Source organism: Balaenoptera physalus, assembly GCF_965194825.1.
Source record: "Balaenoptera physalus genome assembly, chromosome: 16".
Lineage (NCBI taxonomy): Eukaryota > Metazoa > Chordata > Mammalia > Artiodactyla > Balaenopteridae > Balaenoptera > Balaenoptera physalus.
Genome location: NC_138898.1, coordinates 756,241 through 890,623, shown reverse-complemented (window position 1 = coordinate 890,623; position 134,383 = coordinate 756,241). Strand labels below are relative to the sequence as shown.

Here is a 134,383-nt window from a genome sequence, read left to right as displayed (position 1 = left end):
TCCAGGGGCACCTCCTGGGTGTCACGGGAGTTGGTGACCGGCTTGTTGTCATTGTTCTCCAGCCGGATGTGCCGCAGCTGGCTGTTGGGCACGTCCTTGACGAAGATCCACTTCACGTCGAACTTGCCCTTCCACTTGTCCTGGGACCAGACCCCGGCGCTGGTGCCGTAGTCCACGGGTGACTTCATCTCAGCCACCCCGCAGAAGTGGCCGCTGCCGTTGACGCTGAAGAGCAGGTAGACGGGCCCCTTGCTGCCCAGGGCGCGGAAGGCGCTGTCCAGGCGCCGGTTGCCGTGCTCCGTGCTGCACCAGAGGGAGTACTTGATGGAGCGGTGCACGTCGTCCTCCGAGTAGCTCTTGATGATGAACACGCGCCCGCTCTTCAGGTTCCAGTCAAACTCCCTGGGGTTGTAGCTGTGGGCGGCTTTCAGTTTTTCTAGGACGGGGTGGGACTCCGGGCTCAGGGCGGCGCTGGGCTGGGCGCTCCCGGGAGAGTTACTGTCGCCGCTGGTCCCCCCGCTCTGCCCGAACGCCGTGCTTCTGTTGCGAGGGGCGACCCAGCGGGTCTGGGGCGGCTGCTGGGGGCCCGGATGCTGTGCTGGGGCCGGAGGGGGAGGCTGGGCGGGAAGGGGCTGCACGGCCGGCTGGGGCTGGGGGGCCGCCTGGGGGGCCGGCTGGGGCTGCAGAGCTGGGGCCTTGGGCACGGGCCCCTTGTTGTCCCAGGTGCCAATGTCCATGTTATGCTTTATGGGCGGAGGAGGCAGCGCGCCCCCGACGGCGGGCCCGCTCTTCGCCTTCATCTTCGGCTGCAGTTTGGCGGGCTTGCTGGCGATGGCCGCCCACGAGGTCGGCTTCGACACCGGCATGGTCACGTTCGTCCCGCCGTTGCCGGAAAGGATGCCCGTCATCGCCACGCTGCTGACGACTGACCCCACCGTCTTGACTGCAGAGGTGGTGACATCCCCGATCTTCAGGCCCACCATGCCCTGCTCCAGGCTGTTCATTCCAGGGGCCTTGTTGAGGGTGTCGCTGTGAAAGCCCGTCTGTCCGTCCACGATCGTGCCGCCCAGGGAGCTCGGCGGGTAGGTGTAGCTGTTCCCGTAAGCTGAACTCTGAGCCTGCTGCCCCTGAGACCCACTCGTCCCCCAGGCCGAGAAGGCGGGGTTTTCGGGAAAAAAATTAAACCTGTGCTGATAGATGTTGCTCCCCAGGCCCCCAGGCTGCCCAAAAACAGCATCGTGCATAAAATGATGGTCTCCGTTACTGAGCTGTCCGTAGGTGGTGAGGTATGGGATTGGAGGATCCCCTCCGGTAGACCATGGCGCCTCATTGAGGGAATAGGGAAATCCGATGGATGGTGGGTAATAGCTGGACAGGTAGGGGTCGGCCATTGAGGGGTAACTGTTACTCTGCGGAAACAAGCACGTGATGAGTTAGTCGTGCCCCGACACGGAGGAGGCGCTGCCACGTCAAGCGCGCCTACTTCAGCGCGGGCTGGTGGGGAACGGGCCTGTGCAGCACCGGCTCCCCTCCCAGGGGGCCCAGCCAGGACAGAGAGGGCGACGCCCAGACGACCCAGGGGCCACTCCAAGCACAAAGGGTCCCTTGCAACTGATCTGGATTCAAGTTAGGCGACAGCAATCTTCTCAGCAAGCCCTCCACTGCACCCTGAAGAGTGACCCACTTCAAGGAACTCAGCCTGAGGAACAGCTCTGTGTCCCACTGGCAATAATGCTTACGCAGGACACTGACAGCAAGGGGAAGCAGAGCGCCAAGTGAGAAAGCTTTAAAGAGGCAGCAGACACTTCCAACAGCAGCCACGCACTCAGGGCTACGGGCTTGCTCATGACTCACCTGGATGGCCCCCAGGACTCCCGCCCCGCCCCTACCCCTGAGCCCAAAGGGGCCTGGCCCCCTCAGTCCCCACCAGACTCTCCTGGGGCTCTCAGAGGGGAGCTGGCTACGGCGGGGAGACCCTTACTGAGAACGCGCCTCTGTGTGATGGCCGGAACCCCTGGGAGGAGTTTAAGTAGCTGCAGGGCCTCCCCTTGGAGGTGGGGGGCGGGGGGGGAGTCTCAGGAAAGCTGTCCAGGGCCGGGTTTAGACCTGGGGTCAGCAGTTCTGGGAAGACGTCTCCTTGGAGAGAGACTCACCCAGGGGGCCTGGTCAGAACCGGGCCCGAGAGCGGAAAGGCTGTGAAGGAAAGCAAGAGCGGGGGCAAACGTGGAGTTCTCTGGTCCGATTTCTGCATAGCTCTCCCAAGTAACCAGAAAGTTCTACAAGCAGAGTGGCGGCTGGAGACCTCCTCCCCCAGCCCGCACCTGTCGTCCAGTCAGAGGACCCGCTGCCCTGGCCGGCAGAGGGTGGCTGGTGTCCCAGGTGACTGGAGGAGGCTCTGCTTCACTGGAATGAGAACAGGGAGTATCTCTGTGGAACCCTCAGAAGTCCCCGTGGAGGACAGGCCAGTTCCTCAGCACATCCCGGCCCAGCACGTGATGGTGCTGACCCAGGTACCCTCTGCCGGTCTCCACTGCCACCTCCTCCCTCCCTGTCCCATCCTAGGATCCTTGGGGCTTCAGGAATCACGTCTCCTTCCTGCTGGCTGCTCCACTTGACGGCAGACTATTCCAGAATCGCTTTTTAAATGTAGTAATAACTGTTTGCCTGTTAACACAAATCCTTGAGATTCTCAGGAGGTAGAAAAAGCCAGACAAGTGGCCGTCATCAGTGCTCTGAATGCAGGGGAGCCGCCTGAGTCACTGCCCTTGAAAGGATCTCCGTGACTCTGGCCCCCGCATTGTAGCCCCCCAGCCCCGCCTCCCTGCTTGCCTCCACCCACCCTGTGCCCGCGGGAGGGGCTGCTCTGAGGAGAGTAAGTCCCTGGGAGGCCAGGGTGGCGGACTTGCCCGGCGAGGTGGGGCAGCCCCAGGGGTGGAAGCCTCCAGCCTCTGACCTCGGCGCCCACCGGCGCCTCAACAGCACAATGGGGACAAGCCTCCTGAAGGGAGGCCAGCACTCCCCTCCCGCATCAGCTGGGCACCCACCGCGGCAGTGCCGGGTCCACATCAACGCGTCCTCCCTCGCACACAAGGACCGCACTCGGGAGAAGAGAGGACCCAAGGGCTGCGTGGCCTCCGAACCACACAGCCACGAATCCAACCAGAGCCACAGGAGCACGGCCACGGAACACCGAGCCCACGGGGCCAGCACCTCACTTCTGACCCGCACTTCAGCCTTAAGCACAACAGGACTTCACTTAGAACACGAGACCACACGTACTACGTTAACCATGGCACGTCCCTCAAGTCCACCCCAATCTCACTATTGATGGAGAAGCCCAACACCCTGGTCACACAGACCCCATCGTGCAGATGGGCAGTCCTCAGCCACCCCCAGCCAGGACTGTCCAGGGAAAGAGGAAGCGAGCCAGCCGGCACCCCTGAATCCTTCACCCAGCCACAGGCAGGACCAAGGCGGAGGCAGCGCCGGGAGGACTCCGACCTCTCCTCCCGCGACGTGTCAGTGCAGGCAGGTCACTGTGAGGAGAGCACCAGGGAGGCTGCAGCTCTTCACTGGAAAACCGTGACGCAACCTGGGCTGCAGCTCTCCCTTGAACACTTAAATTCATACAACAAAAGGAACGAAGACGCCGCACTTCAAGCTCACAGGGGAAGAAGCTGTGGTTTACTAAGAAGATGCCACGTGCCACCCGCACCGCCATCCCCCGGCTCCGAGCTGGCCCTGGCCGAGCCCTCCCGACGTCATCTGTCCCCACCAGGCCGCGGGGTGCACGGCAGGCTGCGTGCAGTGACCTCCGGTGCTGGGAACTGAATCCATTTTCATCCCCATCTTACTGCCAACCCGTCTCCTACCACATCTGCCGGGTCTCCTTCCAAACTCCAAGAGTGAAGCACCGGGGTAACAGGCAAAGCTGCCAGGAACAGCAGGAGAACCCGTGGGACCTTCCCTGCTGCGGTCCGCATCTCCCCCACCCCCCGCCACCAGGGCTCCGGGCCCGCTGTCCGCAGTGCTCGGGCTGACTGTCCCAGCCCCGAGTCACAGCGAAACTGAACTGTGCCACTCCGAGAGCTGGGACACAAGGCCGCCAGTGGTGCCGCAGGGTTCGGGCGCTGCTCGAGCTCACACCCAGCCCCTCAGAAGCCCGCCCAGCCGCGGCCTCAGGCTCTTCAGACACCACGCTCCCCAGCTGCGCTCCTGCGACAGCAAACATGCCACCTACTTAGTTAGCTGTGCAGCCCAGGTCAAGAGGCCCAAGTTCACCCGCCAGGGACGTGGGTGCAGAAACCAAAGGGATGACGACAAATCACGCACTTTCTCTCAGTGCATTAATACTTCTGTGCAGAGGTATCGCGGGGCTAGTCAAAGGAGCAGCATAGAACAAACTCTTTTAAGGACGACGCAGATAAAACCATGCCCCCCGAAGACCACTTTCATGGGTGACACGTCTAATTGTAGCCTTTGTATAACTTAGGGACTCAAGAAAGGGAGGCTGACAGGTCTCCAAGGCAGAATTAGTCTAGTGACAGTAGAAAAGACACCCCCAAATGTTGGACTTTTAGGGCGCCTCCTTGTGACTGAGTCAAAAGCAATAAGCAAAATGGGCACTCCAAACAAAATTAACTCAAATAGTCGTGACAGTTACCCCTACATGACTTTCTTTGAAAAACCAAACAGTAAAACACGATAAACCCATAAACCTATTCTACAATTAAGTTTTTTATACTTAAAACAAAACTTAACCAGTCTTATAAAAAATCCTCACGCCCAATGACCAGAACCACCTACTTGAAAGTTGGAACATTTGATTCCTATATCCATTCTTCTGAGAAGAAGTTCTGAAATTACTCAAATGCTTTAAGTTTCACAAACAATAAAGTGACTCAGCCATTACAGTGACCACGAAGGGAGACTGGAGGGAGAGAGAGAAAGGCCAAGCTTCAGAAGCCCAAGGCACGCGGGACACCCCGTATGTTGAGAAGCGTGTACGTGCGGGATGCAGGGGCTGGAATGAACTATGCAAGAGGGGAGGTACCAAGGGCAATTGTGAAAGCAGCTGACAAAGTGACCCAGGGCTGAGGGCAGGCCCCCCCACGCCCACGGCTCCTGGGGAAAATCCTGGGGTGCGGCTGGCCGCTCGCTTTTCCTGGGCTTCAGGCTGCAGGTCAGGTCAGAGGAGACCACGGCTTCCGACACCCACACAATTTCTGCGCTTGTCTCCCGCCTTGAGGTGCGCGGCTCTGAGTAGCTTCACAGCGGTGAGCAGCGTGTCCAGATGCCACTCGGCGGCACCATCGCCGCATCTGAAGGACGCCCCCGGCTCCCAGACGCAGCCACAGGCAACCAGTGCCCGTGACCGAGTGCTCCCGCTGAGCCCCGCCCAGGCCCCCGGAGCCACCGTGGAGCAGCAGGAAGCCGCGGGCTGAGCTCCCCCAGGCTCTCTGCATGCGGCAGGCGCCGCGAGGCGTCGATGCGTCCAGCTTTGTGCCGCTGGGTGAAAAGCCCACCCAAAACCTGACAGAAACCCTGGGTGACAGCTGAGCACCATTTTCAAGGAAGGAGCCTTCAGGGTGGCCAGACAGGAGCTTCTTGCCAAGAGAGCAGAGAGGCATACGTGTCAGCTCGACCACGCAGGACGGACGGCATGTGAGAGACAGTGGACACAAGGTCTCGAAGAGATGCCACACTGACCCTCAAGTGGCGGACCACGCCCCAGCACTCCAGGCAGCTCTGCCCACCTCTCATCAGAGGACTCGACCAACAGCACGGCTTAAACCAACTACAAACGATCAGCCCTAGGACCTGAAACGAGTAAATTTATACAACATGCCTAAAAGGTGAATGCTTCTCATTACGCTTAGAACACAGCTGAATTATTAAAGAGGAAAAACGAAAAAGGTGACTTTTCTCCTTTCTGTCTACGTCGGCCGTGACCGGGCACGCTGACAAGGCTGCCGACAACTGAGCACCTGAGTGTAGACGCAGAATCCCCGGCAACCCCTCCGTCCACACCTCGGCCTGGCAGTCGGCCAGCAGCACCCACACCAAACTCAGAGGCGCTGTCTCCAAAACTCTGAGCAGGAACTTTCAGGGTCCTGACAGTCTTTCCTTACCTTTCAGAGAAAAAAACAGAGAACCAGAAAGCAGGCAGGCCCTTAGGAGGGCGAAGGCAGGGCAATCCAGCAGCATCAGAGCCCCACCCAGAGCCCCTCACCCTCGCCCCTGGGCCCCCACCACCCCCCGTGCTTTCTCTCCCCCATCATGTCCAAAAAGCTGACTGAAGTGTACTTCAAGTCACAGAAGGGGATCCAGAGGTGCTACGTAAGCAAGCTCCGGGGCGCCGCAAGGAAGGAAAACACGCCAGGAGCAGGGTCCCCAGGCCTTTCTGAGGGAAGCAGCACCCACCCCGAGCAAAGCAGTCCTGTTAGAGTGCGGCACCCGTCAACTAACTGAAAGGCACGCTTTCAAATACTTTCCAAGTCATCCGAAGCGTTAAGGCTTCACAAATCAGAACACCACAGTGTCTCCAACTGGCTACTACCAACCACAGCTGGGTTAAGAAAAGGTAAGAAAGCAGCCCAGGGCTGACGGATATGCCCCCGATCTCCACGGCGGCGACGGCTCCACAGGTGCGCATGCATACCAGGGAAAGGCCACATATAAAACCGTCCTCTTTAAACACGGGCAGTTCACCTCACCTCAGCAACACCTCAGTAGAGGCTACACGCACAGACAGGAAGTGTGCGCTCACTGCTTCCTGCCACACCAATCTCCGCTCCGGCTTCCTCACTAGCAGTCTGGGCTGGACATCACGGCAGAGTCCACATCTAGAGGCAGTGACAATCTCAAGGGACTCTTGACTGCCTCACAGCCCATGTGAAGAAATGAGTGGCAAACACAGGACCAAAGGACCCCGCTGCACACTTGGGTGAGAGGTACCGACCCTCAGTCCACAGCCTGGCTCTGCCACCAGGCACAGCAGAGCCTCTCTGGCCTTCAGGGTCCTCATCCGTACGACGAAGAGGCCGGGAAAACTAGGATCTAAGAGCCCTCCCGTGTTGCACGCTTCCTACACTCTGCAACAACTGGGCAGGGGCTTCCCTGGTGGCAGAGTGGTTGAGAATCTGCCTGCCAATGCAGGGGACACGGGTTCGAGCCCTGGTCTGGGAAGATCCCACGTGCCGCGGAGCAACTAGGCCCGTGAGCCGCAAGTACTGAGCCTGCGCGTCTGGAGCCTGTGCTCCGCAACAAGAGAGGCCGCGATAGTGAGAGGCCCGCGCACGGCGATGAAGAGTGGCCCCCACTTGCTGCAACTAGAGAAAGCCCTCCACAGAAACGAAGACCCGACACAGCCAAAAATAAATAAATAAACAAATGAATGAATAAATAAAAACACAATTGGGCATTTCTGGAAGGTCTGTTCTCAATTAAGAGTTTTCTCAATAAATTCACTCTTAAGTGATGTGCTGATTAATCATCTTGCTGACAAGTACACATTTTAACACACAGGATGAAGAGGCTATTTTAAGGCTGTCCACTGATAGCACCAACCCACCACAGTCCTTCCACACGGCTTCTCCAGCGTGAGCCAGCTGGGACTACTCCACTGACATCAGAAAGTCATCTACTCCATTTTTAAAGACATGCTCCTGAGTAACAAAAGCTCCTACCTTATGAAAAAATATTTCAAGTGAAGCAACCCCCTCCCTTTAATTTTTGGTTAAAATCAATACATAACACTGCTAAAACAAATCATGTAAGAGAAATAAATAAGTCCACTTAACTTCCTGCCATCACCTCTGGCTGAAAGCCCATCACCGAGCAGTCCCTTGTCCTGCCCAGAGGAGGGGTGGGCCCTCAGGGGGCCCCTCTGAACAGGGTCTCTCAGGCTCCTCAGCTGCTGACTTGCCAAGTGCAGCAGGAGGAGAAGAATGGAGAAAAGTTCTAAGACGTTCTACAGAAGGGCAGACTAGCTTCATTCCACAGGGAAGAGGCAGGGCCTGATTTTGCTCTAAAGCAAACATACACTGCGCATTTTAAAAGCGGCAGATCTTTTGCTTAAACCTCAACTCCAACTAGCCCAGTGGTTTTATCCAGGACAATTTAGCCCCCCAGCAGACGTTTGCTGGGTATTTTTGGTTGTTATGCGGAGGGTGGTACGCATATACTAATGACATCTCACGGATGAAGGCCAGGGAGGCTGCTCAACATCCTACAGTGCCCCCCAAACAGAGAGTGTTTCTGTCCACAATCCCCTTAGTGCCAAAGCTGAGAACGCCTGCAACACCTGAGAGAACAGGGGGCTACAACTCACTCAGGTACCGCCTGGAGCTCTTTGGGCACCATCTAGTCTCACCCTCCCCACAACTCTCTCAGGAGCCACCTCTCCCAACTGTCCTAAGAAAAGGAAGCAAGCACAGAGAGGGCAAGCCATCGAAGAAGTATCAGTCAGCAGTGGTGTAAAGACCCTAAGGCCAGAGCCTCACTCCAGAGTCCCGCTCTAGCTGCTCCCAGACCAAAACTCCAACCACCCAGAGCTAAAAAAAGTCACCGGAAAACTTCAGAGAACTATGCGCACCGCACTCTGTCTAACGCAGTGCAGCACTCACCCACCAGCGCCGAGGCCGCGAGCATCCCGCGTGCCTGCCAGGCGCGTGGGGCGCCATCTCCTCCAGAGAGAAAACCAGCTTCCCCGCACTCAGGCCCCACCTTCAACGTGAAGCTGCTCTTCAACACAAGCCTTTCTCAGCCTCCTCCTTTATTTCTAGTACTTTATAGTCTGCTTCTCTGTTGTTTAGGATGATAAAGTCAGAAATACGCTCATAAAGGTTTATTACAAACCTCAGTCAAGATAAATGTAAAAATGTTAAAGAAAAAAAAGATAAACTCACCTGGTTTGACTGTCCTGAAAGGTAGGGCTCAAAGTCATTGTCATGAACTGTATCCTTCTGATGCAAAGAACCATTTTGTACTAGAATGAGAAGTTGCAAAATATTACCTTTGAATTTTTTAAAAATTATTTTTAATCACAGAAATTAAAAATAATCAAGTTTATACCCATCAACTCCTACTAGAAATCACTTTTACTTAAAAAAGGGCACAGACATTACAGAACTGATACTTACACAACTAATTAGAAAGCTGATGCAAAACTTTCAATAACTTAGGTTACGTTTCTGATAAAAATTAATCGTACTTTGATAGATGTTGACAAAATAGAAGTGCAGACAAAATAATGCAAGGAACTCGTAACCAGGTTTTAGTAAAGATGATGTGGTCTGAGATCTATGTCTGCCAGACAGAGGACGGTGCTTCCCAAAGCCTGGCTACGTGGGCAGCAAAGCTGGGAAGCCTGCAACTGAACGACGCTTCTTAACTGTTATCTGGCTGTGCTCTTATTTTCCACTGTCACCACGCTCAGCCAGGAAAGGAAGGGAAAGGTAAATAAGTGCTGGGCCTTCTCCAATCTCAAAACATGATAACCGTATTTGGTTACACCCGAGTAACACAAACACTAGTTCAAAACAGTCTTTGGAGTAAACATGAAGCGTCACCCGTTCTCCCAAGACGGAGTTTTGGGGGTGGACCCCAAGCCAGAGTATCCCAAGAGGCTCAAAATACACGGGCTTTACGACTGGGGTAAGGCGCCAGCGTACAGGGCCAAGGGCCAGCGGCCGCCCCAGGGCCAGTCCCACACCTGGGGCCGCAGACAGGCAGGTCGCTCGGCCCCGGGCCTCCTTCCCTTCCCCCACCCCAATCAACCAGCCTGCCGTGGGAGGGAGAGATGGAGTTACTCTCACCACCGATTTGCTTGTTTCTCCTTGAAAACTCCTTGTTTCCGACCTGTTACGTCTCCCCCAGTATCACAGCCTAAAGTTTCATCTCCCCGAAGAGGAGGGAGAAAAACTCCCGCGGTTCTGGCTGCCGCTTCCAAGACCTCTCCTCCCCCCACACGCGCGCCCGGCTCTCGGCGAGCGCCGCCCCCTCCGCTCCCGGCCCGCACCGCCATCCGGACTTCGCTCACCTTTATTATCTTGTCCTTTTGTTCTCTGCTTCGCCGCAGGCCCAGACGCGCGAGCGGACAGCACCAGGGAAGAGGGGAACAAAGTTACCCATGAGAACCCCTTCCGGCGGGCGGCGCGCTCCGGCCCCAACGGGCCCGCGGTCCCGGGCGACGTCGGCCCGGCCCCGCGACGCCGACCCCCGCGACCCCGACCCGGGCCCCGCGACCCCGGCCCCCGCGACCCCGAGTTCCCGCTCCGCGAGCGGCCCCCGCGACCCCGGCACCCGGCCCCGCGACCCCGGCCCCACCGCTACCTGGGGGTCCACGCTGGTGGCCGACATGCTTCATGAACAGCCGGCGCGGTGCGGGGCCGGGGCGCCCGCCGGCTCGGGCCTCCCCGCGAGGCCGGGCCTGTCACCCGCGCTCTCGCAGCCCCGGGCCCGCCGCCTCCTCCCCGGGCGCCGGCCGGGCGGCGGCGGCGGTGGCTGGGCGCGCGGGCCGCTCGCGGGCGGGCGCGGGACGGGACGCACTGACGAGGCGCAGACTCCAATGGCGGCAGCGGCGGCGGCAGCAGCTGCAGCGGCGGCGACAGCAGCGGCGACTACGGTGGCGGCGGCGGCAGCGGGGACGAGGCTGCGCGACGTCAGCGAACGCGGGGCAGGCCGGGAGGTCGACGAGCCGCCACGCGCCGCGCCTGCGCGTCGCCGCCCGGCGGGACGGATCTCACGCCCGGGTCCCAGTCTCGCGCGGCAGGGCGGGGCGAGCCTGGGCCGTCACATGGGCGTGTCCAGTGGCGCCGCGGGGACCGCCCCGCAGGTGTGCATCTGTCGGACCTCGCGCCCGCAGCCGCAGCGGGGGCGGTGATGCTGCGGCCTCGTGGCGCGTGCAGGCGCAGACTGGCGCAGGTTGTGAGCCTGGTGGCACCCCCGCGCTGGTTCTTCAGATGTGAAGAAGCTTCAGCCAGCGAGTGCGGCCACCCACCGAAAGCCACTTATAGCCAGGCTGCAGTCCACTCTACCCCGAAGCTCGCCCCCAAACGCCCCTCCAACAGCCCTCGGAGGGGCGCCCAGGCCCTGAGCTTTGCGGTCCTCGGGGCAGCTCCTCCTGCGCTTCTGCAGCCTCCGTCCCCGCGGAGCCTTGGACTCGAGGTTCCCCGAGGGTGCTGCTGTGTGAGCACTCTCTTGGGTCTCCAAGGGGCTCCCCAGTTTATAATCATAGTTGCATGTTAGATTCTTGACCACAGGGAGGAAAAGAGTTCAGCCCTGCACATTGCCCTAGTCCAGGACCTGCTAGGGGCCTTTTGGTCTCTCCTCAGAGATGGACAGCCCCTTCCTGGCTCCACCTTCCTGCAGGGAGACCACTTCTCGCTCCCCACTCACTCCCAGCCCACCCCACACCAGGCCCCCAGCCTGGCTGCCCCTTCGGCCACTCCCCAACATGGCTTCCGGGTGGGTCCCTTTTCTTCTTTTCTGGCTCTGGCAGGTGTAACATCTTCGCAAGGCCCAGATCTGCTGAATGTTGAAGGCCTGGAATGCTGGCTCTCTGCCTCTGTCAACACATGGCCTTCTCCCTGTGTTCTGCCTCTGAGTCTTCCTCCGCTTATAAAGACACCATCATTGGATTTAGGGCCGCCCTAATCCAGTATGACCTCATCTTAACTTCATTCTATCTACAGAGATCCTATTTTCAAATAAGCTCACATTCACAGGTATCCTTTGGACAGGAATCTGGGGGGACACTATTCAACCAGTACAGGGATCACAAATAATGGCAACTGAAAAATTTGGAGGCGAGTTACAGGGGCTGAGCGGTGGAAAGAGTGGCCCCGGAAACCAGAGGCCTGCGGAGGTATGGCCACACCGGCCTGCTGGCCAGGGAAGGGGCAGGCAGGATCTGATAGCCACCACCTGGGCCCACCCCGGGCTGCCATCCTGCCAGCTGGGAAATCTGGCAGTGGTCCTCACTGATCTCAGGGAGAGGGGGGTGTGAGGGCCGCTCAGAGCAGGAAGCATAGGCCCCAGAGGCCCAAGGTGGGGACTCTGTGGGCCCAGCACAAGGGGCTGAGGCTCCCAGACCAGCCCCGGGGAAGCCTTTCCTCTGCCAGGCCTGAGGACACAGGAAGGGTGGAGTCACGGAGTCTGGAGCTGAGCTTCCTGTTACTGCAGAGGGTCACTGCCATGGTCCGGCCATGAAGGGAGTGGGAGAAACTGCCCCGGCTCCTGGCACAGGGAGGGGGTGTGGGGCACTCAAGTGACGCTGGTCAGCTCAGGCTTTGGAACAGCACGGGGACCTCTGAGGCAGGGGCTGCCCGGCCCCGGGTCTGTGCTGGGACCAACAGGCTCTCCCCGCTGCCCAGAGCACTCCGCTCCTGCCCTCCCCCACCTGACCCCGGTCACCCTTCAGCTTTGGGGAGGAGCCAAGTCCATGCAGGCACGTAGCTCAGGGGTCGCCTGCCAGGTGTGTCCAGTGGCAGAGGGAGCCCACCCCATCCGGGGCCTTCCACCCTCAGGCACCCCCTCCCTGCCGTACGCAGCTGGGGTGGGATCGTCTAAACATTTCCAGCATTGATTTAAAGAGGTTTGATTTTCTATTTGTTTCACAGGCACGTAAGCACGTGGTGAAAAACCTCATCTAGGACTTCCCCAGCAGTCCAGTGGTTAGGACTCAGCACTTTCACTGCCATGGCCCCGGGTTCTATCCCTGGTCGGGGAACTAAGATCCCAGGAGCCACGTGGCGCGGCCAAAAAACAAACAAACAAACCAAGAGCACCTCATCTACGTACTGAAAGGTACAAGGTGGGATGCAGAAGGTCCTTCCCAGGCTGTGCCAGCCTCGCTGGCCCTGATGCACGTGTACATCTGTGCAGGGACACCTAGAGGGAGGTTCCTGCAGGCAGATCACTGGGTCAGAGGGCACGCACATTGGCCACCTGCATGATGTTAGATCTGGCAGGTCACCCCCAAGAGAGGCCTCTGGATTCACCGGCAAGGAGACCTTCTGCCGAGCTGGGGGTGGGGCTTAAAGGGTGCTGGCCCTGAGTTCAGGTGACCACCTGGCTGGAGCAAACTGCCCCCTGGGGGTTGGACAGGGCTCACCCAACAGCTGGCCTCCAGGGGCCTGCACACAAAGACACCTGGCCACCCGAGGGGTGATAGAGGTGCTCGTGCTGGCGTCAGCCACTCCCCGGTCCCTTTCTCACCCAAACTCTCGGGGCTCATCCCTAATCAATGGCCTCCTTCCAGAAACCACCCTCTCTGCACTTTCTCTGGAGCTGCTTCATACCCCACAAACCTGCTCACGTTCTCGGGCTCTTCCTGCGCCCCAGCTCAGGAGTAACCTTGATGTGCCTCCTATAATTTACAGCACTTTACAGTTTTGAAACTGCCTCTCTTAAGTGTCTCATTGGGTCCCTAATTCCGTAAGTGTTAACCGAGCACGACTATGTGCCCTGCATGTGTGGGGTTCTGGGGGTACAGGCGGTCCCTGCCCCACAGAGCCCCTGAGGTGGGGGGATGCTTCACAGCCTGCAAAGTGCTGATTGCTTGATCGTTCATTGAGGGGAAGGCTCAAGGGCAGAGGATGCACCTCATGCTGCCCCACGACCCAGAGGGGAGAGAGATGGGGGTAAACAGGGCACCTTGGATCAGAGCTCAGATGGAGCCAGGAGGGATGCCAGCCTGACCTGGGGAAGGCCTCTGGGGCCCATCCCAGAACTGAGGCTCAGGACAGGCAGACCCTCGCCAGCTAGGCCTGGGAGCCAGGGCACAGAGCTGACTGCCCACCCACTGGAAGAGGAGCTCCCGCAGCCCGGGCCATGCCTGTGTCCACTGCTGGGTGCTGGGAAGACAGCTCGGTGTACGGGAGGTGAACCATCTAACAGATAGAGAGCAAACTGGTGAGACAGAAGCAGCTCTGGGTTCCTGGAGCTGGTAAGCCTCCCAGAAGGTAAAGCTTGCCCAGGCTGCACAGCTAGTCTGGGGCCGGCTGGAGGCACCCCTGGGCCCTGCTGCTTCCCTGGGGCCCCTGCAGCCCCCCCGGCCCGTGCCGGTCATGCCCATCAGCTCCCACCCTGCTTTTCCGGGAGCTGCACTTGTGGTGTCTGAGTTCCACTTGGTCAAGGGCACCTTCGGCCTCAGCAGCAAACCACCATCTGTCCCCAGAGACAGTGCCAGGTGGTTTGGGGCCCGGATGTCTCACAGCTGTGGGAGCGGGACGCACCCTGCTGGGTGGTTGATACAACAGCAGGGATTGAGTTGCTCTGCAGCTTCGTCCAACTCAGGGGGCATCGACCTTGGCAGTGAGAGGATGCAGGTGAGCTCCCGGCCCAGCGGGGCCGCCGCAATGCAGGGTGAAAACCTGGGGCCTTGTTCCAGAAGCAGGAAGAGGCCTTGCCTCCCTTTCCTCCGCATCTTTCTCTGACCTGTGGTGGCGGTTATTATTTATTATTTGCTGTTTAATGTCAGGGGGCTCCCACAGAGGAACACAGACTGTCGTAGACCCCTGGGGCCCATCCCTGTCAATCAATGCTCCTCTGTGTTCACCCCTAGACCCCTGCTGGGGCAAGGGTCAGTGATGGTCACTGGCTGGGGGACAGGGGAGTGGGCGGCCAAGAATCGGTCCTAGGGGAAGGGATATTGGGAGGCCCCAAGTCCCTGCCACGTGCCCCTTTGTCCCATTGGACGGCACTTTACAAAACGTACATTCAAAGACGAAGTATTAAGAATGTCGAGATGGTGACCACAGAGCTTTAACCCCCAAGCACCAGCTCACCTCAGTGCGGATCGAATGCCGTGAGGCCCCAGGACACCACAAGGACTCTCCGCTAGAGGTCCACAAAAATCGGGGACCAGAGCAGCCAGTGTGGCCACAAAACGGGGGGGCGGCACTAGGAGAAGGAGCAGAGGGGCCAGTGTGACAAGACCGTGCAAGATGTATCAAGGGCTGCACATGGCCTGGAAAGGGAGGGGCCTCGATGGCTGGGCCGGGTGCCTGGGGAGGGTAGGTGGGTGGGGCGGGAATGAGGGTGAGCAGGGCCAGCCCTGGAGAGGGGGCCGGCACCGGGAGGGGTCCTGGGGGCAGGTAAGGAGAATGGCGCCGGACAGCACAGCCCTCCTGTGGGAGGAGGGGAGCCCAGGGCCGGCAGTGACTGTCCTGGGACAGGAAAGGCTCTCCGCACAGCTCGCCCGCTGTCTCTTTGCATGCCAGCATCATCCCCCTCTGTCCGGTGACACGTCCTGCTAAACTCTGGCTGGGGTGGGCGCCTCACCTGGCCCACTCAGAGCCTGTGAGCCGCAGCCCAGGACAGCAGCTGGGTCCCCAGGGGTGCGATGCTTCCCGGGCCGCTGAGCCGTGAGTGCAGGAGCTGTCGGTGGCCACTCAGTGGACATTGTGGACCTTGCGGGTCTGAGACCAGAAGGCCACTGCTCAGCCTTCCCGCCTTCCCCTTCCCCGGGCCGTAATTCCCGTCTGCCCCCGCGCCTCCCAGCTCAGCGTCGAGGGGCACCTGGGCTTGGGGAAGGGGCAGGAAGGAGTCAGGCTAGCTGCGCTGAATCCTCTTCAGGGACCAGCCAATCATCCTGCCGGGCCTGGGGCCATGCATGCCCAGGAAGTCATCTGATCTAACCAGGCCAGGTGAGGCAGACTGGGGTGCAAAGGCAGCCCCGAAGCTGTGGTCCAGGCTGTGGTCCAGGCAGCCCCGAAGCTGTGGTCCAGACAACTGCACGCGGGCGGGTCCAGCCTCAGCCAGCGGGGAGACGCCCAGGAGGGGGCCGGCCGCTCCGGTGCTCGCTTTCCCCGCGCGCCCCCTTCTGGCCTCTTGCGGCTCTGCCCTCGGCTCCGGTCACAAGCCCGGAGCCAGAGCCTGGCCCAGCTGCTGGGGGTCCGCAGGCTCCAAGGCCCCCAGCAGGGGTGCCCACAGCAAGGACCCTCAGGAGCACATCCAACACCGGCGCCTTGCCCACCCCTCTGGCTGCTTCCTGCAGTGACCCCCAAATAAAGCTCTTCCACTCCAGTCTTGGTTTCAGGCTCGCCTCTGGGGGCCCCACTCCAGCCTCAGGGGTGGAGGCGGCGTAGTATAGAACATCCTTCTCGAAGGGTGAATTTAAAAAGCCATCCTTTCCCTCTCCCTCCGCCCCTCTCGCTCTCCTTTCCACAGATCTTTATGATACTCTGGCCCAGGCACCGTTCTAGGCTCTAAGGACCCCACCCCCAGAACCGCAGCAGACATGGCTCCCCCCAGCCCGCGTGACCGCCTGGGTCTGTCTGTGCTGACCCAGCCCAAAGGCAGTGCCGGTCGCACCCGGCTTGTACTTGTCTGACTTCCGCTGGTGGCTGGAAGGACGGGTCCTCGTCATCGTCAGCAAGTGGGGTCCCAGGTGGAGCTCGGGCCACCAGGCAGGGTCTGTCTGCAGAGGCTCTGGGGGATGTCTCTGTGGACAGGGCAGCGAGCCGGCGCTGCGGGTAGGGTTGGGGGGTGGATCCCAGCCCCAGGTGCTCTGCCCCGCCCTCCCCAGGCCCTCAGCCCGCGCCTGCTCTGCTGTGCTCACCTGGCGCCCTGTGGTCACCTGGAGTCCTTGCTCTGCGGACACAGGTCGGTGTGTCCCTGTGCCAGCCAGGTTCCCAGACCCCTGGGTGGGGCGCTCGTGGAGCTCTTTTCTCAGCCAGAAGAGAGGTGGGGGTGTGGGATGGAGGGGGGCCCTACTCCCCCCGTCTCAGAGGAGTCTGTGGTGCCCCCAGGCCTGGGCAGCAGGTCCAGCGTCTGAGCACTGAGCCTCCTGGAAACTCAAGAGCCGGCAGGGAGACCTGAGGCCCGGACAGGACCAGAGCTTGGCGAGAACCCCTCCCCCGCTGCGTGCGGACTCAGGTCTGGGCCTCAGAAGCCTCATTCCAGGGGAACAAGTCCAGCGGGTCTAGCCACCTGCCCAGGTGGCCCTGGCCCCGCCATCCTGAAGGAAACCCAGAGCTCCTTCGAATGGCTGCACACACAGCTTCCGTGTAAGAATTTTCTCCGGGGGGTGTGGCTCTGGGGGAGGCAGGACCTGTGATCATGCTGGTCCGGCCCCCCACCGCTCTTGTCCTGCCTTCACGGGCCAGGCCCCATCATGGTGTGGTAGGGGAGGGAGCCCTCAATTTGAGGATATTCCTGTCCAACCCCAGCTGGTTCTGAATCTTTTCGGGAGAGTGGGGATCTGGTCCGAATCCAGGAGCAAATTGTATGGGGTCCTGGGTCGTCTTTGGGCTCCTGTCTTTAAACGGATTGGGGTGACCTGGAGGCCTCTACCTGCCATCTCCCATCTGGCATCGTCTCACCTGGGGAGATTTCATTGTAAAGACTCACAGCGAAGGTGGTCAAGGTGAGCCATCGGAGGCATCGACAGATACTCGTTCACGATTAAAAACTGACATACAAACAACAACAGCAACAAAAACCTGGTATGTGCCCATTAAAAAAAAAAAAACTGGCGCATAACATTAAGTGAGGAAAATGGGCAAATAGCAAATACACAGAGCACGTTTGGAATGAAACAGTAAAATAGTAAGAGCAGTGCTTCTCAGTGGAGGGAAGGCTGATGGCTTTTTTCAGTTGCTTCTTTTGAAATAATTATAGATTTGCAGAGAGTTGCAAAGAAATCTGTGAGGCTCCAGTGAGCTCCATGCCCAAGCAGCTGTCGGGCAAGGTCGGTTCTGGAAAACTGGCCCTGGTGCTGCCAGAGCTGGTTCAGATGGTGACTTTTACTTTCTTTATGTTTTCAGTATTCTTGAAGTTTCTGGAATAAGCATATGATAGTTATTTTTAGCTCCTGATTTCTTTTTATTTAACTGTATAAGTAAGACACAAATAATTCCTTGTGTCAAGAATTTCAGCCATGGCCACAGACAAGCACAGAGGTCGAGGCTGGTCCTCCTCCGAGATGCCCACGGCTCTGTGGGTGATCCTCCAGCCCCTCCTCTGTGCAGCCACACGCTTGGATGTGCTCGCAGAAATACCTGCTTCCAGGTGGGGGGGGGGGGCTCCGTCAGCTCAGGCACCCGCCCTCCTTCACGGGGAGACTCCACCACGGGGTGGGGTGGTGCCTGGAGGATGCGTGTTTGGAATTTCCAGAAGTGAGGGAGCCTGCTTCTCCCCTCCCCACCCCCGAGCTTCAGGATCCGAGGGAACAGACCTCAGATGTGCCCCCAGGGGACACCGCCCCTGCTGCCAGGGCCACCTGAGCGGGTCCTCTGAGCCAGCCAGCCCCCAGGCCCAGAGGATTCAGAGCAAACCTGGGGGCTGCGGTTTCCCTCCTGAGATCGGAGCAGCTGGAGACCCAGTACCCGGGGACCCTTGTCCTCCTCCCCGGCCACCAAAGGGTGCGGGTAGGGCGGGGCAGAGGGCCGTCCCCGGAGAAACCTACTGAAGGGGCCCCGGGACGGGCACACCTGCCGTTTGTTGGAGTGGCAGAGGTCACGGTATTTCCGCACAGGGTGGGGAACCGGAGAAGAGAGGGCAAGGGCCGGGGATCCCAAGGCGGCTCACTGGGAGGTCCCAGCTGGGGCCCATCCGTCTCCACCTGCCCCCAGGACCCTCTCCTGGGAGACCCGGCCTTCCAGTTGCCCGAGCGCCCCTCGCCCAGTGGCCCCCGCAGCCCAGGACAGGCAGCTCCGGCTCAGGAGCCTGGGAGGGGCACAGACGACCGGCCACACCCTTTACCAGGCTTTCCTGCAGGGAACCAGGTGGCTCCAGGCCTCTGCCGGGAGAGGACTCCAGGGACTCCATGGGACCCTGGCCGTGTGGGGCAGAGGGCCAGTGCAGCCAGGATGTCAAACGGGTCTCCCTGGGGGCGAGACTGCACCCCACTCCCAGGACTGGGGCATGGGCCTGGGCTCCAGGCTCCTCGCTCTGTGCTGGGCTCGTGCAGCTCCATGGGGGGGTGGGAGGAGGGCCGCCGGGGGGACATGGGGGCTCCAGGCCCGGGTGGGGCCCCCCTCCGCCCACCCCCCTTTGTGACCCTCACTGGGCCTGCCTGGCCCTGGGGCCGGTGAGTCCCTCCCCCCCACTCTTGGCAGGGTCCCCACTGAGCCTGTTCCCCTTGGCTCTGCTCTTGGGAGCAGCAAGGAGGTTTGCACTCCAGGGAGGGGCTCTGGGGGCAGGCCACCCCGTCCGGTCTTCCTCTTCGTCCCTTCCCCCCCCCAGAGCCCTTCTGTCTTAGGGACCCCGCTCTGCCCACTGGGGTTACAGCCCTCCACCCCCTTCCCTAACTGTTGGGTTTGGGGGCGCTGGGGCCCCTGGGCTTGGGCTGATTGGCAGACCTGTGGCTGTGACCAGGCTTGAGGACAGCCTGTCCAGGGAAGGGGGCACCCACATGGCCAGGGGCTCGGGCTGGGGTCCCCCAGACCAGGAGCCAGGGCACCCTGGGCTGGTTGGGCTGCACACCTAGCAAGGAGTGGGTGGCAGGGGGTCCGGACCTGGGGAGGGGGGCCAGCTCTAGGCACCTGATGAAGCCACAGGACTAGCCTGACTCGGCAGGTACAGGGAGCTGGAATTGTGGACGTGCCCCACACATCCCTGGTGTCTGGGTTACAGCGCCTCAGGGGGTCCAGTTCAAGTGGGAAGATCGACCTCACCACATGTGGCTCCACCTTCTGGGCCCCTGGGACGCTGAGGCCGAGGGAGGGGACAGAATCTTCAAGGCTGGAGGGCAGGAGCTGCTCCAGGGCCTGCTGAGGGCCTCCTGCTCCCGCCCAGCTGGACACCGGGATGACTCAAGACCCTTTCAGCTCCAGGGTTCAGAGCGCAAGAACATCCAGGGAAACCAGTCCAGGGCATAGGCCCAGCCCTTCACTACGCACCCCTGCATCCTCGGCTGACCCGTGTCATCCCTGCAGAGGGAGCTGCCCTCCCCCCGCCGGGCAGCACTGACTGTGTAGTTTAGATCACCTGGAACCTTCTGCTTTCAGAGGACCCCTGGCACACTGCCCAGGAGCTCGGAGCTGACGGAGAGCATGACCCACCCCTCCCCCCTCCCCTCCCCCCCACCAAGGTCCCAGAGCCAGTACCAGCCCTCTGCTGCCTTGGGTGGGTCTCCATGCTCTGGCCCCTCGCCTCGTGCCAAGGGACCCCGCCTTCCCCTGTAGAGCAGAGTGAGAGCCGCAGCCCTCACAGTGGCCCCGGAGCCCTGTGACACTCCCGCTGCAGCGAGCATGTGACACAGGCTGCCGTGCTGGCCCCTTCCAGAAAGTGGCGGGCCCCAGCGGCCCCCACCCCCAGTCCCCTGGCTGCCCCCCCACCCGGGGCATCTGGGGGGCAGGACCATGCCTGCCCGGCCACTGTTGTCCCCAGGCAGGGCCCAGGGGTCAGGATCCCTGGGGAGGCTGGCTGGGCACATTCCAGAACCGGCTGCCCAGGGGCCCATCCCTGCCACAGAGCTTGTCACGGCTGCTGTCTTCTCTATGGGGCCCGAGGACGGGACCAAGTGCTGGTGCTGTGGCCTGGAGCCCAGCCGCTGTGCAGCGGGCGGCCACCCCACTTGGGGGCACCACCGACCCCACTCTCCGTGCGGCCACCTTCGGGGCCAGTGCCCTGACAGGGCCCTGTCCTGGGGAGGCCGGGACCACATGGACGGGCAGATCCTGGGCCAGCTACGCCCCCTGGCAGAGGAGGAGGAGGAAGATGGGGCTGGGGACGCCCCATCCGCGAGGCCCGCCTTCCCGGGGATGGGCTCTGAGGAGCTGCGGCTGGCCTCCTTCTACGACTGGCCGCTGAGCGCCGTGGTGCCGCCGGAGCTGCTGGCCGCCGCTGGCTTCTTCCACACCGGTGAGTCCCAGGGGCCTGGGCTGGGGGGGACGGTGATGGGACGGGGGAGCCAGGAGGAGGGGGGGCATGGGGGCATCTGCAGGGCCCCCGGGAGTCCAGGGATAGGCTTTTGGAGGGCTGGTAGTGGAATGTGCCTGTAGCAGCCCCTCATCTGTGCTCTCTGCACCAAATCTGTTGATCCTAGGGGGTGAGGCAGGGGTGAGGGCCTCGGGGGTAGAGAGATGAGGGTCCGCATCCCCCAGTGGAGTCGTGAGCCCCTAAAACCAAGCCTGGCAGCAGACAGTTCCCCTTCTTTCCGCCACTGGGAATCCATCCTGAGGAGGGGGCACCTGGGGCAGAGGTGCGGGGTGGGAGGCACTAGGGCTCTGCCCCCACATTTCCATACATACTGTGGACGCCCCCTGCATCCCTTTCCCCAACATGCGCCTCGATCCTGGCAAGTACCCAGACATCGTTACCCTTATTCCACTGTCGAGAAAATGGGGTACACGTGAATTCTGAGAACGCTGGGCAAAGGGGTGGCAGAGGCCAGTGGGAGCCTCCAAGGCTCACAAGCAACCCCAGAGAGCCCCTGCCCCAGAAGGAAAGGCCACCTGGGAGCGCCCAACCCTGGCCTTGGGGGACACACCAGGCCGTGCAAGGGACCAGGCGTGGTCAGGACCAGTGTCTTGGCTCCCTCCCAGGCCAGCAGGACAAGGTGAGGTGTTTCTTCTGCTACGGGGGTCTGCAGAGCTGGGAGCAAGGCGACGACCCCTGGACCGAGCATGCCAGGTGGTTCCCCAGGTACGGGCTCCGCGGGCCAGCCTCCCTTCCCCAGTCCCGGGGGTGTCGAGTCTCAGGGACCGGGGTGGGGGGGACTCTCTGGGGACGGCGCTTCTGCTATTTCTCCCTTGATGTTCAAGAGTCTGTCTCCAAAACAGCTTCCCAGCAAGCGCCCACCACCCCGGAGCCCCAGCTGCCCCCGCAGGGGCGGTGGGGGAAGCGGGGGCCGAAGGCACGACCCCGGCCCAAGGGGTCCACGGGGCCGGAGCCGGCCAGTGCGGGAGGTCCTCTGACAGCCCCAGCCCGCCGCCCACGGGGCTTCTGAACCTACTTCCCTCAGGTGTGAGTTCCTGCTCCGGACAAGAGGAAGGGACTTTGTCTGCAGGGTCCAGGAGTCTTGCTGCCGCGTGCCGGGCTCCTGGGTGAGCCCTGCCTGCCCTAGGGCTCTGGGGGGTGGGTGGTGAGGGTCCCCCCCTCCCCTGCTCCTCCGCCTACTCGGGGCACAGGTATTCTCTGGCTCCTTCCAGGACCGTTCAGAGGAACCAGAAGACGCAGGTCCCGCCACGCCCTCAGGTGAGCCGGGACACGCAGCCTGAGCTTGGCTCCCTGGGGCACCTCCCTCCTGCACTGTGGCCGGGCCATTGGGTATCCCCCCTACAGGACATTAGGGAGAGTGAACGGTGCTGCCTGGGCTTGCTTCACGGGGGGCTTCACACAGGCACTGCGTGTGTGTCCGGGGCTCCAGGGAGGCCAAAGCCATCCCCTGCTACCCCTGAGCTGGCTGCTGTGCGCACAGCCAACCCCGAGGCTGGCACAGGGGCATGGGGGGGGAGAGGCTGCCGTGCACCGGGCAGCCTCTGCCGGGGCGGCAGCCAACCACGCCCGAGAGCCGAGCAGCTGCCATCCCCAGCCCAGAGGGGCCGGCGGCGCGGAGCTCTGCTCTCCATCAGCGCCGGGCAGGGGGTGGGCGGGCGCAGGGTCTGAGGGGCTCCAGGGTTCAGGTCCCGACTGTGCTCTCTGAGCATCAGTGCCCTGAGCTGTGCAATGGGGCTGGTGCCAGCCTCGACTGGGATTAAACAGGGGTCTGTGTGTCGCCCCGGGAGTAGCGCCTGGCACGTAGTCGGGGTCTGTCCGTGGCTGCTTTGGTGATCAGGTTTCCATCTTCGCGGTGTGGCGGCACCTCTGACACAGGCCCTGGGAACACAGCCCTGACTCGGACATGGATGGAGTGGCTGTGATGGCCACAGGGCCCCTTGTGTTGAGGTGGCCCTGGTGACGTGCCACAGTGGCGGGCCGCTGCCTCTCTGCCAGGACCCCGAGGCCCTGGCCCCTGCCTGCCCTCGGTCCAGCACCCCTCGCCCTGCCTTGCAGATGCCGGGGGCGGCCAGGAGCGGCCCGCGTGGACCCAGTGCCCAGCAGTGCAGGCCGTGCTCCGGATGGGCTTCGGGCGGGGCCAGGTGCAAGGGCTGCTGCAGCGTAAGTACCGCCAGGTGGTGCCGACCGGCGTGTCCACGTCGCAGCTGGTGGCCGACCTGCTCCAGGAAGAGGACGGGGGCCGGGCAGCAGGGGCCGGAGGTACCTCCACCTCTCTGGACACCGCCCACCTCTCCCTGCTCATTGCCTCCGGGCACAGCCTTCCCTCGCCGCCCCCAGGGGCCCGGCCCACAGCGTCCAGGGCCACGGCGCGAGGGGCTGGATGGGCCGAGCGCCCTGGTGGAGAGCGGGCTCTGGGATCCTGGCGCACCGTGGGTGAGGGAGCGGGCTGGAACTAGGGCTCACCTGTGGCCTGCTGTCTCTGGGCCAGGCCTCGTGTCCCCTGGGGACCTGGGCCTCACCCCTGTTCTACCCGCCCACAGCTCCTGTCCCCCCAGGGCCCGAGCTGCCCACGCCCAGCAGAGAGGTCCAGGTGGAAGGCGCCAGGGAGGCAGGTGAGGGAGAGGGCCCACCTGGGGTGGGGGCGGGGCCGGCGCTCCTGCATCCCGCGGTGGGGGGCGGGCACCCCCGTCTGGCCCGCCTTCCCATCGGCCAGTACAGTGGGTGGAGGTCAGGGTGTGGGGCGATGTCACAGGTCCGCGCTGTGGAGACCCAGACGGAGCCCAGGCCGAGAGGGTGCCGGTGGCTCTCGAGGCCCCCGGAGCCCGGGACACGGATGCGGAGGAGCAGCTGCAGCGCCTGCGGGAGGAGCGGACGTGCAGGGTGTGCTTGGACCGCACCGTGGCCGTCGTCTTCGTGCCCTGTGGCCACCTGGCCTGTGCCGAGTGTGCGCCCAGCCTGCAGCTGTGCCCCATCTGCAGGGCCCCCATCCGCAGCTGCGTGCGCACCTTCCTGTCCTAGGCCAGGTGAGCATTTGGCCCGGACAGTGACCACGGCACGCCGGCTCCTGCCATCCTGTTGCGGGGCCACCTGCAGGAACCTGCCGCAGCGGAAGGCAGCACTTCTTACTCCTCCTCCTCCCTGGTCCTGGCAGACATTGCTAATCAACCCCAGCACTTCTTACTCCTCCTCCTCCCTGGTCCTGGCAGACATTGCTAATCAACCCCACGCCTTCCGTTGATGCTCAGATATTTGTTTTGAATCCTTCTCAACACAGCACCCTGGGGGGCCACTACCACTCTGCTTGAGCGCATCTCTGCCTTGGTTTTCCTAGTGGTCAAGGGGGATAATTCCTCCTGTCCAGCCGGGCATACATGGCAGCAGCCAGGCCAAGGGGAGGACGTCTTTGGAGGCATGTGAAGAAATGCACGATGCCCTCGTTAGGAGAAAGCGCTGGGGTCTGCCTGAGCATAAGACCCCGATGGGGATCTCAGCCCGAGATCTGAGGCCTGATGGAAATGCATGGTGGGTGGGGGAGGGGTGCGTGACCCTCCAATGCTCATGTGGGGCAGGAGCCGTGGCCTTCTCAGGGTTCCCAAGGGCTCTGAGCCCCAAGGTCCCTCCAAGAATCCTCCGGGGGGAGAAGTGGCAGGGAAGGGAACTCCCTGGGGGCTGAGGGTCCCCAGCCGGGGGGAGAAGCCGACTGGAGCTGCCGCTTCGGCCCTCCTCCCCAGCAGGAGCTGTGAGCACCGGCCCCACGTGGGCACCCACTCGGTGGCTTGCTGAGCACGGCTGAGCTCGCGTCCAGCACTGACCAGTCCAGCGTGGAAGATGGAGCTGCAGGCGGCTTGGCGCGCGGGGTGGGAGCCATTTTCCCTGTGTGTGGGTGCTTTGGAAGAGTCAAAATAAAGTGTGGGTTTTCCCTGGATGGTGCACAGCAGCCTCTGTTCCAGAACCACCAGCCCCTCTCCACCACCTTCCCCAAACGTCTGTCCCACCCCCACCCCCACCCCCGCCTCGCCCCCCCCCACCCCCACCCCCGCCTCGCCTCACCAGTACGGCAGCACGGCCGGCGGCCAGGCCCATTCCAGGCCATTCCCACCACCCCTTCCCCTTCCCCCTTTCCCTTGTTCTTATCTTTTCAGCATTTTAAGGACTTTTAGAATGGACTAGCCTTGGGCTGCTTCTGAAACTGAACTTGTAATTGTCCACCAAGGTCCTGCATGGTAGGGAAGGTGGTCTGGAGGGCAGGTTCCTTTCTATCCTCTACTTGTGGGCACCTTGGGATGCACTAGGACTATTGCATCCCGGCGGCTCGAACAGTGCCCTCTGCTTGTCACCAGGAAGCCCTTGCCTTGCGGGTTCCTGGGCAAGCCCAGCCCTCACCCGGGGATCCCACCGGCCGCAGCACCTGGGGCCCTAACCCTAACTCCCACCGCGCTCAGGTGGAGGTCACCATGGGCTCACTGGACCCTCGTGGTGGGGTCACTCTTTCCCCGTCTCGTAGGCCCCTTGGCCACCCCCCCCCCACCCCAGCATGGGTGCGTGCAGCCCCTGGGGGTCTGGCTGCCCTGGGGAGGGCATCTGAGGGACGGGGCTCCTTGGCCAGCAGCCCCAGGCCTGCTGCAGACGGAGTGCATTCCCAGCGCTACCGGAGGCCAGGGGTGAGGTTTTCTCTCGTGTCATTTTTTTTTTTTTTTAGAAAAAGGAAACAACAAACTCTTTAGAAGTTGCAGCCGTCCCCGGCCTGGCGCTGGCCCCGCCGCCCTGGCTCCCGTCCAGTCACCAGACCCTGGGGGCGCCTGCAGGGCCACGGGGGCAGGGAGGTCCGCCGCCTGGAGGCTCCTCACCGTCCGCGTGGGTCACCGAAGCTGGAGGTCGCGGGGCGGGGGGGGACTGGGTGCTCTTCACCTACACCGCCGGCCGGCCTGCGGGGCGAGGTGGGGGGTGGGCGGGGGCAGAGAAGCCGGAAGGAAGGCGCAGTCAGCGGTCAGCGGGGGCTGCTGTGCCCTCGTCCCTTGGAGAGCAAATGGGACAAAATCCAAGAAGGGGAGGGCTTCCTGGCCTTTGGAAAAGGGCGGGGAGGGGCTGGGCTTCTGCGAGGTCGCGCCAGGACCGGGGCTCCCCACGCAGGTAGCTGTGGGCCTTGTCCCTGCAGAGCTGACTCTGGCCGCAGACGTCTCGTTGGGGTTTGAGCCAGGGGGCTGGGAGCGGAGTGAGGGGCTCACCCTAGGTCCTTCTGGCCGCCCAGCTCCACGGCCAGGGGGAAAGCCCAGAGGCGTGTCCAGCCTGGCCAGTTCTCCCAGCCTGTGTGCCCGGGTCATCAACTCCCACATACCCTGCCCTGGCTCAGGGGTCTGAGCGAGGCCTCTCCCCCATCACGGGAGCTGGACGCCTGCTACCTCTGATGGCCCTTAGCTGACGTGGGGCCTCACTTATAGGGTAGAAGGGCTGCGGGGCTACCAAGAGGGCCAGAGTCCCCAGGGATGGCCGCAGGTGTGGCCCTGAAGGGCAGGCTTGACTCTGAGGGCCTGGGTGAGACGGAGGAAGCACAGCTCTACCAGGAGAAGGACCACAGCCGCCTCTGCTGACCCCGACTTTCAGGATTCCATGTGGGCCAGGGCCCGTGGCAAAGGCCGCTTCGGAGGAGGGGGGCCAGCGGCCCAGGCACCCCCACTGAGGCCTGGGGTGGTCAGGGCCGTGGACACTGCTTTTCAAGAGGGAAGAAGTCTGATCCTCCAAAGGTAGGAAACCAACTCCTCAAATTTCCTGCCACCGTGAGACCCAGAAAATCGCCCTATCGCTCTCCTGGGTGGCGGCCTCTCAGTGTCCCCTCAGCCCCGACTCCCACAGACTCTGCTGGGCACGGGGGCAGAGCCTCTGCACCCCACACCTGGCCCTGAGCCGGCACGGAGCAAGTGCGAAAGTGGGGGATGGACAGACAGGTGGATGACGGATGGACAGGCAGACAGGCGCCTGGTGAGGTTTCCCCAGGGAGAGGAGCCTGGCGGCTATGCTACCCGGATTGGCCAGGCCAGCGGGGCCGGCTCTGCGGCCGTGCTTACAGGCATGCCTGCTCGAACGAGAGGCTGGAAGGCTTTTCACTGACATGGCAGAGAGGAAATGGGTCAGATCCACCAATGAAATCAACTGAAAGAAACCAAGACCCAAATAAAACAAACCCAAACAATGGACAGGACGGCAGAGTGGAGAACGTTCCCAAGTGCAAACACTCAGGCGGTGACGCAGAGGTGGGAGGGGCCGCGGGCTGCCCAGACTGGAGAGCAGAGGGTGAATTCCCGCTGGGTGCAAAGCTTCAAAGGATGCTGGCGCTCTCAGCGGGGGGCTGCCCCGTGCCCTGCCGGGCTGTCCCAATCACAGCGCCTCAAAGCTGTGTCTGCACAGCACATGGGCGGCCGGGGCTTGCTGGGCAAAGCTAACGCGTTTCTTAACCCCAGGGCTGGCTCCCGTTCTAAAACGTTTTAATGTAACCAACACAGGCAGCCCCTTCTGTTTCCTCCCAGCCGGCTGTGGGCTGAGTGATGGTTTGGGGCCACCCAGCACCAGGACCGAGGGTAGCTGGGGGCTGGTCCAGGACTGAGTCTGGTCTCTGAAGGACACGTGGGCCGCCTACCCCACGGCCACCTGACCTCTGGGAACAGAGGCTCTGAATTCTGATTCAGAGCCCAAGGAAGGTTCTGCCCACAGGAGCTGTGGGCCCCCTGGGTGCGCCCAGCCCCGGCTTACCCTGGCGAGACCCCGTCAGAGCCTGGGGTGGTCAGGGCTGGCGAGGGCACCCGAGTGTTGATGCTGCAAATCAGAGGAAAAGTCAAGAGGGCTCACGGGAGGGGGATGTGCGAACTCCCCTCAGATGCGTCCCCGCTAGCACTGGGCCTGAAGGTGGCCGGTTCCCAGCTGCAAGGGGGCACGGGGCGGGGGGACTTTCCTCTGTAGGTCAGAGCTCAGCCTTCCGCCTGTGACACCTGTGGGGATCGTGGGGGGCAGACCCGCAGCACAGGAGCCCTCAGACTGGAGGAGCTGGGGGTGCCCTGACCCCTGGTGCCCACAGCCCAGGGCCTCCCCTGTCTCTGCTCAGGCCAGGACCTCCGTGGCACGGGGACCCATTTAAGGGGCCAGGTCTCAGGCCTCTGTGGCCAGCTCTCAGCTTCTCTTTCCCTCCCCCACTGCCTGATGGGGCCAGCAGGTCACTAACAGCATTCCGCAGGAGGCTGGTGGTCGCACACTTACAGCTGCCCTCCTCCTCGGTGACAACGCTGACCACGTGGCAGGCACAGACGAAGCCCACGAGCTGAAAGACATGGAGAGGTCACTCAGGGTGAGGCCCCGGGAGCCACAGAAGCATCATCGTGGGACGTGGGCCCCAGCGCGTCCTAACCACGCAGCCACTGCCCCTCCTGGCCTCGGTGTGCTTGTCTGTAACACTGATCGAGGGGAGTGATCTGCCAGCCTCCTTAGCTCTGGAGTTCCAGGCGGCGTCCACTCCCCAGTGGGGCTGACCAAGCCCCTGCTTGAACGGGGGGATGAGATGCAGAGAGAAGCCCTGGGAGACACATGACTGCAGCCTGGAGGTCCCCCATGCTGACCGTGCCCCCACAGGCTGACACCCCTGTCACAGCCAAGCCATCCTCCCCAGCACCTCTCGCCGTAAGCAGACAACTGCCAGGTTTCTCCCCCTTGGGAAGCCATGGTAGAGAAGCTTCGAGCCAGCCAAGCTCATGGTTTGCGTGGCAGTGCAGGGCAGACAGACCGAGGACTTGGTGCAGCGGGCAATTCTGGGCAGAGTGGGCGGGGCTGGCTGGAGTTGAGGGCTTGGCCTGGCAGACGTTCACTAGCCAGGCCCCTCAGAGGGTGCTCGGACTTCAGGGCAAAGAGGACAGGCCTGCATTAAACCCCCACAGACGCCCGGGCGCCGGGGCCACTGCAGCAGAAAGGGCACCAGCTGAGACGGGGCAAGGCCGGCGCTGCCCACCGCCCGGGTGATGGTAAGCACGGGGGAGGGGGGAGTTACTCCATGCACGGTGTTTACTGCATCCTCTTTGATGAGAACGAGGGGCCCAGCCCTGACCCTCTGCTGGGGTTGACAGACAATGCACAGGGCGCCCGGAGTGGGCAGCAAAATGCATCTTGAAGCCGCAGGGTCCCGTGGAAGGCCCACAGCCCCGTGTGCTCGCAGGACCCCTGGAGGGGCACCCCCACCCCAGCTCATCCGGGACGGCGCCTCTTCCACAGAAGCTGGAAACCTGAGAGGTGGCCCAGGACTGCGAAGTCATCCCCTCTGGCCTCTCTCTGCCCTGTAGGTCAGCCCTGCATCCTCTGGGGCATCGCCTATTGTCTTTGGTCCCCCCCATAGCAGGCAGTGGTCTCGACCCCGAGGACATAGCACAGAGTGAGGTTCCAGTAGTGGTGGGTCAGAGGTGCCCCACCTGCCCCCACAGGCGCTCCCTCCACATTCCCCACCCTGCATGGTGTGGCCGGTGTCCACCAGCGCCCTCCCATGGGGAGCCCAGCAGGAAACTGGAGGGAGGGGGGAGGGGAGAAGAAGGGCTCGTTCCCCCCAGCCCCTTCTCTGCCAGCACAACTCCCCCCCACCTCCCTTCAGCCCGGGGTGCCGACAGCTCAGCCACGAGCCCCAGGGGAGGGGGACATCCCGTGGGGTCCCCGACGTGGCACCTACGCTTAGAACAGCCCCTTCACCTGCCCCTGGGAATTAACCTAAGCCGAGTGCATCATCACTGGCTGGGGCCCTGACTGATCCGGGGAATAAGCAGAAAAGATGTTTCATGGGGGGAACCTGCCATGGAGGAGCTGCAGCGGGTCTTCTGAGAGAGGGTGGTGGGGTCTGTCTGTGGGGCAACCACAGCCGGGGCGGGGGGCGGGGGGCGGGGGACAGGAAGCCAGCCAGCGGTGCAGCTTCAGGGGCAAAGGGCCACGGGAAGGAGAGACTGGCCTCCCATCAGCAGTGGCAAGACCTCAGGGGGGTTACTTTCACCGAAGAACAAGCCCAACAGCCTCCCTTGACGCCCCGTATGCCTTGAAGGAGGAGATGGAGCTGGAAGGGCTCAGAAGCCCGTCCTGCCAGGCTGCAGGTCAAGGGGCCTCCTCTGTGCCGGTCTCCTTGCCATTGAAAGGCAAACCCGAGCCGCCTCCCAACGCCCGAGAGCTGGCCAAGGTGCTGAAAACTCCTCCGCAGCCCTGCTCCTCCGCGGTGGGCGGGGCGCTGGGGGAGGCCGCCCCACCTGCCACACCTCTGCCCGCCCACTGCCCCTCCCATGCCCCCTCGGGATGCGGCCCAGCTCCTCCGCGAGGCTCTCAGACCTGCCCGCCCCGCCCCCCAGCACCGGCCGACTGTGCAGGCAAGGGTCTGCTGCTCCTGGACCCTCAAAAGCAATCAGCAGAGGGCTGACTGGTATTTAGAAGCTGGCATTCCACGGAAGACCTACTGTATAGCAGAGGGAACTCTACTCGATATTGTGTAATAACTCATACGGGAAAAGAATCTGAAAAAGAATGGCTATATGTATGCGTATAACTGAACCACTTTGCTGTACACCTGAAACTGACACGGTGTTGTAAGTCAAATGTACCCCAATATAAAATAAAAATTATATTTAAAAAAAGAAACCCCCATCCCTGGGGATGAAGGATAAAAGTGAGGAGTCTCTGTCTCTGCCATCACGCGCAGTCAGAAACACCCAGGAGAATCTTCCTTTGTTCTTTTCCGGCTTCCTTCCTGTTGCCTTTTCACAGATTCTGTACGTGATTTCAGAAGCTCTGACCTGTATCCTTGGCAAGCGGTTCTTTCTCCTTTCGAGGAACGCACCCAGGTTCCCAAGTATTTTGGGAAAACCAGAGCCCTCTTTTTGCCTCAGTGAATGAGTCATGGTGGGAGAGAGAACGTCCCAGCACCCGAGGGACGGGCAGCGCCCAGGTGCCCCAAAGTCTGAATTTCTGCAGGACCTGTGGGAGCAGGAGGGGAGGGAGCCCTGGGAGCTCGAGAGGCACCCGGACTGTCACGTTTGTTCTGCCAGGGAAGGCCGTAGACCTGGCATTCAGTTTCCAATGTCAGCTGTTGGCGCAGAGCGTCCGTGCTATAAACCCAGCATCCCCCCACCCCCACCCCGGCCCCGACACGGTGCTGTTGGCCTGCGTGCACCCAAGCAGTCAGGTCAGACCTCCAGGTCTGACCAGCGCCCTCCAGTGGCCGCACCCGAGCCCTGGAGTCAGCCGGGGCTGCCAGGCACTGGCCCAGCCCGCTCTGGCCCTTCCCGTCTGACCACTTCTCTGCAGCTGCAGACAAAATACCCCATGCTCGACTAAGTTCGAATTTCAGATACACAATGAAACCATTTTTAGTATAAGTATGTCCCAAACATGGCATGGAACACGCTTACACTAAAACTTGCTGTTTATCTGAAAATCACATTTCACTGGGCATCCTGTATTTTTACTCGCGGAAGCTACACCCCTCTCTATGCCGCAGGAGCAGAAAGAGGCCAGCGTGCAGGCCAGGCTGCGTCTCCCCCGCCCCGGCCCCCACGGTCGGATTGTCGGGTACGGAAACAGGCCCTCTGACTTGGAGGAGGTTGTGGAGGAGCTCCCCGGGGCCCCTCCCCTGCCACGCTGCCCCCGAGGGGGGGGTGGGACTGCAGGAGCCTTCACCTTGATCCCCCTCACGGAGGGTCCTACCCGCCCGCCCGACCCCACTGCATCATCAGAAGCTTCAGGTTCTGTCCCCTTGGTTCATCCTCACGCCAGCCCTGGGGTTGGAATTGGTTCTGAGCCCACTTTGCGGAGCGGGTGGCCCAGGCCACACAGGTGGGGGTGGTGGTGCGGTTCCTTAACCTCTCGGCAGGGATGGTGTGAAGAGGACCTCCTCTGCCTCCACGGGAAAGGCTGAGACCTGGTCCCACAGCAGGATGAGCCCCTCCCCCCGCCCCCACCTCCCCTCCCCCGCACTCACCGCCACCAGGATCTGCAGGGCGCTGTGCAGGGCCTCCACGTAGCCATGCTCCAGGGTGCAGCCGATGCCTGGCACCAGGGCCTGGCTGTCTGGGGGACCCAGGCTGGCCGCCGGCTCCTTGTGCACGCAGCCCGGGCCATGCTCATGCCACCAGGAGTGGTGCTGGGAGAGGCTGAAGGTCAGGAGCCCACTGTCCTGGGGGAGGGGTGGGGGTGGGGGGACCAGGTCAGCACCAGGGACAGAGCCAAACCCCACCCACTGCATCCCAGATGGGCTCCCTGAGGGCAAGGGGTACTCCGCCCTCCCGCCTCCCATGCCCCGGCCCCTTGGGCTCCAGCCGTCGGGAGCAGGGGGCACCAAGGCCCTCCCAGCCATTCCCTTGCAGGGAAGGCCTCCCTGTGCTTGCCATGGGCCCCTGGCTCACACCCCGTCCTCCAGGAAGGCCTCCCCGCCCAGGACAGACCCCCAGGACACACTCTAACGGTGCCCTGGGCCCCTCCTTTGCATCTCAGGCCATCTCCCCCACTGCTGCCCAGGTGTGGTCCCAGGAAGCAGGGGCCATCTGCCCCACTGCCCACCCGTGCCACCTCACTCCTGGCTCTTAGACTCCCCTCTGAGCTTTGGGCAAAGATGAAATAAAGTGCTTTGTGTGAAGTGCCTGAATCAGCTGCATAGGTAGGCTTTGCTCACACTGATGCTCCCTGCAGAACATGCCTTGGATGAGGTGTCCCCTCCCCTGCAGGGGGGACCTGGGGACTTTATCAGCGTTTGAAGGAGCAGCCCAGAGGGTGGGCAGGAGGACGGCATCCCCTCTGCCTGGCCGCCCCGGCGGTGTTCCCACCTGCACCCTTCTGCAAAGGCTGGTCTCTCTGCTCCTGCTCCCCAGCCCTGACTCTCCTTCCAGGTGCTGCCCAGGTTCCAAGCCCCCTCCTCCAGGAAGCCTTCCCTGGTGCATCTACTCCCAGCTGGAGACCACCTGCCAACCAATGCCCACATCCCCTCATCCATCCATCAGATCACTGATCTTTCCCCAAAACTTTACTGAGTTGCTGCTATGGGCCGGGACTGTTCAGGGTGCGAGGGACAGAACCATGAACAGACCCAGCCTCTGCCACCATTGGGGAGCCGCGCGATAAACAAGCAAACACATCCAGTGCCCCCGGGCCCTCGCCAAGATCCCCTCCGTTTGCGTGAATTTCCCATGACTTAACTCACCTTTGAGAGGCCCCCCACTTCCAAGTAGAAGCAGATAATGAAGACGTTCCAGGTGACCCAGGCGGCCGCCCACACTGCATACTGTGGAGACAAGAGAGGGCGGGGGAGGGGGTGGGGGGAGGGAATGTAACTTTGCATCTCCCCCTTGGAGGACAAGGCCTCTGCAGGGTGGGGGGCTCTGCTCCCCAAGTCTGGAGCCCAGGATGCTCCGTTTGGAGGAGGGCGCCCCTGAGCCCACCGGGAAGAGGTCCCACACTGTGCCAAAAGGGTGACAGGGCTCCTGCCCCCGCGGGGCCGGGGAACACCTAGGAGATGGGGAACAGCGGGCTGGAGGGAGCCAGCACAGAGCACGCTTTCCGAGCTTGGTGTCCTGGCCCAGAGGTGCCCGTGGCCCATGCCACATGAACCAATGACGAGCAAGGGCAGAGCACCCCCAAACCCCACCCCGAAGATCGCCCCCGAGAGCTGCGTGCAGCGGGGGGGCTGCCAGCTGGCACCTGCTTTCGTCAAGTTTTACTGAGGCGCAGCCCCGCCCATTGTGCGGCACTGCTCAGGCTGTGTCTGGGCCATGACAGGGCTGAGTACCTTCCACGAGACTGTGGGGCCTTTACAGGAGGGTTTGCTGCAAACCTGATCCAGACCAATTATTCTGATCTGCACTGAACGAGAATGTACTCTGCTCAGAGCAAAACTTTCTGCACATCGTTTGAGCTTCTCCAGAGGCAGGACGGTCGGGGGCACGGGACCACGGGCAGGGAGGGGGTGCTGAGACACGCTGGGTTCCAGTTCCGCCTCGGGACCCTGGCAGGTGCTCTGCGGCTCAGTTTCCCAGAAGCAACCCTGAAGCCACAATTTCCAGGTCAGAACTCAGATGTCCAGGCTGTGGGAAGGTCTGAGCCTGGGGGTCTGTGTGGCTGAAATCCTGGCCTTTCCAGGTTTTCTGATGGCTTCCAGGACAATACTGTCACTGGAGTCCCCCATGCCGGTCATCCCGGCCCCCCTGCCCGCAGGAGAAGGGCCGGAGCAGAGCGGACTCACCACCACGATGTAGCGAGGCCGGTACTGGATGGTGCCGCAGAGCCCCAGGATGACCACGACAATGTGGGTGAAGGTGGCCAGGATGGGCGCCCACTGGTAGCCCAGGAAGTCGAACACCTGCCGCTCCAGGGCGGTGACCTAGGAGCAGGGCAGGCATGTGAGGGGCGGCGGACCCCTGGGAGCCCCAGGTCCCGCTCCTGCCTGGTCACCACCATCCAGCGCCCACCGCGGTCTCGGCTCTTCAACAAAAATCTCCAAACGAGTCGACGGGCCTGGAAGCATCACCATTGGGGTATCCCTCCTGGAACAAGCCCCCGCCCTCAGCTTCCTCACCTGCAGAACGGGAACACGGGGGCTGCTCTAACTTCGGGGGCTGCAGGGCCAAACAGCAAACGTGGGGCAGGAAGGTCGAGCGGGACACTGGGCTCCTTGGGCCCCCAGATCAGCACCCTCCCCGTCTGCGGGGCTCTCTCACCGCTTTGAGGCCTCTCCTTCCAGGACGTTCCCACCCCCCAGCTCTGTGGACGCCAGCCCTGCAGGCTCGGCCTACAGAGGACCAACGCCAGGGAATCAGATATGCCTAAGAAACCTGCCGTTTTATACGCAGGGGAGACGGACCAGATCTGAGCTCGGTCGTGACTTCAGAGAGCATTCCGTCATTCACTCATTCATTCCCTCACACATTCATCCACTCATCATGTCTGTGGGGCCGAGCTCATCACCAGGAGAAAGTACGACCGAAGCCACTGCACCCCAGATGCCATCCCATCTGTGTTCACAGCAAGGAAGGTGCGGCGAACAAGGGCAGAGAGGACCAGCACATCCCGGAAGGACGGTGGCAGAGAAAGGACAGCAAATCAGCACGGGTCGTGGCTGCACTCCACAACGTCCCCGTGGGCCCGCTGTGTGTCCAGCACTCATTGCCACTGGGAGGGCTGCAGAGGCGAGAGAGCCGTCTGGACCCAGAGCAGGTGGGGTCGAGGGCCGTCCGCTGAGCCCTGGGGTGGGGAGGACTCCGCAGGGTGGAGGAGGGAGGGGAGCCCCTCCCCGCAGGCAGCCTCAGGCGGGCACTGGAGAAGCCAGACTTCTCACAGCCGGACGGGCGAGGTCACCGCGTGCCCCTCCTCAGGACTGGATGGGCTGAGGCCAGCAGCAGCAGGGCTGGGACAGAGGGGAGTGGGCGGGACGGGGCAGCGGGGGGTAGCCTCCCTCCCACGTGGCCCCCGGCACTGAAGGACAGAGCCCAGCCAGGTGAGCCTTTGTGGACTGGCCCTGTGGTCACCAGGCCTGCTGGCCACAGAAGCCCCTACTGCAGCCAGGGTGCTCGGCCCTCCCCCGACCCCCTCATCTCCGCTGCTCCAGGCCTGTGTCCTGGAGCCCTCACGGGACCCCCTCCAGCCCCCAGGAAACAGCTGCTGTGGTGCGTCCTGGGCACTGCCCAGCCACTGCGGTTGGCCCGGACCAGGTAACAGCTATTTCCAAGAGGTCTCGGGGAGGCGGCATTCCAAGCATGTCCTGCGCGGGGCTGGGGTCTGCCCTAGAAGACAGCTGGAGTGGGGAGTGGGGAGGCGAGAGCAGACCCACAACGGGGCATCATATCAGGCAATTTCCAGCTGGATGGCGTCCCGCAGCAGAGTGGCCAGACAGGACCCCCAGGGAGAGGCGCCAGAATGCTCTTCCCCGACAGGAGGAAGCACACAGTAGGTACAGAGCCACGGCACGGAGTGGAGACCTTGGCAGTGAACTGGGCCAGCTTCCGGGCACGAGAATGCGCAGTCATTAAGCCCCCTCCCCAGGCCGCTGGACTGTGTCCAGGGAAGCCTGTCCCCTGGCGGGTGGGCGCCAGCAGCCCCCCCAGGCCTTTGGGGACACCCCACTTCAGGGATGCCCACGCCCTTTAGACAAAGTCTGAGCTCCCCGCGTGGGCTCGGGCCCTGCCATCCGCCCCTCCCCCCCCAACAGACCCTCACTGCCGCGTCCCCGAGACCCCGCATCTCTCAACTCCCGGAGCCACACTCCTGCCTCACCTGGGTCCTCCGCGTGCAGTTGTCTCTGCGGGAGCCCCACCACACGCACTTCTCCCCAGGTGCCTCGCACTCTCACACGCCTGCGACTCAGTCCACTCCGTGTCAATGTCAGCAGCGCTGACCTGGGGCAGCAGGAGGGTCTGTCTGGCCGTCTGTCTACAGACGTCGCCTGGGCTAGGCCAGTGCCTAGCCCCGAACGAGCCTCCTCGCCCATCAGGGCTCAGCTGCCCCATCTCGGCGTGGCCCCCGGTGCCCAGAGGAGGCCTGCACATTGAAGCTCCTCAATTACACAGATTTTGGGCAAGGAGACAGGCATCTGAGGGCAGAGGGCCTGCCTCTGCTGCCTCACAAGAGCCCGGCGCCGCCTGACTGGGCAGCCGTGGGCTGGTGGACTCGACCCCACGCTGGCAGTCTCCACGGAGGACAGCCACGTGGACCCTTGGCCGCAGAAGAGGGCAGGGAGGGTGGGTGGGCCAAGGTCCGAGGCGGTGCAAAAGGAGGGGGGAGGGGCCACGCGTGAACGGCCTACACTGTGGTGGGAAGCTCCGCGGAGCAGGGAAGAAGAGACGCACATCCACACGCACGCACGAGCACACACGAGCACACACACGCACACACTCGCACGCACACACGAGCACACACGTGCACACACATGCACACACTCACACGCACACGAGCACACACACGCACGCACACAGCCCTCGGGGCAGAGCTGGCCAACAGCACCTGTTCTAGACACAGAATGAAATTTCAGTCTTAGCCCCAGGCCTCCCCTTGGTGCCCAGAAGCCCCTGACCAATGGGCAGGGACGCCTGCCCTGCTTGAACTCCCCCGGGGTGCCATGCACGGGGCGGGGAGGCAGAGTGAGGGTGCCCCAGATCCCCTTCCTCCCCCACCCCCACCCATCACCGGCCACCGGCACTGTCCTGTGCGGCCCAGACTCAGGGCCAGCCTGGCTGTGCATCTCTGCTGAATTCTCTCCAAGTCTGAGGGTGGCCCCCAGGGTCTGCTTGCCAGAGAGACCCCGCAGCTGGCGGGGTGGCCGGCACGGGTGGGGCTGGTGGGCGCGTCTTTTTCGTTTCTAAGCCAAGGTACCGGAAGGCTCAGCTCTCCGCAGTGCCCCTGTGGCCTGCTCACTGGTCCCAAACCCCTCGCTGGGCCCTGGCTCCCATCAGAGCCAGGGCCCAGCCTGGGAAAGGGCCTCAGGGTGCTGCAGCTGGCTCAGAGCGGGCAAAGGTCACGCTATTCTTCAGGGAGAAGGCTCTGAGATGTTCAGGCCTTTGTCCCATAGTTGGGTAACAAGAAAACTCTCACGCTTGTCAAAAAGAGAAAAGAAAGCAGAGGACTCCCCACACGGCTTCCCCCTCGGCTCCCCCACCCCGCCCCCCACAGTGACCAGAGCGGCGGGCGGCGCGGCGTCAAACCTCTTCCTACTCCGCTGCCCCCTGCACACGGCAGAGGAGGGACAGGTGCACGGCCGGGACAGAAGGCCTTTTGCAGCTGTCCGCTGCCCTTAGCTGTGGCCACTGGCCGCATGGGGACATAGCTCCGTCCCGGGCCTAGGGCTCCCCTGGCTGAGACTAAAGAGTCTGCAGGAAGCCCCCATCCAGGGAAACCCTGCTGCCCTCAAGGCTAGATAGCCCTTCCCCCACAGCTGCAGCCAGACCTCCAGAGGCCTGTGGCGGGCCCTGTGTACCGTCCACCAAAAGACAGTGAGTGACACCGCTGCTCCAAGGCCCGGGATAGCTCCCTATGGCCAGTGGAACAGCCCCTGGGCCCTCATGCCTTCTGCAGGCCCGGGCTCTCTCTCAGCCGTATCTGTCCAGCAGAACCCCCAGACCGCCCACCTCCCTCCTCACTCCCCGCCGGCCCTGCCCCTCGCTGCCACAGCACTGAGCTTGCTCCACAGGGAAGCTCCAGCAGCTCCTTCCTTCCTCCAGGTGGGCCTGTGTATCTCTGCCCGCTGCCAGCCTGGACAGAAGCCCTGCCCCCAGGCAAAGGGCAGGACCCGCATCCGTGCATGGCCGTGGGTGCAGGAGGACTTCCTACTCACAGCCGCTTTTTTTTTTTTTTTTTTTATAGTTACCAGGCATTGCCCTAATTGCTTTTTTTTTTTTTTAATTTATTTATTTATTTTTGGCTGTGTTGGGTCTTTGTTGCTGCGCGCGGGCTTTCTCTAGTTGCAGCGAGTGGGGGCACTCTTTGTTGTGGTGTGTGGGCTTCTCATTGCGGTGGCTTCCCTTGTTGTGGAGCACGGGCTCCAGGAGCGCGGGCTTCAGTAGTTGTGGCTCGCGGGCTCTAGAGCGCAAGCTCAGTAGTTGTGGCGCACGGGCTTAGTTGCTCCACGGCATGCGAGATCTTCCCAGACCAGAGCTCGAACCCGTGTCCCCTGCGTTGGCAAGTGGATTCCTAACCACTGCGCCACCAGGGAAGCCCCTCACAGCCTCTTTGAAGCAAGCCCCTTCCTCCTCCGTGGCCCTCTAGCTCCAGAGAAAGCACCCTGCCAGCTGAGCTACGAGCACACCCAGGGATCTTGGACAAAGCAGCATTTCCCTTTTAAGACCAGAGACCCAGGGGCTCACCAGCATCTCCTCCCCAGCCCAGGGGCCTCCACCTTTGTTTAGCGCCCTCCCCTTAGGCAGCAGGAGCTCCTGAAGCTCCAAAGGCAGAACTGAAACTTGGCAGAGGGATGCGCAAGTCCTCCAACAAAGCTCTGCATCCAGAGGGCCCGGCTCTGCATCCTGGCCCGGACACAAAAGACGGGGAAGCACAGCCCTGTGCACAGGCTCAACCCTCTTCTCCGCTCCGGACTCTCCAGGCCAGGGCAAAGGGGAGGGGCCTCCTCCTCCAGCTCGGGGGCGTCAGGGGTGGGCACGGCGGGGCTCACACACCCCTACACAGACACACCGGCAGACATGCAGACAGACACACACTCCCAGATTCACAAGCACCCTGGCCGCCAGGGGCTGTCAGGTCTCAGGAACTGTACTCCGCGGCTCACTCATTGCCTAGTGCTGCCTTCGGAAAGGGAGCACACACACACACACACACACACACACACACACACACGCACACACCCTCGCAACGCTCCTTGCGCGCGCACCCGGGGCCACACATACCTTCCGACACGCGTGGACACCGCGCGCAGTGGCGCCCCTTCCCCGCCGCGCGCACGGGACTTGGACATCGCGGGGCCCGGCGCTCCCGCGGGGAGGGTTTTGTTCCGCGACAGGCACTTCCAGCGGCTCCCCAGTACCCGCCCCGTCGCTCCGGACCCCGCGGCCGCCCCGCATTGCGCCCGCAGCCCGGACTCCGCGCGCGCACACACGGCGGGGCGCGCCGGGGCGCACGGAGGGGCCGTAGGGGTCGCACATAGGGCGCTGGCTTCCCACCCCACCCGGACGGCGGGGAACATCGGCCGCAGAAGCGCGCGGGTCTGAGCCATGCCCAGTCGGGAGCCGCCAGAGGCTATCGCGGACCCAGTGGGCAGGGCTGAGTGTGGCGGACGGCGTCCGGCTCCCCCAGTGCGCTGGGACTACCGGGCCCGAGGAGGGGGTCGCCGCTCACCAGCTGGAAAGTGCAGAGGAAGATGAGCGCGCAGCGGCCGGAGCAGCAGCCCATGGTTCCGGTCCGGCCCGCGGGCGCCGCCTCTGCGAGTCTGGACCAGGTGCCACCAGCGCGCGGGATGCCCGGCGCCTGGGCCCGCAGCCCCCGCCCTGCACTTCCCCCCATTCCCGCCCCCCCAGCCCCCGCCCCCGGCCCCGCCCCACTCTGCAGCGTCCCTCCCCCCCATTGCCGGGCTCCGCCTTGTCCGGCCCGCGATCCCAGGTCCCCGAAGTCCCTGCGCCCCTCCCTGCGCCCCCCGCTGCAGCCCCGGCCCCGCCCCACAGACTCGAGATCGCGGCCGGCCAGTTCCCACCCCGAAGCCCCAGCCAGTCCTCTGTCCCGCCCTGCTCGGCAGCCCCGGGTCCCCCAGCCCAGCCCCGCCCCTCCGAGTAACAGCTGCGCAGCGTCTCTCTCCCTCTCTAGCCCGACTCGAAGCCGCTGGGGGCTTGGGCCAGCTGGGGAGGGGGCGCGGGACCCCTTCTTAAAGGGGCGATGGCGCGGCTTGTCAGGCGGTGTGGAGCTGGAGGGCCCGCGCGGTGGCCCCAGGACAGACCCGGAGCTGCTGCAGACCTGCCCCATAGAGTCCAGGATAACCCCCAGGATATCCTACCCCCGACCCCACACCCCGCACCTCCTGCGCTTGCCCGGGGCTCTTGTGTGACCCACCCACCCAACCTCCTTCCTAATGGGGCCCCAGGCGCACTCCATCCCTGAGGCATCCTGGACTAGGTCAGGAGCGCAGAGTTCCCCCTGCTGGGGGTGAGGACTCCGGAGTAGGAGGAGGGGCAGGCGAGCCGACCAGGAGGTCACCTGCCCAGGCACTGCCGAGGGGCGGGGCGGGGGGCGGGTCCTGCAGGCCAGGCCAGGGTCAGGCCTGAGGGGGAGGGTCCCTGGGAGACCCTGGGTCGTAGGCAGCCTTGGGGCACGGGACCTGTGCTTGGTGGAGGGAGGACTAGGTGAAGACCTCCATGCGCAGAGGTGTGGAGGTGGCACTGAGCAAGACGTAGGGCAGATGGTGGGAGCGAGGCAGGTAAGGTGGGGGCCAGAGCTGTGGGCACAGGCTGGGTTGCGCTTTACCCCACTGCTCATAGGGAGTCGCTGGGTTCTATATCAGGGTGAGCCATGGTCAAGTGAATCTCGTGCTGGGATGCAGGCTGTGGCCCTGGTCAGACCCCGGGGGGAGCAGGACCCAAACAGAGTGGCCAGGGAGGGGCAGCCCAGCACGTGGCACTTCAGCCTTGGGCCGCGGGTCTTGGCTCCAGCAGTCCAGAACCAGAGGGTCCCAGCCCCGTGGTGACAGAGCGCCTCGTGACTAAGCAGCACCTCCAGGCAAGGGCACTTGCAGAGAGGTTGCTGGACATTGGGTCCTTGGAGCTCTGGCCGCCCCATCATCACCAGCCCCCTTCCCAGAGGAGGGACCTGAGACCAATTTCCCAAGGCAACCTCAATTCCTGACTCCACTCATGTGAGTTCACAAACTACCCGGAGTTTTCCCCTACGTGATTTTGGTTCCCCCGCATGCATTTGCCCACCTGTGCCAGGATGCATGGGCAATGGCTGTCACCGCGCTGTCTGCAGACAGAAGCCAGACAAGCACCTGAAAAGAGAAAAGCCATTCAGAACCACGAGAGACCACTTCACACCCACCAGGATGGCTGGAATCCACAGACAGACACAGCAGGTGCTGGCCAGGACTCAGAGAAACCAGAACCTGCACACACCGCTGGTAGGGGTTAAAACGGTGCAGCCGCCGTGGAAAACAGTCTGGCAGGTCCTCAGAGGTTAAATATGCAGTTACCATGGGACCCAGCAATTCTACTCCTAGATATTTACCCAAAAGAAACCAAAATGTCCACACAAGTGTTTCAGCGGCATTGTTTATAAGGGCCCAGAGTGGAAACAACCCAAGCATCCCTGAATGGATGGATACATTTTAACATGTGGTGCAGCCATACAATGGAGTGTATCCAGCTATAACAAGGTATCTAGTTACTGATACCTGCTGTGCCCGGAACAAACGTTGAAAACATTATGCCGGGTGAAATAAGTCATTGCAGGCGAGCCCCTCCTCTTCTTCAAAGCTGACGCCAGGTGCGGGTGGAACGGGCCTAGCCTCCCCTGCTGGCACCTCCTGGAGGCCTCCTGGGCATCACCCGTTCCAGAAGGACGGGTCCTGGCGGAGGGGTCGGGGGTCAACCAGAGCCGCTCGGACACTGACCTGACGTGTGGGGCTCTGCACAGGGTCAATGGCGTCTGTACACCTGGGGCGTGCACGCTGTGTGGCCAGGAGGGACCCCCGGCTGCAGCGCCACCCGTTTTACAGATGACAGGGCTATGACTCTCCCTAGGTCCCCTCTGGACTGTGAGATTTTACGTAACACTGCACTTCATATTCCTTCTGGCTGAGGGTTACGGTTCTTGGAAGCTGAATGTTGCCAGTTGTGCATTTTACATAGACCCCCAGATGGAACTCAGTGATCAGAGGCCCCCTTGCCTGAGCCAGATCAGGGCAGCAGGAGACTGCAGTGCCATGTGAGTCATGAGCAGAGAACAGAGGTGGGCTATCTCCAGGCCCCCAGCAGGCCGTCCCAGGAGCTGGGGGACAGACGGCAGCCTGACACCTGGGCAATGCTGCCGGGTCACCAAGGTGAGGCCGGGAACGTCCACACTGCCCACAGCTGAGCACAGACAGCGAATCTGGAGGAAAGCCTGCCCCTGGGGTCTGCGAGCCGAGGTGGCACGGTCGGGGAAGGTGCCCCTGGTTTCCAGAGGGTGAAAGCTGGACGCTCCGAGTGTGGGACTGAGTCTTCCTGGGGGAAGAGCAGTCTCGCCCAGAGAAGGCCTCCAGGCAATTTGCTGTGGCAGCTGTACGTTTACTACAAACTGGGTGGTGGGGGGGGAGCTTAAAACAGCAGAAATTTATTCTCTCCCAGTTCTGGAGGCCAGAAGTCCAAACTCAAGGTGTCGGCAGGGTCACGTTCCCTCTGGAGGCTCCAGGGCGGGACCCATCCTTGAGCCCAGCTCTCGTGGCCCAGGCGTCCCTGGGCTTGTGGCACATCACTCACATCTCTGCCTCCATCTTCACACGGCCTTTTCCTCTGTCTGTCCCTCCTCTTCTGTCTCTTGTAAGGACACATTGCGGCCTCACCCAGGTAATCCAGGAGAATCTCATGTGAGATCCTTAATTCAATCCCTGCCAAGACCCTTTTCCCAAATAAGGTCCTGTTCACAGGTTCCAGGCAGTAGGGACGTATCCTCCGGAGGCCACCATTCAGCACTACACTTGGAGAGGCTAGATTGAGGTTTTGGGGGGCTCCCTGCACCCCTCTGCCACCCCCATCCACCCTGCAGAGCTCAGCCCTCCCTGTGGCAGAAACAACAGCCGGCCTCCGGGCCTGTGAGGGGTCAGCTCACAGCGGGGCTAGAGGAATTTCAGCTCCGTCAAAACCTCTCGCCGTCTCTGTTCACCCAGAGCGACAGAAACTGCCATGTGCACAGATGTTTTCAGATGAGTCTGGGAGAAATTTCTAACTATCACCAAACACTCCCAGAAAGATAGTGGCTGAGCCCCAGAACTGCATGGGGTGGGGGGCCTGACCCCTTAATCCGGACCAGATAAAAGGCAGCCCAACGGGAGGCACTGTTGATCCTGTCCTTCCTTTGAAAGAGCAACAGAGCTGGGCAACCTGCAAATGCAAAGGATGGAGAGCAGCCTCAGGCTCCCCGGGGTGCCTGACACAGGCGCAAACTCCCGCGGCCCAGGTGGAGGCCCCGCGTGCAGACACCCCACTGGGTCTCCCAGACGGGCCACAGACCCTGTGAGGGTGCCCGTCGTCAGGCTGGGGTACAGACGAGGCATTAAATCCAGGAGCCCTTCTGCGGGCCTTTGAGAGCTGGAAGCGCTGGGCGGGAGGAGACGGCTCGCTGCCGGGACCCAGACACGGCCCAGGTGTCGTCTCTGGCCCGTCCACCGGCGCGTCGGCCCAGGCCTCCTGAGACCCGGTCCAGGAGAGCCCAGAGGGCGCATCCGCAGCTCTCACTGGGACCTCGTCATCACTCTCAGCGGTTCAGGGATTAAAGAGGAAAGCGGGGTAGCGGCGGAGTTGCTTAAACATTTGGCTCATTAAGCAAACTGGAAACAAAGGAGAAGGGAAGCTGGTCTGCAGGCCTGCGTGTGTCCTCTGCTGAGGTCAGCGGCTGCCCCCCTGCCTGGCTCTGGGTTCTCGCTCTCCCTCTGTCTCTGTCTCTCTCTCGATGGAGGGCTGGCATGGGGTACGATCCCCGAGTGGCAAAGGACCGCCCACATCAAGCCACGTTTACCGAGTCCCCAGGAAGGACTCCTGGGCTTTGGGAGCAAAGGGAACGGCAGGTGACAGACTCTTCCAGCCCTGCTGACACCCCCTCCGCCACTCCCGAAGGCTGTGCTTCTGTCTTCGCGCAGGTGGGGGTGGGGTGTGAAGTGACCAGGAGCCCAGGGCCCCTCCCGGGGCCCAGAGGCCGCACCTCCTTTCACCTCCCTCGACATCACGGGGACCGTGGGGGAGGAGCGATGATGATCCCGCTTCACAGCTTCACAGAGGCTGAGGCTCCGCCAGGTCCAGAGACCTGGTCGCCCGCAGCTCAAGGCGAGACTGGGTCCAGGTCTGGGTAAGTCCAGAGCCGGGGCGCGGGGGCAGGGGCTTTGGGAGGAGCAGCAGAGGGAGCCGGGGGCAGGATCGCAGCACGGTGGCTCCCCTTGCCCTGTGATTTCACAGCTGGCAGGTGCCTGGGAGGTAAGAGCGCGGGATGAGGGATGCTGTGGGCCCCCCGGGGCCACAGGCTCTCAGGCCTCCTGGCTGGCCGACCAGGAGCGCTCAGCCCAAAACGTGACTGGCTGCGTTTGTGGTCCTTCAAGGCCTGATTTCTAACCTCCTGGCCCCCCCTCCCCCCTCCGCCCCACCCTCACACCCCCCGTCGTGTTGGCCTTGGGGTCAGTGTGTCAGTGGCTGTTCCCAGTTGCCTCCCACCCCCTGGCCGGCCCTTCTCAGCCTCCCCGTGGCACTAGGTCCTGTGTCCACCGAAACCCCTCTTCCCTCCTGCCTCCAGGCCGAGTTCCTGCCTCTCCGGAGAGACGATCCGCCTGTCCACCTACATGCATTCCCTCCCTCCTTCTAGCAGCAGCTCCCCCGAAGAGAAGAGGAGACAGGCAGAGCCCCACCCAGGTATCCCCAGTGTTCGTACCATGCTGGCTGGGCTCATGCTGGGCCCCGGGGACACAGAGGGGAGCCACAAAATGCCCACCTCAACCTCGGCCACAAGGAGAGCTCACCTGACCCTCAGACTTCTGTTTGGGGTCCTTGCAGTCCTGGGAACCTGCCTCCCCTCTGGGGCTCCAGGGCTGGAGCTCGGGGCTTAGATGCCACAGATCAGCACATTCCATCCCCTTGGCCTGTTATTGGTTTAGAAGTGGACACATGACCCAAGCTAGTGAATCTTGGGCTTTTAGCTGGGATGTGAACAGGGAGCTTACAGCCTTAGGAGCTGCATTTTGGGACCTTCGGATGAAAATGGAACAGCAGAGGAAAGATACAGAGAGAAACCTGGTTCTCAGTGATATTGTTGAGCTGCTGGATCAAACCTCACCTGAAAGCCATTCACCACATGAGCCAATAACATCCCTTTGTTGTTTAAGCCATGTGGGGTTGGGTTTTCTGTCTCTAACAACTAGAATCTGGATAGGCATGGGAGGGGCTAAGGCAGGGGGTGTGTGGGTCTTTCTGTCATAGCCCCGGGATCTGAGCCCTCAGGCCTGCAGTCTGAGAAGCTGGCCCTGTCTCAATACATTCCTGGCCGTGACTCGTTAGCCTGTGTGACCGAGTGTCATTCGGCACAGCTGCAAGTTCCTGGGTGTTTTAGGAGGAACGACAGCTCTGGTTCAGGAGCAGTTGTGCTCCGTAGTGATGCACGGCCTCGTGAATTAGCAGGACCACATTCTGACATTCCTTCCATTTCCTTCATCCTGGGGCCCAGTTCTTCCTGTGCGTCATTTAGAGGCAGCAACAGGGGTCAGATGGGGCTGAGGCTGACCAGGCCTTTCTCCGTGTGGGGCCGAGTCCCCTCACCTGGCAAGCCAGAGGCCAGGAGTGTGACAGCCTCAGCCTGAGCCAGCCCCACGCCCTTCTATCAGCTGCAGGACGGAGCCACTTCAGGGAGGCCCTGGCCATGGAAGGTGATCACTGGAGGACAGAAATGGGCAGGGCGCAGACACGGGGGGATGTCCACCGGCCAATGTGTGTGCGCTCAGCTCCAGCACCGTTAAGGCAATGAAAACCATGGCAGCAGTGACAACACGTGTGTTCATGGCGTGGCAGAGACGAGCTGCCAGTAACACTCAGCCGCGAGGGGTCGTAAGAAACGGGCACACTCGCATCAGGGCGTTTGGTACAAAGTCTCTGGGAACGATCTGGTCGAATCCACCAGAGCTTACCCAGCACGTCCACTTTGAGAGTCTACACCATGTGAGCATTTCTGAGTGCACCCTACAGGCCCACACCTGAGGGGGGTGCATCTTGTGGTAGGGGACCCGGGGGGCATTGCGGCACCCTCTGTGCGCCAGAGCCCGGCATCGGGACCAACGCTGACCGGCAGGGGCCCCTCCATCTCTTTGATTTCCTGCATCAGGAAAGGCACACGCTATTGGGGAACGAAAAACAGGAGGTCAGTGATAGGAACTAAGGATTTCGTGTCCCTTTATTTCTGTGGGCTTCCAAGGACCCGTCGTGAGGGCTGCAACCCAGGAGGGGCTCAATTCCTCCCTCGGATCTGGCTCAAAAGTCTGCCTCAGCAGCACCTGAGCCCACACCGGGCCCTGCAGCACTGCTCCCCTCAGAAGGTCAGCCCTTCCCTTCATCACAGATGCTCCAGTGCCACCCGGGTCCATCTGGTCCTCTTCCCACCAGCACCCAGCAAACAGTCGGCTCCATCCGCATCGCTGGGACAGAGCGAATGATCCTGACCTCGAGCCCTCCTGCTCGGAAACTGGGGCTGTTTCCATGTACCTGAGACCCTGTCAGCCTCAGGGTGGGTCTAACTGCTCCCTGGAGCCCCGTGGGGGCTGGGTGGCATAGGCATATCCCTTAAACACTGGGAGAAACACCACTGCCCCCGAGCTGAGCCCAATATGGGAGAGATTTCAAGAGGAGTTAAGAGTCCAGAGGGAGACCGACGGCTCTGGCGACATCCATGGCCAGCGTCCACCTCTCCAGGCGGCCCTGGAGCGCTGGCCAGTCAATGGGATTAGATAGTCATTTCAAGATGCCCCCAAGGTCCTGCCATGCCCCAGGCTCCTGGAGGCCCACAGAATGGCTGATCTTTAAATATAGGCAGGGAGACTTCCTGAGAGCCACCCTCCCAGGCAGGGAAGGAGCCTTGTCCTCACGGGGCCCCACATGGCCCCTCCTCAGCCCACACTGGTTTCAGGAACACAGACCTGTGGGCCATGCCCGGGGTGCGGGGCGGAGCAGTGCTCCTGGGGGCGAGGCGGACACAGCCCTGGCTTCATTTCTACCCGCGCGCAGCTCCGGACGAGCGCTGCTGGGGTGCCTCTGGGGTCTGAGTAGCCTGGGCCCGCGTCTGTGTGCTACTGCCACTGGCCGGGGCCAGGGCGGTCTCCCCGACTCCAAGCTGCAGCCTCTGCCGCTGTGCAAAGTGGGTATGGCAGACCCTGCTTCTCTGGGAAGCCCTGTGGGCGGCACCTCTTCTGGGGCACACCCCAAAGCCACACCTGTTGTCTCTGTGTGTGGGGGGGGACTCAGTACAATGACCTTGAGCCTAACGAGCCTTAAGGCACAGACCACACATGCAATACCATGCGCACATGTATACACACACGCACCACTCACATGCACACTGCACACACGTGCAAACCCAAACATGCTCACAGATGTGTACACTTACACACATGTACACACATCGCCCTCACCAGTCCTGCGTAGCTTCAGCTGTTTCTTTAGGCTCTGCCACCCCTGATGGCAGCTGGCTGGACCCCTGGGACCTGGCTGTGAGACCCTGACAGGGTCACGGTTGACCAGTGCTCACGGCCCAACCCAATTTCTCCATCACTTGCACATGTTTGGAATGAAACTGACCTTTGAGACTGGTGCTGGGTCATATCAGAGGACACAACTGCGCCCCCAGTGGACGCTCGCCCCACATGCCCTCCTTCTACTCTGAGGAAGATGTTACACAGGCTGGGTACCAACCTCGGCTCCACCACTTACTGCCTTTTCGACCTGGGGCAAATTGCTTACTTGTTCTGCGCCTCTGTTTCTTCACCTGAACAACAGGTTCACATCGGAAAGAGCTGCACTGCTGTGCAGTTTACACAAGATCTTCCTTATCAAGTCCAGGGCCTGACTTCTGGCAAGCGGGCAGAAAGTGTGGGCCCCTGGCCTGGAAGGGGAATTGGGGTCCTCCTTTCACAGACGGGGAAATTGAGTCCAGGAGGCAGCAGTGATGTGTCCCAGGTCCCACGGTGACTTCACAGGTGAACTTGTGTGGCCCAGGCCAGCCCCAGCCTTGCGTAGCCATTTATGCTGAGGTTTTCATATTGCTGCCCTCGTATTCCCTTCAGTTTTATTCATATCATATCGAGAGCTTCAGCAGCCCTGGGGAGGAAACCACGAAGATGATCACGTTACTCTAACTGGAAATTAATGTACTGCCAGCAGTTCTAGAAGAAAAACAAATTATCTAAATATTTCAGGTGGGGTAATAAAATATTTCCAGCTTGCAGCTGCATGTTCTGCTCCGTTCATCACTTCAATGCCCAGATTGACCCTCTGTTACTTGGTCACTGAGCCAGCCTTGAGATGGCAGAGAGAGGCAGGGGCACCACGGATGCTGTGAGGAGGCAGGCTTGCCCTGTCCTTGCAACGGCCACCTCCCTGCTCTTGGCTCTGGGGACGAGCGTAGCCCCAGGCCTCCAGAGCCAGGGGTGGAGTAGGGGTTGACCTTTCAGCTTTATGATCAGAAAACTGAAAGTTCAGCCTCTGCTCGTTGTTTGCACTAGCCAGCACCAAATGTTGGCTTCCGCTGTGCCCTTTCAGGGACTGCCTTCCCTTTTCCTCTCCTCCCTTTCAACATCCTTCATAGCCCGCTTCCTCCAGGGAGCCCACGTAAGAAATCCAGCACGTGGCTCTTGCTCTCTGAACTTGTGGAACCCACACAGTCCCAGCCCCAGGGTCTCATGCCGAAATCTACACCGTCTCACATTGTCCCTGGGTAGACCCTATGGGTGCCCCGTGCACATCACCTCAGTCCTCTTGTTTCTGTGACGCCAGTGGCTTCTCACTGCAAGCCCTGCTGGCTCCTTCCTGAGGGCTTCCCCTGGCTGCACGAGGTGCTCATGCTAAGCTGGGCGCAGGGTGGGCTGGAAGGGCCAGGAAGCTAAGATAATCCTCCAGGGCAGCTTTCAACCAGCAATGGAGGGAAATGCAAATGAGATAACCCAGCGTACCCGCCAGACACTGGCGCTCTCACACTGCTGGTGGGGTGTGAGATGGTACAGCCATTTTGGAAGACTGCTTCACAATTTCTTATGAAGTTCATCATACACCTCCCCGATCACCCAGCAACTTAACTTCTAGGTAATTATGCAAAAGAAATGTTAAAATATACCCATGTGAATTTCGGGGCAGCTTTATTCACAATACCCAAGACTCAGAAATGACTCCACTGTCCAACATGTGAATGGATAAACAAAGAGTTATATTCATTTAACGGAATAGTATTCAGCAATAAAAAGGAATGAAGTGCTGACATGCTACGACACGGATGAACCTTGAAAACATTATGCTAAGTGAAAGAAGCCATTCAAAAGAGTACTTATTGCATGATTCTATTTATATGACGTTCTAGAACAGGCAAATTAAGAAATGGGGATAAAAGTAAGAACAGTGGTTGCCTGTGATGGAAATGTTCTATAATTGATCATGGTGGAGGTTACATTGGAGTATGCATTTCTCAAAACTCATTGAACGTAAATTATTGAATGTAAACTATACCTCAGTAAAAATGTTCATACTTGATCACTCCAAAAGTTACATAGATCAATGAAGAATATGTGGAATACACGTAAGAGCACAGAGTAAAAACAAAACCAAAAATCACTTGCAGTTGCACTCCCCAGAGATCATCACTCTGGACAGTTTTCTTTCTACAGTCATATTTCCCATATTTGGGATTCTACTATTCACACTGCTTTGCAGCCTGCTTGCAACGTCTCCAGCTGCCCTCCGTGCCCACCCCCTACCCTTCTCCACCTCAGACTGCACCGGTGGGCCCGGCCAGTGGGAGGCAAAATCGGGAGACCAGAGGGTGAGAGGCCAGAGAGGCCGGTATTTATTCCTGTGGCTTCTTCTACTAGGTCACCTTGGGCTGGCCATGCCCTCAACAAAAGATGACAGCTCCTCTTGGGCAGCGGCCCTGAGGACACTGCCCTTCCCGAGTCCGGGAACCCCTCCTTCCCCCTTTTCCTTGGAGTCTGCTGACGTCACAGCTCTGCTGCTCCAGGCCTGGGTTCCCGCAGAATTCCTGTGGTGCCCTAAACCAGCGCATCCCCTCCTAACCAGCCCCCTTGTGAGTAAACGCCCATGAATCGTTCTAATTTGAGCAGGCCATCAGTTTCCCGTCTGATCCTGACGGCGCACCGCTGGTGAGCACGGCTGTCGGTCCCCAGGCTACCGCGGTCCCCGCTGGACTAGCAGCTCTGACACAGCAGCCCGGAGGAGGACGCGTCCCCATAGCGACGGGGTGAGGCAGCGCTTCCGGCCAAGCAGGCGGGGAGGAAGGCCCGCCCCCGCCGGCCCGTCCCCGGCTTCCCGTGAGGCCTTGCGAGGCGCGACGTAGCCGGAAGCGGGTGGCGGTGGGGTGGGTGGCCGGCGCTCGTCCTCGATGAGGTTCGCGGCGCGGCCGACCCCGGCCAGGACCGCGGCCCTGACCCCGGCCTGACCCGGCCCGACCCGGCGCGCAGGATCGAGCCCTCTGCCCGGTAAGCGCGCGGCAGAGGCCCTGAGGCCCCGAGGCCCCGGCTCCCCTCGGGCTGGTCCATGACCCCTCCCGGCGGCCGCCTCCGCCCAGACCCCCACCCGCCCCGAGGCCGCTGTCCGCAGGACCTGAAAGCGCCCACCCCGCCCTCCCCCGGCCACCCCGGGGCTGGTCCACGGGCCCCCGACCGTCCCCCCTCCTCTGGCCGCCCCCGCCTGGACCCACAGCCCCCCGCAGCTCGCCCCCGGCCCCCAGCCTTCTTTCCTCTGAGGCTGTCACGGGCCGCTGCCCACCAGCACCCCCTCCGTAGGGCGAGCCGGCCCTGCCCCGTCCCTTCCTTCGGAACCAGGAGCTGGTTTGGACACAGGGTCCCGTCAGGCCGGGTCTGAATTCTGAAGGGGCTTCCACTCCTAAGAAGGAAGGGTCCTCCCGCTCGGTGTTGGAGAGGCCGGTCTAATCGGAAATGGCAGCCTCACCCTTGGCGGCCGTGGCTGATCGTCTTGGGGGAGGGAGAGGAAACCAAGAAGGGACTTTGGAATTCTCTGTCAGCGGCCGTGCGTTTAGGTAGAAGAACTGTGCTTCTCGTCTGCCCTGTTAAACAGCTTCATCGCTGACCACCCATGTGAGAGTTAATTGTGTCATTTAGTGCAGGCCTAAGGGCTCCGCCATCCTCTGTATCTGTGCCAGGTGGGGCTGTGATAATGGCCCAGGGGATAATTAGCGTTTAAGTTGGCTTTGGCATCCCTTCCTGGGACCACACCCTGCAGAAGTTCAGAAGTAATGGTGTTTTAAGGTGAGAAACGGTTGTTCTTCGGCGTAGGTGCTTCGGTGGCCTCAGGTGGTTTCTGAGAAAGCTGAGCAGGATTTCTGCCCGTCGCCTGTGTAACAGCCCCAAGCAGTGTCCCTAAGTCATCCCTTTTCATCTCAGACATTGAGGAAGTCCCAACTTAAGGAACAGCGTTCTGCCGTCTGTCAAGTGGCTTCTTCCATAAACTGAGAAGTGTTATTTAGTTCACCGTTTACTGAGGCCACGTTCACTTGCAGAGAGCTATGTTTGGTTTCAAGCATTAATGCAGGAGTTCTTGGATTATTTTTCAAGACAAACTATAGTTTTGAAAGTTAGGAAGTATCTGTTTTTTATGTATTAAAGTTAGCATTTCACAGAAGTAAAGGATTCTCACGTCCAAAAAAAGTTCCTTTTAAATCCGAGCCAAGTCATTTACTTTCCACGTATTTTCCTTGCAGTAGTTCTGCAGACGCTCTCTCTGCCTTCTTTTATGCGGTTAGAAATTCAGGGCAGGCTTACCCCAGTTCTGACTTTTGTTTGCCTGGGTTCTGTTGGCCAGAATGGGAGCCTCTGGGCAGGCACAGTTCTCTGGAAAGAGCTCCCAGGGGCCACCCATTTCTGCCTTCGCTCTGTGGGTGACTGGAGCTCAGCGTGAGGACAGGGTCCCACCTGGATGGGTCGGGCCGGGTGCTGGGTGCTGGGCAGGATTGTGGGTTCAGGTGTTTGCCTTCGAGACCGTCATGCACAGCACAGAGAAATACAGAGCAGAAAGGCGCCTCTGGCGAGCCCTTGGCTTTGTTTCCCTCGGTTACAGAAAGCAGACATTTGTCTCCTAACCTCAGCTGGCTCAGAAGTGGGCGTTGTGGGCGTTAGGCATCCCGGGGCTCAGGATTCAGGAGGCCTGGGTGTGGGGAGAGGCAGGGTCCCCTTGGGGAGTAACCGAAGGTGACTGCCGCTCCTGGGATTTTCACGCTGAAGCATCGGCAGGGCAGCTGGTCGGAGCAGTCCCTCACAGACAGTGGGGTGCAGGGTCGGAGGCTGGAGACCCCACCCGCAGCCAGGTGGCCCTTAAGCGGCCCGTGTGTCCTGAGAGGACACGTGCTGCCGGCGGGGCTGGAGGGACAGCCTCAGGTGCTGGTCACAAGGGAAGGGCCAGCCTGACACTCAGGCTGGGCACGCATGGGGTTGCTTTACTGCCGACACCACGCTGGGCTCCCTCCCCATCCCCCGCCTGAGACCTACCGGGCCACCCGTTGAACTTGAACTTTGCCGAAGCTAGGAGGTCTATCAAGAGGTAAATGGGTTTTCTCTTCAGCCCAGGCTGTGTGGCTGCTGTTCCCCGGCAGTGTCCCCCTGAGGCGCGGTGGCAGGTCTGCTGGCCCATAGGCCCCTGTCCTTGCCCTGCTGTGGCCATGCTGTCTGTCACCTCCATCCTTCAGATGGTCCCAGGGAGGCCAGCCTCTTCCCGTGTCACTCGGGGCCACCGCTTCCGCCCCAGGCCAGGAGCCTCCCTGCGCTGGTAGGAAGGTAGAGGGGCTGCGGGGGCCGAGAATGTGGGGCTCCCTGTCTTCGGATACTGTCAGCCCAAGTCTGGTGTGTCGCCCTGAAAAGGGGAAATGAGATTTAACAGCCAGTCTGAGCACGTTTTGTGAAGACCACCCCTTGCTGTGAACTTCACCAGAAGACCGATATTTTTATAAATCGTGTGGTCTTGATGGTACGTGATGAGCGGCCTCCAGTAACTGCGCGTTGCCCCTAATAATCCCGCTGCGGTTGGCCCGGGAGCATCCAGACTGATCTCGGCTTTTCTTAGCACGTGGAGAGCAGGTTCCTGCAGTAAGTAGCCCTGTTGCCCTGCAGCTTCCAAGCAGCTTCATGGAATTTCTTGAAGCCATACTTTGTAGTGTGTTTGCACCAAAGGTTGATCTTCTTGTGAAGTGACCTATTTGGAAGTTGAAAAGTTTGTTTTTCTCTTTCACAGCGCCATGGCCAGCCCGAGAACCAGGAAAGTTCTTAAGGAAGTTCGGGTGCAAGATGAAAACAATGTAAGTGTGCGCTTTTCCTTGACACTTGGCTTAGGTTTCGGGGTCCTCTCAGAGCTGCTCGCGGCCTCAGAGTCCTCCCTCCCTGTCACCGTTGGCCTCCCAGCCAGCCTCCCTCTGCCCCCTCTCGGGGCCCCCCATTGGGTCTTCGGGGTCCCCGGGCCCTGCCCCGCCCCGCCCCGGGTGAGTCGCCTGGGCGCTTTTCGCAGGTGTGTTTTGAGTGCGGCGCCTTCAACCCTCAGTGGGTGAGCGTGACCTACGGCATCTGGATCTGCCTGGAGTGCTCGGGGAAGCACCGCGGGCTCGGGGTGCATCTCAGGTCAGTGCCCTTTGCTCCTGGCCTGCCACCTGGCGGGTGACAGGAAGGTGCGGGCCACTTCACAGGCCAGCTCCTACCCCCTCCGGTGCTCTGGCACAGGAGGTGCACGTGTCTAGTTCGAGACTGTTTGGGGTGGGCTCTTGGATGCTGGTACTGGTGGCGAGGTCGGCCCTCTGGTGTGTAGCTTTGTCCGTTCCATCACTATGGACAAGTGGAAGGACGCGGAGCTGGAGAAGATGAAGGCCGGCGGGAACGCTAAGTTCCGGGAGTTCCTGGAGTGTCAAGAGGACTACGACCCCTGCTGGTCCCTGCAGGAGAAGTACAGCAGCAAGGCCGCCGCCCTCTTCAGGGACAAGGTGAGGACAGGCCACCCGGCCGTGTGCAGGCTGCTTTGTGGGTTCAGGTGTTCAGTAAGCGCTGAACATCGGCTGCTGTAGTGGTTCCAGGAGCTGAGATCTCCTGTGGGTTCTGACACGACACGGAGGCCACGTGCAGTCCACACACAGACAGGACGCGTGGCCCCAGCTCGCCCCACCCAAGGGGAAGCAGGTGGCCTGTGGTTAGGAGGGCTGAGGGATGGGCCCTCCTCGCAGCCTCTGGGGAGCGCTGCAGTCATTCGGGGGGTTCAGAGGGGGCCCGGGCGCCACAGCGACCAAGAGCGTGCTCACTCTGCCCATCGTGAGAGCCAGTCTCGGTGTCGGCACGCGCAGAGCCCCGGCCCGTGGCAGCTGAGCCCGAGGGGCTGTGGGGGGGGCAGGCGGCATCCGCGCTGCCTGACACCCGGGCTCCCTCTGCAGGTGGCCACTCTGGCCGAAGGCAGAGAATGGTCTCTGGAGTCATCGCCCGCCCAGAACTGGACCCCACCTCGGCCCAAGACGCTGCCGTCCTCTGCCCACCGGTAGCTACTCGTCTGGCCTGCGGGCCGGGCTCTGGGCCGGGTTTGCCCAGCTCTGACCTTAACTGTGGCTTAGGGTCCCTGTGCTGTTGTGGTAACAGCTCCGGTTGTGAGCCGTTTCTGAAAGTCAGTGGGAAAAACAACTTTTTAAGTTACAATTCAAACTTTTAGTAGAAATTCAACCAGTAAAGGTACGTCTGAAGTAGAAGCACCACTCCCCGTTCCTCAGATCTGTGCCTACAGCACACGGCATCTCTGTAGGACCCAGTGCTGTGTATGTCTCCCGTCCTGCCTGAGGGCTGCCCACGTCCCCAGGGTGACCCATCCCCCTGGCGGGCATCCTGTGTCCTCTTGTGGGTTGGAGGCTGGTGTTCCGGGGTGACCGGTCTCAGAGAGAGCTCCCTGTTGACACCAGGGGTGCCCAGCGGCCCTCCCCTTCTCCTCCCCCTTGTGTGGCGAGATTCCAGTCGGAAGGGCTCCAGACCCCTGCCGAGCGCTTGCTTTGGCCACGACCCCTGCGGCCTCCCTGCAGGCATGGGCAGGCGTGGAGCTGCTGTGGCCCCCCCTCCCCACCAGGCTGCAGCGCCCCCCCTGCCTCTTGCCGGCTTCAGCCGCTGAGCCTAAGCCTGGGCCACCCTCTGCTCCAAGCTTTGGAGGAGCCGGGTGTGAGCAGGTGGGCGTGACGGCACCTCCCAGAGACCCCCGCGGTCCTGTGAGCGTGTGCCCACCCCCTGTCGGCCTCTCTGACTTCTCACCCTCCATTGCAGAGCCTCTGGCCAGCTGCGGAACTCCACCACCTCCGCGGACAAAGCTTTTGAAGACTGGCTGAACGATGACCTTGGCTCCTATCAAGGGTAAGGCCCCCGGAGGGCTCGGGGAAGCTGGGGGAGGCCCAGGCAGACCTGGCCCCCGGGGGTTTGGCCCCTGCGAGGGTCGAGGGAGGCTGCTGTCCGCGTCTGCAGGGGGTGCAGAGTCGGCAGGCCTCCTGCGGTGCTGTCTGGCAGCCCAGGTTCGGGTGGGGGGCTCAAGTGGAGAGAAAACCACTTAGAGAAAGTCACTGCTAAGAATGCTTGGGAGCAGAAAGGACGTGTTTCCTTCCTGCAACCTGCCTGACCTGTGGTCGAGCCTGTCCCACTCCCTGCAGTGACCGGCTGTCGCTTTGGGTCTCGCCAGGTCCTCTGGCAGGTGCAGCAGGAGGGCCTCATCCCACGAACAGAGGAGAGCCTGACCCCACACTGGGGTGTGGGAGCCGCACGTCCTCCGGGGTGCCCGTCCCAGGTCTGGGCACCTCCGCACCCCCAGCTGTCGGGAGCAGCAGGGCTGTTGCTTGTGTCCCCACCAGGGCCCAGGAGAACCGCTACGTGGGGTTTGGGAACACGGTACCACCTCCGAAGAGGGAAGACGACTTCCTCAACAGCGCCATGTCGTCCCTGTACTCGGTGAGGACGCCCGTCCTGCCCGCCCCCCGCCCCCCAGGGGCCTCCCGGAGCCTGGAGCCTGGCCGTCCTGGGATCGTGCGCTGGCCCGTCTCACAGAGGCCCCCCTCCCTTTCCTTCACTGACGTCCTTTTCTTAAAGCGCCGCTTACAGTGTTTAATCCCACGCGTATTCTGTCGTTTGTTTACTTTGGCGACAAAACGCGTCCCTCAGATTGAGCAAGGCTCGTTTCCTCTGAGCGGAGCCCGCCTGGCCGCCCGCTCCTGGCGGAGCCTGCCAAGCACGTGGGTTCTGGGCCGGGGCTGCCCCGGGGAAGAAAGGGCTGTCGGCCTGGCCCGCCGTGCGGGAGCCGGCTCTCCGGAAGCGCCTCCCAGGCTGTAGTGTTTGTGTCTCCGTGTCACCCCGCCCGCCACGGGGAAGAGGCCGCATGCACTTGTCTTCTCAGTTCCTCGCGAGGGTCCCTCCGCGTCTCCCTCAGGAGGAACAGGCTGAGTTGGGATTTAAATGGAGAATTTCTATTTCCAAATTGCTTTCATCTATCTTGGAGGCTTAGGGGAAACAACCTTGGACTTAGAGGAAGGAGGACAGCTTTCGGTGGCCCCAGCGCCCCGTGGTCTGTCTGGAGGGGCGGCGGGGCGCTTCGGGGGAAGGCGTGTCTCTAGGGAGCCGGGCCGGGGCGGCTGCATCCTTCCCGCAGAACGTGGGTGCGAGGCGGCCGGCGCGAGTCCGAGGAGCACCTCCTGGTGGCCACGCGTGGAGCCACCGTGTGGCTTCTGTGTCACTTCCTTTCAGGGCTGGAGCAGTTTCGCCACTGGAGCAAGCAGGTTTGCCTCAGCAGCTAAGGAGGGTGTAAGTAGCCTGTCCCGTCACGCGGCCGCGCAGGCCAGGTGCCTCTGGGAGACCAGGGGGTCCTGACGGGGCTCAGGCCACGCGTCCATCTGCCCTGAGGGGCTTTCGGCGAGCGGCCTCTCGCCCTGGCGAATCCTCCAGGCCCCACGGACGTTCTTTGCTGTGACAGCTGGTGGTGTACTGGCCAGAGCGGAGCTGCCTGCAGGGGCTGGGCTGGCTCCAGAAGGGGGGTGCCGGCGGGGGGTCAGGGTGTCCCAGGTTTCCCTGCCTCCCCCTCCCCCTGGCCCCAGCAAAGCCTCGGGTTTCTGCTCCTGGGTCTCCAGGGTATAGACTGCCCGAGTTTCCTCTTGCCCTCGCCTGCTCCTGGGCTCGAGACGAGGCAGGATTTGGGGGTTCTGTCAGGACAGGCAGATGGATCGTGGGCATGTGCTCAGCTCCTGGCGGCGACCGGGTGGGAGCCAGGCAGGAAGGGACAGGACAGAGGTGTGTGCGAGGATTCGGGCCTGGCGGGGAGACCGTGCCGTGGTGGTGACAGGAAAGCCCAGAGCGGGGACGAGAGGCTGCCTGGCAGGCTGACCCAGAGCACAGAGGCCTGGAGAGGCCAGGCCAGGAGTTTCTGAGGGCCAGAGCCCGGGGAGGAGCCTGGCGCTGGGGCACCAGCGCTTTGCCACGTGGCCTCTGCTGATTCTCTCCGGGGCTTTGCGGGGCTGCGGTGGGGATCCAGGCCTTTCCCTCTTATTATGAGAGCGGCTGGGGTGCTGGGCAGAGATGAGAGGTGTGACCAGACTGCGCGCGGCAGGGAGGGGGAGCGCTTGCTGGAGAGGGACCTGCCCCACCTGTGGGCCCGTGGGCGGCCTGTACGCCCTGCATTCCAGAGCGGGGAGGTCGGTGTCAGCTCTGCTCCCTCATCCTGGGTGCCCCTCCCCTGACGGCCTCCCTCCAGGGGAAGCGGGTGTGGTGGGCAGCTATGCGGGGCCCCTTAGAGCTGCTGTGGGGTGAGCACCAGTGCCTCGCGGCCGTCAGGAGACCAGCACGGGTGTCTGGGCCCCAAGGACGTGCAGCTCTGGTGGCCAGCGTCAGGCGGCTGACCAGAAAGCCCTCTTTCTGTGTTTCCTTTTAGGCGACAAAGTTTGGATCCCAGGCAAGTCAAAAGGTAACAAAGGAAGCCTCTGCATTCGTGCTCTCAAGGTTTCTAGGCTGGTCGCCTGCTTCGTGCCCCGCGCTCAGGGGAACGGCGCTTCCGCGGGCAACTCAGGCGCTGACAGGCCCGTGCGTGCATTTGCCTCCCAGGCTCCAGGCTCACATGTCCATGTGCCACTTTGGGCGCCTGCGGGTTAGCAGGTGGAGGAGGCTTAGATCCTGCCCCGTCCCTGGTAGCCGGGCAGCCATAGGCCCCTGTGCCCTTCGCCTCGTGGGGAAGGAGGCTCTGTGCCATGTCTGGGCAACCGCACACCGGAGGCCCAGCGCCCCCCAGGGGACCAGGGTCTGCATCCTGTGGCAACAGCATGCCTCTGTCCCTGGTTAGCGCCCTCCCTTCTCGCGGGCGGCATCTCGGGCCCTGGTGTTCGTCTTTTTCTCACACCTTGGCTGGCAGCCCCGGCGGTCCCGGCGTGGTGCCGGGCTGTCCAAGGAGCCTCTGGGGCCACGTGGGCCCCCTCACGCCCCGAGGGCTGATCTCTCTGAGCCCCCATCTCAACTCCCTAACTGCTTGCTCCTACCGTGTTGGAAAGATCCCAGGCGGGAGGGGCCGGGTCTAGCGAGCGTGCGGCACCCACGGGACCCTGTCCTGGTTGTTGCCGAACACCGCTCCCACCGCCTCGCTCTCTCTCCCACCCCCACCCCCCGTCTCCCCATGCTGTCTGGGTAAAGTTCTGGGGTTCCAAGCAGCAGCCAGAGCTGGTAAGGCCGCATCCGTGCTCGTGCATGCCGCCCCCCACTTGTGTGTCCGGCGCGTGCCCTGCTCCGGGTGGTCCGCGCTGCGGCCCGCATGTCGGCTCCCTGTCCTCACGCTCGGAGCTGCTCCCCAGCCCGACGGGCTCCCGCGTGGCCTGTCCACGGTGCTCGGGCGTCCACGTCACAGGCAGGAGGCGCGGGATCCAGAACCCGAGGCTGCTGCTGCAGGGGTGCTGGGGAGTCCTGTGCCAGGGGCGAGGGCCCCGCTCCGCGGTTGCCTCCCCTCTGTCCTGCCTGCCCCCAACCTGAGCTGCTGGCCTGGGCTCGCTCCCCGGCTCCATCCCCTTCTGTCCGAACTCCCGCGGGGCCCCTGGAGGGCAGGTGGGGCTTGGGATCCACCCGTCTGTGTCGGGGGGCTGCCAGGGGCTGTTCTCCTGGGATGGATCCTGTGGGCTCCGATGGGGAGAGCCTGATGGTGGCCACCGGATGGGGTGGACTTCCAAGAGCTTGCGGCTGTCCCGAGTCCCTTCCCAGGGCGCGTAGGCCGGGGCAGCGGTCTCCCGCCTCTGCGACAGCGTGGCGCATCGGGTGCTGGTGGGCTGCTCGCCGTCTGCGGCCTTCCCTCCGCGGGCAGAGCTCGCAGTCCTGGGGTGAACGTGCTGCCGCGTACGCGGCTTTTTCTCATCGCGTCTTTCCTTCCAACAGGCGTCAGAGTTGGGCCACAGTCTGAACGAGGGTGTCCTCAAACCTGCCCAGGAGAAGGTAACGCGGGGACTCCGGTACTCGGCTGCGTGCGGCTCCCGTGGGCCTCGTTCGGGGGGCAGGTGGTGCTGGGAGGCTCTGTTCGGGCTACAGGCTCCCGTGCTCACGCCCCGTGGCCTCACGCGTGCGCTGCGCCTGTGGCTCTCGTCCCGCAGCCCAGCAAGGCCTGGCCTTGTACTCTGCTCCCGCGGGGCTGGGTGTGCGCCCGGCCCCTCACCCCGGAGGAGGCCAGGGCGGCGAGAGAAGCTCCCGGGGGTGGGGGGCGTGCGGGTTGCGGCCAGTGCCAGCCTGTGCTCGGGAGACCGCCGGGGGAGGGTCCGAGCGGGACCGGCCCGGGCTGCAGTGTGGTTGGCTTGCTCCTCCCCTTCGCTTCTGGGGAGGGGGCGACGCGGCGCGGAGGCAGGTCCCCTCACAGGTGTCGGTGGGCGTTGTCCTTTGTCCGTAATGGGCAGCGGGGCACCTGCCTCGGCTATGACGATGCTGTTTCGATCCACCAGGTGAAGGAGGGAAAGATTTTTGATGATGTGTCCAGTGGGTTCTCTGAGTTGGCGGCCAAGGTAGGGAAGCCCCGCCTGGCAGGCGGGCTCGGCTGAAAGCGTCTCCATATTCCAAGGAGCCCGGAACCGCGAGCAGGAAGGGCCGGGCGCTTCATGCCCCGTACGGCTTCTTGGCCCGAGGGGCCTGTAGGACGTGAGGAGGGTCAGGTAGACGCTCCGGTGCCGACAGCTTGAGGAATATGGAAACAGCTTGACAGGCGCCCGTCACAGCCGCTAACCTGTTGCTTCTTTTCTTTCTGCCTTTGTCTTGCTGCTGCCGACCTCCCCTGGTGAGTGCGCTGGGGGCGGCCGTCTTCTCCGCCTTAGCGCCGCTGGGGGCGGGGCGGAGGGGTGGGTTGGCGTTTGTCCTGCTTCCCACCCAGGAGCTTCTCCGCTGAGCTCCTGGGGCCACAGCCTCTGCGTCCACACAGCGGGCATCCCGCTGTCCCCGGCAGAGCCTCCCCGGGGCGAACCGGCCCGAGCCCCGTGGTGTCACCGTGTTCCTAAGCTTCACCCAGGTCTCCCAACTCTGCACTTGGCGTCAGAGCCCAGGCTGAGCGCCTCCGTCTCCTTCCAGGTCCAGGGAGTTGGTAGCAGGGGATGGAGGGACGTCACCACCTTTTTTTCTGGGAGAGCGGAGGACCCGTTGGACAGGTATACCGGCCCCCCTTCCCGAAGTGGGCCCCCTTCTGTGGCATTCTCCCCTGGGGTCTCTGGGAGGCAGGTGTGTCTCCCCCAGGGGCTCAGGGGTCACAGTGCAGAAACCTCTGGAGCCCTGGGGGTGCAGAGAGGCACGTCGGCCCCCTGACCTCTTGACCTGAAGCCCTGCCTTCGACCTCGTGGGAGCTGCCGCCATCAAGGGCTGGGGAGGGAGAGAGTCTCAGCCTCGCCTCTGTGGGACAGGCTGAGGGAGAGGAGGTGCGGCTGGGCTCTGACCCACCTCCCAGGACTCTGGAGCACTCAGGGCTCCCGCCCGGGCCTTTCTGCTATGAGCCCAGACTGGTCAGCCTTCTTCTCTGACCCCAGATGGGACCCTGGGGATCTGGTGGGGGGATGGACGGTCTCGGGCCGGGCCTGGAGCAGCGGCCACTGCGGCCGTGGCGCGTGCTGTCCGTCTGCCCGAGGCTGGGCGCGTTTCCCGCGCTCACGGGCGGGTGCCTCCGCGCTTCCCCCACGGCGCGCTGTCCGCTGTGCTCGGTGGTGCGACTGCGGTTTGGGTGAGGGACTCCACGGTGCAGAGAAGGGTCTGGGGTTTTTTTCCCCTTAATCGCTGCAGGAAACCAGCGCTTTACATTTTCCTTCAAAACATCCTGCGTTTGGGTGGGACTGGCGGAGAGTGGGCTCTGGTGGCAGGAGACCTGAGTGCCTCCCGCAGGTTCCACGGCCTCAGCTCCATGGCAGAGCCGCCCTGAGACTGGGTTTCTCTGCCCTAGAGCGAGAACAGTGGCTCTGGGACCCTGAGTGGCACTGGCTGAGCGCCCTGGTTGGGGATGGGGCTCTGGCTGGGGGCTTGGACTCGGCCTTGACCCCCGTTCTCTGGGGAGGAGCCTGGGGGAGACCCGGTGGCGCAGGGCCATGACGGTGACCTTCTGGACCTTCTGGTTCTGGGAGCCGCTCAGAGACCGCTCTCTGTCCCAGAGCCCCGGAGGGCCGGAGCTGTCAGAACAGCAGCGGGGACAGCTCCCACGGCACCACCGACCGGAACTTCTGGGAGACCTTCGGGAGCACCGACCCTGCTAGGGCCCACAGGTCCCCGAGCGGCAACAGCTGGACGTGTGCGGACCCCTCAGCCGACAAGAGGAGCTCGGACGGCTGGGATGCGTGGGGCTCGGGCCCCGCATCTGCGTCCAGCAACAGGGACGGCGACGACATGGGTGGTGGGGAGGCCTGGGGGCGCGGGGCGGAGGGCAGGACCAGGGCCAGGGCCGTCAAGGAGGCGGCACCGCCGGCCGCCGTGGACGACGGCTGGGACAACCAGGACTGGTAGGGCGCAGCGGCCACGCCGCCTCCTCGCTCCTTCCTTTCCACCCAAGAAGCACTGGCTGCGCGGGAAGACAGCCTCGGCCGGGACCCCAGGGGTGTGTGCCTCCCTGTCCCTGCTCTCCGGGGCCCCGGGCCGGGCGCTGTCACAGGAAGGGCTCCCTGCTGCTGCGGGGGCCGGCCACACCCAGCCCCTTCCCCCAGTGCGCTCGGTAATAAACGTCCTCCCCAGCGGCGCACGCAGCTGCCCAGTGACCGTGACTGAGGTCTGTCTCCTTGAAGCAACTTTCACTTCCTGGTCGCTCTCATTCTTTCTTCCTTTGGAAGAGATTGCCTGGCGTTTGAGAGCCGCCACCTGCCCCCTGCCCCCTGCCCCCTGCCCCCTGCCCCCTGCCCTCCGCTCCCCAGTCCGTCTCTGCACCGGTGCTGGCCTGCATCCGCCCGACCCGAGCACCGCCTGCCTGGCCTTGCCGTCACCCTAGAGCCCGTCATCAGCTCGGGGGGTCGTGCAGTGATGCCCTGGCACCCCGGCCTTCCTCGCGGCCCCTCCTCCAGCCTCCTTGCACTGTGGTTTGGATCTCACTGTCGCCCGAGCTCACTTGACTTTGACGGCTGTGTGCCGGCCACCCCGTTCTTACGGTCCGGCGCTGACAACCACGTGACGTGACGCCGTGCTCGGTCCTCTGTCCCCGCACTTGTCTCTGCCGGCCCTCAGGCCGGTCAGCCGGGCTGCCCCAGGCCTCCTGTATGATTTGTGTGCGACGTCCCTGCTCCCTGCCCCGCGGGACGGGCCCTCCCCGTGGGGACAGCCGGGTTGCAGTGGCTCGTGTGGCAGGTCTGCAGCACGTCCCTGAGTGGGGAGTGGCAGCCCTGCCACCCACAGTTCTCCCTAAGGAAGACACCCCCGGGGGACGGGACACCCAGTGGCCAGCACCTGTGCCTTTGGCTGACCCTGAAGGTCTGTCACTGAGCCAGTAGTCTGCCACGCTCGGATCTGAGGCCAGAGATCAGGCTCAGGGTGATGAGAAGACCCAGGTCAGCCCAAGAGCCAGGGTCAAACGTGGTCTGCCAGCCCGGGACCAGGTGTCCCAGAGCAGAGGCGCTCAGGAGGGCCAGCCAGGTGTGAGGTGTGGGTCCTCACCAGGGCTGGTGGGCTGCACTGCAGGCGGCCCTCAGGTCAGCACCGGGCCGGACAATGGGGTGCGGTCTGTCCTGACACTCCTGTTTCCGTGCTGGAACCCCAGCCTGTTGGGATCGGGACTCAGGGATCCTGCCCCAGCCCTGAAGGCTTCGGGGGCACTTAGTTCCTGTCGATTCTGGTCCAGGAGGCCCTGCCCTGGAGGCCATGTTCAGCTGGAGTAAGTTGCCCTCTGCCCGGGAGCCCCCCACGCTGACGCGCGTGGCCCTGAGGCTGACTGGCCTGAGATGAGCTCTGCTCTCAGGCATCGCGTCAGAACACTAGGTGGGTGGCCCGAGACCCCTTGCGAGCAAAGGACAGGCACCCCTGCTGTTCTGCAGGTCTGTTCGCTGGGCCCAGGACGGTGCCAGGCCCTCTCCTCCCGGCTGGGTTGGCAGCGAGGGCCTGAGCATCCAGCTCCCTTGCCGCACACGGGGGCATCCGCGCGGCACCCTCGTTCGGGGGAGAAAAGTCCCCAGTTGGGTGTCTGCCTGGGAGGGCAGTTCTGTAAGGACAGTCCGACACTCCCCTGGCCCTGGGTAGACTTGGGGCTGCCAGCTGGCGGTCAGCCAGCCTGCGTCACCCTGAAACCGCCTGACCGAGGGCACCTGTGGCCGCCACGCGGGGCGGACTGGAGGCTCCGGGCTGGAGCTGTGTCTTCTGGGTGGTTCTGTGCTGTCCCGTCGCAGGGCGGCGCTTTGGGCAGGGGGGCCCCGGGGTGAAGGCAGTCGGGTTGGGTGCGGAGGCGGGTCGGGCAGCCAGGGCGCCGTGTGGGGCGGTGCCGGAGCCCGTTCTCAGCTGAGCCCCGGTCGTGCGGAGCGCGCGGGGCCTCTGCCTCTCCGGACGGCGCGCCCGTCGGCCGTGAACCTGCCCTCGGCCCCCGGCCGCTGCGTGCTGTCCTCCCCAGACTCCGGCTCCAGGAAGCCAGGCCGGTCCACCAGCTGAGGCCTGGCCAGCCTCTGTCACCTGTCTGCCCCAGACCTCCTGGCCGAGACACCGCGACTGACCAGCAGACACCTAAAGGCAGCCCCCTTGCCCAGCTTAGCTTCCTTTTCCAGAGCTCTCGCAGGTGACCGGCGCTACCCAGTCCAACCATCGCTCCCAGCCAGATGGCCGTGCCCGGCAGGCCCAGGCCTGCGGCACGCCAGATGCTGACAGCTCTCCTGGGACCCCACGCCTGAGCCGGGCCGGGCAGGAAGCTGGGGAGTAGGGCTTCTTGGGCACGTCTGGGGGCTTTCTGGGTCGTGGGGGCCCTGCCCTCTGCACCTCCCCAAGGGCCCGAGGAGGCTCTGCTCGGCACTGAGGGCCGGCTTCCCAAGCGGTCAGGGCTGGGGCTCCTGGGGCCACCTCCCCACTGCTGGGGCCAGGGGAAGTGGGGCCTTTGCTCGGGGTCCCCACCTGCACGCTAGAGTGAGGGCCGTGACGGCTGTGCAGCTTCCAGGAGGCCGGCAGGACTTGCCCAGCAGGGGCCAGCCTGGCTCTGTCCTGCCCTTTCTGAGCTGTGACTGTGGGCAGCTTGTGCCCTGGCTGAGCCCGGGCGCTGCTAGGCGGGCTGCGAGGCCGCGGGCCTCAGGGGCGTGGAGCGCCTGCCAGGTGCAGGGACTCCTGGGCGGGCACGTGGGTCGGGGGGCTGCACGGAGTCCAGCCAAGAGCGCTCAGCAGCTACTGGCTTGCGAGCGTGGAGAGCGGCGCCTTGGTGGGCTGCGTGAGCGTGCACACGCGTGTTCCGAGCGCCTGTGAGCCGTGGACGTGGACAGACACGTGTGTGCCAGTGTTTGTGTGTCTGCGGCCACCAGGCCAGGCGCCCTCTGCCGGCCTCCACTCGGGACTGCAGGCCTGCCTGCGCCCCCCAGCGCCAGCACCCAGTGCGGGGCATTCCCCAGCACTGCAGCCTCCGGCGTCCAGCCATGGGTCCGCAGGCGTGGGCGGCTGGCTCCCAGGCCACGGCAGGTCTCAGAATTGCCTTCACCTCGGGTCCTCAGGCCCCTCCCAGCTGCAGGAGCACCAACTGCAGGGCAGGACTGGAGGCTAGGAGGGGCTCTGAGCGACCTGGGTCAGGGCCGGGAGCTGGCTGGATCCTGCAGCGCCTGCCCAGTGGCTGGGGCTCGGGAGGGGGACGGGAGCCTCCAGGGGCGTTGGGAAGGGCCCCACCCCTCCAGCAGCATCCAGCCCCCGACCTTTGGCCTCTCCCAGTCTCCAGCGAATGTCGACTGGCCTCTGCGGGCCAGCAGCCCGAGGGGCCTGTGCTGCGCCCACCTCCCCCTGAGCACCTCTGCCTCTGGAAACTGAGCCCAGAACGGGGGGCTAGAGCCGCCCTGGCAGCCTCAGGGCAGCTGGGGGGAGGGGGCCGGTCCGGTCCAGGTAGGGGCAGGGTGGTTCTGGGGGGTGAGTCCCAGGGTCCAGTAGGGGTTGGGTGCTTGGGGCCCAGGCTGGGTGCCCCCCACCCCGACCCCGCAAGCCCTGGTTACTGGGCCCAGCCTGCGGGGAACCTAGTCGGTTGGGGTGGGGCCTTCGGGGTGGGCAGGGAGGGCTGGGGGAGGGGCTGTGCTAGACTGGCCCTCGCGACTGCGGAGGGTTGTAGAGAAGGGGCAGGTGCGGAGGAGGCTTGGGGGGCGGGGCACTGGAGAGGGACCCATGAGTGGCTTGGGTTTGGGGTCACGGGTGTTGGGGCGCGAAGCTGGACAAGTGGGGAGGTTGTGAGGCTGGCGTGACCCCGGGGTCCGAGTGCTGCTCCAGGCTGCCAGAGATCCCCATGCCCGTCACCCGCAGCTTGGCGCGCAGGACCACACGTGGTGACCTTGGTCCCTCAGGTGCCTGCCTCGTGGGCCTCTTTGGAACAGACCATGTGGAGTGAGGGATAAAGGTGTTTGGCCCCTTGGTGCCTTGGATCCCACCCTGTGGTGCGATGGGGTCCTTTACACTGGGACCTGTGTCCCCCATGCTTGGAGAGACGTCCTGGGCAGCAGATGGGAAGAGTGGAGAGCTGAGAAGGGGGGCCAGGGGAGGGGTCAAGCCGCGGGGTGGGTGGGGGGCGGGCCGGGGCAGTGACGTCGGAGGAAAGGGGCCTCATAAGCCACAGCCTCCCTGTGGATGCAGCAGGACCAGGGTAGGTGGCAGCGCGCGGGACAGAGGGACGCTGCGCTGGGACGGGAGCAGGTTGGTGACTCGCCTCAGGGCCAGGTGGACAGGGAGGGGCCACCAGGGGATGCACCCAGGTCTGTGATCTGAGGATGACTTTGCCCTTCCAGAGAGATCGGGGGTGGGGAGCTGAGCTCCTTGCGGGGGTGGGCGCAGCAGGACCGGATGCACAGTGTTGGGCTGGGGAGGGGGCCTGGCCCCCCAGGGTCACGGGGGGAGGAGGGCAGGCGCGGCGGAGGAGTCCTGTTCACAGCCTTGAATTCTGTGGGGAGGGGAGGGGCCTGGCTTGGGACCTGGGGTGCCCGGATAACCTGTGCATCGTCCTCTAGCCCATCTGCAGCCCCGAGGACCCCCTTGAGCTCCACTGCCCTGGGTGTGTCTGGGCCGGGGGTGGCCGGAGGCCTGAGATCCTGCACTGCGTTCCCCTCTGCTCTGTCAGCAGAGGCCCAGAGGCAGCTGCCCAGGACCCAACCCCACCTTTGGGGCTCCCCCCACCTCACTGAGAGGCCAGCTCTGGAGCCAGGGGTGCTGGTTGTCCTGGGTGGCCGGTCCTCAGCCAGGACACGCCCCTCCTGGGGCCAGCAGGGGGAGCGGCACAGCTGGGGTCCCGCTCCAGAAGGGGTCCCGGTCCCAGCTCTGATGCCGCTTAGGGCTGTGGGCAGGGCCGCCCCCCACCTGGCCTTGGTTTCCTCCCCAGACCCCTTGGCCCTGACAGTGGCCACCCCAGGCTGGTCTAATGACAAGTGAGTGACCAGAGCAGCGGCCAGGCCCCGAGCTGGCCTAGCTGGCCTGTGGAGAATGTCCCGAGGGCGGGATGCAGAGGGTGCAGGTGGGCAGACGGAGGGCAGCTGACCTCCTGATCCAGGAAGCTCCCCCAGGCCTGTGGGACGCTGGCCCCTGGGGACAGGAGGGCAAGTGGCTGGAGGCCTCCGGGTATGGGCTCAGCCCCAGGCCTACACAGGCGCGGACAAAGAAGCTCTGACTTCGAGGTCAGGAGGGGACAGAGGGACAGACGGACAGATGGCTGAGTGGCCTCTCCTCCTCCCGCAGGCCACGCACCATGAGCGTCCGTGTGTGCCCCCACCTCGGGGTCGGCCTCTGGCTGTGGCTGGGTGTCACCCTGGGACTCGGCCAGGGACAAGGTGAGGACACGGGTGTGGGCTTCCTGTGGCCCCTGCCTGCCCCCCACCCCAGGCCATACCTGCCCAGGGCACAGGTCCCCCGAGGGACCAGCCTCCCTCTGGCCCTGAGCCCCCAGCAGCCGCTGTTCTGGGGGGACAGGTGCTAAGGGGGCAGAGACGGGAAGAGGGGACAGCTTTGCCCACTGTGTCGCCCTCAGCTGTGGCTTGACCTTGCGGTCTTTCCATTTATTTGGGCTTTTTTTGTCTTCCGGTTGTGTTTTTTTTTTTAACAGTTATTAACACACTGGGTGTGCATTTAATTCCCTCTTATATTAATGGTTTTTTCCATCATTCCCCAGACGTCTTTTCAATGTGAAAATTTCAAACAGCAGAATCTAGAGTAAAAAGTGATACCCCCGCCCCCCAGGAGAGCCCAAGATGCTGCCTCCAGCAGGTCCCTGCTCATTTAAGCTCCTTTAAGGCACACGTCACATCAGCCCCCTGCCCCCTGCGGTAGCACCTTGGGCGGCTACACCCCATCCAGTGAGGGGACGCTTCCGCTCCCTACTGGACGTTCATGGTGTGTCCCTTTCAGGGTAACGCTGGTCGCTGTATCCTTTGTAACACCCCAAACCCGTAGGGGAGGGCTGCGTAGACGGACCCTGGGAGGTGGTGTCCGCGTCCCAGGGGCCGCTCCGGTCACCCCCGCCGGCCACATCCCTGGCGTGCACCCGGCTCCCACGGGTGATGAAGGGGCAGGAGACCGCCGAGGCCTGGCCTCGTGGGGGGCGGCAGGGGCGCATCGTGCGGCCACCCAGCCCGGAGCCCCGGCTCTGTTAAGCGCCTTCTTACTGGTGGTGCATCTTCCTGGTTCTACTTTTCCACGCAGGTGGTCAGGGACCTCTGTCCCTGGGGCTCTGACAGGATCACCCTGAGGGGGCCAAGTCGCTAAGGGACCCCCACAGACACTTGAGTCCAGACAGCACGAGGTCCCCGCAGGCTCTGGGTAGACGGGGGAGGGCTGGGGTGGGGCGGGGCCCCACATCCACGCTGCCCTTTCCCGAGGGTGGCCCCGTGGGGGGTGCCCCTGGGTGGGTGCTGGCTCCCAGGCGCCCCACCAAGGCCCTGACCTGCAGACTCAGAAGGCAGCTGGGCATGGCCCCCAACATGCCAGGGGTGCAGGGAGACAGAGGCTCTTCATGAGCTGGGCTTCCTGCTCACGAGGGGCTTTTCAAAGCCCCCGCTCCTGAGACATTCCTGCCTTTCAGCCCAGGCTCCAGGGATCAGCGGGGCCCATCCGGCGACCCGGCTCAGCTGCTCCCCGCTCTTAAGCGATCATTGTGTCTGCCGTGGGCTCCCCCCAGCCCTGCCCTTCCCCTGTGCCCCAGCACTGAGGGGGGTGGCCAGAAGAAGCCCATCTCTGTCCCCACTTTCCAAAAATAGTCGCCTCCGCCAACGAGCTCCCGGAAGCTCGGAGGTCAGGCTGTGCCTGAGGGCTGAGGCCTCCGCTACCCCGTCCTCCTCCCAGGATGGCCAGGCCCACCCCTGGGCACCCCGCATCCAGGGCACCCCACCCTCATGGGCTGTGTGAACCTGGTGGTGACCTTGGGGCCTGCAGCTGCGCAGCTGCGTCTCCCGCTGCGGGGACTCGGCGGGGACATCCGGGCGGGCGGGCAGCTGCTGTGCTGGCTCAGTGCCTGCGTCTCCGGTGGGGCAGTTATGGCCACTCCGGGAGGCTGGCCTCACTCCACAGGGGCGAGGGCCTCCCTGGACAGAAGTCTGCCCTCCCGGGAGCTGCCAGGCGGCCCCGGCGCCTCAGACCCCCAGGGACCCGGTCCTCCTTCAGCCCCGGGTGGGGCCTCTTCTCGAGCTCCCCCAGGTGGGACTGGGCCCCCTCTGACCCTTAATGGGGCTCCAGCCTCCTCGGACCCTGAGGACGGGGCCCCCACAGCTGGTTGGGGCGGTTGCCAAGGGGCAGTCCTGACCACCCGTCCTGCCTTCCCAGCAGGCGGCCGCCTGAGGCTGGCGGTGCTGCCTGAGGACCGGCTGCAGATGAAGTGGAGGGAGTCGGAGGGGAGCAGCCTCGGCTACCTGGTGCAGGTGAAGCCCAGGGCAGGTAGGGGCCCGCGCCTCCCCTCTGCGCGCACTGACGGTGACCACGGTCAGCATGGCGGTCGCTGTGCCCGGCTCCTCGCGACTCTGCCTCCCTCCTCCCCGTCTGCCCCGCTGACACGGGGAAGCTGTGGCAGGAGAGCAGGGCCCCTGAAGTCCCCACCGCGGTATCCCGCGCCTGGCACACGCAGAAGGCGCTCAGTCACTTGGAAGAAACAAGGACCCTCCTCAAGCTTAGCGCTCTTAGCGCTCTGCCAGTGCCCAGCGCCAGGGCAGACTCACGGTATCAGAGCGCGTCTCACAGGAGGGCGGGCGGCAGAGGCGCCTGGCAACCCAACACAAACCTCCAGATGGGATGAGGGCTGCAAGTGTTAAAGCCTTTCAAAAGTTGAGGTTTGACACGCAGACGAGCCCACAATCGTGGGTGCGTGATTGCAGAATTGGTACATGCATGATGCAAAGGCAAACCGGCGCTCACTCCCAGGGTGAGGAGAGGCCCCTCCCGGTCTCCACCCCCTCTGCTCCCAAGAAGAACCCCCTTGTTGACTTGGCTGTGGTTTTCTAGTATTTCAACTAAGCCAAATTTATTTACCTTATTTTTCACATCTTTTTTATCTTTGCTGATTTTGTGTGCGTCTACTTATCCCATTAGTTACTGAGAGAAGTATTTTAAATTCCCCACCATGACTATACATGCGTCTTTCTGTGGTTTCTCACTAATCTTTGTTTTATACATTGAGGTTTTGATATTAGGTGCATACAAATTCAGAATTATCATATCTTCCTAGTAGATTGAACCTTTTTCATTATGAACTATTCTCATTATCTCTGTGGTTGCAGTCTTTCCTTATAGTCTCCTTTTTGTGAGATCAGTATTGGTCCGCCAGGAAGCGTTTGCACTGAAAACCTTTTCCCATTCATTTACTCAATTTTTCTTTAGCCTTTCATTTTAGATGCATCTTCTAAGAAGCATAGAATTTGTATTGTTTTTATGTTACAATCTTTGTCTTCTAATTGAAACGTTTTTCCACTTACATTTCATGAAGTTACTGATATATTTGGGTTTAAATCTACTATCTTCCTACTTGTTTTCTTTTTGTTACACTATAATTTTTTCCTCTCCTTTCTTGTCTTTTTGTGGAACTGAATTTTTATGGAAAATTTAAAACACATGCAAAAGAAGAGAGCGTGATGTAATGAAGCCTCATGTTCCCAGAATTTAGCTTCAACAATTATCAACATACAGCCACTATTGTTCCATGTCTCTCTCTCCAACCCCTTCCTTATAGTGTATTATCATAAAGCAAATCTCAGATGTTATATAATTCTGTCTATAAATATTTCAGTATGTTTCTGTAAAAGGAAGGACCAAAAAATAACTCTGGTACCACTGGCATGCCTAAAAAGTAAAAATATTTCAGAACCATCAGTAAATAATTTGTTGTGTTAAAAACCTTCCAGCTTGCCTGACAAACATCTTTTGCAGTTGACTTCTTTGCACTGGGGTCCCAACAGAGTCCTGACACTGTGCTCTCCCCACGTCTCAGGTCATGTTCCAGCCAGAACAGTTTCCTCTCCCCTCCTTTCCCTTGACACTTATTTGTTGAAGAAAGAAGATCGTTTGTCCGCCAGAACTTCCAACATTCTTTGTTCTGCTGATGGCATCCCCGTGGTGCCACTTTTATTGCTCCCCTACCCCCGTCTGTCCTGAAGATTGACAGGTCCCAGAGGTTTGGTCAGATTGAGGTTTGATTATCTTTTGTTGACAACAATCCTGTATAAGTGGTTCTGTGTCACTCCTGCTGCACCACAGCTGGAGGTCCACGGTGTCTAGGGTGTCTTTTATGTGTGTGAAGTTAAGATTGATGGGTAGGTGGGGGAGGATTGAACACTGTTTATCATCCCATATCCCCCTCTGCTTAGTAGTTACGTATCCCTTTACTCCTGCAGTGATCGCCCAGAGACCACCGTGCCATCCATAACTTATCAACGTGTAGCATCCGTGACGGCTACGTTACCTTTCCCCACACTGCAGCAGCACAACTACATTGATCCCTTTTTCATGCATGTTGATTCTATATCCATATTAAATCTCATAAAGCATTTTCATTTGCGTAGTGTATAAATTCGACATGAATTTGGACCAGCTCACGTGTTTACCCTTTCATTGTTCTCTTTTCCTTCCAGCATGTCTGGGGTTATTTTTCTCCTGCCTGAAAATGTTTCCTTTAGTAAGAGTCTGCTGGTTACACATTCTATGTTTTGGGGGGTTTTGTTTGTTTGTCTGAAAATGTCTTTATTCCACCTTCATTCTTGAGGGATATTATTGCTGGGTATAGAATTTCAAGTTGGAACTTTCCTTCAGCACTTTGAAGACTCCTTTGAATGTCTCTCGGTTTCTGTTGTTTTTCTTGAGAATTCAGTTATCAACCCAGTTGCTGCCGTAATGTCTTTTTCTTTTTCCTGGCTGCTTTTAAGACTTTTTCCTCTGTTTGGATTCTCAGCACATTTAATCTGATGTTTGTGGGTGTGGGTCTCTTTTCTCCTGCTTCAGATTCATAGGACTTCTCAAATCGGTGCCTACTGTTTTACAGTTTCGGGAAGTTCTTTAGCTGTATCTCCTCAAACATTGCTTGTGCCCCATTCTCTCTCTGTATCTATGCCTTTTACTCTTCTATATTTTCAATCCCTTTATCTCTCCGTGCTTAACTTTGTGTTTTTTATTCTGACTGATCGTCCACCATTTATCTCTTCATTTTTGTGTAACAACCTGTTAGGTCATTCTTTGAATTTCTAACATCATGTTTTGTGGTTTTCTTTTTTTTTTTTAATTAAATTTATTTATTTACTCATTCTTGGCTGCGTTGGGTCTTCGTTGCTGTGCACAGGCTTTCTCTAGTTGCGGCCAGCGGGGGCTACTCTTTGTTGTGGTAGGCAGGCTTCTCAATGCGTTGGCTTCTCTTGTTGCAGAGCACGGGCTCTAGGTGCACGGGCTTCAGTAGTTGTGGCACGCAGACTCAGTAGTTGTGGCTCATGGGCTCTAGAGTGCAGACTCAGTAGTTGTGACACACAGGCTTAGTTGCTCCACGGCATGTGGCATCTTCCCAGACCAGGGCTCGAACCCGTGTCCTCTGCGTTGGCAGGCAGATTCTTAACCACTGCGCCACCAGGGGAGTCCCTGTGTTTCTCCATTTGGAAATTTCCGTTCGGTTTTTGCATTCAAGAATTCCTTTTTTTATTTTTTTATGGTTTGATGTCTGAATTCATAGGCTCGTCTTTTAAATTTTCAAACTAGTTAGCATAGTTATTTTAAAGTCTCATGACTCCATTATCTGGGAAATCTGTGGCTCTCCTTCTGTTGTCTAATGTTTCTCTTAACATTCAATCACATTGTCCTGCTCCTTCGCATATCCGGTTATTTTTTACTGCATACCACACGTTGTGACAACTTATAGAAATAATTTATGGCCTTTGATAACATTGCCTTCCTTCAGAAACAATTTATGCTTGTTTCTGACAGATAGAGATGTGAACTAGCAGTTTGGGGTCATCTTCACTCCATTTTAGAAGTTAAGATTATTTGAAGTTGGGCTTCAGTCCTTTCAAGAGCCAGTCTATCTTCATGAACCCTTGCTCCTGGGTGGAGCTCTTCAGGGTCTCAACCCAAAGCATGGGGGGGGGGGTCACAAGGACTCACTTCCTCAAAGGGCCTGCCTGTACATCCCTCCCCTGTGCAGGCGGACCCAGGAACCCAACAGACCTGGGTTTAAATCCTGGTTCTACCACTGAGTAACTGTGTGACTCGGTTTTCCCATCTACAAAATGGGGGGATGGTTTTGTGAAAATTATGCAGCTTGAGTCATACGAAGCACCAACACCCTCGCCCTCCCGGCCTGTCCCACCTCCCCACATGGGGCTGGACCCAGGCTGGGGGCCGTCCGCCCCGCAAGACGATGGACGATGGGGCGGGCGGGCGGGTCCATCCTCCGTTATCCCCTTTCTAGCACCTGAGACCCAAGAACCGCCAGGTGCTTCCTGACCTCTGACTGCAGTCTCTCCAGTCGGTTCCACGACTGCCTCCCCTGAGAGATTGGCAGTGTCCCCTTTGGAATCATTTCTTTTTTTTAGTCAGACTCACAGAGTCACAGTGGGACGTGTTTGCAGGTTCGCTGTTGTGCGCCGTCCAGCCCCCTGCGCACGGGCGGGTGGGGCCTCTCTCTGTGTGCAGCCCCCATCTTCACACCTTCATGCGGTCCCCAGGGCTGTTGTGCTGGGCATCTGGAGGGTTTATGGGTCCTCCCTCTGGGGAGGATAAGTCCTTCTGGGGAAGCTTTGTAAAGGCATGTTATTTTGCCGCCACAGAGATACATTCTTTCTCCATCTGTTACCCAGGAGTGCAGGCCCCTCCCATCAGGTCCTGGAGAGAGCAACGAAGACCTCTCCCCTTCTTCCCTCCCCAGCCCCAAGGGGAGGAGCTGTGGCAGGGGGAGGAGGAGGCGCCTGCAGGACTTTGCCACTCCGTGACCTACCTGCAGGCGCACGCAGGGCACAGTGGGCACAGCACACCTGCACGCACAGGGGCACACATGCGTGCACACGTCATCCACCTCGGCGGGCTCGACAGCTCTCCCCACCCCCACCCCAGGGGACCTGGAGCAGGAGGTGATGCTGACCACCAAGACCCCCGAGGCCACGGTGGGGGGCCTGAGCCCCTCCAAAGGCTACACCCTGCAGATCTTCGCGCTCACGGGCTCAGGGAATGTCCTGCTGGCTCGGAGGGAGTTTGTGAGTAAGTCCCTCCGGGGGTGCATGTGTGCAGAGGAGGCCGGAGCGGAGCCCTGGCAGCCCCTCGACTGGGAGCCCCAGGCCTGGGTTTCAGTCCTGGCAGCCGCCCGGGAGCCTTGCTTGTACCTGATGCCCCTGCCTGCCTCCCAGGAGGCTGGGGCCCCGTGGAGCCTGGACGTACCCTCGCGGGGAGGGTTTGTGTGCAGCCCCAGGCCTCTCTCCCCTCCCTGGGTGGTCCTGACAGCCCCTCGCGTCTCTCTGCAGTCAAAGATCTGAAGAGTAACTCTGTGAACAGGAGCAGCCGGAGGCCACCGGGGGCGGCCCTGGAGCCTACCCCCTCCCGCGTGGGGAGCCCAGGCCTCGAGCCCCCCGTGGCCTCGGCCCCAAGCCAAGACCTGCCCACGCGTGGTGGTGGGTCCAAGCCGGGGGACAGTAAGTGCCTGGGAGGAGGAGCGGTCTTCAGCTTCCCGCGGTTCCTCTCTGTGCGGCCAGGAAGTGCTTCCTCCATCTGACCTCACGCTCTCTAGCTTCGCTCAGGCTTGGCTGCCACGCTCCTGGGTTCACTAAACCCCCTGGGGCAGGTCATCTGCCGGGGGTGTCCTTGGGGCCCCAGTGCCTGGTCCCACCACCCTGAGCCCTCTCAGGAGTCCCCCAGCCTGAGTGTGGCTGGTGAGAGGTGACACAGCTGTGACCTCCCCCCCCAGGAGTACCTGGTGAGGAGCAGCCCCCACCCAGGCGCCCTGAGGGGGAAACCCCTGCTCAGCGCACCCCAGACCTGGAAGGGCAGAACCACGCCAGGACCTCGGCTGCAGGGAGACGGAAGCCAGGTAAGACGGCCAGGGTGCCAGCCTCTGCAGGCCAGCGGGATGGGACCACAGCGCCGCATTTCCCACGAGGCCCTGCAGGCAGGGCTGTGCCTCCCCCATCAGACCCGAGATGTCTCTGATTTTGTTTCTCCCATCAGACTTGGAATGGAAGAAAGTACCTCCTTCCTTAGCCTCACGTGGGGTCCTGGGGTCCGGGTCCCCTGCTGTCTCCCAGTGGACTTGGGGTCTCACAAGATGGTCTCCCCAACAATGCAGGGCCTTGAGGCCAGGGCCTGCCTCCCTCATTGCGGGGGGTGGGTGGTCTCACCACACCTACCCTGCCCGGGAGCCTCAGGTGGGGTCTGGCCCTGGCTCTGGGGCTTGGCCTGGAGGCACTGTCTGTGCAAAACTCAGGGAGCCCCAGATCGAGGGGTGTGGCTTTGTCTCCAAAGAGCTCTTGGTTCCTTAGGACAAGCGCCCTCACCAAACGGTGAGGCCTCAGCCCGGAGCTGGCAGCATGGGCCGCTGCCTGGAGCTGTCTGTGGTGCTGACCCACCGACCCCGGTTGGCACCCCGTTGGGCAGCCTCTGCCCGCTGGGCCCGGGTGTCGTGTCGGCCGGACGAGGAAGGTGGAACCCCCCCTTCCCCCGCCATAGACAATCGCACAGTGACCAGCACTGCCAAGGCCGATGGAGGGCAGAGGTGCCAGAGCGGCTGGATGTCCTATGAAGCCTCTGGGGGGGCTCGGAGGGCCTGGGATGATGGGCTGAGGTTCAAGTGGGGATTTCTAAGTCTGGGGAGGCCCTAGTGCCTGTCCCCCAACACTCGGCTGCCCACCTCGTTTGAGGCCAGAGTCCTGTCGCACCTCACCCTCTACCTGCCCCAGGGGAGGAGATCTGGGGGCTGCAGCAGCCTCCGGGGCAGTTCAGGGTCCTGCAGCAGCAGCGGGCCTCGCCCAGCACCTCGCGTCCCTCCCCTCCTTCCCCAGCCAGACCCCAGTTCCGCTGCACGTCCCCCACACCCGTGGACATGATCTTCCTGGTGGACGGGTCCTGGAGTATTGGTCACAGTCACTTCCAGCAGGTCAAAGACTTCCTGGCCAGCATCATTGAGCCCTTTGAAATCGGGCCAGACAAAGTCCAAGTAGGTGGGTCCCAGCCCTGCCCTGCGCCCCACCCGGGGTGGTCCTCACAATTCCTGCCAGCCCCCAGCACAGGCGATGCTTGGAAAAGGGAGCGGGAATTGGAGAAGGAGACGCGCAGCCTCTGGGAACTAAGGCTAAGTTCCCACCTGGCCAGGCAGGGTTGGGGTCCCCACCTGCCCTGGAGGGACAGCCGGCTCCTGGGGGCACGCTGTGTGGAAAGCGAGGCTTTGCAAATGTGCCTCCCCGGTGACCCGGGCGAGGCTGTGTGTGTCCTGCCCGCCTGCTGTGTGCCCACCCCTCCCAGCCTGACTCAGTACAGCGGGGACCCCTCCCCTTCCAGGCCTGACTCAGTACAGCGGGGACCCCCAGACCGAGTGGGACCTGAATGCCTTCGGCACCAAGGAGGAGGTGCTGGCCGCCGTGCGTGGCCTCCGCTACAGAGGGGGAAACACGTTCACAGGTCTGCCTGGCCCCGGCCCCACCCTCGGGGTCCATTCAGGTCTGGTCCCGAGGTCGGCCTCCCTCGCACCCTCCCAGATTTGGGAACGTGTGTTCTGAACCACGCCTGAGAGCTGTGTATTCACGCCTTTGCAAAGGACAGGTCCACCTCGTTCATCCACAGTGAACGTGGTGTGTTGGGCAGTCCTGCTGAAACCGAGACTCCGCTGGTCGGTAGAGGCCCCTGGGAGGGCCCACCAGTGGCTTGGGGGGCCCCTGCCAGCAGCAGCCCCCCTCAGGGGGTCTCCCCCGGCAGACCCCTCCCCCCACCGCAATTCCCCTCCCTGGTTCCCGTCCTGGGGCCTCGCTGCTCTTGAGCAGGCGGCAGGGTGTGGGGTGCCGGTCCCTGGGTCTCTGGGTGCCTTTGAGGGAAGGAGAGAGGGCATCCCTGCCCTCCGGGCCCCCGCAGCCTGAAGGGGCCAGGACCGGCCTGGTGGGCAAAGCAGGGGGCCAGCGGCTGGCGGAGCCATCGCGAGCGGGCAGGGAGGGCGCTTGGAGCTGCCAGCACTTTATTCTCACCGCGCCCAAGGCCTGGCCCTGACCCACGTGCTGGAGCAGAACCTGAAGCCCGTGGCGGGTCTCCGTCCGGAGGCGGCCAAGCTGGTGATCCTGGTGACGGACGGCAAGTCCCAGGACGATGCCCGCACTGCTGGCCGCATGCTGAAGGGTCTGGGCGTCGACGTCTTTGCCGTGGGTGAGCAGCCCCCGGGCTCTCAGGGGCAATCCTCACAGCGGGTGGCTCCCACGCCCCCCGCACCGCCCCCCGGGCTGCAGGTCTTGTGGCCTCTGAGCCCAGCCCGCTGTCTGCGAGTGGGGAGGACAAGTCCCTGCTCAAGGCAGCCACGTGAGCCGGCGTGGGCGGCACGGCCGCTCTCTAATGAAGTGTCTGTAGACGCCTCCGTGCCCCCTCCTGTCTGCACGGGCCCTGTGCATGGCCCGGAGGCCTTGCTCTGCTCCCTTAACTGGCCAGTCATTAACTCTGTCCCTTGGGAAGGAAACTCCAGACTTGGGGGCAGGGATTCCTGGAAGCAGAGGCCGTCCTCGGTGCCTGACCCCAGCCCCAGGGTGTGCAGGACGCCGAGGAAAGCACACTGACCTCCCTCCTGGCCCCAAACCCCACAGAGACCCAGGCAGGCAGGGCACAGCCTGAGAGGGACCTTCGGGTGTCTAGCCCCACCTTCACACCAGCCCGTCTCTCGCGGGGGCCCGGCCGGGTGACCCCGTTCTGGGGCCTGTGGAGTCGTGGGTCTGTGGCTTGGGAAGGAGCCTCTGCCGGCCGGATGCCTGGCAGGGGCCCAGCAGTCCCGGCTGCACGACGGGCAGCTCACCCCCACCCCACGGCAGGCGTGAAGGACGCCGATGGCGCTGAGCTGAGGCTGCTGGCATCCCCGCCTCTGGACGTCACCGTCCCCAGCGTGCAGGACTTCCCGCGGCTCGGCCCACTGGCCAGCCTGCTCAGCCGCCTCGTCTGCCAGAAGGTCCAGGGCGGGCGCCTGCGCGGGGGCCCAGGTGAGCGAGCAGGGCGTGGCACGAGGGCAGCGGCACCCGTGCTTGGCCGCAGCCCCACCAGGGCCCGCCCACGCGGTTCTCGGGGCTCTGAGGATACCTGGGGAAGCCCTGTCCTTCCCGGAAGTGGCCCCCAGGGGCGCAGGCAGAGCCACCGTCGCCAGCCGCCCCCTCCCGTCCCACAGTTACACCGGCCGCAGCCGCTCCGGCCCTGGACCCCCTTTCCGCTCCCACCGGCCTGGTCCTGAGCCGAGTGACCTCCTCCAGCATCCACCTGTCCTGGACCCCGGCCCCGCGGCCACCCCTCAAGTACCTGATCGTGTTGCGGCCTTCTAAGGGCGGCGCCCCCAGGGAGGTGAGAGGGCCCCCCCCCCCCCACGCAGGCAGGGCTGGAGTCGGGCCCACACGTGACAAAGCCAACGTGGAGGAAGAAGAGTGGCAGGGGCGGGGGGCTACCAAACCGCAGCCCCTTGCCCCTGCAGGTGGCCCAGACCTGGCCAGGGACGCAGCCGCACAGGGAGCGAGGGCCAACCCAGCCCTCCCCAGCCCGCGCCCCTGCCCCCCGCCCCGCCCACTCTGTCTCGGCTCCTGTTCCAGGTGGCGGTGGAGGCACCCACCTCGTCGGCAGAGCTGCACAACCTGACCTCCAGCACGGAGTACCTGGTCTCCGTGTTCCCCGTCCACAAGGCCGGCGTCGGTGAGGGCCTGCGGGGCCTGGTGACCACAGGTGGGCGAGGCGGGACCCGGGCTCAGGGTTGTACGGGCTGCCCCCACCTGCAGCCTCCCCTCGGAGCCTGGCACCGGAGCAGTCTTAACCCGGGTGGGGTACACCCCCGGCGTGTGACCGAGGCCAAGTCACTGGGCCTCTCTGGCCCTCAGTGTCCTCTTCTGAGCACAAGTGATGTCATTTGTGTCATCACCCCGGTCTTGGCTGGGACCCCTAACTGTTGCTGCCCACGCTCTTCGTGGAGCCCCCGCCCCGTGCAGCCTGCAGGCCCCCAGGGACTGCGTGAGCCGCCCCCCAGCAGGTTTATTGAGATACACCCTACGACTCACCCATTTACAGTGTACAAGTCAGTGGTTTCCGTTAGTCCCAGCATCGCACACCCACCCCTTAGCAGTCACCCCCAGTCCTCCCCTTCCCCACGGCCCCTGCCGACCCCTAATCTGCTTTCCGTCTCTGGGGTTTGCCATTCCTGGACCCTCCATGTAAATGGGACCACACAGCATGTGGCCCTCTTAACCCGGAGGCCACAGACCTCCCACCCTCAGGGCAAGTGGCCTTAAGTGAAACCCGCAGGGTGGCCCAGGGCGAAGTCGGGACAGGGACTTCAGTTGTCTGCCCCCCCCGCCCCTCCGGGTTGGTCTTCCCCGCTCTGTGTCTCCGTCCAGACACGCCTGGCCTGCGCTTCCTGAGACCCTTTGTCCCACTGGTGGATGGGTCTGAATTCTGCCTGTGCTGCGTTTCTAAAGCCCCCCTCACGCCCGCCCCCGTCTCCCCCAGCGCCCCTGCCCCCGCCCCAGGCGCTGACCGTGGCCGCAGTGATGCCCAGAGCCATCCGCCTCACCTGGCAGCCCTCGGCAGGGGCCACCCAGTACCTGGTGCAGTGCTCGCCCGCCTCCCCCAGGGGCGAGGAGGAGGGGAGAGAGGTGCGGGGCAGAGGGGGAGGGGAGGCGGAGGAGCCAGTCTGGGGCGGGGGGAGCACAGGCAGGGGCCAGCGTGAGCGTCCCGCAGGTGCGGGTGGGGCAGCCGGAGGTGCTGCTGGACAGGCTGGCCCCAGGCAGGGATTACGAGGTGTGGGTGCGGAGCCTGCGAGGGGCAGAGACCAGCGAGGCCCAGAGCATCCGCGCCAGGACCTGTGAGTGCCCCGCCCCCAGGCTACTGCCCACCCCGGCTCCCCACAACTCCCACGGGTGGGGGAGCCCAACCCCATCCGGTAGCCCCACCAGCCCTGGCCATCGCCCGCCGTTCCCCCATACATGTGGGGCGGTCCCTGAGGCTTTGGTGTGCCCTGCAGCCGCCCCGGCCCCCCCCAGACACCTGAGCTTCTCGGACGTGAGCCACGACTCGGCCCGAGTGTCCTGGGAGGGCACCGCGAGGCCGGTGCGCCTGTTCAGGGTCAGCTACGTCTCGAGCAAGAGCGGCCACGCGGGACAGGTGAGGCCAGGCCCTGCCCGGGGCCCGATGTCCCGGGCTGTCCAGGGGCATGAGTTGTCCACGGGGACCCAGTGCCCTCAGCCTCCCCCAGTGGGCACCCTGCGTTCAGGGTCGGTGGGTGTGGCCGGGTCTCCCCAGGCACAGCCTCAGCCAGTACCGGGGGAGTGGAGGGCACCTGACACCATCCCGGCCCTTGTGGGCCCCTGGGGGCGGCAGACGTGAAGCAAAGAATCATACAAACCCTCGTGCGTGACAGCTGTGACGGGCTGTGCTGGAGGCGCATGGCGTCACGAGAGGCGAAAACGCCAGCTTGTTGGGCAGGCTGGTGGGCAAGACCCCACCCCAGTGCCGCGGATCCTGCACCCCGTCCGCATCTCCCCAGTCTGGGGGTGGTCACGGGGCAGGCCTGGGTCTCCCTCTGGTGGGGGCTGCCCCCTCCCCAGCTGCCCGTGTCCCCACCACCACCCGCCTGCAGACGGAGGCTCCTGGGAACGCCACCTCGGCCACTCTGGGCCCCCTCTCCTCCTCCACCACCTACACGGTCCGCGTCACCTGCCTCTACCCTGGGGGCAGCTCCTCCACACTGACTGGCCGCCTGACCACACGTGAGTGTCCCCAGGCTGCTTCCCTCAGCTCCCCTGGACAGTTCAGATCAACACAGCTGCTTGGTGTCTGCTCTGTGCAGGTGTGACAGTGGGCCCTGCGGGCACTGTGTGTAAAGACTTGGGGCCCCTCTGCCACCCCAGCCTCAGTCTCCCTCTTCCAGGGAAAGTCCCCAGCCCGAGCCAGCTGTCGGTGACAGAGCTGCCTGGGGACGAAGTCCAGCTGGAGTGGGTGGCCGCAGTGGCGTCCGGTGTGCTTGTCTACCAGATCACGTGGACGCCCCTGGGAGAGGGGAAGGCCCATAAGGTGTGGGGGGAGAGGACCTTCCCCACCCCAGTTCCCGGGGTTCAGACCCCCATGCTGCACCCTGGGGACATCGGCCTGCATGTGGCCCAGGCCGGGCCCCAACGTGTGGACACAGCTTCACGAGGTGGACACCCGGTCCCTCCTCTCCACAGATCTCCGTCCCGGGGAACCTGGGCACAGCTGTCCTGCCCGGCGTGGGGAGGCACTCGGAGTATGAGATCACCATCCTGGCCTACTACAGGGACGGGGCCCGCAGTGACCCCGTGTCCCTCCGCTACACCCCCCGTAGGTGACCCCTGCTCTGCTCCAGACCCCCCGATCTGTGGGCCCCCGACAGGCAGTCCCTCGAGTCCCTGACCCTGCAGCTGGACCACTTGGGTCCTGAGCCGTCCAGGCAGGCATCCCTGGGATGGCCGAGAGTCCAAGTCACCTGGTGTGACACAGTGCCCAAGACGGTCCTGGAGCTGGCCTGGTGGCCCTGTCTTGGCCGAGGCCACTGGGCAGCATGGCGGGGCCGTGGAGTGGCAGACGTGGTGCAGAGTGGGGGGCGTGCTGCCATCTGAGGCCCCCCCGCCCCTTGATCCCCCCGCAGTCAGCTGGAGCCCACCCTCCAACCTGGCCCTGGCCTCGGAGTCGCCCAACAGCCTGCGGGTCAGCTGGACGCCCCCGAGTGGCCACGTCCTCCACTACCAGCTCTCCTACGCACTGGCCTCAGGCTCGGGACCCGAGAAGTCGGTGGGTCTCCCTGGAGCCGGGAAGCCATCACCCCTCGTGGGCCCCCAGGTCCTGGGCCTTGGGAGAGACACGTCCCACCCTGCCTGTTAAGGGGGCCACTCTTCCATGGCAGGACCCACAGGGAGCTGAGATGCCCAAATGAGCAAAGACGCTCAGGTGACCATCTCCCCGCCCACCCCCACCCCCACCCCCACCCCCGCCCCAGATCTCCATTCCAGGACCCAGAAGCCATGTGACTCTCCCTGACCTGCTGGCGGCCACCAAGTACCGGGTCCTGGTCTCAGCCGTCTACGGAGCAGGGAAGAGTGTGGCAGTGTCTGCCACGGGCCGGACGGGTGAGTGGGCACTAAGACCCCCAGGCCCCAGCAGACCCCAGCCGGGCCCAGGACCCTGGCAGGTCCCCAGGAGCCAGGACGTGTGGGCCCTGTCACTCCCGGATGCACCCGGCACTGCAGAGCTTAGCGGAAGGAGATCGGGTCTTCACGCAAGACTTTCCTCGGTGTAGAATGCCAACCGCTACCCCAAGGGTTAAGGCCACTGCAGTCCAGCTGAACGCGTGCAGGCTGACGCGGAGGGGATCGCGGCTGTGGCCCGGCCTGCAGGTGCCCACGGCTGGGGAGCGGCCGGTGTTCTCCTGGATCTGCGTCTGGGAGGCGCAGGGCAGACGTCCAGCCTGCAGGAGCAGGAAGCCGGACGCAGACCACAGACGGGGCGGCTGCAGCGGAGCCCAGGGCCCACGCCGGGCTGGCCCCACCCTCGGGGTAGCGGTTGTCCCTGGGGTCCCACCACCTGCCGGCCAGGACCCGGCTGAGAGGAGTCTTTTGTTTTGTTTTGCTGCTTTTCTTGGACAATCAGATGCTCGGAGTAGAAGGCCCTCAGAGGCCAGTTAGCCGACCGCCCCAGCTTCCCTCTGTGTCCCCTCCATGGGGTTGCCTGCTTTTGGCTTGAATACCTCTGGGGACGGGGGCCTCACTACCTGAGGCTCAGCACCCTTCCTGTTTTTTGAGGGGGGAGCCGCTTCCCGCCCTGAGGGTCCCAGTTTCTGCACGCGCTCGCCCGTGAGCGCTCCCGCGCGCCCACGTAGTGCCTGGCAGTGGGGCAGGCCTGCACAGCTGGGTCCCAGGATGGCGGTGCCCTGGGCACGTCCTCACACCCGGGCATCTCCCTGGCCCTGCCGCCTGGGGCACATCACCTCTCGGGTGCAGCCCCCAGCGGGAGCACCCAGCCGGGCGCTGTCTTCCTTGGGGTGGAACCTGAGGCAGCAGGACGCTGTCCCTGTCCCATCCCCGTCCCTGAGGCGTGGGGACCACAGGGCATGGTGTCCGGCCATGAGGGGCCCCTCCCCACTGACCCTGACCGCTGTCACCTCTCAGCAGCCTGCCCGGCCCTCCACCCGGATGGCTCCCTCCCAGGTAGGTCCCCCCACCCTGTGTGGCGGCTGCTTCCCACCAGCCCCTAGCCGCCCCTCCTCCTCTGGGTCCTTGTCGCGGGGGTGGTGGCCTGGGACTGGGGTCAGGCAATGCTGGAGGCCCGGGTCCCGTGTGGCCTCCGTGAGCCTCTGCTGACCAGGAACTGGGCGGGCGAGGGGCTGAGCCAGGGTGCCTGGCATCTCATCTTTACTGCTGTGGGTCTGAGACAGCCAGAGGGAAGGCTGACACGTGGGCCCCCATGGTCAGGGAGATCTGCCAGGTCGGGGCGGTGGGGTCAGGCTGCAGGCGGGGGCCCAGCTTGGGGCTGGGTCTCCCGCGGGATGTCCAGCGAGCTGCTCAGCCCCAGCTGCAGGGCTGGCGAGTGGGGATGGGGCTGGGATGGGCGGGGGTCCGGGCACTGAGGGTCGCAGGGAGGCGAGGGCTGTGGGCAACAGAAGGGGCGGGACGGTGCTGCTTGCGTGTCCTTCCCCAGGTCAGGATGGAGGGAAGGGGGAGGAACAGGCCCCTGAAGGCCTGCGTCTCCCTCCCTGCCTCTGCTGCCTCCTCTCACCCGACACCTGGTTTTCTTCTCTGCCTCCTGCCCCCCACCTCCCCTCCCGTCTCTGTCCCTCGCACCCCACCTCCCCAGGCTTTGACCTGATGGCAGCCTTCGGGCTGGTGGAGAAGGAATACGCCTCTATCCGTGGCGTGGCCATGGAGCCCTCGGCCTTTGGTCCCACCAGGACCTTCACGCTCTTCAAGGATGCTCAGCTGACCCGCCGGGCCAGGTCGGGGCGGCGTGGGCCTGGGAGAAGGAGGGCACCCTGGGGGGGTCGTGGGAGGGGGAGTCCCCCAGGCCCAGCAGCTCCACCCCCGAGCCAGCCAGGGAGACTCCCGGGGGGACGTGGGCTCCGGGAATCCGAGTTCCACAGATTAATAAATCTCTTGTGGGCGGAATGAGGCCACAGTTGGGGGGGGGGGTCCTTCTCCCCATGTGGCCCAGGGATTGACCAAACTTGCAGACTTCTGGGCGGGGGCCACCAAATTTGTCTCCCTGAGTACTCCTGCCTCCTTTGTGCTTTAATTTGATTCTGCAAATATCCGGGGTTTGTAAGAAACCACTGCTTTGTGACTCACCACGATCAAGGCTTGTGATGACCTCCGAGGTCTAATAGTCACCCCACTTCGTATATGGAGGTGTCTTCAATCACTCATTGGAAATTCCACATGCACAGCGTAATTTTTCTTAAGTTAAAATGTTTTACATTGCAAAGGTAAATCACGTGCTTTATAATAGAAATTTGAGAAATACAAAATGCAACCCTGGGGCTGCTAAGAGTGGAAGGGGCTCCTTCCTGGGTCAGGAAGGCTCCCCAGGAGGTGGCAGAGAGTAGGAGAGAATGGGAGAGGGGAGGGCACTCAGGAAAAGGAGCAGCACATGCCAAGGCCCTGGGGTTGGTTTGCTTAAAGAATTGCAGCAACGAGGCTGGGCTGTGTCTTCCAGGCCCTTGGTTATCCCAAGAGCAAAGGAAGGGCAAATAGGGAGGCTGCAGGCCATTAGGAGCAATTTTATTGGGTGACTCAAGACCCTGTTCCCTGCCCCTCCCCACCGCTGAGCACCAGGGTGGGCATGGCACCAGCACAGACCCCAGCTGCCCACCCAGTCGGAGCAGCTCCCGAGGGCAGAGCTGCCTCTGGGCTTGTGGGCTCCTGGCCCAGGAGACAGGCTCAGAGACTTTGCTGGGAGCCCTCGACCTGCACCCTCCCCACCCACGCAGAGACCCCGAAGAGCGATCATCTTGGACACTGGCCGTGGTCCCTGCTGGGCCTTGGTGGGGCTGTTCCCACTGAAACCTGACAGGCCCGGGAGGGGAGTTCTGCCCCTGACACTCCCTGCGTTACTCACGGGGAAGCCGAGGCAGGAGAGGCCCAGCCTGGCCCCGAGGACCCCGCTCTGCGGTCCCGGGGGTCCGGCCTCCTCTCAGGCCTGCGGTCGCTCCTCCTGTGTCCCCACAGCGATGTCCACCCGGCCAGCGTCCCCCCGGAACACACAGTCGTCTTCCTCCTGCGCCTGCTCCCCGAGACGCCCCGCGAGGCCTTCGTGCTGTGGCAGGTGGCGGCCGAGGACTTGCAGCCCGTCCTGGGGGTCCTGCTGGACGGTCAGTTGGAGGGGAGCGGTGGGCCCAGGTCGCTCCTCAAAGGCAGGGGCCACTGACGCAGCACGGCCTCTGAGGCTTTGCACACCCATCACGGCCCCCACTCTGCCGTTCCACTCCGGGTGGGTGCTCCCGCCTCTCGCCTGGGGGTCTCACGTGCTCCTTGCCCTGCCCCCCAGCCAGCAGAAAGTCGTTGACCTACTTCAACCGTGACCCCAGGGCCACCTTGCAGGAGGTCACCTTCGACCTGCCCGCAGTGAGGAGGATATTCTTTGGGAGCTTCCACAAGGTCCTGGAAGGTCCTGGAAGGACCAGAGCATGTGCCTCCCTGCCTAAGACCCTCCTGGCTCCCAAGTTCTGGGACAGACCCCCCACGGGGCTCTGCAGGACACAGGCTGCCCACCCCCCGTCACCGTGGCTCCCCCTCTGCTCCTGTGGTCCCCTCTACCCTGGACGTCCTTACCTTAATTTGGGTCAAAGAGCATCCAGCCCTTTTTCCTGCGTCCCGCAAGTGCCTGGGAGGGGCTGCGCGGGATGTCATTTGGTCCATTTCACAGAAGGGAAACTGAGGCCCCGAGGGGGGGGGGTCTCACGAGACTTGGGGTGGAGTCAGGATCCTGACCCCAGGCCCCAGGGGATGGTCACCTGCCCCTCCCCGCTCTGGCCCTGGCCTGTGGGCATGGAAGGGAGCCCTTCTTGGCCCGGCGCTGCGGGAGACCTCCTGGTGTCTCCCAGGTGCACGTAGCCGTGGGCCGCTCCAAGGTCAGGCTCTACGTGGACTGCCGGAAGGTGGCCGAGAAGCCCATTGGGGAGGCCGGCAGCCTGCCCACCACCGGCTTCGTCACGCTGGGGAGACTGGCCAAGGCCCGGGGCCCCCGGAGCAGCTCAGCCTCGGTGAGCCAGACAACCCGGGGCTGGCGGACCCCCTCCCGCCCCCTGACCCACCTGCGCCCAGCCGACCCTGCCCCTCCCCCCACCTGCAGTTCCAGCTCCAGATGCTACAGATTGTGTGCAGTGACTCCTGGGCAGAGGAGGACAGGTGCTGCGAGCTCCCGGCTTCGGTAGGCGGGCAAGTGCCCACTGAGGGCAAAAGAGTCTGAGGGTAGACTGGCCATCCAGGTCATTGCCGCTCTGGGAGAAATCCAGACAGCCTTCCTGGAGGAGGTGGCCCCTGGGGCTAGAGCCGGAGCTCAGGGCGGCTGGATGTGTGTCCTGGAGGCCCTGAGGCAAGGCAGGCTGGAGCAGGCCTAGAAGCCCCCAGCCCCAGGGGTGGCTGCTTCCATGTACTCAGGGCCACTGCCCTTTTCTGTGGACACAGTTGTGGGCAGGGGTCCTCACCAACTCCCCTGGGTGCCCACAGTGGGCTTGGCCATGCTGGCGGCCTGCAAGGGAGTGAGAGAGGGAGTCCTGTTGGGGGCTTGTGCCAGGCAGCTGGGGGGGTGGGCACCCAGGACCAGGTCCTCCCCCCTCCACCCCAGCCTCCCAGGGGTGGGTTTGGAGGCTCCCTGGACCCTGGTGTCCGTGGATACCCTGAGCTCTAGGGTCGAACAAGAACTGAGGAAAGGGTCCATTTAATGGTGGGGGTCTCCTTTCTCCCAGAAGGATGGAGAGACCTGCCCTGCCTTCCCTTCTGCCTGTGCATGTTCCTCGCAGACCCCTGGGCCCCCGGGCCCCCAAGGACCTCCTGTGAGTCCAGCAGCTCCTCCCTGGTGTGACCAGGGACTCCTGGCAACATCTTGCTGCCAGTGGTGATAAGGGTGGCCCCCCCCCCATGCCCCAGCAGCCGTCCCTAGGCCCACCACACAGATGGGATAGACTTCACGAGTGTCCTGGCCGCCTCGTCCACCCCTCGGCCCACGAGTCCCCTCCTGCAAGCCCCTTCCTCCCGATGGCCGCCCTCTCCCGAGCAGGCCCCTCTCTGGTGTCGGGGCCACACTTCCCCGCTGGGGTGGGGGTCCGGGCCCAGCAGTCTGCAGCGCCGCGCTGGTCCCTGGCCACAAGTCGCAGCCACGCAGACAGCCTCTGTCCTGGGCGCTCTGGGCTGTAGGGTAGCCCTGAGGGGCCTTTCCCCAGGCCTCCAAGGAGGCGGCTCCAGGCCTGGGCCCTGCTGTGGGGCAGGTCCAGACCCTCTGGCAGCCTGAGGCTACAGGACCCGTTCTAGCTGGTGGTCCACAGACCTCACCAGGGAGGGGCCAGGGCTGGAAACCAGACCCGCCTGGGCCCGTGAACGCGGTAACCAGTTGGCTGTGGGAGGGTAGGGTGGGCCAGGACGCCCTCGCCCCCGGAGCCCCTTCTTCTTCTCCCCCTGAAGGTGGGGACTGGAGTCCAGGGCACTGCTGGGCTGGCCAGTGTGCAGCCCGGCCTCAGCCTTGCTTGTGCCTCTGCAGGGCCACCCCGGGAGGGATGGAGTCCCAGGAGAGCAGGGCTTCCCAGGGCCCAGGGTGAGTTGTGAGGCGTCCTGGGGGGGTGGGTGCAGGACTGAGCCCCCCGCAGCCCAACCCCAGGCGGGAGCAGGGCCCCCCAACCGGGCTGCGGTGCCCTCTCCATGGGGCCCCAGACTGGGGACCATGTGATGGGCGTTCTTGGGCGTCTGGCCAGGACGTGTGTCCTCGGCCCTCAAGTGCGTTTCTCTCACCAGTGGCTCCACCGGCTTTGAAAGTTGCTGGTATTTTCTTGTTGGACGCATGGCCTCCAGCCCCAGCTCCACTGGCTTATCTCTTCTTCTTCGCTCGTGGGGCTCTAGGTTTAACGGAAACACCTGTGCCCTGAGTTGTGACTAGTTTACCCTGTTGTTGTCTTTTGACCTGGTTTTCCATACGTGTCTCCAGGCAGATTTTAGAATCACCTTTGTCTAGTTGACTGCATGGGTCTATCTCTACGGCCCCTGACTTTTGCACCGTGTTTAAAGGCCTCCCTCAGTCTGAGAGGGCCCACCTGCTCACGGTCCCTCCTAGTGCTTCTAGCGCCTTCCGACACAGAACGTGCTTCCTCCTGCCTCCCCAGACCACTGCCCTGCCGGTCCTCCCACGTGTTGGGTAGCCGGCCCCCGCCAACTTCAGATGCAGCCTAACCACATCACGACTTTCCACGGACTCCAGGGTCCAAACGGCTGCCTCAGACACGGATCCTGGTGTCCAGCTCCACCATCAGGTTCCCCAGATCCTCTGTCCTCTCTGTGTATGATTTTTGTGCCCCATTTATTATTCAGTTATCTTATTTGCAATAGTTTTTTTATTTTCAGATGGTTTTCTTGGAATTTCCTGGTTTAAATTTACATCACCTGTGAAAAATCACTTCACTGACTGATTTTTATTACACTCGTTTATTTTTATTTTTCTCATTTATTTGTCTGGTATGGTGACACTCCAGAGTTTGTCAAAGAACCGCGGTGATAGAAGATGTCCTCATCTTGACTTCACAGAAATGCTTCTAGTGTTTGCCGGTTGAGTGGGGGGCTGGCCTGGGAGCTGAGACAGATACATTTTGCCACCTGCTAGTCAAATCCTACCCTTATTTTATTAGGAGATTTTAAACATCAAGAATGGGCGTTAAATAAGATTTAGTGCCTCATCAGCTGCTGTGGACGCAAACAAATCATTTTTCTTCTTGACGCTATTGGTTTGGTGAATGATTTAATCTCTCCCAAATTCTGAACTACTCCTGTTCCCGTTAAAAGCCGGCGTGGTCACCGAGCGCTCACTGCCCATTTAATGGGCTGCAGGCTTCCGTGCGCTCAGGTTTTATTCAGGATTTTCGCATTGATATTCACAAATGGGAATGCCTGTGGTTTTCTTTATAGAGTTTGGTGCATTAATATGCATGACTCACATGATTATTTGAAAGCAGGTCTTTTTTTTTTTAAACTGCAAATCAAGCAGTTTAAATGGCGTTAGTGTCATCTGTCCCTTAGAGGTTTGGTAGAATGTTCTGGTGTCTGGGGTTCAGAGCTCTGTGCTGGCCCGTCCAGAGCCGGCCCAGCTCCTGGCTATACAGTGGGGTCATAGCAGGACCCCTCCCTCCCAGAGTGCTCTGCGAGGGTGAAGATGCCTGTGATGGGCCTGGGTCTGGAGACCATGGGCCGGTGGGAGGGCGGGATTGAAGGAGGGGCCGCAGGAGGGGCCGCATGTCTTCTCAGCCCCACCACACACACCCCTGTCTCCAGGGAGAGCCCGGGCCACCCGGACAGATGGGACCCGAGGGTCCTGGAGGTCAGCAGGGGTCACCAGGCACCCAGGGCCGAGCCATTCAGGGACCCGTGGTAGGTGTTGCCTACCCCCCAACACCCACCCCCTGCCCCTCTCCCCTTGCCCTCCCTCCCTCCCATCCCCCGGCCCCTCTCCCCTCACACTCCCTCCCACCACCCCCCGCCCACCCCCACCCCCAGCCCCTCTCCCCTCACCCTCCCGCCCATCCATCTTCCACCTCCAGGGTCCACCAGGGGTCAAAGGAGAGAAGGGGGATCATGGACACCCCGGCTTGCAGGTAGTGGGTCAGACCACACTCAGAGCACAAGTTCTGTGTGCTCGGGACGGGGGTCTGGGGACAGGGCCTCCCCCTCCGGGTCGGACCTTGGCCCAGCCTGGCTGGCTGCCTCTGTTCTATTCCAGGGCCACCCCGGCCTCCAGGGCACCCCTGGGAAGGTTGGCGTCCAGGGACCAAAGGTAGGAAAGGAGCCTGGCCGGGAGGGTCTGGAGATGGAGGCTGTGGTGGGGCTTCCTTCTCTGCCCCACACCCACCTCCCCCACATCCTGCCCCCGCCGGGGCCTGGCCGGTGGGAGGGGAGCGCCAGCCCACACAGACTGGGGCATGAGTGGCCACTGCCCGGGGCGGGGGCAGGCCCTGGGATGGACCAGCCTCAGCCCGGCACAAGCACGTACCCCCCACAGCGGTGGGTTTTGGGGGTCACTGTGGGAGGGGCACCTGCCTCTGCCCCGCCCACCCCTTCCTTTGCCCTCAGGGAATGAGAGGCCTGGAGGGGACTGCTGGCCTGCCCGGACCCCCTGGCCCTCGGGTGCGTATCGCCTCCTGCGTGAGCCCCCAACACCACTCACCCCCCCCAGGCCTCCCCAGGTTTCTTGGGGCTGAGCTGAACAGTGACGGGGGAGGCTGGGGCCTTCTGGGTGGCGGCGGCGCTGGGCTGGGCCCATGAGAGCCCTGATCCCAGGAGCGCAGCAGCCGCGGCCCCCCGCCCCCTCCCCGCTCCCCGCTCCCCGCTCCCCGCACCGGGCAGGTTGGTAGGAAACGCCGCCATTCCACACGGCAGGAAGGTGCCTGGGCTCCCGGGTGGGCCTGGCGGCGGGATGTGGTCAGGCCCCCTTCTCCCTCTCCGCCTGCAGAAACCCTCACCCCGGGGCCCAGGCCGCCCTGCTGGAGGGCTGGGGGCACCGCCGCTCACTCGGAAGCACCTTCCCTCCCAGCCTGGTGTTCCCGGAGGTCAGAGCGGAGCTCAGGGGCTGGGAGCTGCTCTGAGTGGGGGGTCCGAGGCCGGCAGCCCAGACCCGGCCAGGATCTCCCGGGGGTCGGCCTCGCTGGGTTCCTGGAAGGCCGAACTGCCCCTCCTGCAAGAGGCCCCCCCGGGGGGCCCGTCCTGCGGTCACACCTGGACCACTGGGACACGGGCGGGGACGTTTTAGTGCAGAACTAGCGCCAACGGGCGGGGCGTGCGGGGGGGCTGCCTGGGCGCGGGGTGGGTAGGAGGCACAGCCTGCAGGAGGCTGGGGACAAGCTAAGGGGTCCCCTTAGCTTGTCTTAGCTTGCTCTTGGTCCAGGGCAGGCGGGACCGGAGGGAGGGGCCACCGCAGGAGAGCTGCAGCCAAACCAGAACCCCCGCCTTTGCAGGGCTTCCAGGGCACGGCGGGGGCCAGAGGCAGCAGCGGGGAGCGAGGACCTCCAGGGGCTGTGGGGCCCACGGTAAGCCCCTCCCTACCCAGCCCGCCCGCCCGACAGCAAGGGGGGGTCACATGTGTGCAGACTTGTCCCCGCTGACCGCTCGGGGTGCCCTGCGACTGGCACGTTTGTAGAGCAAGTCTGGCACAAAGCTCGCAGCAGAGAGAGCCCAGGCTGCCCCCTGCCCGGCCCAACACAGACAAGGTGGGGGGCAGGTGAGGGGACGAGGGCTCTGGGGGCCGGGGAGGGGCAGACCTGGGCCTGCAGGCTGGGTGGGGCCCGGGGGCAGGGAAGCTCCCTCTCGCAGCGGGAGAGGTGGGTCCTTGTCCTCTGGGGACCCCTGGGATGAGTCCTGCACGAAGCTTTCGGTTGGGGGGCGCGGTGGGCGGGCGGCCACGGCGTCCAGATGCTCCTCCTTTTCCTCCCGCTCAGGGGCTGCCGGGGCCCAAGGGGGAGCGAGGAGAGAAGGTGAGTGAGGGGAGTCTGGGGTCCGGGCCGTTCCTGGGGAAGCACAGGGAGGCACTGACTCGCGCTGCTCGATCCGCTGGCCACGTGGCCCGTCCTCCCTTGCAGGGCGAGCCACAGTCCTTGGCCACCATCTACCGGCTCGTGGGCCAGGCCTGCGAGTCCGCCATCCAGAGTGAGTGGCCCAGCCTCCTGTGAGGACCCCAGAGCCTCCGTCTTCACCCAGGAGGGAAGGGACGCCCGGGGCCCGGTCATTAGCGAACCCAGCCTTGCGGCCCTTCTCCCGGGCCACGTGCCTCGGAGCAAGACAGGGAGCAAGGGACGGTCTCCCTGCCCTGCCCCCTCTGACCGTCCTCCCCCACAGCGCACGTGTTGAGGCTCCACGCCTGCACCCACGAGAACACCCGGCCCCCCATGCCCATCTTGGAGGCCCCCAGGGCCTTCGGCACGCGCAGCGAGGCCCGGCTCCCTGGAGAAGGGGGGCACGGTGGCCCCCGCCCTGAGGACAGAGGTACTGGCCCCCGTGGGGAAGGGTCTCCCCCAGTCCTGGGGCTGGTGGCTCTGTGTGGCCCTCCTCCCCCAGGTGATGGGTGGGGAGACAGGCCCCCTGAACCCACACAGAACTGGGGCTGCCTGGCTGCCTGGGGCCCTCGAAACAGCCCCTTCCCCAACCTCCCAGCAAGCCTGAGCTTAGGGCCCCCTCCCCACCCTCTGGTCCCCTCCCTCCCATCCCTGATCCGTCCCCCTCTCCTTGGCTGCCGCAGCGGGAGGCTTGGTCCAGTGACCTTGCTGTAATGAGTCCATCCACCTGACTGGGGCTGCGGCAGTGTTCACAGCTCAGATGCTGAGATGGATGGAGAAGTTGATGAGGGGAGATGGAGCTCGTGGCCTCGATGGGGAGGAAGGAGACGGGTGGGGGTGGGATGTGGCGGCTGGGAGGACAGTTCTGCGCCGAGGGCGGGGGCCGGGACGGGGATGGGCGGGGAAGGGATCCCCCCGACTGCAGCCACCACAGTCCCCCAGACATTGCCTTTGCCGTAAGTGCCCCCCGTTTGTACCTGCCGTCCAAAGCTGGCAGGCGCTGTCGTGATGCCCACCCCAGCCCCCTCCCCCGTCCCCACCGCACACTAAACCCCAGCCTCTGAGACAACGATCAGTGCCTGTTTGAGGTCAGGGACCCCCGACCCTAAGCTTTCAGCCTCAACCTGAAGGCTGGACCCGCTGCCCCCAGGACCCACCTTCCCCAGGTCAGCATAGGACCCTCACGAAAGGAAAGCACTGCCACCTCCACCCTTAGTCTGGCACATCCCTCCTTCCCCTCGGCTGAGCCTGGAGCCCTCAGTCAGACAGGCAGCCTGGGCCGCAGGGAGGAGCGGTGGGGGGCTGGGAGCAGCGGGGAAAGTCGTGCAGGTGCCAGAGAAGCAACTGGGGTGGGCGCAGTGGGGCGTGGGGGGGGCCTCGGGGGAGCCAGCAGGACTGAGGTGGGTGTGGGAGACCGAAGCTGGCCCAGTGGGAACCCAGGGAGGCCCTGATGGGGGTCAGCACCACAGTGGACACCTGGCCAGGCTGGCTGACCGGGTCAGGGGCCCAAGGGGGCGGCGCCCTGAGGAGCGGGTTTGCGCAGACGGCTCAGGGTCCAGCCGGGACCCGGGGGCTTGGTCCACGCGGCCGCGCAGGCTGGGCGTTGCTTCCCGACGGGTGTCAGCTGTCCACCGCCTCCCCCAGACCCGCCCACCCTTTCCTCCCGCCAGGACGGCCCCCCTGCTGCCCCGAGTGAGCCCGAACGTCCCCCTACCGGATCCCGGACACCGAGCGCAGCTGGAGAAGAGGGTCTGGAGGTGGAAGGAGAGGAGGCAGAGGCCGGGCTTGGGAACCTTTCCTCTGTGCGCTTCCTGTTCAGATAAACCACGTGTACTTGTCAAGGGAGGTGCTGCTCATTGGCGGGGCCCCACGTCCGCCAATCCGCCACATCCATCTGGGGGTGGAGTCCCAGATTCCCCACCCCCGTCTCTCGGAGAGGAGCCGCCATCCATCCTCGGCCTCAAGGACCCCCCACCATGGTCTCCCTGTTACCCTGGGGCTCGCCCCCGCTTCCTGTGAGGCCACTGCAGCCCCCAGGCCCCGGTGCCCCCGGCCGGCCCCTCCAGAGCTCAGGCCCCGCTCAGGGGGTCTCAGCCTCGGCTGCACTCTGAGTCCGCGGGGTGGGGGTGGGCTTGGAGAACGCTGGCGGGGCTGCCCGGGGCCCAGCCAGGGCCTCCCCGCCTCCCTAGTAGCGGCCCCTCCTCTAGAGTCGTTAAAGTCTGGCTCAGCCCCCATGTGCTCAGGCCTCATGGGACCCCAACCTGCTGGCCCCTTGCCTCGTCACTGCCCCGCACACCTCCCCCTCCCTCTGACCAGCCTGGACGCCACAGTCTGTGCCGTGACCGCTCCCACCGGCTCCCCATCCACCTGGGAAGCTCGCCAGCCAGCCGGGGGCCCCGGGGCCAAGCAGTTCCCTGAACACCGGGAAGAATTGGGGGCGGGGCCGGTGAAGGCTCCGAGGTGACACTGGGGCAGAGACAGGACAGAGTGGGAGGAGGAGACCGTGGAACGTTCCGGGCAGGGGCACCGCCCGTGAGCAGCCTGGGGCCGGGCCTGACCCAGAAACGGCAGGAGGACAGAGCAAGCTGAGCACAGGCCAGGGAGGGGTCAGCCCGCGGACCGGGGAGCGGGGCAGGGGCTGCGGGGAGGGGTTTGGGTTTTGTCCTCAGAGCGACCGGAAGCCCCGGGGTTCTGAGCAGGGGCTGCCGTGACCTGGCGTCTGTGTGAACGACCTGTAGATGAGAGTGCAGGTGGCCAGGTGCGGGGGGATGCCCACTGGCATGGAGGTGGCTGGACTGGGGAGGTGATGACTTGGAAGGGGTGGGCGGGGGCTGAGCCCTGGGCGAGGTGGGGTCCAGGGGCCCAAGAGCAGCCAGGTGGTGGGGGGAGGGGCTGGGTGGGTTGGCGAGAGTGGGGTTCACGGGGGCAGAGTGTGGGTGCCGCCATCTCAGAACGGCAGTGAAACAGACTGGGCTCGTCCCAGGACTGAGTCCCTCGCGTCTCCAAGGCTGGGCGGGGAGGGCCGGGGGCAGCAGGAGGAGGGGGTGCACGCTGCCAGGGACCACCTGTCAGGATGCGGCCGGCAAGGGGCAGAGGAGGAGGCTCCAGACCCAGGGGACGCCTGCTCAGGAGGCAGGTGACGCCCCCGCAGGAAGGGCGAGATGGGCAGGAGTGGGCACCGGCCCCTGCCGGCCACCTTGTCCAGTAGCATCGCCGCTGGCCCTTTATGGTTTGAGCTGCCTCGAGGGCTGACATGAAGCCGTCACAGGACAGTAAACGTCCCTCCCAAATCTCCCCCCCACCCTTGCGCATGCGCACATACACACACGCATGCGTGCATCTCCCCCTGTGGGCACACGCGCTCCCGCACATTCACACGCGCTGCGCTGCTCCCGGGTTTGGGAGGTGAGTTAACGGGAAACGCGACGTATGAGCCGCATGACCGCCGAGCAGGTCTCGGGAGTTGAAGGAGAATGCGGGTCCCCTTTCGTCCATTAATTTAAAATTACAGTATCTTCAAAGACGGAAGGACGGGTAGTAATAACATGGAGCTGAAATGAACAGGTGCGAGGAAACATGGCGTGGGAAACAAAAGGAGAAATAAAGTCGGTGAGGCAGGTTCAGTAATTACGGGCCCAACTTCAGACAGGCCGTGGGATCCGAGGGAGAGAAGCCACCCAGGGGCTCGGGGGAGGATAAAAATGGAAAAAGCGTTGCATCCTCATGAGGGGCTCCAAGAAGAAACAGGAAGTCAATGGAGGGGGCAGAATGTTGAAATAAGTACTTTTTAAAGATTTGAGAATTAGAGGAGGATTTAAGATCCCAGATGGAAAGTCGCAGAGGGCGAAATGGGACTGACTTTTAAAACATACCCTTAGATTCACTGATGCAAAAAAACAAAGACGGTGGGGAAATTCTTTAAACGCTTTTCTACAAAAAGACAACAGTCACTCTACGTCAAAAGGTGGGGGGAAATGACCTCAGAATGTTGAAGGGAAAAGGCTCGAATTTTATGCCCAGCAGAATTATTACTGAAACGAACGGGGTGAAAATACATTCTGAGGCCCACAAAGTCTGAGAAGGCAGGTCACACGTCACACGGGATCCTCTTCGAAATCCGGTTGGTGGAGTTTTCTGCAGAAAGGGAAAGTAACCAGCACCTAGGCCCGATACACAGAAAATCCCAGGTAAGTAAAAACCTTAGTGACGTTCGCCATTCACGGAATCGTCAAGCCTTCCCCAGACCATCACATCGGTGGCAACCTAGACTAGATTCCAGGCTGTTCCAGAATCCCTGAGGGCAGCCGAGGTGCTTGCTTTCTTTGGAGGTGGGAGGCATGATGGAGACAGTTTTCACATCAACTTGTTAAGCTCTTGAAAAATACCAACACTCTTTAAGTTAGGAGCAGCCGCCAGCAGGGAAAACACTGAACATATAACCTCCAAGATTAGCCAACTAGATCAAGTTTTTCTTCTATGTAGGGGGATAGAACACGTGCAAACAGAAAAATAAGAGAGACGGCCTAACCATATCCCAGTGTAGCAGAAATTACAACAAAGAGCGGGGAGTTTAACTCTTCAAAAGATTGCATTAAAAGACAAGATACAGCTTTCTACTTCTAGCCGTGATGGAGTAACCCATACTGGACCAAAAACCATTAAAAAGCACAGAAAATATATGAGGAAACTGTTTTTAGGCATTTTAATGTAGAAGGGTCAGTGTTTCAACAAATGGTGCTGAAACAACCCTCTCCCGAGTGTGTGAGGCCCCCAAGGTGTCAAAACATCACAAGGCACAGAAAATGAAACACAGTCAACACTAAGAGAAAGAAGGAGGACACCCAGCGGGACCTGCACACAGCGGCTTGAGTCAGAATGACCGGACAGAGGCCAGCACAGGTGACGGAGACACAGACTTGCTTTAGTTTATTCGGACAGAAAAACACGACTCAGCAACTAACGACAAAACTGTTTATGGATGGAGACACAGCCGTGGTGGGTGTTGACCGCACCACACCGGGTGGAAGAACAGGACAGAAAGGCTGAGAACGGGGGGGGTTCCACTCATACCAAGGTCAGGGACAGGCAGAGACCACCTCTGGTGAGGGAATTAGAGCCATAACTGCCACCGGGGCACAGGCTGGAAGGGGCTGGAGGGGGCTCTGGTGGATGGGGGCCTCGGGGTCGAATCTAGTAAAACTCACTGATCTGAGGGCTTAAGACCAGGCATTTTGTCATAGGTAAATTTCATGTCAATCAAAACAAACAAAACAAAAACCCTAGAGGCAAATACTCCAAAATAGTGGTCATGGTTAATTTGGTGGGAATGTGGGTGATCTATTCTGTCTGCGGATTTTCTGACTTGTGTTTGGGTCTCAAAAAACAGAAAAAGCGGAAACCAGAAAGGGGAAGCATCCCCATCCCTGGGGCTCCTGCGCTCTCCCGACCCAGAAAAGAGCATCTGCAGCTGGGCACCCCCAGGGCTCCCCACAGCTGCCCCATATCTGGCGCTGGATCCGCTTACGTAAGGAGGATTGAGGCGCTGACATCTGAGATCTGCATCCCGGCTGCATCCTCGGGGGCCTGGCCCTCCCCGCTTCCGCCGCCCGGTCCTGGGTCCTGGTGAACACCCACCCGGGCTGTCCCCCAGCATCCTGGGATTGGTGCCCCAATGGCCCCAGGAGGCAGGTGCCGATCCGAGATGGGCAGATGGGGTCTGGATGTCCAGGGGGCCGTCCCAAGCTTCACAGGCGGCGGGGTGGGCACCTCCCCCCACCACCTCGGGCAGGGCAGCCCCCGCATGGTGTGAGGTGGGGCTCCTGGGCTGGGGGGAGGCCCGTGGAGGGTCCCCTCCACCCCCTCGATGTTTCTCAGGGGCTCCACCCCCAGGGACCACACTCCAGAGGGTCTCCAAGTCGGCCAGATGGGCTCTCCTCGGGTCCCCCCAGGTCACCATGGCTACTGTGTCAGGGAAGTCCTACCTGTGTCTATGCCCCAGAGGGGTCCCCGGGCTGTGAGCAGAGGGGAACCCACGGGAGGTGTTGGGGAGCCCGACCTGGGTCCTGAACGTGGCTCCGGGTCCCTCACGAAGTACCAGGGCCCACGGGGGTCTGGGGGCATCACAGGCCCCTGTGAAGTGCTGGCCCGAGACCCCCGGCATCCCTGGAAGGCAGACATCTGGACTCCCTGGGGCTGAGGATCCCTCACCCGAGGGGGACCTGCCACTAGATTCTCCTCCGAGCAGGACCACGTCTCATCACTCCATCCCCAAGGCCCCTCAGGCACAAAATCTGGGTTTTCGTTAACTTACCCAGAACAGACCAAAATAAAATCCCTGCTTGGACCCTCCCCTGGCAAATGAGGTTCGAATGTTTGCTGACGCCTCTGGGGTCAGGGAGAGCAGGTCTGAGGACCCACGGGTGCCCCAGGCCCGGGTGGGAGAGGCAGCCAGGCCCGGCGCAGTGCCTGGGCCTCGGGGATCCCACGGGGACGAGGGGCTTTCGGGGCTGAGAGGGGCTGAGCGTGGCCGAGGGGCGTGGCCCCGGGACAGTCGGGGCGGCTGGGACATTTGCCGAGAGCGGTCAGACGTGCGTCCTGGCGGGAGGCCATCATGTCACCATACTCCGGATACACCGCCCTGCAGATAGACAGGCGTTCACCAGCCGCCCGGGCAGGTCCCCAGGAGGCAGCTTCCAAGGCCATCTCACAGCAGACAGATGACGGGGGGCAATCTGGTGAGTGGCGTGACCGCACGGAGCGCGGGGAGCCCCCTAGATCATGCCGGCCAGCCAGGGCGGCAGGAAGAGGCCCACCGTCCCCAGCAGGCAGACGAGGATGAACGCCCAGAGGAAGATGCGGTCGATGACCACGGCCACGTACTTCCAGTCCTGCCGCACCTGCGGACAGACACACCCGGTCACGCGCGGCCGCACCCTCGGGCCTCACGCAGCGCCAGCCTTCTAGAAGCTCTGTTCCTATCCTCGCCCCAAGGTCACCGAGGTCACAGGCACACCTGTACTGGGGTGAGGGGTGGACAGGGGCCACAGAGAAACGGCTTGTGCAGCTGAAGTCTGGGCTCAGAAGCAGGGGGCTGCAGGGTCAGTGCCCTCTACGGGGGGTGGACAGCAGAGCCACTGCAGGGGACAGGGGCCAGCAGGGTGGCCCCCCGACTTCACCTGCCTGAGCTCCGAGAAGGTAGTGATGCCTCTGGAGGAACGCCAGGGTCCGCGCTGTGTCACGGTGTAACGTGCTCTGGGTTTGCTAAAGCTGGCGGCGCCGTGGGGACCAGCCGGTACACCCCCATTTGCAGGTGGGCAAGTGAGGCCCAGGGAGGGGGCACCCACAGCCCCTTGGCTGTGCGGGGCAAGACCCAGGAGCAACCTGAGTAACGGAGCCTAGCCTCCAACAAAAAGCCCAGGGCAGGCTCCACGGTGGACGGCGTCCCAAGAGTGACAGCTGGGTCCCAACTGCCCTCCACTCCTGCCCCCTGCTGCGGGGCGGCACTCACGGCCGGCTGCCCACGTGGCTCGAGCCCCTCATGGGTCAGTGGGTCTCTCAGCTCTGTCCCTAAAGCCCCTTGAGGGTGAGGGTCACATGTGAAGGTGGGCACAGCCCTGAGCTGCGAGCAGGCTCTGAGCCGGGCAGCTGCCGGGGCAGAGGGCTCCACGGAAGGGCAAGGGGGGCACCCCGGGCTCGAAGTGGGAAACGCGCTGAGTGCACCACCTGCGGTCGCTCCCTTGGACCCGACGAGGAAGGTGGCTGCACCATCCCGTCTGCAGGTGGGACCCCGAGGCCCAGGGCGGCGCAGGACGGGCCGTGGTTACACGTCCACACTGGGCGAGCAGGTCCCGGCCTCCACCTGGTGCGACCCCAGGGCAAAGGCTCAGGGAGACCACAGGCGGTTCCTGGGTGGGCAGCTGCCAGCCCCTGAGTGACCAGAAAGGATGCGGCCCCCAGGCTCAGGCCAGCCAGACGCTAGCGGGTCTGATAGGCCCGGGCAAGGCGGGGTCATCACACCCCCGTTGTGGGGCCGTCAAGGGAAAGAAGGCTTTTCACTGCTGTTTTGTGCTCTGATTTTTAAAGTAATCAGAGGCGTCCTGATAGTTTTAAGCCAAAGCTGAAAGAGCCGTGTTTATTCTCAGGAAACCAGAGCAAATGGGGTCACTATAAGCGAGGCAGCGCCAGGACCCTCTGTTCCAGGAAGCAGCCCCGCGGCGCGCGCCTCCGCGCTGCCTTTCAAACCGCCCCTCCTCCCAGGATGAAATGCTCGCAGACAAAGCTGCCCCAGCCCCGATCCCAGGCTGGTTCCTGTGAAGTCGCTTTGCTCCCCAGAGCCCGGGGACGACGCCCAGAACCAGAACCAGGTCGCCACAGCCAGGCCCGCGACGCTGGTGGAGGGGTCTGGGGACGAGGGGCCGGCCCTGCGCTGAGGACCGTTGGGCCTCCGAGATCCTGGGGACACTTCAAAGGCGTCGGTCTCTGCTCAGCAGGCCCTCAAGCCCACGCCAGAGCCAGAGCTCCTCTTGTCTCAAGAGCTGGCTGCAAGACGGAACGTTCCAGAAACCCCCAGGTGGCCTCACAGCCCCTTGGGATTCAGGGGGATGACTGGGAGACCGGCTCCCTGCTGGAGGTGGGGCCCAGCCACGGGACAGACGGTCCCCAGGGATCACGCATGTCCGGGAAACGACCACGGGCCATTCCCAAGGAAGCAAAGGGACCAGGAGGTTCCTGGAGCGAACGGCAGTGTCACACCCGCCCCCGGGTCCAGGGAGGGAACAGCAGTGTCACGCCCGCACCCGGGGTCCATGTCACGGGCAAGAAGAAGCTAATGCGGGGCAAGGTCACTGCGGCATAACCGATGCCCAGGTTGAGCAGCCGGTAATGACCAGGCCGACTGACCAGTGCCCTCCCTCTGCCCGCCTGTCTCTGCCCATGCCCTGAACTGGGGCTCGGCCGCCAGCCTGGACCCACCCTCACAAGCACCCACGACGTGGCCAGTGGAGCCTGAGCCTCGGGGAGCAGCCCCACTGCCGCCCCCCACCAGCTCCACGGGACCCTGAGTCTCGGCCATGTCTGAGCACCCGCCCTGCCCACCTGGACCCCAGGCGCCCTCTCCCCAGCTGGGCACAGGGGCGCCGGCCAGAGAGGCAGGGCTGTGTCCCAGGCCTGAATTCTCCTCTCCCCCCGCCAGGCCGCTGAGGCCACTCAGCCCCCTCCTCTCTCAGCCCCTCTCACCCCAACCCCAGGGCCCAGACACCCCCCAGTCCTTCTCCGGGAGCCCTTGGCGGGGTGGGGGGCGCTCGAGGTCGGGGGAGGCGCTTACCAGCTACAGATGGTGCTGGCAGCCCCACCCCCGCCTGCAGGCTCCCTGCGCCCTAAAGCCCAAAGGGGGTACCCGAGATCCACTCTGCTCTCTGCCAGCCACTCTGTCACCGCAGGGACCCCCGCTGGTCTCGGAGGCTTGGGGCAGAGGGAGCAGACAGCGGGGGGGGGGGGCCTCCAAGCTGAGCAGCCAGCTCTGGGGCCTGGTTTCTGGGTCTTTCACCGGCCACCCCCGCCTTCAGAGTGGACAGGGCAGCGGGGCCCATCTGACACGGCTGCGGCGGGGACTTACCGAGAAGTCCATGTCTTCCGCCTTCAGGTGGTCTGCAATGTACTGGACACCCTCAACCGCCCGTGCCAGAGCTGGCGACAGGGGCAGGGGTGGTGCTCCGGTGCCGGGGGCCTTGAGCGCGGCATTCGGTGCCTCCGCCTCCTTCCTGCACTTGCATTTGCAGGGGGAGGCCTGGTCTGGGGGCGGAAGCTCAGCCGAGGGGGCCGTGGTCAGCGAGGCAGGGGAGCCGTCCGCCGGGCGGTCGGCTGGGGAGGCGGCCTCTTCTCGGGGCACGCAGTACTGGATGCTCTGGGACCGGCACCTCACGCCACCCTCTGCCACTTCGCTGGGGCCGGACACGTGCTGGACGCTCAGGGACCGGGCCTTGGCGAGCCCTGGTGGGCGGCAGGGCCCGGGCGAGGGGCAGGGACTGGCCTTCTCGGCCTCTGAGGGCTGCAGAGCAGAGGCCTGGTCCGAGGGCGACGTGCAGGCCGGCTGGGGCTTCCCCGGCTGGTCCGGGCCGCAGGACGGGGTCGGGGTCAGGGACGGGGCGGGGCCCCTACTCCTGAGCTCGGGCTCCCCCCGGGGCTCCGGCCAGAAGCGCGGGGCCCCGGCCGCCTTGTGCACGGACTCGATGAGCCGCCGGCAGTTGTCCTTGACCACGGACGGCCGCTTCATGAAGAGCAGGCGCGGCACGACGTCCAGGAAGACGCGGCGGACCCAGGCGGGCATGGTGTGCGTGCGCGGGGAGCGGTGGTGCACGTTGAGCGTGAAGACGGCGATGATGATGGAGAGCGTGACGAAGATCATGGTGAAGAGCAGGTACTCGCCGATGAGCGGGATGACCAGCGAGGTGGACGGGATGATCTCGGTGATGAGCAGCAGGAAGACGGTGAGCGAGAGCAGCACGGAGATGCAGAGCGTGATCTTCTCGCCGCACTCAGAGGGCAGGTAGAAGACGAGCACCGTGAGGCAGGAGATGAGCAGGCAGGGGATGATGAGGTTGACGGTGTAGAAGAGCGGCAGGCGCCGGATGACGAAGGCGTACGTGATGTCCGGGTACACCTCCGCGCAGCACTCGTACTTGCGCGTGTTGTAGGTGCCCACGGCGTCCACGATGACCCACTCGCCGCTCTCCCAGAAGTCCAGCTGGTCCACGCGGCTGTGCATGCTCACCAGGTCGATCTTGGCCTTGTCATAGGTCCAGGACCCGAACTTCATGGTGCAGTTCTGCTGGTCGAAGGGGAAGAAGGTGACGTCGATGCTGCAGGAGCTCTTGTAGATGGCTGGGGGTGTCCAACGCACCCGCCCGTCGTGAAAGAGGTGGGCCTTGGTCAGGTGGGTGACGGCAAAGTCCCCGTCCGCGCTGGGTGGGAGAGAGAGGTGGTGGGCGAGGTGCCCAGCACCCGCGGCCCGGAAGCTCTCTTCCCCCCGCCCGCCGTACGCGCCCCCACTTCGCAGTGGCCTCGCCCGGGAGGGGGCAGCCCTGGGCTCGTGGCTCGCCCGCCCGCCTCGCTGTCACCCCTACCCTGGGGGCGACGCTCCGTGGAGACCGTCTCAGCGGCCCACACCGCGCCTGACGCCCAAGCTTGATGGTGGTGACGACCATGATTATTTGCGGCTGGAAAGGCCGTCCACGGCACATCAGGGTCCCCAGGCACACAGGTGGCCCCTGGGTAGCACGCAGAGCACCTCGTCCCCTGCGGTCACCCCAGACCTGGGCAGAGACCGGACCTCCGGCCACCTTCTCCTGCTCCAGACCGGTGTTTTCTCCCCATTGACCCCCCCCCAGACTTAGAGGCAGGACCCCCCCTTCCTGCACAGGTGAGGACTCCAAGGTCCAACGAGGCAAAGACCAGTCTGGGCCCACCCCGAGCAGGACGGGGACTCCAGTGTCACATCCCAGGCCCTCAGCCGTCCTGCCTCTCCCTCGGCCTTGGGGTGCCCTGTCCACAGACCGGGGCGGGTGACAGAGCGAGGGGCTGCTGTCCCAGCCCTTCTCCTCGTGGGCAGAGTGCCCAGCCTGCAGCCCTGGCCCTGGGCCTCCCAGACAGTGACGTCCACCTCGGTTTTCTCCACCAAAGGCACCCATGGTGGGATGGGGGGCACACTGACACCATGAGAGGTGAGGCAGCCGGCCGTGGGGACTCAGGGACACCTGCTCACGGCCCCCCGAGAGCCCTTCTTGCCCCCAGAGTCAGCCACTCTCTCCTCTGCAGCTGGAAGCATCCAGTCCCCAGTCTGGGTCCTGAGTGGGTGCCACCTGGGCCTCGGGGGCCCCTCTGTCGGCCTGTTTCCCCACAAGGCCTGAGCTGCCCACGGTGACCGTGCGTGGTGCCCACAGGCCTGAGCTGCCCACGCTGACCGTGCGTGGTGCCCACAGGCCTAAGCTGCCCACGCTGACCGTGCGTGGTGCCCACAGGCAGGTTGAGGCGGCAGCCATTCCCCCAGCCCCTCCAGCAGCCCTGCCGCTTCGGCTCTGAAACACTGATGGGAGACCTCGCCTCCTCCCCCCAGGACACCCCCCAGACAGCTGGCCCCAGGACTAAGGGGCACCGGATGCTAGTCACCAAGCCCGTGTCTTCACACTCGTGTGCTGAGGGCACGTCGGCCCCGGCCAGGTCCTCAGAGGGCCTAGGGCTCTGCACGTGGGACCCAGCGCCTAGCGCAGCGCCAGGAAGGAGCAGCTTTCCCCAGGGCACGCTGTCACTACCCGTCACCGAAGCACGAAGTCCCGCCCTTCCCCCCATAGCTGGCTCCTGTGCCCGAGGGACAAAGCACCACCCAACGGGGCTGTGCCCCCAGCAAGCCCAGGGGTGTGGACCGCGGGACCGCGGGACCACGCACACGGGGAAGAGGCGCCCGACCCGGCTGGTCCCGTTCCTGCTCCAGGCCGCAGACGCCCATCCACGTGAGACCCTCTGCCTGACAGGCCGACGCAGGGGAGCCCCCAGTGGGTGGCGTGGCCTCACGTGCATGCCCTCCAACCCTGAAGGGGTGCCCCAAAGCTATCAGAAAAGCACCCCCCCAACCCTGCCCCTCGCCCAGCAGCCTGTGCTGACCGCTCGGCCTCACTCAATGCACACGGCCCTGGCCGCCAGCTACCCGCTGCCCCTGGAAACAGGCCTCCTCAGTGGCCGTCCGGCCAGCATCAGCCACCAGCTCTGGGGTCTGTCCTCACCCACGCCCAGCCCCGTCCAGAGAGGTCCTCGGTGCCGACCTCCGTTCCCAAGAGAAGCTGCAGGTCCATCCCGCTACCGCCCACGGGTCTTGGTAAGGAGGCCAGAAAGAGAGGGGCCTTGGGTGGCGGCCCCACTCTCCCGGGCTGCCGTCCCCGGGGCTGTACGGCTCCCAGAGCAGTCCTGACGATGCTCCCCTGGGCGCCAGAGTTCTGACCCTGGTACCTATGTTCTGGATCAAAGAGCCACTCAGGCGTATTCCGTGCTAGGTCCCAGCGGGGCAGGGGGCTGGGGCGGCTGAGCGTGGACCCCGGGGGGACCGGGCGGCTGGAGAGCTCCAGGGCGCAGGATCAGACCGGGCAGCTCGCAGAGGGAGAGCGGAGAGCCTGCCCCGCCTTCCGTCACCGCGCGGCCCCCCTTAATGCAGCCCCGAAAACCCTCTCCTCCACGTGCGGCCGCTCGCCCGCTGCCGTTACTGGAATCACTTAAGCTGCAAGAGGAGCCCAATCGTTCATAATCAAATAGCGGCATTTTGTAGGTCAGGCCCAACCCTGGGGGCCCAGGAGGGCTTTTGTGCAGAAGCACTGGGGTCTTGGTGGGAGGGCAGGGGGCTGTGGGCAGATGGCTGGGACCAGAGGGGACCAAGTGCTTCCATTTGCTGTAGCTGTAAGTGCTGTGGAACTGCCGCCACCCAGGCCCGAGTCTGGATCTGCCAGTGTGGATTCAGCTCAGGGTGAGCTGGCCTGGCAATGACACAGCAGGGACACGGGGACGCGGGAGGGCACCAGGCTGCCTCGAGGTCAGGGACACCTCGAAGATCCCGGGAAAGGACAAGTTCAAGGACGCCAGCCCTCTGGAGCCCACCGTCGGCCACCGCCGTGCCCATAACACCCTGGCCCCCCAGCACAGAAACACCCTCCAAGAGATCAGATTCCAGAGCCAGGGACACACGGCCCAGACAGAGGCTTTGTTTGCTTGCGTGTGATTAGCGGGGTTTGGGGAGACTGCGGGCACAGATGGAGGGGCAGGAGGAGGGCGGGGGTGGAAGCAGCGAGCCGGGATGGGCAGGCCGTCCTGGGGCTTCCTCCCCTACACCTCCCGACCTTTGTTCCCGGACGCGGTCAGCTGCGTGTGCAGGGCCCACTGTCCCCGGACAGGGACTGACTCTGGAAAGGACTCCAGCCCGAGGGGGAGCAGCTGCAGGGCCTGCAGTCATCGAGGGAGGGGCTCAGACCCCTTCCCGGCCCGTGAGTGACCGGGGCCCCTGCCCCAGCCTGGGCGGGGACGGAGCCCCAGGCGCCACTGCTGCCCCCAGGACCCCGTCTCCTTGCCACTCTGCCCGCTGATGGGCCTGCCCCCCACACCCCAGGCCTCAACACCCTCCTTTACTCACTCTTCCTCCTTCCGAGCCTGCCCTCAGCCCAGACAAGCCGCCTGCCTCTTGCTCACACCGGCCTTGGAAGAGCGGCCTGGCCGGAGCACGGCTGGACCCGGGCACCTGCCACCCTGCCGGCTAAGAACCCCGGGCTCACTTGTTGTACAGGACGATGTCCGGCCGCCAGATGAGCTCAGAGGGGATGCGGATGGAGGTCACGTTCTCGTAGTCAGCGGGGTCCCAGCGCAGCTTATAGTCATGCCACTCCTGGGGGAAGCGAGGGGGGGGCGGTGAGGGGGAGGGGCGGGGGCAGGGAGGGGCGGGGGGGCAGTGGGGGCTCCCTCCCACTCACCTGCTTCACCCACACGTTCGTCGTCATCATCTGGTTCTTCTCATCCTAGGGCACAAACGAGAAGAAGGCAGGTTGTGATGCCCTCGGGTTCAGGACACGTCTCGCTGGCCGAGACTCCTTACCCGAAAGGATGGGCCAGGGCTGAACGTGGGGAGTGGGTGACCTCAGGAGGGAGTGAGCGCCTTGTCCCTGGAGGCAGCCAAGCCCAGGATGGCAGGCCCGCAGGGGACTCAGGGCCAGAAGGAAAGTGAGGACAACGTTCAGCTGACTTCCCTGGTGGCCGGGCCGGGCCCCCCTCCAGCTACCGAAGGGTCTGAGGGAGAGGGAGACGGCGCCCCTTCCCAGGCGGCCGTGCTGGCCCTGCCCACAAGCATTGCTCCATCCCGGCTGGCGGGGCAGCGCCCTGCGGATGGGCTCCAGGTGAGCTGGCACCTGCCCCTCCTGCTGCCCACTCACTGGCCAAACTGCCCCCCAGGGCCTGAGCCTCAGGACCTGCAGGTGAGGGGCTAAAACAGGTGAGGTGGGAGCAGGAGACCCGGCAGGCTCCTCTCCAGGTCACTGAGTGGGCACCTGTCCAGGTGAGAAGGGCCGGACCACACGCGCTGTGAGCTTCCTTCCGGCCTCTGCACCTCCCCCGACTTCACAGCCCTCCCGGGTTCACGGATGGGCCGTCCGGTCCAGCACAGGCTGGAGGCCTCTGGAGAAGACCGCCAGGCTCCGTGCAGGGACGCAGGGGTCCTCACACCCCGCTCTGAACCAACCTCCAGGGACCACGGCCACACGCAGCCCACGCAGAGGGCAGCTGGGCTTGGGGGCTGGCTCCTTGCCCACAGTTTGGGGCAGGGCACTCAGCAGCTGACGGGGGGTCCCCTCAGAGAGCAGGGAGCCCATGGGGACCAGAGAGGCAGGGGCTCTTTCCCTGGGGGAAAACACGGGACACAGGGTGTGGGGAGCAGCACCTGAACCAGCCTCCTCCCCCTTCCTGATGCCCAAGCTTTGCCCCCACTTTCTGATGGCCCAAGCTTTGCCCCCACTTTCTGATGGCCCAAGCTTTGCCCCCATCTGCCCCAGACCAGGGACACACAGGCCGTTAGGACGACTGCTGAGGCCAAAGAAACCAAGGGTGGTCAAGCAAGCAAAGTGCCTAGGGCCAGGGGTGGGGGCTGGTGTCCCTGGGAGCCTCCCCTCCTGCTTCCCCCAGGGGACAAGCCCCCATCAGCCAGGCCACAGGAGGGGACCACATCTCCTGCGGCCCAGGCACTGCCCTTGGTCCTGCTCTCTCCCGGGGCCACCTGGGACAGGCTGCCAGAGGACACTGAGGATAAGTGTGACGTGAGTGGGGCCCAGACACCACATCCAACGACCTCGACCTTGGCAGTGCAATCCTGCGGTGCGGTCCCCCTCACCACGTCCCTGCCCTTCCCCCCTGGGGACAGCCTGCCAGGCTCTGCCCCATCCCCCGCCCCCAGGCTCAGAACAAGCTTCCACGTGGCAGGGCCTGGCCTCCTCCCCTTCGTCCAGCCGCCCCCCCCAAACGCAGCTGTCCCCCCAGGCACCCGTTTGAGGTGCCCTCTGTACATTCTGGCCCCTGCAACGTCAGCCCGGGGCCCAGAAGTGCCCAGGAATTCCCCAGCCTCCTCTGCAGGCGTGAACTCACACACACAAGCACTCTGCACCGGGGCACAGACCTGCAGCAAACACACGAGCCCCACAAACAGTGGGGCAGGGAGGCGGCCCCTTCCACAAACGGCCAGCACCCAGGATGGGCAAGGACGTCTTGTCAGCACACACATGTGTGCAGGAGTGCCCTTGGCCAGCGTGGCTGCAGACAGCAGAGCCTGGGAGCCGCTCCTGTCCTGCCTGGTGCTGCCACGGGGCCTCGGGTGGGTCCCTCGCTGGTGTCTCGGAGCTGGTGTGCTACAAGCTGTCTCTCCTGGGCAAAGCGGGGAGAAGCGGTGATGGGAGGGCGGATGCTGCGATGTGGCAGGGCGGTGGATGAGGCAGCCCCAGGAGCTCAGGTAGGGGGACAGGCCGCGGTGCAGCCAACCCAGAACATGAAGCCACAGCCACCACTGGGAACAGCATTTGCAAATGCAGTGCGTCGGGACCCCTGCCATCCTGAGTTGCCTTCTGGCTGCACCCCAGCCAGGAGTACTTTACAGGAAGCATTTAAGGCCTGGTTCCAGGAGGTCTGAGGGCACAGGCCAGGACAGGGGGACTGACCGGGTCTCTCTACTGATGGGGTCCAAGCACGGCCCTTTCTGTCCATGTGAATGTGGCTACCGCCCCTCCCACCTCCCAGAGCCCCTTGGATGTTGCCGGCTCAGCCCCAGATGGAGCTGTCACACTCATCCCATTTCACAGGTGAGAAAACCAGGGCCCTGAGGGTCACCCAACACACCTGGCATGAGCCAGGAACCAGGGCCTCCAGACTCCAAACCTGGCGGCTCTCCCCCTCACGGAGCCCACTTGGGGTTGGGGTCTCGGCAGGGGCGTGGGGTGGGCATTTGGAGAGATCTACAGCCTCCTGCAGCTGCACAAGTTCCAGCTCCCTCTGTGGAACCAGAGCTGGCTGGAGACCCCAGCCCAAACCCAGCCGGCCTTGGACCTCCTCGTGGCCAGCAAACCAGGCTCCCAGAGGCCCCCTCCCTGTCAGGCCAGAGCCCACCCTCCAAGGCCCTTGGGACCCTGCCCCAGGCTGTGCAGCTACCACCCAGTCAGACCCACAGGACGGGCTCCCACCCCAAATGGACGCCCCGGCCCCTCCAGAGCCATGGCTACTCGGAGGCTGGACCCCCGGCCTCCTCCCAGCAGCTGCCTTGGTCCCCAACCAGGAAGGGAAACACATCTGAACCAGGTGGAGGTCAGGGTGCTGCCAGGGTGCCGCACAGCCTCACCCCATCCCACGCAGTAGCACGACTTACACAAAAGCCCTAAACTCTGCCATTGGCCCCACAGAGGTACTTCCTGCTCTCTGCCTCTGAAGATGACAGCCCGGACCCCCTGCTGCAAATCTGGCCCTTTGAGCTTCTCTACATGGAAAGGGAGGAAAGGGCAGGGCTTGGGGGTGTCGCACAGAACCTGCCTTGCCTCCCGGCTTGCTTAGGCGTGTGTGCTGGGCTAAGGCGGGGCTGGGGCACACTCCATGTGCAGCTCTGAGGCAGCCCTCCCAGCTCATCCAGCCCCCCTGCCCCCGCCAGCCCCGGGGCCCCCTCCAGGCCAGCCCCTCCCAGACACGGGCGCTCCCTTCAGGTCACTGCCCCCCCACGCCCCATCACCTACCACGTCAATGAGCTGTGCGATAGACAGGCCGAAGTGGACGAGAACTACATCCGAGATGTTGGCCACGGGCCGGGACCACTTGTTGTAGCCAGAGAAGAGTTTCTTCAGCAGCCGTTCCTCCGCGTGGGCCCGGGTCTCCACGTGGCTGCTCGCTGCGGGGACCAGCAGGCGTGCGGCTCAGGGGCAGGGGACGCTGGCCGTCCAGGATGCCCCCTTGGGCCTCCTGCCAGGCTGTGCTCAGCACCTGGGCTCCCTTCCAGCTTCTCACAGCACATCCCTCCTACCTCAGGGCCTTTGCACGTGCTGTTCTATTTCCAGCTGCAGTTTCTCCCCTACCTCCTGGGTCTGTAAGGGGGTCTGTAACTTCCTCAGGGAAGCCTTCCTAGCATGGTGCCCCTCACCATGAAAGTAGATAACTGGTATGATAAGTGCTGATTTGGAAGCGTCCCCGTCAGACCGTGACTGTGGGAGGGAGGGACTGTATCTCTAGCTACTAGCAGAGTCCTGAGAACCTTGCCTCAAAGTACAAGGTGGGGGTAACCACAGGACAGGAGGGGGCAGAGGGCAGCGGGAGCATACCCAGGAAGGGAGATGGAGAGAGGAGAGTGAGGGTGCAGCCACCGAGAGCCTGTTTCCTTTGGCTGTGGCATCCGCAAGCAATCACCCAAGAAAAATACGTGCTTTGACGTGTAAGGGGTACTTTAAGTGCAAACCCCGACAATGAACCTGGCACCCTGTGTTCTTGGACGGACACACAGCCTGCCCTCGATGACCAGGTCTGGAGTGAGCCTGGGGAGGGGACCCCTCATTCAGCTCTGCCCATCGGCTAATCTGTGGTCTGAGGGCTTCCCTGCCACTCCTGGGCGACTTCGCTGGGACCACTGCATGGGGGGGGGGCGGGGGTTTGAGGAGGGGGACGGGAGACCCCTGCTGCTCTGCTCCTCTCAGCTCGGTCCTGCTCCCCTGTGAGTCATGGATGGACATTAGGAGGGCATTCACAAGTACCCCTGGGATCAGTCTTAGACGCCCAGGACCCTTCACTCCCAACCCAGAGCCCCAGCCCGGTCCCTCTGACAGCAAGGTGTAGCCCCCTCCTCACTGGGGAGGCCAGAGAATTACACTCCACTCACCCCTGAAATAGCAAGGTGGCTTCCCAGGGAAGCCCTGCCCTGCCAAGGGCAGAGGCCACCCCTCTGATTCCCCAAACCCCGGTGCAGGGGGTAGGTGGGCAGGCACCATGCAGTCTGCAAGGAAATTTGGCACAATGGATAAATGGGGGTGGGGGAGGGGGGAGATGGACCGCGCCTCTCTCCATCCAAGTTGGAGCTTCTGGGTCCAGCTCTTGAAACAGCATTCCCCTCACCCACCCAAACCCTGCCTGGCTCAGCCCTCGCCGAAGGACAGCCTTTTGCGTCTGGAGTGGGGGGTGGGGGTAGCCTCCGCGGCTGCCCCGTTGCGCGCACCCGCGGCTTGGGACCGCTCCCTTCCTCTGGCTCCGGAGGTCCGAGGCCGCCCTGAACCGGGCGAAAGGGGGTCCTTCAAGCGCCCCGAAACTTACCAGGCAAGAAGCCGGCCCCCAGCAGCAGCAGCAGCGGCGGCAGCAGCGGCGGCGGCGGCGCCCCCGGGCCCCCGAGCTCCATGGCGCACCGAGCGGGCTCTAGATGCGGGCGGCTCCCGGCCCCGCCGCGCCCCTGCTCCGAGCTCCGCGCGAGCCCAACTTCATGCCCCCCGCGCCGCGCGGGCAGCTCCGTCCGCCGGGCCTGGTTCGGCGCTTCTCCCGCGGGGCTCGGCGGCGGCTACCGCGCCGGGAGCGCGGGGCTGTGGGCTCAGCGGCGCGGCCCCGCCCGGACCTGCCCGCCTCCAGCCGGCGAGGAGGAGGGGGAGGAGGGAAAGGAGGAGGGAGCGGGAAGGAGGGCGAGGATCGGAGGGGAGAAGGAGGGGGAACGGACCGCGAGCCGAGAGGGGGCGCGGAGGCTGCGCTCTGCCCGCGCAGGGCCAAAGTTTCCTTCGACCTCCTGGGGCTGGGGACGTGCCCGAGCCACGAGTGGGGGCCCGGTAGTCACTGCGTGCGTCTGGGGAATCCCTGCGCGGTCTGGTTCGCGGACCACGAGACACTGACCCCCTCCTCGTCCCCAGCCCAGCGCCTCCGACGCCTGCCCGGAGGGAGGACGCGCACCCAGGGTCTCCGGGCGCCAGAAGGAGCCCCGCATGGATCTGGTTAACTTCATCACCCCCGCCCCGCTCTGCAGTTTGGAAATCACAGGTCTTCCCCAACCAGGCGCTCAGGATAGAGTCCACCCCCTATCAGCCTGTCCCTGGCGGACCGGGAAGCGGGAGCCTCGGCCCCGCGGCCCGCCCTTCGGGGGCGGGAGGACCCCAACGCCCCCGCCCCGGGCGAAGCCTCCTCTTGCTGCCTCCAGGTCCGGCCTGGGCCGGGGTCCGCCGCCCCCCGCTCTGCGCGGCCTGCGAGTGGGGGGCCTGCGCCGGCGTGAGGGCAGCCCGCATCCCACGCGCGGTGGGCAGCGGCTGAGGGACGGCCGCGGACCTGGGCCCAGGTGCCCGGAGAACAGACCCTTGGCGCCCCCGGACTAGTCTTGAACAATGTCGGCCGCAACCGAGATGCCCGGGCAGCGTGCTGGACGACCCGGCAGGGGCTCCGCCCTCAGGTGGGTCGAGGTGGCAGCAGGTGCTCGGAGGAGGGGCCGGGAGGGGCCGCTTTGTGCGGCGGAACCACAGTCTGCGGCGCACACACTCGTCGCCCCTCCGCAGAAACGCGAGCCCCGTAGCCATCCCTGTTCGCCGTGCGCCGGGGGCTCTGCGGGGGCGGTGGGGGCAGAACCCAGCCCCCAAACCGAGACTTCGGGTCCCGGGATGGAGGCAGAGAAGGAGGGGCTGGAGCTGCCCCCGCGCTCCTCCTGAGTCGGCGCCCCGCCCTTGAGGGGGCTGAACGCGGGTCACGAGCCCCTCGTCCCCGTCCCTCGCAGGCGATGCTCTCGGCAAGTAACAGGCTTGGTCCCAAGGCAGCAGCTTCCATCAGCGAAGGCCCCTGCCCCTCCGCATCCCCCCACTCCCGCCCCCTCCCAGCTGGTCTCCCCTGTCTCCACTCTTTCTCCTCATCTCCCTCCTCGCCCATCTCCCTTTCCCCTCCCCCGTCTCTCCTGCCCCTCCCCCATCGCCTCTGCCCCTCCCCCAGCTCTCACGCACTCTGGTCCCAGGTTTAGCTCATCACACCTCACACAATTGCTCTGAGGCCTCCAGGGCTCCCCTCTCGGGAGCTGTCTATCCACTCTGGCTGGTGCCTATAAATAGAGCTTTCCAAAAGCCTGGCCCTGAGCAGTGGCCAGTCTCAACAGTGACGGTCGCCCTCACCCTGTCCATGGGCTTCCTAGATGCTGGCCCAAGCCATTGAGGCACGGCTCCCACAGCATCCCTATGAGGCAGGCTCTTTGGTTACCTGTGTGTCCCAGTGAGGAAACGCGCAGACAGAGGAGTTACCCCGCGTGCCAAGGTGATGCAGTCACTACCGGGGTTCCAAGCAGACCCTCCAGCTTCAGGGTCTGCACCCTGGCCTCCCCGGCCTCAGGCATAGCATGTCCCAGGGCTGGCCTGTGCCCCTACAGACTGGAGCTCCCCACGGTCTGCCCTGCCCTCTGGGCGACCTCCTGGGCTGCCAGCCCCAGCGCACAGCCCGCCCCCGGACCAGCCCACCGACTCGCTCGGAGCCTGCTCTGGTTTGTGGCCTATTTCTACTGGCAAGCCCCCTCTTACCCTTTCCTCCCTCTCAGCCCCCACCCCCAGTGCAAACCCTGGGTTCCTCTCACACCCTTAGGCCCCTTCCCCGAGCCAGCTCTGCACCAGGAACCAGAAGGTTCTCTAAGGTGAAGAGTTGCACTGAACCAGGAGCTGGGGAACAGGCCCGGCCGATGGCTGACTGCGTGCAGGGGGGTGAGGAGGGCAAACCCCGACCCCCGCCTCTCCTGGACCACTCCCCACACGCAGCAGAGCACTCGGCCACGCGAGGTTCAGAACCTGCGAAGCGCCTCCTCACAGAGAAGGGACGGTGGGCGTGACGGGGGGAATGAGCCCTGGTGACTCCCGGCTGGGTTCTTTGTCCGTCCCTGCTCCGTGCTGTCCCAGGACAGAAGGTGCCTTGCTCAACGACCTTCTCTTGGTGGTAGAGGCCAACCACGCTCCAGGTCCCTCTGAAGTCTCCTCTAACCATCTCAGCACCTCTGGGAAGCAGGGGTTCCCTCATTTGGCAGCCTGGGAAGGTGAGGTATGGACGGGATTTGTCCGGCTGAAAAGGCGAGATTGTCTTGTCCCGTCCCCCTGTGGCACTCCCCACGCCTTTCGGGTTGGGGATGCTTCCTCAAGCCTCTGCCTTTAGGCTCATCTCTCGGGACTCGTGAAATCTGGGTGCTCCTGAGAATGTTAGGCCAAAGTCAGAGGAGAGAGGGTGATCTGGCCCAATCTGTGAAGGCTTCCTGGAGGAAGGGGCACCCAGGAATGCAGCCCTGGGGACTGTGGACATCCGCTCATAGCCATGCACAGGGAATCACCTGGGAGTTTGCTTAAGTTCCAGACTCTGGCACCCCACGCTCAGAGGGTACTCATCCTGGGCCGAGGCCCCCATCTCCATCTGCTGACAGCCATCTCCAGGCAACCCTGATGCAGGAGGCCTCGGACTTTAAGAGCTGATTTGGCCCAAGAACTTGGGCAGAAGATCTGGCCAGGCCTCCACCCCGCCTGGCATCCTGGCCTGGGCCGGGTGCTGGCATCGCCCGGCGGCTGAGGCTGAACAGGGAGAGAGGCCTGGGCTCTCAGCAGGAGCCTGCAGCTGCTCACGGCCAGGTCAGCCCTGCGTCCCTTCCCTGCACCTGGGCCCGCTCACGCAGTTGAGAAGGTGGGTCTTAATGGCCATTCCCACGGGTGAGCCCAGCCAGAGAGCCCAGCCGCGGCCAGCAGGCCCATCCCTCCTGGAGCTCGAGGCCAGACTGGGGTTAGCACGGTGCTTGGGGCCCTGGTGGACCCAGAGGGGCGCCGCATGCACACGTTCACACACATCTGTCCAACCTTGTTTGGCTTTCCCCACAGATTTGCTAATGCAGCAAGATTAATCGGGCCTAACTCATTACTTTGCACAGCCCTCTCTCCCCACCTGCGCCCGGCTGGGAAGCACTCATTGCAGGAAGCTACTCATCATCTAGTCTTGTCGTGGGAGCTGAATTAGTGCTTACTCCAGGCCGCCAGGCCCCTCCCTCCCGCCGCTCCTGAAACTGCTGTTTCAGAGGAAAGGAAAACCCCCAGTTCATACACGAATGAAACTGACTTTGGGGAACAGGTGCCTCCGTGTCCCTGCGTCCTGGAGCCTTTGTGGCAGGAATGGTGCCCTCTGAGCTGATCCCGGGTGGGGGCCGAGAGGAGGAAGGATGTGGAGCAGGCCCCGAAGACCCCTCCCCACACGCTCCTCCGGCCAATGCCAGGCCACTGGCTAACGTGAAAAGCCTTCCCCTCTCCCTCTGCTGCCCTCTCCACCCTCCGCCCTGTCCCAAGGACATTGCCATGGTAACCAGTTGTTGGTGTAACCGGGGACTGGAATTAAAGGTGGGACTTCGGTTGGGTCGGGGGCTGAGGGAGGCAGGAGGGCGGGCCTGGGAGGCGACGGGGGGAGGGGGCCGTGGGCAGCAGGACCCACGTGAGCCCCAGGGTGACGCCGTGAGCTCAGCGGGCCGGGAGGGGGTGTCCTGCCTGTACCCCCATGCCCCTCGGGGACTTCCTCCTCCAGCCCTTCAGCCAGGCCCAGCCACAGGGGAGGGGTGGCTGATGGGCCCCCTCCAGTCCCCTCCCAGGCCCGCCCTCCTGCTTCCCGCAGCCCCTGACCCAGCCACGCAGGCCCTTTAAGACCCAAACACCCCTGAGAGGGGCCACGTGAAAAGCCCGGTGCTCCCGAGTACACGGACTGTGGGGATGAGGTTCTCGCCCCCCCTTCTCGCCCCCCACTTCTCGCCCCCCCTTCTCGCCCCCCCACTTCTCGCCCCCCACTTCTCACCCCCCCACTTCTCACCCCCCCACTTCTGCCCCGTGGCCATGCTTCGCCTCTCTTCCTAGTACCCTTCACCCCCCAGATGTCATATCTGTCGGCCCCTCCCCTGCCCCCACCCCCACCAATAATGGAGGATTCAGGCTTTGCACACATACCCGGCACTTAGTAGGGCTGGTAAACATGTTGAATGCGTGGATGGATGGATGAGTGGGTGAGTGGGTGCCTGGCAAGAGAGCATAAGGGAGGCTGGGTCCAGAGGGGGCCCCTGTTGCGTCACACGTCAACCCCACCCTGGCTGAACCCCACACACTCAGGCTGAGAGGATCCAGGTGTTTGGGGCTGGTGCTGGGCATCCGGGCAGGTGCTACCCAGGAGGGAGGGATGCTGACCACGTTGGGCCAGGCAGGAGTAAGGATGCTGGGATCTGGGGAGGGTTCAGAGACTGTCTGTTTCTTCCTCATCCTTTCCCCATCATCTGTCAGGACTGGATCTGAAGTGAATCTAGTGGCCTCACCTCCCTGGGGCCTCGCAGGCCACCCTGCCCTCCCTCAGGTCAGAGATCGCGCCCCCCCCCCGAAGCAGCCCCCGCAGCCAGTCCTGCAGTGGGATCTCCACACACACACACAAGGGACCACGCCCCACCAGAGCCCCACGTGGGCCCTGGCACCATCTCTCGGGGGCTGTTAGGAAGATCCTGGCCTGGCCTGGGATCAAATCTCTCGGTGGGAGCCCTGGTCCAGCACACACTATGGTGAGGCCCCGAGGGAGGGGCACCGTGTCCAGCCCCCAGGTCACTCTGACTGCTACATGGAAACACATATCCGTGCTCCTGGGCCAGAGGCCTCCCTGACACGTCCCCCAGGCCCCTGCAGCCTCCCAGCTCTCAGCACCATGGACAGCGCCACCCCCCCCCCCCCCCCGCCACCACCCCCACCCCCCGCCGCCCCCCCCACACACCCCTCCAGCCTCAGTCGTGACCAAATGCCTTCCCTGGGGCTCCTGGGAGAAAGCCCATATTTGAGTCTCTCTCTTTGCCCATTTCTTTCAGCAAAAGTTTTGAAAGCCATCAAGTGCAGGAGGAATGTGAGAATCTGGGCCGTTTCTCCAAAGGGGACACGCCGTCATTTTCCCCCACTCGCAGGTGGGTCCAACCAGGCCTCTTAGAGAGATGCCCTTGCTGACCAGCCAGAGGCCACACCGACGCTGGGACAAGGGGTGGGAGAGAGGGGAGAGGGCAGCTGAGAGGCCTCGAAATCACTGAACATTCTCCTTGCAAGGAGGAGTGGGCAGTACCACAGAGGAAGTCAAGACCTGGCCTTCCCCGAGACACCGGCCCGTCCTCCTGCAGGCTCTGGATTTAAGCCGCGAGCCCGAGCTGTGCTGTGCCAGGATCAGGGCCTGCTGCCCCAGCAGGTTTTCTCGTTCCCTGTGTCCGTGACGTCCCACAGCCCTGGCCTGGAGGGTTGTGCTGTCCGGAACCAGACATGCCGACAGGTGCCCTTCCTGCCAGGGCTCCGCAGGGCCCCTTCTCCCTCTGAGCCAATCTGGCAGGGGCTCAGCCCCACTCCCCCACCTTCAGGGGCCCCGCTGCCATAGCCGGGATTCCTGTGAGCTGGACCTTGTCCTACGACACCTTGCAGCGTCTTTTCAGACGGTATCGATCCGCCTTTGGCCGGCCTCCAGTTTCACAGCTCCGCGTGCCTCTGCCTCCCAACCCACCCCCACCTGCCTCTCTGCTAAGTAGTTAATTATCTATAAACACACTCCAGAGGAGGGCGAAGCGCTCTGCAGGGTGAGGAAGCAGCTGGGCATGAATGGGATCCCTGGCCCTCGCGTCTGCTCCAAGTGTTCTGTGGGCCCAGCAAGCATGGCGGGGGGTTTGACGGCCCCTGCCGGCTGGCACCTCTCTGAACCTCCGTTTCCCCAGCTGTTAAGTGGGGATGGCAACAGTGCCGCTCATGGGGCCGTCGTGAGTGGGGGGGTGGGGTCGGGTCGGCCGGGCACTTGGTATCTGGCTCCGTGTCTGGCTGGGTGCTGAACGCTTGCTGCTGCCGCTGAAATGACCATTAAACAGGAACCGCCCGGCAGTCGCCCTTTTGCTCTCAAGCGAAGGCCTCTGCGCCGACAGCTAAGAGCTGGAAGCCCGACACAACTCAGGCGCCTTCAGAGGCCAGACAGGGGGCCCACGGGCCAGGCCAGGTGCGGTGCAGACCCAGGGCCTTCTCCTTGCCACCTGTGGGCCCTGCCGCCTGCCCTGGAGGCTGCAGAGCGTCCCAGGGGCACTGTGCCCAAGGACCCCCACGCAGGGCTTCGTGCCCCACGGCCTAACCCAGGACCGGAACGGCACGTGTCTGCACGCCTGCCGGCCCTGCCACCCCCGAGGCAGCGAGTCCGGCTCTTCGTGAAGAATTATGTTCTGACGGCCCGCAGCACAGAAAAGCCTTTGTCCCAGCCAGCTGGCCACCTGCTAGTGAGTCCCAGCCTGGAGGATCCTGCGGCTCCCGCCTGGGGGGCAGAGGGTCACAGCACCCCTCAGAGGAGGGGGCGGGGGCGGGGGCGGGGGCGGGCCACGCTGAACGGCTGTGCATGAGGACGGAGGGCAGGCCCAGCAGGGCTTCGTGACCCTCCGAGGGGAGCCCTGAGTCCTCCTGGAAGGTTCTCTTCTTTCTCCTTCGCCTCCAAGTCACCTTGTCCTCTCTCGGGCCCTGAACCTGGCCCTGCAGTTCCAGACGGCGCTCTGCCTGGGGTGGGAGACCCCACAGCCTGCCAGGCTCCCCTGGGCCAGTGCGAGTGCCACGTCGGGGCTCCTCCTGCACGTGAGGCCTGGACCCCAAGCTGCCGCTCCTGTTTGGGTTCCCACCATGTCTAGTGCGACCCCACACGTGTGTCCCCAGGGCCCCCTCGGGACCTGCCCTCTGTGAGCACAGCAGGGTGTGTGCTCCGGGCCTAGCCCCAAATCGCTGGTTGAGGGTGTCCAACACCCCTCCAGATCCTGAGCCCCTCGAGGCAGGCAGCTGCCAGGTCGTCCTGGAAGAGGCACTGGGCAGGCCACGGGCACGTCCTGCCCAGACCAGTCTTGTCCACTGCCCAGGGACCTCCAAGGCGTGGGGGGGCCCCTCCTGGGGGTGGAAATCGGAACTTGGTCCTCAGAAACTGGCCCCGCCAGCCCCGAGGGAGGGGAGAACGGCCGCGTTCATGCCTCCTGCTGGCCCCCGGGCTTGACCAGCCAGGCCAGGGGAGGGGGGCTGTTCCTTGTGGACCTGGGGCAGAGCGAAGGCCCCTCCCCCGATTGTCACCTCCACCCCTGGGCATGTGCCCTGGTGGCCCCATGTGTGTGATCCAGGAGACCCAGACCCAGACCTGATCCTGCCCCTCTGGCCACAGGCCTCAGGCAACCCCCCGTCAACTCAGCCTCCCCACCTGTAAAGCGGGGCACTGCCCCTCATTTCCCAGGCTGTTCTTAACCAAGGGAAGCTCCTCGCTACAGTGGACGCCAGGCTGGGGTGTCAGCGTGTCTGCCCCGGATGCCAGCCCTGAGGTTGGCCCCCCCGCCCGCCAACTGAGACCACCTGCACTTCGTCATCGTCCCAGGTTCCTTGGGAAGCAACACAGTTGGGGCCCCTTGGGCCAGGGTGGACCCTCCCTGCTGGACCTTCTGGGCCAGTTTCCTGGAGGCCGGAGTTCCCACAAACACAGGCTGGCAAAGGCGGCTGCCCTCCCCCAGCAGCGATGAAAACAGAGTCGGCAGCAGAGACCAGGCGGAGGGTCCCAGGAAGGCTGCACAGCTCCTGCGGGGTGGGGCCTCTCTGTGGCCGGCTGGCTGAGGCCCAGCACAGAAGTCAGGAGAGGAAGCCCGTGCATCTCCACCCAAAGCGGAGGATCAGCTGCAGGCCCAGAGACCAACGACCCTGGAGGCCACAGGCCGCTTCCTGGGCGAGTTTGCTTAGGCAGCTCGTGTGAAAGCTACACGCCACCTTCCCAGACAGCCTTCCGTGGGCCTGGGCCTGGCCTGCTCTGCCCACTTCCACCCCCATCTCTGTGCCCAGCTGTCCTGCCCAGGAGGGGACTCAGCAGGAAAGGCAGACCACCGACATGCACAGCCTGCCCGAATCGGGGGCGGGGGTGGCGGGTGGGCGCCCATAATGGGAACTCAGGTCCCCAGGCCCAGCAGCCGATAGCAGAGCACGGAAGCTTGGCCAGAGCACGGCCAGTGACTGGATTTTTAAATCAGCACGTTCCCCGGGCAGCGGGCAGCGGGCAGCGGGCAGCGGGCAGCGGGCGGGGCCCTCGTCTTCAGCATCCTCCGCGTCCTCCGCGTCCTCCAGCCAGCACTGGGCCCCTGAGATTCCGAGGCCGCTCACGCACCACGGCCCGCAGCTCAGGAACCGTCAGCAAGCCGAGGCGCTGCTCCCTGCCCACCCCCACCGTGGATCGCATCCTCAGTGGGACCCCTGAGTGGATGAGATACCCCCAAACTAGGTCCTGGGGGCCCCGCTGGACCCCAGGCCACAGAGCCCAGCACCACCTGCTCTGTCCAGGTTCATGGACGCAGGGAGGTCCAGCTGGGCCCTCAGGCTCTCAGCCTCCGTCCCTTCCTGGAAGGGAACGCCGGACGTTCAGCCTCAGGGAGCTGGGATCCAGGCCAGGGGAGGTGCCGTGGAAGGAGGAGAGGGAGCTTATTGATTTGTCCTTATTGATCCCGTCGGTATCTGTCCTTGGTCCTGCCTGGGGGCGGGGGTTGGGGGGGAACGCTACTCCTTTGGGTTTCTGAGCCCATCATTTTAGGGAGGGGGCTTGAGGGGGGAGAAAGGGGGCCCCTTTGCAGGGTGGGCTTTTCTATTTCCGGCATGTTCTAACGTTTGTTGTACCAGATGGATGGTCACTGCATCTGGGGTGGCATTATTATTCTGCCACTCACACGATGACAAAGCTGAGGTCATCCGGCCAAGGAAGGGCCCAGCCGCGGGACCCCAGCACAGCTCCACGCCCCCACTTCCCAGCCCGACCTCCGGTCCCCGGTCCCCCGAGCCTCGTGCTGCCCCCACCCACCTTCCTCCTTGAGATGAGATGCGCCCGGAGCTGGAGGCTCAGGAGGGCCCGTAAACCCGGCTCTGCTCCTGTTGACAAAGACATGTCTGCAAATAGCTCCTGGCGGCCGAAAACCAAGAGGGCAGGAGCTAGCACAGCCGAGCCGCAGGGCCTCAGCTACTTGGGCAAGGCTGCAGCTCCCCTTGCAGGCTCCCATCCCTCCGACTTCCTGCTCCCCCTCCGCAGTTTCTTTCCTCTTCCTTCCAGCCCAGCGAGACAAGGTGGGGGTGGGGGGCTGCCTCGACCACTCCCAGCCTGGGCCGGCCAGTATCTGTGCGGGCTGTCCCAGAGCCAGCACCCCACCCCATTCCAGCTCGCTCGCTCTCCAAAGCGATTGACATGTCCCTGGCCTGTTCTCAGGGAAGCCCTGGACCTTGTCCCAGTCCCGGGTGGAGATGATTACCCTGACGTCCGTCGCAGAGTTTAAGTGCGTTCTCCTGGCACTGGAAACACAGATTTGGTTGTGGCGAGCTGGGATGGTGGGGGCATCGTCCCCTCCTCGGCTCAGCCTCCCCGGGAGGGCCGTTTCCTCCACCGAGGGGCTGGGGTCTCCTCACCAGGCAGAACCTGCTGTTGCGAGCCCTTCCTGCTGCCACGGCTGCAGGCTCCCTGCGGGGCAGGGGTCCAGGACACGGGTTGGCGGCGGGCAGGATGGGAAGGGGGTGCTGGGGAGCCGGGCCCTGACGCTCCCCACCTTTGCGGAGGTGCCGCAGAGCGTTTGCAAGTTTGGAAGCTGCCATGGTGAGCACTGGGTCTCACTCAGAGCACGGCTCGCGTCTCTGTAAAATCAGCGTCACAGGCACCGCAGACCTGGCTGCGCAGCCGGACGGATGGCAGGACCCTCCGAACAGGCTGCCCTCTGGCCTCCAGGAACCGAGGTGGGGCCATGGCCCTGCAAACACCCCGTTCGACCCAGCAAACACCTCCCCAGACGTGGGCGGCCCCGCAGGAAACTGGAACCGGCAGGCCCATCACCCCTGCCCTCGGACGGAGCTTCAATCCAGGAGGGTCTCGAGGACAGAGGGACAGGGGAACCTGGGACCACGTTGCCCCCGTTCCCGGGCCCAAGGGGACCCCAGGGATCTGCCAGGGTCCTCTCTCGCCTCCATGTGTACAGTGCGAGGTTCTAGAAGGTTCTAGCTGGGCCCTTCCCTGCTCGCCTGCCCATGCCCCCGCCAACGCCTGGCTGCTTCCTGTCATTCGGGTCCTGGATGAAAGGCCACCTACCAGAAGACCTCCCGACGTCCCTCTCAGAGGATGGGGTCCCTGCCAACCCTCCCCCGGGACGGGGCCTGGTGTGTGGTTCAGGGCGGAGGACTGGGGACGAGGGGTCTGTGGCAGCGGGACCCCAGCGGGCGGCTGTGGCCATGGCTCGGGCCAGGTTGGGGGGTGGCCTGGGCTGCCCGGGTCACGGCGCCCACCTTGGGGCCCTTCCAGCCCAGGAGGGCGGTCAGACAGCTGTCGTCCAACCTCCTCCCGCCGTGGGCCCACCCGGCAGCCCCCCAGTGCCTCGTTGGTCACCTTCACGAAGTAACCAGGAGGGCAGGCCTTGGGGTGAAGGGAGCCCAGGAGACTCCCCTCCAGGCCGCCCCCAGCCAGGCCTCAGCCGGCTGCACTTCTCCCACCTGCCTCTCCCCTGGGGTCCCTGCGTCCCAGGCCCGGCTCAGACAGACAGGTGGGCGGGAGCTGCAGGCCACTGTGTTTCCAGCACAGGACGGAAGGCCGGCTCCTGGGCCTCAGCCCTCAGACCACTCATGGGCCGGAGGTGGAGCCCTGGAGACGCAGATTTAAAGAAAACTCCCAGGGTGGCACTGAGGGAGAGCCGCTGGTGCCACAGCCGAGAGCACCGTCCGCGGGGCCCAGGTTCGAGTCCAGCCCTCAGCAAACGGTAACCGGCCTGAGCCTCCCTTTCCTCTTCGGCAGCTGGGGCTGAAAGTCGTACTTACCCCTAGAATCACCGTGCACACTGCAGCCGGGGCCCCACACGGGGTCCTGCTGTCCAGCCAGCACCACCCACGATGGGAACTGACCTTGGGGAGGCTGGACACGGGAGAAGGGCTTTCCCAAGAAAGGCACAGCAGAGGGACCTGGGGCCCTGGCTGGCCTGGGGGTGTCTCTGCAGGGCCCCAGCCCCCAGAGCTTACAAACCATGGCCTGAGCACAAAGGGGGCCCTCCCGCTTCTCCGCAGACCACCATGGCCCTGACCAGGTGCCTTCGGGGGCCTGCCCCTTTAAGCAGAGGAGAGCTGCCACGGACACTTGCCTTCTGAAAGAGGGAGGTGGGCGGGCTGAGGGCAGGTGGCGGTGGTGTAGAGGGGCTCCACCGGCCCCACTCACCCACCCTCAGCCGCGCTCACCCACCGGCAGCCCTGCAGGATGTCACCAGGCTGTTCCCGAGGAGGTGGGTTCTCCGCTTGCGACCTGTGGGCTGAGCTGCCGTGGTGAGACCCTCCGCCCAAGGGGCCTCCCTGTCCTAACTGCAGCCGCAGCAGGACGGCCACCTGCTCGCCGGGCGCTTGCCAGGGACTCGCGTGGACCAGGGTGCCTCGGGACCCACCACGGAGCTGTGCCCGGGCAGGACCCCTCCCCACTGACCTCTTGAACTCTGGGACAAGCTGGTGGGGGCTTTGATGGGGGCAAATAAGCACCTTGAGGCCCAGCCGGTGGACCCTGGCCCATGACTTTGGCCCACGTAGCCCCCTGCAGGGGAGGGGGTGGAGCCTGGCTCCTGGCCGGCCCAGTTCTTCCGCGCTGGGCCTGGCTGGCAGCCGGGACACCCACACCTCTCCAGCCCAGCTGTCTGCCCGGCGCTCCACGCGCGTGGCCACGGTTCTGTCTGCGCACCCAAACCAGGGAGAAGACAGAATGGCCTGAGCCCTGCGACCGACTTTGCTGGGAGGTTTTCAGATAAACAGGCGCCTGGCGCCAGGCGTGGACCAGGCTGAGTGATCCCACATGTGGGAGTTTCTCGTCCATCCCAGAAGCTTCTCGCTCGCCCAGGAGGACACACTTCCCGACCCACCTCCTCCGAGGTCTCTGGGCTTGGAAACTCATTCATCTTTCAGTACTTCATCGCAGACCCTCCGGGCCCATCCCCAGCCCATAGCTCGCAGCGTGTTTCCATAGCAACATGCAGGTGCCTCTGTTGGTCGCATCTCATTGGGCTGTGAGCCCTTTGAAGGCGGGACCCTGAGCTGATGAGAGTGGGGCTGGGGCACCGTGACCCTGAATGAGTGAGCACGGTGAGGGAGCACGGGCTCTCCTACCTCCAGTCTGTCCGGGACCTCGTCCAGCCAGAGCCATCTTGAAGATGGGACGCTGAGGCCCAGAGAGAGGGAACCTCCCCTTTCACTACAGTGCGGGGGGGCAGGGGTCATGCTGTCCAGGGACAACCACGCCCCCTTCTAGGAAGCCCACCAGGAGACAGAAGTCACCGATGAGAAGGGTCCAATCTCTCACATCCCTGGGAAAGGAAGGCCAGGCGCTGGACCCCTGCGTGGGGTGCTGGGTGGGCCCTGTCCGTCCCTGGCCTCCTTGTCCAGGGACTCAAGGCCAGGAGGCAGGCCCGTTATCTGCTGCTTCGAGCCTAGGGGAGGCTGAGGATAAACGGGGGGCAGGGGACGGCCTCCCGCCTCTGCTGAGGGCAGCAGCCCCGTGCCAGGAACGCTTCTGGAGCAGCGGGTTTTCTGTCTGGTGGGCTTTCCCCATCATAGCAAGGCGCCAAGCCTTCCAGCCTCCACCCAGCAGAGGCCCAGGGCCCAGCAGAGGGGCTGAGCCGTGGGGAGGAGCAAATCTCAGCAGAGGGGCCGCCGGGTCCTGCGAGGGGCGGGCACAGCCGCAGTCCAGCCCATGCCCTTCGTCCTGTTGAGCAGACGAACTTGGCAACGATAAAGCGCCTCAGTGGCCCGTTGGGGCTCTTTCCTCAGGGCATTTGAATAACGGGTATCATTTCAAACACACACAGGTCCTACATTTCAATTTTTGATACTAAAGTCATCTCTGATGCAAATTTCTCAGCCCACAGAAATTGCTGGAATTTGCCTGAGTTGGGAATAAAAACTGGAAGCGTGGGTCCTTCCGTAACCCCAGGCCCAGGACACACAGGAACTGATGGGATGGTGGCCCACTGGACGTGAAATGCCGTATTCTTGGGTCACCATGAGCTGAGTGTCAGACTCATTTGAGTCTGGGGGGTCAGCCTCCCTTCCCTGCTGGCCCCTGACATTCAACAGAGAAAGAAGGGAAAGGTGGGCATTTAGACTTGACCCCAGAAGTCGGAGCGTCTGGCCTGGCCTGGTCCCCATGGACGTTTCAGCTCAGAGAGACAGAGAGGGAGCCGCTGGCGCCTCCCAGCCACCTGCCCTCACCTCCTGCATGAGCCCCCTTCCTTCCAAGCCGGGCTGCCTTTCAGTTTTCAGTCCAGGGAGCCCGGGGAGGGAAGGACCTGCTGAAGGGGGGGGTGGAGCACGTCTTGGTGGAGGATAGTGGGGCAGGGGCTCCCCGAGGGGAAGGCTGACCTGGAGAGCGTCCTCTGTGATGGGACCCCAGGACACCCTGCATCACCTTCCTTCCAAGCTGTGGTTTAAGTGGAAGTCAGTTTCACGTTTGGGGAAGAAGATGTATTTTCCCACGAGGCTCTCGGGGCTTGTACTCCCCTCTGGAAAAAGGCAGCTGCGGATGCAGTTCACTGCCGAGGAGCCGGACGCCCCCCCACCCCCCGCCCCAGGCTGCTGGCAGGAGACCCTAACCCAGCCCAACCCAGGACGCCGAGCAGCGCCAAGCCCCTCACAGAGCTGGGAGAGCGGGTGCCCGGCAGCACCACCTGTTCGACCGCATCCAGGGTATTGGCAGGGGGTTCCCCGATTTGATCTCTAAAGTGGGGCTCCGGCACCCCAGGTGTTCCATGCCCTTGTGCTGGGGAGCATGTGTTGGGCAGAGTCGGTGGGACCCTTGGAAAGAAAGATGAATAAACCAGAGATCGGGGCCCTCCTGGCCTTTTCAAGTCGGGAGGGCTGCCCACCCCCTGGGACTGAGGCTCCCACCTGGTCCGGGCTCAGGCCCTGCTCGCAGGGGGAGGGCAGCATGGGCCCCCCCCCCCAGAAGACCCTGGTCCTGCCAGCCCTGGGTGACACGGGGAAGAGGGCGCTGGGAAGGACCAGGAATCCCTTGTCTGCCCCCAGGGAAGGCAATCCCCCACCGTGAGGGGCTCCAGCACCCGAGAGACCCCTGCATTCCAAGCCCTGTCTCCCAGGTTGTGTGGGCAAATGGGCTTCTGCAGCTGGACCCCTGCCCCATGCCATGGCGTGAGCTGTCACCCAGGTAGACTCCTCCCACCGAGACAGTCGGTCTGCCCTTGACCCGGCGCCCGCCCTTCAGGAGAGGGTCTTGCGGTGGAAGACACCCCCACCCGCGGCCCAGCTGTCCAGGGGGCCAGGCACCCTCCCCCGACCCCGGGGGAGCAGGTGGGTGACAGGCAGGCCTCAGAGCTGTGACACGCCTGCGGTTTCCGCGTCACCGGCCCTGTCACCTGCAGGGCTGTCTGACGAACAGAAGCCTCTCTCGGCCAAATTTTTTTAAAGGGCACATAAAATATTTGCCTGATCCCTTCTGGCTGCCTGAAGAAAATGATTCATTTTCACGTCCTCAGCAGCCACGCCCCCTTTGGCCCTGGGACACAGACCCAGCAAACTGTTTTCTGAGGCACCTGCCTGGCCAGGGGCCCCAACCTCGGTGCCCACCCCGCAAATTTAATTTTTCATTTCCCCCAGGGAGCCCCGGCTCCCCCCACATGCTCGCGGGCGACGTGTCCCTGCAGGACACCGCAGGCACGGCCTCACACCTGGACGCTGCTCCTTCCCTGGGCTGCAGGGCGGGTATGACCAGAGCCTCACCCACCACCTGGGCGCTGAGGATTCGCCAAGAACCCTCTGTGTAGCTCCGAGGAGGCAGGTGTCCTCTGACTCAGGGGCCAAAGAGATCTGAGTCTGGGAGCCCCTTTCCCAGCACCTGTCCTTGTGGGGTGCACCGTCTGTAAACCCACTGGTCCATCCCAGCCCCTGGGGAAACCAAGCACACCCAGAATTCACAGGTGCCGTGTGGCAGGAACCACCACAGGAGGGGGCCCGTCTCCAGGATGCCCCGGGACGGTCTGCGTGAGCCAGCATCGCTCTGGGATCCTATTTACTGCAGAGCCAGGTCCAAGGTCTGTTATGTAATAAGTGAGCACCAGCCAGGGCCGGGTGTTGGGGTGTGGGGAGCTGAACACGAAGTGGCTCATTGAGCCCCTCCTGTTTGCCCCGGTGTCCCACCTGCGGCCACCACCTTCCCCTCTGGCACCTTCAGAGCCACCGTGAGAGACTGCCCGTGATCATATCAAACTGAAACCAGTAACAGGCACCATCAACCATCTCAACTGAATCGACGTTTCCAGAACAGCAGCAGACACATGGCATTCACCAAGAAATGCCGTATTCTGGGTCATAAAACAAACCCCAGCCAATCCTAAAGGATAGAAATCGTACAAAGTACAGCCTCAGAACATAAGGAGCTCAAACTAGAAATCAAAACAGAATGATGTGTGGAAAACCCCACAAATATTTGGAAATTAAACAGCACACCCCCAAATAACCCACAGAAAAGGAAGTCTCACAGGAAATTTGAAAATATTAAACTAAAACAAAAATGCAAAAAAAAATTTATGGGAGGCAGGTAAAGCAGGGCTTAGAGGGAAATTTATAGTTAAATGCTTATATTAGAAAAGAAGAGAGGTTTAAATAAGTAACCTAAGCTTCTCCCTAAAGAAACTAAAAAGAGAAGATTAATCCTAAAGAAAGCAGAAGGAAGGAAAAAATAAAGATTAAAGCTGAAATCCATGAAATCGAAAACAGAAAAACAATAAAGTTCTTCAAACCAGAATCTGTTTCTTTGAAAAAGGCAACAAAACTGCTAAACCTTTCGACAACTAATCAACAAAAAAGGGAGTAAGAAGACACGAATTACTAACATCAGGGAGGCCGGCAGGGGGCGGGGGCGCCACTGTCGATGCCACGGTGATTAAAAGTGCTACGGGAGGGGATGCTACGTATATTCAACAACTTAGAGGAAACGGACCAATTGCCTGAAAGACACCAACCACCAATGCTGGGTCTCAAAGACGCGGAGCCGGAACGGTCCTGCACGTGTCTAAAGACATTGAACTTGAGGTTAAAGCCTTCCAACAAAGAAAACTCCAGGCCCACAGGGTTTCTCTGGTAAATTCTAACAAATAGGTGAGACGTAATAATGCCAGTGTTACACAATCACTTTCAGAAGGAGAGGACACACTCCTGTCCGTTTCCCCGATGAGCTCGAAACCCAGGATGTTGCAGGACGGTTCGTTGTCATATGCATCCAGCCACAGACGGAGAGAATAATATTGATGCATCACCACCATTTAGGGCTCAACCCAGGATGCAAAGCTGGTCCAACACTCAGAAAGTATTTGGTATAATTTAACGTATTAACAGACCAAAGAAGAAAAACCCTATGATCATCTCAATAGATGCGGAGAAAACATTTGGCAAAATTCGGCATCCACTCCTGATGAGAAGCTTCCGCTGACTAAGAAGAGACCCGCTGTCCACGCCGTCTCCACGCCATCAGCATTGCACAAACCCTGTCTCCGAGAAGGGAGACGGCAGGCACCTCGCCACTCTCCCCCTGTGCCCTCGGGGGCCACACCCCTGTGCCAAGGATCCGTGTCCCTTGCCCTGTGATCTTGTGTTTGTCTATCTGTGGCTGCACAACAAATGACCCCGAACCTAGCGGCTTCAAACAACGGTACCCACATATTATCTCCCACGGCTTCCGAAGACCAGGGAGGGGTCTGGACAGGTCACAGAGGGGACAAAGTTCTGGGCCTCAGCCGGGGGCTGGGAGCGTCACCTGCAAGCTGGCGTTGGCACTAGCTGTTGGCCAGGACACCCCCACGTGGGTCCCTGGTGGCCTTGGCTGGATTCCAGAAGTGAGGGTCCCCTGAGAGAGGAGCCCGTGGGGTGTGTGCTGTGGCCACCACTAGGAGACACCCTGCCTGGTTCGTTTGTCCTGTGAACACCCATGACGCCTGCACCTTCCCCACTCTGGGCGTTTTCAGTACAGCGGGAGCCACGGGGATGCCGCCGGGGGTGCCCGGGCTCCGAGAGTCCTGGTGGGGAGCATCTGGGGTGGGGATCCAGGCCAGTCCCTGGATGGGTGGGAGGCCCTCCTCCTCTCCGACAGGGACCCCATCCCCGTGGAGGCCACAGCCTGGGGTGCCCATCGGCAGCGCCCGGGGAGGCCGCTCGGGTTCCCTCCAGCCTGGGGGTGGGTCTTCCCCTCACAGAAGGAGGGCGCAGGTGTCTGCCCCACCGTTTCTGCCTCCCGTCCTGTTTCTGGAGGGCCAGGCAGGGGCCCCAGGGGTCTGAGGCCCCCCGCCGCCCCCCAGCTGGCTCACTCTGCTGTCTTCAAGCTCTGAGGCTTGCCGGGAACCAACCTCTCAGACCCCGTGGACCCGCTTCTTCCGGGAGCCAGCCTGTCACCCCCAGGGTGGCTCTCTGAGAGCTCAGGGGAGCTATGCCCACGGGCAGAGGCACTCAGCCCACTCCGCCGTGTCCCCGTGGGGGCCTCCTGTCCCCCCGTCTCCCCCGGCACCTCTGGCCAGGCTGCCTAGCTTCTCTGAGCCTCAGGTTTTTCGCCTAAATAGGGAGGGGGCTCTGAACGCAGGCCAAGCGGCAAATGGAGGACAAACTCCCGGCAGGGGGACTTGTCCTGGGAGAGGAGGGGCGGGCGCTGGGCCGGGCTCCCAGGTCAGCCTTGGGGTGGGAGGCACTGGGCTCTCAACAGGGGGCTCCGTCAGGTCCACTCCCCCCTGCAAAGCCGTCATCGGCCCTACTCTGCGCACCCACCTACACCTCTCTCCTTAGGCAGCCCTCTCCCTCCCTGCCCCAACCCCATCAGAAGCCTGGGGAGAGGCAAGGCTGGGGGTCACAGGCCCCATCCCCCTGGGCCCTTGTCTACAAACAGGCGAGCCTTCCCTCCCGGGGTTGGCGGGCACCCGTTCCCGGGTGCAGGCACAGCAGAATCCGGGAGAGTGGGCAGGGGTGGGGCACGTGAGGGGCAGGTGCTGCAGGGAGTGTGCACCTCGGCTGGTTGGGCGCCGAGGGGATACCCACGAGTGCGGGCGCTGCGGTGGGAAGGACAGAGCCACGCCCGACCTAAGGCAGGGGATGGGGACTTGGGAGGAGCAGGTGTGATGGGGCTTTGCCAGGGAAGGCGGCGCCGGGACCAGGGCCCACCGGGGACCCGTATGGGGGAGTCTGCCCTGGAGCGCGGCCGGGGGGCAGGGTGGGCAGCCATGTCCTGAGGTCAAGGTGGGGGCAGGGCCCGGGTGGAGGATGGGGGCCCCAGGTGCCCCGCAGCACCAGGTCTGCGCCTAGGTGGCCGGGGCCCCAGGGTGGGGTGGACAGCAGACGGTGGTGCGGGCAGCCAGGAGGATTCAGCCTCTGCGCCAGCCACGGGGAGGAAGTTAACAGAAACGATTCCAATGCAAATGTCAAACCCACCCCGTGATGAAAACTTAGCAGCTCTGAATGTCAAGGAGGGAGTCCCAGCTCCAGCTGTCTGGCTCCAGTGGGCGGGGCGGATGGGGCTGAGCTATTTTCTCCAGCTCCTGGGCTGGGGGCCAAGGGAAGAGGCGGCTGGATCGGGGCCACTGTTGGGTGCAGACTGGCCACTGGACTGTCGGAGCGCCCACTGTCCCCTCAGCACCCCCAGTCCAGCAGGACCCTGAGGGGCTCAGGGGCGGGGCCGTGCCTTCTCCCCTGCCTCTCCACAGTGCAGAGAACAAAGGACGCATTCAGTAGGTGCTCCATAGATGCTCTTGGCCACCTGGTCTCTGGCTCTAGTGAGCATGAGTCCTGCACCCAGCTCCCTCTCTGTCCACTGGCCTGTGGCAGCCCCGGGCAGGTCCCACCCAGGGTCTCTCCAGGCAGGAGGCGAGGGTCCCAAACTGCCCCTGGGCTCACTGCTCCCAGCCCGGCCCGGTCTCAAGGCCATCCACGAAGACCGACAGGCATTTTCCGCCTACAAGTGTCTGAGAAGAACAAGCCACGTGCCAGCATCACCAGCTAGACCTCCCTCTGCACGTGCAGAAGTAAAATGCCAATTGCTTGAGCTAAACCGTTTCATCTTAAATTGAAAAAGAAATGATAGTTTTGCATCTTGTAAAAGCAGATGATGGCTGCTACGGGGCAGGGTTTCCTGAGGACCCAGCTGTGCCCGGATTTCGGGACTTTCCTGGCGTCTAACCCCAGCGGGTCTTCAGGGACTCAGGTCCGCAGGCTCAAGGAGCTGGCCCTGGAGAGATGGGAGGGCCTCAGGAGAAGGGGCCCATGGAGAGGAGGATGGGGGGACGGAGGGGCTGAACGCCACCCCCGGGATGCAAGTCCACGCGAGGGAGGGGCACTGGTGCAGGGCAGCGCAGAGGCCACGAGGAGGAAGCAGGAGCGGAGGTGGCCCCCGGAAGGACCAGAGGGGAGGGGAATGGGGGGAGGGGAGGGGTGGGCTGTGCACGGAGAGAAGCGCGACCCTTGCGTGCTGCGGGGACGGGCAGAGCCCCCCCGGGGAAGGCCCCAGTGTGGGGAGGAAGGGTTTGGACTTTTCCCTGCAGGCACTGGGGAGCCACGGAAGGCTTCAGAGCAGGATGGTGCCCAGGTCAAAGGGAGCAGAGTACAGAAGCATGGAGGGAGGAGCCCGGGGCTGGGCTGCAGGAGGGGCGCGGCCGGCCAGGCAGAGGGGTCGCAGGGGAGAAAAGCAGGACTCGGTGAGGTAGGTACGCCTCTGCTCACACACACAGAAGCTTCCAGGCCTGCCCTCTGCCGGGAGAAGCGAGAATGTGCAGTTTCTGAGCCCGCAGCGGGGTGGGCGGGTGTGGACAGCTGGTTTCCCATAAGCCCCCATGCTTGCGTTTGAGGTGCGGTCCGGGGGCTCCTGAAACACCAGGCAGTGACTCGGGCTGGGTCCCTGCTCAGTGAACCCTCTGTCCTGCCCGTGAAAGCTCCGAATTTTGCAGCGGGGCCGCGGGTGGAGAGCTGGACGGGGCAGTGCCACCTCCTCCCTCCCCGGGTGTCGCCAGAGCCCAGAGCCCTGACCTGCAGGGCCAGCCTCGCGGATATAATAAAGTTTGCAGACAAGCCCAACGTCCCTGCCTACCTCTTGCGCTCCTGGCACGGGTCTGAGCTGAGCTGTGTTAGGAGAAGGTCAGGGAGATTTGCTCCATCAGCTCCCGGAAAGGGAGACGGTAACAACAGAGGCCTTGCTCCGGGCAGCAGTTCCAGTAACAGGAGATGGCTCCAGTTGGCACCGGCCAGCCCTGTGCCCGAGCCCCCGCCCTGCGTCTCAGCTCCTTGCAGGGATGGTCCCCAGCACCGGACGTCATTGGCTGGGTCCCCGGAGGGTCGAGGGTCAAGGCTTGCCCCAGGGCCTGCTGCACCCAGAGCCCATCAGGATTGCTAACCCAGGGTTGGATTGGGCTCCGCCTTGAGACAAATGTGTCCTACAAACCAGTGAGGGCAGCCCGCGACCACCCCACTGAGCTGTCTGACCTCTGACCTCACGCGCACAGTGGCACTTCTGTCCATAACGTCTGTGCTCCAGCAGCTGTCATGAAAGGTCAGGCTTCACAGGTGGTGTCCACAATCTGGGTTTCAGACTCCGTGAGCCCAAGGCCTGTGTCTGCCTCATTCTGGTCGATGCTCCTGGGGACCGACGCTAACTTGTTTATGAATGAATGAATGAGTGAATGAAGAAGGGCACCACTCCCAGAGAAGCCTTTGGGCCTGTCCTGGGCGGAGCCGGGCCAATTCCGAGGACATCCCCCTCGTGGCCCTGGGACCCCATGGGCTGCAGGCTCGAGGGTCCAGGCGGGGCTGGGGCTGCGTGAGCCCCCAGGTTGCAGAGCAGTGGAAGGAGCTGGACCGCAGACACTGGGCAAGTGGATGGACGCGGGGACCCAGGCCGAGGGGCTTGGAGCGAGCAGCTCCTCCTGCTGTCCTGAGGCCTGAGGGCCCAGCTAGCGTCCCAGCCCCTTCCCCTCCAGCCCACCCTCCGCAGGAGCCCGCACAGCACGAGCCCTCCTCTGACCCCTCAGGCCCTTCCCGAGGCGCCACAGAGTCCAGGGCCAGGCCTGGGGACGTCCGTCCAGCAGAAGCCGCCAGGCAGCCTTTCCAAGCCGAGCACCGACCTCAGAGTTGATGGGTCCCTGGGAGCAGCAGGGCTGCCCCAGGTGGGCTCCAGGTCCCTGTCCTCCGGGTGAGTGCTGCCACCTAGTGGCATCTGGATGCGGCGGCCCTGGGGCCCAGGAAGGGCCAGAGGGGGCGTCCTTCCTGGAGGGGCTTAGAGGCGGGCAGCGGCCTAGCACCCCTGGGGGTTGGCATTCCCCGCCAGCCTCCCGCCAGCCCGCCCCCGCCCACCGCGCCTGTCTGCCACGTGTCCTGTCACTCTGTGACCACAGCCCCATCTGATCCCCCCGGGCCAGCGCTCACATGCTGGATCCCCTGCCCCGTTCACCTGTGGGCACTCAGAGGCGCCCCACGAGCTCATCAGCCATCTGGGAATGCGCCACGGCGGGGGGGACATCATCTCCCTGCCCCCAGGCAGGTGGAAGGGGCAGGACATGGCGGGCGTGGTGGGGAGATTTCAGGATGGGAGAGGGGCCAGCGGACGAGACGTGCCCAAATGGCCCTGTGGCAGCAGGCACCCATCATGCCCCTGGGCCAGCACCTCTGGGAGGGAGAGCTCGGCCTCCCGGGTCTGCCATGACGCCTCATCTCTGGAACCCTCCGCCCTTTGGCTCTAGCAGATGGGCAAGGACGTGGCAGGACCCTGGTTGGTGCTCCGGGTGGACAGAGGTGAACCCAGCAGACTACCCCGGGCCTGCAGGCAGGAGCCCGGCTGCACCAGGAACCCAGCTCTCCCCAAGGACGCCCCAGCCCAGAACTTTCTGGAAGCCTTGCAGCCCAGAGGCCTCTGGTGGGTGGCCTGGGCCTGCCAGGCCCCTCCCTAACCCCCTGCTGCAGGCCAGGTTGCCTGGG

General features: G+C 63.2%; 7 protein-coding genes and 1 long non-coding RNA gene across 21 annotated transcripts in view; 4 read left to right on the top strand and 4 right to left on the bottom strand.

The window, feature by feature from the left end:
• Positions 1-10,689, bottom strand: part of YTHDF1 (YTH N6-methyladenosine RNA binding protein F1) — a 15,154-nt gene extending 4,465 nt beyond the window's left edge. Inside the window, exons 1-4 of one of the 2 annotated variants that reach the window (XM_082429233.1) lie at positions 10,336-10,689; positions 10,043-10,067; positions 8,910-8,989; positions 1-1,409 (exon numbers count right to left, since the gene is read on the bottom strand). The exon at positions 1-1,409 is cut by the window's left edge and continues 112 nt beyond it. In XM_082429233.1, coding sequence (XP_082285359.1) covers positions 1-1,409; positions 8,910-8,989; positions 10,043-10,067; positions 10,336-10,362 — 1,541 coding nt within the window. In that variant the 5' untranslated portion in view covers positions 10,363-10,689. The remainder of the gene's footprint in view (positions 1,410-8,909; positions 8,990-10,042; positions 10,068-10,335) is intronic. The other variant, XM_082429232.1, reaches the window with a different exon arrangement.
• Positions 4,640-8,776, bottom strand: LOC309644933. The gene is made up of 2 exons (XR_014254662.1): positions 8,570-8,776; positions 4,640-6,131 (listed from the first exon to the last, which is right to left on the bottom strand). It is a non-coding gene; the product is annotated as an uncharacterized lncRNA (long non-coding RNA).
• Positions 10,690-20,312: 9,623 nt separating the features above from the next.
• Positions 20,313-24,787, top strand: BIRC7 (baculoviral IAP repeat containing 7; the record flags this gene model as incomplete). Its single annotated transcript, XM_082432077.1, has 7 exons — positions 20,313-20,814; positions 21,498-21,786; positions 21,917-21,998; positions 22,083-22,149; positions 22,948-23,151; positions 23,433-23,504; positions 23,645-24,787. 7 exons carry the CDS (start codon positions 20,313-20,315, stop codon positions 23,908-23,910), a joined length of 1,482 nt encoding a protein of 493 aa, XP_082288203.1. The 3' UTR covers positions 23,911-24,787.
• Positions 24,788-25,584: 797 nt separating this feature from the next.
• NKAIN4 (sodium/potassium transporting ATPase interacting 4) lies at positions 25,585-39,771 on the bottom strand (the record flags this gene model as incomplete). 2 transcript variants are annotated; one of them, XM_082429236.1, is made up of 7 exons in its annotated part: positions 25,585-25,817; positions 27,637-27,699; positions 28,138-28,198; positions 31,871-32,065; positions 33,086-33,166; positions 34,124-34,261; positions 39,718-39,771. In XM_082429236.1, the coding sequence occupies 6 exons, from the start codon at positions 39,769-39,771 to the stop codon at positions 27,668-27,670; spliced, it is 561 nt and encodes a 186-aa protein (XP_082285362.1). In that variant the 3' UTR covers positions 25,585-25,817; positions 27,637-27,667. The 2 variants fall into 2 exon arrangements, with proteins under 2 accessions (XP_082285362.1, XP_082285361.1); XM_082429235.1 differs by lacking the exon at positions 25,585-25,817 and having other exon boundaries at positions 27,631-28,198.
• A 10,852-nt stretch (positions 39,772-50,623) lies between these two features.
• ARFGAP1 (ARF GTPase activating protein 1) lies at positions 50,624-62,535 on the top strand. 10 transcript variants are annotated; one of them, XM_082431349.1, is made up of 14 exons: positions 50,624-50,785; positions 53,550-53,613; positions 53,820-53,929; positions 54,114-54,285; positions 54,727-54,827; positions 55,592-55,678; positions 56,167-56,263; positions 57,053-57,109; positions 58,230-58,262; positions 58,979-59,008; positions 59,708-59,764; positions 60,262-60,321; positions 60,884-60,954; positions 61,939-62,535. In XM_082431349.1, the coding sequence occupies exons 2-14, from the start codon at positions 53,554-53,556 to the stop codon at positions 62,285-62,287; spliced, it is 1,284 nt and encodes a 427-aa protein (XP_082287475.1). In that variant the 5' UTR covers positions 50,624-50,785; positions 53,550-53,553; the 3' UTR covers positions 62,288-62,535. The 10 variants fall into 10 exon arrangements, with proteins under 10 accessions (XP_082287475.1, XP_082287473.1, XP_082287477.1 ...); XM_082431347.1 differs by having other exon boundaries at positions 60,878-60,954; XM_082431351.1 differs by lacking the exon at positions 57,053-57,109 and having other exon boundaries at positions 60,878-60,954.
• A 3,979-nt stretch (positions 62,536-66,514) lies between these two features.
• COL20A1 (collagen type XX alpha 1 chain) lies at positions 66,515-94,207 on the top strand. 2 transcript variants are annotated; one of them, XM_082430767.1, is made up of 37 exons: positions 66,515-66,613; positions 67,646-67,737; positions 69,725-69,832; positions 74,474-74,617; positions 74,878-75,045; positions 75,318-75,440; positions 76,408-76,566; positions 76,904-77,023; positions 77,591-77,755; positions 78,184-78,570; positions 78,753-78,922; positions 79,165-79,294; positions 80,072-80,217; positions 80,303-80,426; positions 80,586-80,725; positions 81,201-81,330; positions 81,492-81,634; positions 81,787-81,919; positions 82,227-82,369; positions 82,575-82,704; positions 83,743-83,781; positions 84,428-84,566; positions 85,795-85,937; positions 86,114-86,223; positions 86,670-86,828; positions 86,918-86,995; positions 87,534-87,620; positions 88,322-88,375; positions 90,097-90,192; positions 90,363-90,416; positions 90,542-90,595; positions 90,892-90,945; positions 91,773-91,844; positions 92,253-92,288; positions 92,394-92,460; positions 92,650-92,796; positions 94,037-94,207. In XM_082430767.1, the coding sequence occupies exons 2-37, from the start codon at positions 67,656-67,658 to the stop codon at positions 94,060-94,062; spliced, it is 4,260 nt and encodes a 1,419-aa protein (XP_082286893.1). In that variant the 5' UTR covers positions 66,515-66,613; positions 67,646-67,655; the 3' UTR covers positions 94,063-94,207. The 2 variants fall into 2 exon arrangements, with proteins under 2 accessions (XP_082286893.1, XP_082286894.1); XM_082430768.1 differs by lacking the exon at positions 88,322-88,375.
• A 2,069-nt stretch (positions 94,208-96,276) lies between these two features.
• CHRNA4 (cholinergic receptor nicotinic alpha 4 subunit) lies at positions 96,277-111,919 on the bottom strand. Of its 2 annotated transcripts, XM_082428263.1 has the most exons (7): positions 111,705-111,919; positions 110,147-110,298; positions 106,865-106,909; positions 106,670-106,779; positions 101,980-103,324; positions 99,179-99,262; positions 96,277-96,500 (listed from the first exon to the last, which is right to left on the bottom strand). In XM_082428263.1, exons 1-7 carry the CDS (start codon positions 111,784-111,786, stop codon positions 96,324-96,326), a joined length of 1,995 nt encoding a protein of 664 aa, XP_082284389.1. In that variant the 5' UTR covers positions 111,787-111,919; the 3' UTR covers positions 96,277-96,323. The 2 variants fall into 2 exon arrangements, with proteins under 2 accessions (XP_082284389.1, XP_082284390.1); XM_082428264.1 differs by having other exon boundaries at positions 96,408-99,262.
• Positions 111,920-112,728: 809 nt separating this feature from the next.
• Positions 112,729-118,010, top strand: LOC309645491 (uncharacterized protein). Its single transcript, XM_082430661.1, has 3 exons — positions 112,729-112,812; positions 117,238-117,330; positions 117,467-118,010. The coding sequence occupies exons 1-3, from the start codon at positions 112,748-112,750 to the stop codon at positions 117,783-117,785; spliced, it is 477 nt and encodes a 158-aa protein (XP_082286787.1). The 5' UTR covers positions 112,729-112,747; the 3' UTR covers positions 117,786-118,010.
• The last annotated feature ends 16,373 nt before the right edge of the window (positions 118,011-134,383 follow it).

Excerpts from the sequence above, each read along its gene's own strand:
- ARFGAP1 (XM_082431347.1), top strand. The coding sequence starts at position 53,554 with ATGGCCAGCCCGAGAACCAGGAAAGTTCTTAAGGAAGTTCGGGTGCAA. Across the intron at positions 53,930-54,113 it reads GGGCTCGGGGTGCATCTCAG|CTTTGTCCGTTCCATCACTA; the intron begins GTCAGTGCCCTT and ends TCTGGTGTGTAG. Across the intron at positions 60,955-61,938 it reads GCGGAGGACCCGTTGGACAG|AGCCCCGGAGGGCCGGAGCT; the intron begins GTATACCGGCCC and ends TCTCTGTCCCAG.
- LOC309645491 (XM_082430661.1), top strand. The coding sequence starts at position 112,748 with ATGTCGGCCGCAACCGAGATGCCCGGGCAGCGTGCTGGACGACCCGGC. Across the intron at positions 112,813-117,237 it reads GGCAGGGGCTCCGCCCTCAG|CAAAAGTTTTGAAAGCCATC; the intron begins GTGGGTCGAGGT and ends CATTTCTTTCAG. Across the intron at positions 117,331-117,466 it reads TCATTTTCCCCCACTCGCAG|GAGGAGTGGGCAGTACCACA; the intron begins GTGGGTCCAACC and ends TCTCCTTGCAAG.
- COL20A1 (XM_082430767.1), top strand. The coding sequence starts at position 67,656 with ATGAGCGTCCGTGTGTGCCCCCACCTCGGGGTCGGCCTCTGGCTGTGG. Across the intron at positions 88,376-90,096 it reads AGGGCTTCCCAGGGCCCAGG|GGAGAGCCCGGGCCACCCGG; the intron begins GTGAGTTGTGAG and ends CCCTGTCTCCAG. Across the intron at positions 90,417-90,541 it reads ATGGACACCCCGGCTTGCAG|GGCCACCCCGGCCTCCAGGG; the intron begins GTAGTGGGTCAG and ends GTTCTATTCCAG.
- CHRNA4 (XM_082428263.1), bottom strand. The coding sequence starts at position 111,786 with ATGGAGCTCGGGGGCCCGGGGGCGCCGCCGCCGCCGCTGCTGCCGCCG. Across the intron at positions 110,299-111,704 it reads GGGGGCCGGCTTCTTGCCTG|CGAGCAGCCACGTGGAGACC; the intron begins GTAAGTTTCGGG and ends TGGTCCCCGCAG. Across the intron at positions 106,780-106,864 it reads CGAACGTGTGGGTGAAGCAG|GAGTGGCATGACTATAAGCT; the intron begins GTGAGTGGGAGG and ends CGCTTCCCCCAG.